The sequence below is a fragment of the Balaenoptera musculus genome, chromosome 7 (genome assembly GCF_009873245.2).
Source record: "Balaenoptera musculus isolate JJ_BM4_2016_0621 chromosome 7, mBalMus1.pri.v3, whole genome shotgun sequence".
Classification (NCBI taxonomy): Eukaryota; Metazoa; Chordata; class Mammalia; order Artiodactyla; family Balaenopteridae; genus Balaenoptera; species Balaenoptera musculus.
The window spans coordinates 35,456,318-35,600,496 of record NC_045791.1 but is presented as its reverse complement, the minus strand read 5'-3'; the positions used below and the strand labels follow the sequence as shown (position 1 = coordinate 35,600,496).

The 144,179-nt window shown below is 37.8% G+C and overlaps 2 protein-coding genes across 5 annotated transcripts in view; both read left to right on the top strand.

The window, feature by feature from the left end:
* Positions 1-42,904: 42,904 nt before the first annotated feature.
* STAM2 (signal transducing adaptor molecule 2) lies at positions 42,905-99,435 on the top strand. 4 transcript variants are annotated; one of them, XM_036858391.1, is made up of 14 exons: positions 42,905-43,106; positions 72,799-72,883; positions 73,815-73,890; positions 74,001-74,099; positions 75,014-75,160; positions 76,726-76,795; positions 77,332-77,518; positions 80,747-80,841; positions 82,876-82,955; positions 83,090-83,177; positions 84,168-84,222; positions 88,110-88,263; positions 90,831-91,000; positions 97,888-99,435. In XM_036858391.1, the coding sequence occupies exons 1-14, from the start codon at positions 43,067-43,069 to the stop codon at positions 98,117-98,119; spliced, it is 1,578 nt and encodes a 525-aa protein (XP_036714286.1). In that variant the 5' UTR covers positions 42,905-43,066; the 3' UTR covers positions 98,120-99,435. The 4 variants fall into 4 exon arrangements, with proteins under 4 accessions (XP_036714286.1, XP_036714285.1, XP_036714287.1 ...); XM_036858390.1 differs by having other exon boundaries at positions 82,873-82,955; XM_036858392.1 differs by lacking the exon at positions 90,831-91,000 and having other exon boundaries at positions 82,873-82,955.
* A 17,438-nt stretch (positions 99,436-116,873) lies between these two features.
* The window catches only part of CACNB4 (calcium voltage-gated channel auxiliary subunit beta 4), a 259,470-nt gene continuing 232,164 nt past the window's right edge, over positions 116,874-144,179 (top strand). The window contains exons 1-2 of the mRNA XM_036857323.1: positions 116,874-117,044; positions 117,271-117,354. Coding sequence (XP_036713218.1) covers positions 117,036-117,044; positions 117,271-117,354 — 93 coding nt within the window. The 5' untranslated portion in view covers positions 116,874-117,035. The remainder of the gene's footprint in view (positions 117,045-117,270; positions 117,355-144,179) is intronic.

Sequence of the window (144,179 nt, the reverse complement as noted above, 5' to 3'; positions counted from 1 at the left end):
AGTGGGGAATACTGCAAAAGCAGCCTCTTATAGGCAACAAGTTCAGGAAACAATGAACAGTGAGACGGCAAACACCACAGACTCACTGTACTTAGAGAGGCTGCTGGGTTTTACATATGCTTTGTGTTTAGCCTAGATTTGTGATGAGGCCCTTAATATGCTCAGGGAAACTGCTGCATATTTTTTTTAATTGAAAACTTTATATGTGAATATTCCAGTGAAGGATAACAAAAATACTGGATTTGCAGAAATTCTTTTCTACCAAGAGATCAAATACTCTAATACACAATACAGACAAGGACAGGTTACTAAAAGGAAAACTGAGAAGCCTAGAGAAGTACATTGAGTTGACAAAGCAAGTCAGTGGCCAAGATGGAACTAAAATTTAAGTCTTTACTTATTTCAGAGAGTTGAAAATTATTTGATGAATGTGGAAGTATAAAAGTGGAATATAAAAGTAATTGGCTAGACAGAGATTCCGAACAAATGCATTCAACCAAGCTACTGTTTAATGTCTGCAATATAGGAAAACTAGTATCTGACATATTTCATAAATATTTGGCATTAAGATTTTATAAAGGCATAATACATTAAAGAGATATAAAAGTTTATAATGCACAAGAGCCTTTTTATATTTAAAAAATAAGTTTATCACGGTGCTTGTTATATTTTATGCAGAGTATTACACAGCTTGTTGAAGCCAAGAGAATCCTACGTGTCTTTTTTTATAAACTGCACATAAGTTTATTAAGTCAACATTACAAACCATGTTCAAAGCCAAAACATAAAGTTCCCGTTTCAATTAGATATACTAACTCAATCTCTGAAGACCTTCACATTTTCTCATGTTCTAAAACAGGGGTTGGCAAACTTCATCTGAAAAGGACCAGAAAATAAATATTTTAGGCTTTGCAGGCCTTACAATCTCTGTTGCAAACACTCAAAGCAGCCATAGATAATATGTAAACAGATGAGTACAGCTATGTTCTAATAAAGTTTTATTCATGGACACTGATATTTGAATTTCACATAATTTTCACATGCTATGAAATACTGGTCTTTGATTTGTTTCTCTCCAACCATTTAAAAATGCAGAAACCATTCGTAGCTGCAGGACACATAAAAAACAGAAGCAGGCCAGTTTTGACCCATGCACCATAGTTTTCCAACCTCTGCTCCAAAATATGTATTTTTTAATACTTATTTAATTTTTAGGTTGAATATTCTCTCAATGACAGTGCCAGCAAAAGTATAATGAAAACTACAGCCTTATATGGAATTACTCTAAGAGGCTAACAGTGGAAAAGAACTGAAATTTAAGATAATAATAACATTACAGAGAAGAGAATGAGACATTTATGTCATTACGTAAATGTATAAAATAAGATAATTTTTACTTAACATAAATCGCAGACTGAGCAAATTACTAATTCAGTGTAAATGAGCTGGCTGTATAACTGGTTACTTGACATTCAGCTATTTTGCATATGTTTAATAACATTTTATTTTTGGTTAAGAATTAAACACATAAAATTTAACATTTTTAAACAAATCCTTTGGAAAACCATTGGCTTCTTTAAAATTATAGTAAAAAGGTAAAATAGCCATAAGTGATAGAACCCTAAATAAGTTCCAATTATTCAAATTTTAATTACCTAAAATGGGGCTATGTCTTGTGAAGTATATATTTCATTAAAATTTATCTAGTTTAGTCAAATTTCCAATTATTAGATGAATTCAGTAATTCAATCACTCTATCCTTGACCCATGATTACCTCGGGAATTACTTACTATTTTAACAGACTTTTAGAGGTTACCATTTATTACATTTGTGATTTATCAAAATCTGATATTTATTGCTACTTTTACCCTATTCCCAGAAAATGCTAGAATCTTAGAACAATTTACCAATATTTTATCTCTCCTAATATACTATTGTTGTGTATTTTTCTGCATACTATAAAGACCAGAAGTTTTTATTATTACTGTTTATGCAATAAATACTCATTTATATTTACCCAAATGTTTAAATCTCTTTGCTTTCACTGCTATCTACATCTCCAATTGGGATCATTTTTTTCTACCCAAAGAATACCCTATAGTATTCCCTTTAGTGTAGATGTGCTTGTGACTAATTCTCTCAGTTTTTGTTTGTCTGAAAGTGTCTTTATTTCCCCTTAATTATGGAAGAATGCTTTCACTGCATATGAATGTCTAGTTTGGTTGTTATTTTCTTTCAGTGCCTTAAACTTATTATACCATTGTCTTCTGCCTTCCATTGTTTTTTTTTTTTTGGCTGCCTTGGGTCTTTGTTGCTGTGCGCAGGCTTCCTCTAGTTGCAGTGACACGGGCTACTCTTCATTGTGGTGCACGGGCTTCTCACTGCCGTGGCTTCTGCACGGGCTCTAGGCGCGCAGGCTTCAGTAGTTGTGGTACGCAGGCTTAGTTGCTCCACGGCATGTGGGATCTTCCCGGACCAGGGCTTGAACCCGTGTCCCCTGCATTGGCAGGAGGGTTCCTAACCACTGCGCCACCAGGGAAGCCTGCCTTCCATTGTTTCTGTTTAGAAGTTAGCTGTTGGCTCTCAGTCTAGTTATTGCTCCTTTGAAAGCAATCTGTCTTCTTTTCCTCTGGCTGTTTCCTCCACACCCCTGGCTAATTTAAAATTTTTTTTCTCTTTTTCTTTCCTTTTCAGAAAATTTTCTGTGATGGACCTGGCTGTGCATTTCTTTTGGTTTATCCTGTTTAGAGTTTGTAGGAAGTTATGAATTTTAAACTTATCTTTCATCAGTTTTTGGACATTTCTCAGCTATTACCTCTTCCAATATGTCTCTTCTTAGTTTCTCTCCTCTACTTCTAGGATTCAACTGTACATATATATGGGTTTTTTTCACAAATCAACCTTTATGATTCTTACCCTTTCACCTATAATTTCAATCCTTTTGACTTTTTGTGCTTTATTCTCAATAGTTTCTTTTGTTCTAATGTGTCTAATCTGAGTTTTAATTCCAGCTATTCATTTTTCATTTCTAGGTTATATTTGGTAACATTTTCAAGTATTTTTTGTTCTGTATCTCCAAAAACTTTCAATATTGTCTTTTACCTTCTTGAATATGGTAAACATATTTATTTTAAAGTCTATTCTGATAAACCTAATGGACCCTAGGGCCTGTTTCTGTTCTCTATTGTTCCTGCTGGTTCTCAGTTATGTTGTCATGTTTCCTTGTGTACCTGGTTATTTTTTATTGTGCGCTAGACATTGTACTTGAAAACACTTATAGAGGGGAGTTGATCAAGATGGTGGAGTAGGAGAATGCTGAGCTGACCCCTCTCCCCATGAACACATCAAAAATACATCTAGGGACTTCCCTGGTGGTCCAGTGGTAAAGAATCTGCCTTCCAATGCAGGGGACCTGGGTTTGATCCCTGGTCAGGGAACTAAGATCCCACATGCAACAGAGCAACTAAGCCCGCGCACCACAACTACTGAGCTCACACACCTCAACTAGAGTGCCCATGCACCCTGGAGCCTGCACACCACAACTAGAGAGAGAAAACCCACATGCCACAACTAGAGAGAAGCCCATGCATTGCAACAAGGACCTGATACAGCCAAAAATAAAAATAAAAATAAAGAAAATAAATAAATATTTTTTAAAAAGAAAAGTGTTAAAAAAAAAAAGGGAAAAAACTCTAAAAAAAAAATCTATATGGAGCAATTCTCACTGAAAACAAACTGGAGACTGGCAGAAAGACTCTTGCACAACCAAGGCTGTAGGAAAGATGGGGTAGGAATGGAAGAAAAGTGATCAGGTTAGGACCTGTACCCCTGGAAGGAGACACAAGGAGGAGGAGGATTACACAGGTTCAGAGATCCTCCCTGGGGAGTGAGCAGTTCGAATCACATATTGGGCACCTCAGCCCTAAGGTTTGACACTGGTAAGATGAGTCCCCTTAGCCAGTTTGAAAACCAGTGGGTTTAATAGGAGGGCTATAAGGAACCCAGGCTCTACTCATGAAGAGTACATGTGTGCTTGCTTACTCCCAAGAACAAGGCAGAGGAAGCAGACTGAAATAGCCTGGGACTTGTGCCAGTTCCCCAAGACCACCCCAGCAAGCAACCCAGCCCACTACAGCACCTGCTCTAACCCTAACCTCTGGCTCTGGAGCAGCTCCACACTAGCGGGAAGGCTGCTGTTGCTAAGGAGAGTATGCAGTTGCGGGGACAGAGTTGGCTCAGACCTGGTACGGCATCCAAACAAGGCAGGGGTGGTCATTACTGGTGTTTGCAGAAGTGACAAATACAAAGCAGCCTCAAGCTATGGCTGGTGTACTGGGACTGGCAATGCATGTCCTGGCCCACACTGAGTGCCCACTCTGGACCTTTTTGCTCCAGTGCTGCTTCCTTCTGGGGTGAAGGTACCATTGCTGGGGGAGGGGAGAGTGCACAGTTAGAGGGAACAAAACTAGCTTGGACTCAAACCTCAGGGTTTCTGCATTAGCACCTTGGGACCTGACCATAGCCCTGATAGGTCAGTAACAGCTACTGAACATAGGAAAAGGCCCAGCTCACACCTAGCTCTGGCTCTAGCCCCTCCATCTCCAGTGCCACCTCACACCAAGGTGATAGCTGCCAGCACACAAGGGGGAAGACATGGCCAGTGCTCACTTCAGATCCAGCTCTCCCACCAAAGTAACCAGACACACATAGACTGCATAGGAATGCTCCCACACAAGGACACCCCTTCAAGACTCAGATAGGTAACTGTTTCACCTAATTTCATAGAGACAGAGAAAATTAAACAAAATGAGAAGACAAATGGATTTGTTTCACTTGAAAGAACAAGAGAAAACTCCTGAAAAAACATCTAAGGAAACAGAGATAAATAATTTACCAAATAAAGAGCTCAAAGCATTAGTAATAAGAATGTTAACTGATCTAGGGAAAAGAATAAATGACCACAGTGAGAATTTAAACTAGAAACTAGAAAACTAAAAACAAACAGAGCTGAAGAATACAATAACTGAAATGAAAAACACACTGAAATGAATTACCTACAGACTAGCTGATACAGAACACAAAAGGGATCTGAAGATAGGATAATAGATATCACCTAACAGAACAGCAAAAAGAAAAACAAATCTTAAAAAAGAGAACCATTTAAGGGACCACTAAAACAGTCAAGCATACTAACATTCACATTATAGGGGTACCAGAAGGAGAAGAGAAAGAGAAAGGGATTGAAAATGTATTTGATGAATATATGGCTGAAAACTTCCCAAACCTGAAGAAGGAAACAGATATATAGGTACAGAAAGTACACAGAGTCACAAACAAGATGAATCCAAAGAGGCATACACCAAGACATATCATAATTAAAGTGGTAAAAGTTAAAGATAAAGAGAATATACTAAATGGCAAGAGAAAACAAAGAGTCACATACAAGGGATCCCCCCATAAAGCTATCAAATGATTTTTCTGCAGAAGCTTTGAAGGCCAGAAGGGAGTGACATGGTATATTTAAAGTGCTGAAAGGAAAAGAGCTACAATCTAGGAAATTCTACCCAGCAAGATTATCATTTGGAATTGAAGGAGAGATAAAGAACTTTTCAGACATGTGAAAATTAAGAGTTCATCAATACTAAACCAACCCTAAGAGAAATGTTAACGGGTCTTCTTTAAGTAGAAAAGAAAACGCTACAACAAGAAGTAAGAATTTATAGAAAAGGAAAAATCCCACTAGTACAGGCAAATATATAGTAAAGGCTGTGGATCAACCACTTAAATAAGAGAGTATAAAGATTAACACATTTTTGACTGGAGACGGATTACAGCCACAGGCGTTAGTTTCTGCAAAAATTCCCCTGTCAATAGTGTGTTAAAAGACAAAAATTATAAAATCACCTATAACTACAGCAAACAGTTAAGGGATAACCATGATGTTATAAAATAGGACATGAAAAACACAAAAAGTAGGGAGGGGAGTAAAAAATGTAGATCATTTAGAACCTGTTTGAACTTAAATGAGTATCAATTTACAACAAGTAGAATAGTTATAGGTCAACATATATGAACCCCATGGTTACCACAAATCAAAAACCTACCACAGATACACAAAAACTAGAGAGAGAGGAACAGAAGCATACCACCAAAGAAAATCATCAAATCACAAGGGAGGAAACTAGAAGAAGAAGAAAAGAAGAGAGAAGAACAGATTCTCAACCACTGCGCCACCAGGGAAGCCCCAGACAAAGTAGAGTTTTAAAACAAAGTCTATAACAAAAGATAAAGAAGGGCATTATAGGGATTTCCCTGGTTGCATAGTGGTTAAGAATTCACCTGCCAATACAGGAGACACGGGTTCGAGCCCTGGTCTGGGAAGATCCCACATGCCGCGGAAAAACTGAGCCTGTGCGCCACAACTACTTAGCCCACATGCCACAACTACTGAAGCCCGCACACCTAGAGCCTGTGCTCCACAACAAGAGAAGCCACCGCAATGAGAAGCCCATGCACCACGACGAAGAGTAGCCCCCACTCGCCGCAACTAGAGAAAGCCTGTGCATAGCAAAGAAGACCCAATGCAGCCATAAATAAATAAATAAATAAATAAATAAATAAATAAATAAATAAAATTTAAAAAAAAAGAAGGGCATTATATAATGAGAAAGGGATTAATACCAGAAGAGATTATATTTAACATATATGTGCATTAACATATATGCACCTAATATAGGAGCACTAAATATATAAAGCACATATTAACAAACATAAAGAAAGAAATTGACAATAATACAATAATTGAGAAATTTAACACTTCATTTACATAACACCTCATTTACATGACAGATCATCCAGACAGAAAATCAATAAGGAAACAGTGGTCTTAAATGACACAGTAGACAAGTTGGTCTTAGTAGATATCTACAGGACATTATATTCAAAAACAGTAGAATATACATCCTTTTCAAGTGTACATGGAACATTCTCCAGGATAGATCACATGCTAGGTCACAAAACAAGCCTCAACAAATTTAAGAGGATAGAAATTATATCAAGCAATTGTTCCAACCACAATGGTATGAAACTAGAAATAAATTACAGGAAGAAAAATGGGAAAAACACAAACACATGGAGACTAAACAACATGCTACTAAAAACCAATGGGTCAATGAAGAAATCAAAGAGGAAGTCAGAAAATACCCCCAGACAAATGAAAATAAAAACACAACTTTCCAAAATATATGGGTCTATGCAAAAGCAGTCCTAAGAGGGAAGTCTATAGTGATACAGGCCCACATCAAGAAACAAGAAAAATCGCAAACAACCTAACATACCATCTAAAGGAATTAGAAAAAGAAGAACAAAGTCCAAAGTCAGCAGAAGGAAGGAAATAATGAAGATCAGAAAAGAAATAAGAAATAGAGACCCCCCCCAAAAAAACAATGTAAAACATCAATGAAAACAAGAGCTGTTTTTCTGAAAAGCTAAACAAAATTAATAAGCCTTTAGCCAGGCTCATTAAGAAAAAAAGAGAGAGGACCCAAATAAACAAAACAAGAAATGAAAGAGAAGAAATTACAACTGATATCACAGACATTAAAAAAATCATAAGGGGGGACTTCACTGGTGGTCCAGTGGTTAAGACTCCGTGCTCCCAATGCAGGGGGCACAGGTTTTATCACTGGTTGGGGAACTAAGATCCTGCATGCTGCATGGCACAGCCAAAAATAATAAATAAATAAGGGAATACTATGAACAGTTATATGTCAACAAACTGGATAACCTAGAAGAAATGGATACATTTCTAAAAACATACAATCTCCCAAGACTGAATCAGGAAGAAATAGACAATATGAACAGATTGTTTACCAGTAACCAAATTGAATCAGTAATCAAAAAACTCCCAACAAACAATAGTCCAGGACTAGATAGCTTCACAGAGGAATTCCACCAAACATATAAAGAAGAGCTAATACCTATTCTTCTCAAACTATTCCAAAAAAATTGAAGAGAAGGGAACACTCCCAAATTCACTCTACAAAGGCTCCATTACCCTGATACCAAAATCCGACCATGACACTACAAAAAAAAGAAAATTACAGGCCAATGTCTCTGATGAATACAGATGCAAAATGCCTCAACAAAACATTAGCAAACCAAATTCAACAGTATATAAAAGGATCATACACCATGATCAAGTGGGATTTGTTACAGGGATATAAGGATGATTCAGTATCTTCAAATCAACCAATGTGATACACCACATTAACAAGAAGACAGATAAAAATCACACTATCATCTCAATAGAAGCTAGAAAAGCTTTTGACAAAATTCAACATCTATTCATGATACAAACTCTCATCAGAGTTGTTAAACCAGGGACTATATCTTAACATAATAAAGGCCATATATGACAAACCCACAGCTAACATAATATTCAATGGTGAAAAGCTGAAAGATATTCCTCTAAACTCAGGAACAAGATAGGGATGCTCATTCTCACCACTTCTACCTAACATAGTATTGGAAGTCCTAGCCACAGCAATCAGACAAAAAAAAGAAGTAAAAGGCATCCAAATTGGAAGGGGGTAAATAAAACTGTCACTGTTTGCAGACAACATGATCCTATATATAGAAAACCCTAAAGTCTCCACCCAAAAGCTATTAGTAGAACTAATACATGAATTTAGTAAAGTTGCAGGATACAAGATTAATATACAGAAATCTGTTGCTTTTCTGTACACTAATAATGAACTATCAGAAAGAGAAAGCAAGAAAAAAAACCAGTTTAAAATCACACTAAAAAGAATAAAATAACTAGGAATAAACTTAACCAAGGAGGTAAAATACCTATACTCTGAAAACTATAAGACGTTGATGAAGAAAACTGAAGGTGATACAAAGAAATGGAAAGCTATCCCATTTTCATGGATTGGAAGAATTAATATTGTTAAAATACCCCTACAACCCAAAGAAATCTACAGATTAATGCAATCCATATCAAAACACCCATAACATTTTTCACAGAATTAGAACAAATAATTCTAAATTTTACATGGAACCACAATAGATCCTGAATAGCCAAACGAAACTTGAGAAGAAGGAACAAAGCTGGAGGTATTATGTTCCCAAACTTCAGAATATATTACAAAGCTACAGTAATCAACACAGTATAGTACTGGCACAAAACCAGACACATTGATCAGTTGATCAATGGAACAGAATACAGAGCCCAGAAATAAACCCATGCACCCATGGTCAATTAATCTATGACAAAGGAGGCAAGAAGGTAAAATGGGGAATAGATAGTCTCTTCAAAATGATGCTGGGAAAACTGAACAGCTACATGTAAAAGAATGAAATTAGAACATTCTCTAACACCATATACAAAAATAAACTCAAAATGGATTAAAGATCTAAATGTAAGAATGGAAACCATAAAACTCCTACAAAAAAACATAAAAACTCTTTGACATAAATCATAGCAATTTTTAAAATCTATCTCCTAAGGCAAGGGAAACAAAAGCAAAAATAAACAAAAGGGACCTAATTAAACTTAAAAGGTTTTGCACAGCAAAGGAAACCATGACAAAATATAAATACAATCTACTAAATGGGAGAAAATATTTACAAATTATATGACCAATAAGGGCTTAATATTCAAAATATATAAACAGTTCATACAACTCAATATCAAAAAAACCCAAACAACATGATTTTAAAATGGGCAAAAGACCTGAATAGACATATTTTCCAAAGAAGACACACAAACGGCCAACAGGAGGATGAAAAGATGCTCTCTAATCATCAGAGAAATGCAAATCAAAACCACAATAAGATATCACCTCACACCTGTCACAATGGATATCTTTAATAACAAATGTTGAAAAAGAAACAACAAAAAACAAATGTTGACAAAGATCTGGAGAAAAGGGAAACCTGGTACACTGTTGATGGAAATGTAAATTGGTGAAGCCAGTATGGAAAACAGTATGATGTTTCCTCAAAAAACTAAAAATAGAACTACCATATAATCAGCAATTCTACTCATGGGTATATATCCAAGGAAAATGAAAACACTAATTAAAAAAGATACATGCACCCCAATCCTCATAACAGCACTATTTACCATAGCCAAGATATGGAAACAACCTAAGGGTTCATCAACAAATGAATGGATAAAGAAGAATGGTATGTATACATATATTATATATCTATCTCTCTATATATAGATAGATATATAATATCTATCTATCTATCTATATATATAATATATATAGCATAATATCCTCAGGTCCATCCATGTTGTTGCAAATGGCAAAATGTCTTTTTGGGGGAGGGGCTGAGTAACATATATACAATATATATTATATATATATATATATATATATATATATATTCCCCCAAATATATATATATTTCCTCCCTTGGTGGGAGGGGCTGAGTAATACATATTTCCTCCAAAACAGAAATTTTGCCAATATATATACATATATTTTTGTATATATATACACACACATATATGTGTGTATATACATATATAGTGCAATATATATGTATATATATACATGTATATGTATATGTGTATATATATATACATATATATATGTATATATACCACTCTATGTATATATACCAATATATATGTATATATACCATATATATATGTATATATACCATACTGTTTTCCACAGTGGCTTCACAAATTTACATTTCCATTAGCAGTGTACCAGGTTTCCCTTTTCTCCAAAAAGAAATTTTGCCATTTGCAACAACATCGATAGACCTGAGTGTATCATGTTTAGTGAAATACGTCAGTCATAGAAAGACAAATACTGTATATGTCATCATTTATATGTGGAATCTAAAAAATAATCAACCGAGTGAATATAACAAAACAGAAACAGACTCACATGTATGGAGAACAAACTAGCAGTTACCAGTGGGGAGAGGGAAGCAGGGAAGGGCAAGGTAGGGGAAGGGGATTAAGAGGTACAAACTCCTATATAATATAAATAAGCTACGAGGATATATTGTACAGCACAGGGAATGTAGCCATTATTTTATAATAACTTTTAATTTTTATAGATTTTATAAGCTATAAAAATATTGAATCACTATGTTGTACACCTGAAACTAATTTTATAAATCAACTATACTTCAGTTTAAAAAATGCTTATAGAAATAATTTGATGCCTACAATAATATTATCATACTGCATGGTGAATTTATTTTTATCTTGGCAAATTATATTTTTAAAAATCCAAGTATACGCTGTATATTGAGATACACCTAAAATATAAAGACACAGAAAGTTTGAAAGTAAAAAGACAGAAAATAAATGTACCCAGGAAATACAACCCCCCAAAAACTGGTGCCACAATATTAGTATCAGACAAAGTACACTTTAAGATAAACACTATTAGGCACAATATGGTCATTACAACATGATGATACAAACAATCCATTAAGAAAGTATAAAAATTCTTAACCTGTATGTACCTAATTATATTATCATTAAAAAGGCAAAAATGGAGAAAATTAAAAGAAGAGAAGGATAAATACATTCAAATAGGAGAGATGTAAACATACTTCACTTCATATTTAAGATACTATGCAGACAAGAAATTAGTAAAGCATAAAAAATGTGAAAGCACAATTAATAGTCTTTCTCTACTGGACATACATAGTATGTTATATCCATCAAATACATAATATATAGTCTCTTCAAGTACATAAATAACAGTTTAAAAATTGATCATTAACTTGCAAACTAAACTAAATAACAAATACCAAAGAATATTTGTCATGGAGATAATTTTCTCTGATACCAATGAAATTACATTAGATAATAACAAATGAGAGAATAAATTTTTTAAGTGAAAATTCCTTTTATTCCACACATCCTCTCCCCTACCCTCTATCCTAAATAACCAAGATGAAGAGATAACTACTGTAACAGTTGGGCCATATCCTCTCAGATCTTTTTTATTTTTTTGTAATAACATAGTAACATTCATCACATTATTTAGAAAGTTTTCAGATTTTTAGTAAAATCATTTCCTCTATATTCTTTTTTTAATTGAAATATAGTTGAGTTACAGTATTTTATTAGTTTCAGGTGTACTATGTAATGCTATGACATTTGTGTACATTTTGAAATGATCCCCACAATAAGTCTAGTAACCATCTGTTCCCACACAAAGTTACCACAAATATTATTGACTACATTTCTTATGCTGTATGTTACATTCCCATGACTTATTTATTATACACCTGGAGGTTTGTACCTATAAATTCCTACATGTACTTCTCTCACCTCCCTACCTTCCTTCCTTCTGGCAACCACCCATTTGTTCTCTGTACCTATGGGTCTGTTTTCATTTAATTTTTAATTTAACATCTTCTTTATTCATTCGTCTGTCAGTGGACATTTACATTGCTTCCATATCTTGACTACTGTAAATAATGCTGCAATGAACATTAGAGTGTATATATCTTTTCCAACTAGTGTTTTTTGTTTTCTTCGAGTAAATACCCAGAAGTGAAATGGCTGGATCACATGGCAGTTCTATTTTTAATTTTTTAAGGAAACTCCATACTGTTTTCCATAGTGGTTGCACCAGTTTACAATCCACTGATAGTGCACGAGGTTTTCATTTTCTCCACATCCTCACCAACACTTGTTATTTGTTGTCTTTTTGATGTTAGTCATTCTGACAGATGCGAGGTCATTATAGCTTTGATTTGCATTTCCCTGATGATTAGTGATGTTGAGTCTCTTTTCATGTATCTCTTGGTCATCTGTATGTCGTTTTTGGGAAAATGTCTGTTCAGGTCCTCTGCCCATTGTTTAATTGGGTTGTGTGGGTTTGTTAGTTTGTTTTGTTTTTTGGGGGGGTTTTGTTGTTGTTGCTGTTGTTTTTTAGTTGTATGTGATTTTTGTATATTTTGGATATTAACCCCTTGTCAGATATATAATTTGGGAATATCTTCTCCCTCGAGTAGGCTACTTTTTCATTTTATTGATAATTTCCTTCACTGTGCAAAAGCTTTTTAGTTTGATAAAGTCCCATTTGTTTATTTTTGCTTTTGTTTTCCTTGCCTGAGAAGACATATCCAAAAAAATATTGCTAAGACTGAGGTCAAAAAGTATACTGCCTATATTTATTTTCTACTCGGAGTTTCATGGTTTCTGGTCTTACATTTAGCTCTTTAACCTATTTTGTGTTTATTTTTGTATATGGTATGAGTAGCTATTCAGTTTTCCCAACACCTTTTGTTGAAGAGGCTGTCTTTTCCCCATTGTATATTCTTACCTCCTTTGTCATAGATTAATTGACCATTTAAGTGACAGGTTATTTCTGGGCTCTCAATTCTGTTCCACTGAACTATGTGTCTATATTTGTGCCAGTACCATACTGTTTTGATTACTCTAGCTTTAAGTATAGTTTGAAATCAGGGAATGTAATGGCTTCAGCTTTGTTCTTTTTTCTCAAGATTGTTTTGGCTATTTCGGTTATTTTGTGTTTCCATACAAATTTTTGACTTATTTGTTCTATTTCTGTGAAAAATGCTATTGATATTTTGATAGAGACTGCACTGAATCCTGAGGGGAAATAAGAAAGAGAACATGACACAAATACAAACAGTATGGTAGAGAAACAGGGCTTTTTACATGTATTACTTTATTACATGATGAAAGTAGGGAAAGGAAGAATTATACAATGAATTATTGGGGTTATTTGCTGAATAATTTGAAAAAACGATGTCATTGCTTCTGACCAAATACTGAAATGAATTCTCAGGATCAGAGTTAATGGTGGAAATAAACCATAATAATCTAAAAGAAAATTGGTCTAAATATTTTTCTGAACTGTCAGTAGGAAATTCAAAGAAAATACCACAAAATATTAAATGTGTTCTTTGCCTCTTCTTTCTTCTTTTAAAATACACCACACACAAATATATATATAGTGTATATTATATATATAGTGTGTATATATAGTTGTCATACAACTCAGTACATTATCGCCATACAACTCAATAGTGAAAAAACAAACAACCCAATGAAAAAATGGGCAGAAGACCTAAACAGACATTTTTCCAAAGAAGACATACAGATGGCCAATAGGCACATGAAAAGATGCTTAACGTCACTAATTATTAGAGATAAGCAGATCAAAAACACAGTGAGAGATCACCTCACACCGGTCAGAATTGCTATCATCAAAAAGTTTACAAATAATAAATGCTGGAGAGGATGTGGAGAAAAGGGAACCCCCCTACACTGTTGGTGGGAATATAAATTGGTGCAGCCACTATGCAAAACAGTATGGAGTTTCCTTAAAAAAAACTACCAATAGAGCTACCATATGATCTAGCAATTCCACTCCTGGGTATATATCTGGAAAAAACAAAAACTCTAATTAAAAAAGATACATGCACCTCAATGTTCATAGCAGCACTATTTACAATAGCCAAGACATGGAAACAACCCACAAGCCCATCAACAGAGGACTGGCTTAAGAAGATGTGATATATATTCACAATGGAATATTACTCAGCCATAAAAAAGAATGAAATATTGCCATTTGCAGCAACATGGATGGATCCAGAGAATATGCCTAATGAAATAATTGAGACAAAGACAAATACTATATGATAGCACTCATATGTGGAATCTATACAAATGAATCTATACACAAAACAGAAACAGACTCACAGACATAGAAAACAAAGTTATGGTGACCAAAGAGGAGGGGGAACAAATTAGAAATATGAGGTTAATAAATATAAACTACTATGCATAAAATAGATAAGCAACAAGGATTTACTCTATAGCACAGGGAATTATATACAATATCTTGTAATAACCTCTAGTGGAATATAATCTGCAAAAAATAAAAAAACTGAGTCACTATGCTGTACACATGAAACAAATGCAATATTGTAAATCAACTATACTTCAATACAAATAAAATAAAATACATAATTGTTTAAAAATATTATATATTGGGATTTCCCTGGTGGTCCAGTGGTAAATAATCTGCCTTCCAATGCAGGGGATGCAGGTTCGATCCCTGGTCGAGGAACTAAGATCCCACATGCTGCAGGGCAACTAAGTCTGCGTGCCACAACTACTGAGCTCACGTGCCTCAACGAGAGAGCTCATGTGCCGCAAACTACAGAGCTCATGCGCCCTGGAGCCTGCACACCACAACTAGAGAAGAGAAAACCCGCACTGCCACAAGTAGAGAGAAGCCCACATACCGCAATGAAAAGATCCTGCATGCCTCAATGAAGATCCCATGTGCCGCAATGCAACTAAGACCCGACCCGGCCAAAATAAATAAATAAATAATAAATAAATAAATAAATCTTTTTAAAAAAAATATTATATATTACATATAATAATGATATATAAATATTATATATATAATTGTATGTGTATATACATATGCCTATAATGTATTGAAATGTAATATATTTGCCAGTATACCGTATGAATATTGATGAAAGATTCTCCTCAATAAAATACTAGAAAACTGAATCCAGCAGCATATAAAAAGGGTATTATACCATGACCAAGTGGGATTTATCCTGGGAACGCAGGTTGGTTCAACATATGAAAATTGATCAGTATAATACACCATATGAATGGAATAAAGGAAAAAATATGATCATTTCAATAAATATAGTAAAAGTATTTGAGAAAATCCAAAACAGTTTTACAATTAAAACACCCAACAAACTAGGATTAGTTTAAGGAACTTCCTTAACCTCACAAAGAGCATCTATTAAAAACCCCACAGCTAATGACATATTTAATGGTGAAAGACTAGATGCTTTCCCCATATGATAAGGAAGAAGACAAGGATATTTACTCTTGCCACTTGTATTTAACACTGTACTGAAGGTTACAGCCAGGGAAGACTAGAAAAGAACTAACTCTCTTTGCAGATGACAAGATATTGTAAGGAAGTCCTAAAGAATCCACTAAAAAATCTATGTCTGATGTATGAGTTCAGCAAGGTTGTGGAATACAAGATCAGTTGGAAAAGGTCAATTGCACTTCTATACACTTGCAATAAACAATCTGAAAATGAAATTTAAAAAAAATTCATTTACAATAGCATCAAAAATAAAATACTTAGGAATGAATTTAACAAAAGAAGTGAAAAATATATTTGAAAGAAATTAAGGATTTAGATAAATGAAAAGACAACTCATGTTCATGGATAGGAAACTTAATATTGTTATGATAGCATTAATCTCCAAATTGATCCATAGATTTAATACAGTTACTCTCAGAATCCAAAAGTGACTGCTTTGTAGAAATTAACAAGCTGATCCTAAAATTCATATGGAAACTCAAGAGACCCAGAATAGCTAAAACAATCTTGAAAAAGAAAAACAAGGAAGACTCACTTCTCATTTCAAAACTTACTACAAGAAACAGTAATCAACAGTATGGTGCTGACATAAGGATGTACATATAGATCAATGGAATAGAATTGAGAATCCAGAAATAACCCCCCACATTTATACTTAATTTATTTCCTGCAAGTATGTCAAAATAATTCAGTCGGGAGAGAATAGTCTTTTCAACAAATGGTGCTAGGACAACTGGATAGCCACATGCAAAATAATTATTTTGGACCCCTACCTCACACTATATAAATAAATTAACTCAAAATGGATCAAACATCCATTTTGTACAAGCTAAAATAATAAAATATTAGAAAAGACAAGATTAAATCTTCATGACCTTGGATTTAGCACTGTTGTTTTAGATATGACACCAAAAGCACAAGCAACAACAACAACAAAATAGATAAATTGGACTTCACCAAAATTAAAAACATTTTTGTGTCAAATGATACTATCAAGAAAGTTAAAAAACAACTCATGGAATGAGAGGAAAATATTAGAAATTCATATATTGGACAAGAACTTGTATCTAGAATATATAAAGTACACCTAACTCTCAATAATAAAAAGATAAATAACCCAATTTTAAAATGGGCAAAAGATCTGAATAGACATGTCTCCAAAGAAGATATACAAATGGCCAAAAAGCACATGAAAGAATGCTCAACATCATTAATCATCAAGGAAACGCAAATCAAAACAACAATGAGATACCAACTCACACCTACTTGAAAGGCTGTAATCAAAGAGACAGATAATGAAAAATGTTGGTAAGGATGTGGAGAAATCAGAACCCTTATAAACCACTGATGAGAATGGAAAATGGTGTGGTTACTTTAGAAAACAGTCTGATAATTCCTCAAAAGTTAAACATGGAGCAATTCCACTTCTAAATATATAGCCAAGAAAAATGAAAACATATCCACACAAACACTTGAATATTTATAGTAGTATTATTCACAATAGCCAAAAGGTGGAAATGACCCAAATGTCCATTAAATAATGAATGGATAAACAAAATGTGGTATTGTGGTCTATCTATACAATGGAACACAATGAATATTACTTGGCCATAAAAAAGAATACTAATTAATACATGTTACAACTTTGATGAACCTTGAAAACATTATGCTAAGTGAAAGAAGCCAGTCGTAAAGGACCATATATGTTTCATTTATATGAAATGTCCAAAATAGTCAAATCTATAGAGGCAAAAAGTAGATTAGCAGCTGCCTACAGTAAGGGTATGGGGTAGGAGGATTGAGGGGTGATAGCTAAAGGAGAGAGCGTTTCTTTTTAGGGCAGTGAAAACATTCTAAAATTGATTCTGATAATGACTGCGTATATCCATGATATACTAAAAACCATTGAATTATATTCACTTTAAATTGGTGAACTGTATGTGACTATATCTTAATAAAGCTGTTACCAAAAAAATTTAGATGTTAAATGTGGCAAGGTCAGGTCAACAACTTTTGAGCAGAAAGTGATAATGGTAAATGTAATATGTCTTGAAAGTTAGTCTAAGTAAGGAAAAATCTAGAAAACCAAGGTGAGGAGAATCTGTACTTTCTTGAGATTGCACTTCAGGAAGGGGAATACATGAATTTCAGTAAAAAGAGCTTTAATTTAAATTACTTTATTGCCTATGTACTTAGCAATAGAAAACATGTTAGTGATTTTTGCTGCTTATATACACTTAGTTTAGCTGAATGTATATCATGCCAATCTTAACCTAGAAAACAAGATATTCTCAGAGGTTTGGAAACATGATGTCTCTCTAATAACCAGGGTCAAAACCAGATTGTCATAGGTATGAACACTAAGAGACATCTTCTTGGTAATGCATTCAGACTTTCTTCCAACATAGCTACAAAACTAGCATAAAACACTGAAACTTATGTTTTCAGTATTATGACTTGCTGTGGATAGGTCAAATCATAAGCCTTGTATTTTTTGTTTTGAAAGCAATATAGAAATAGACTTGAATGCTTCTTTGAAAATGATAGCATTTTAACTTTGATTCATTCGCATATGATATGAAGTAAATATGGAACTTTAGGAATACTTTCAATAATATAAGAGCCTGGTCTGATTTTTCACATCCAGCTGTGTGATGTAGGTTTGATATTTAAAAATAAATTTGTAGGGCTTCCCTGGTGGCGCAGTGGTTGAGAATCTGCCTGCCAGTGCAGGGGACACGGGTTTGAGCCCTGGTCTGGGAGGATCCCACATGCCGCGGAGCAACTGGGCCTGTGTGTCACAATTACTGAGCCTGCGCCTGGGGCCTGTGAGCCACAACTATTGAGCCTGCGCGGCTGGAGCCTGTGCTCCGCAACGAGAGAGGCCGCGATAGTGAAAGGCCCACGCACCGCGATGAAGAGTGGCCCCCGCTTGCCGCAACTAGAGAAAGCCCTCACACAGAAACGAAGACCCAACACAGCCAAAAATAAAATAAATAAAATTAAAAAAAAAAAAACCAAACTGCTAAAAAAAAAAAAAATTTAAAAAATAAATTTGTAAAACGGAAATCAATTCATCTATCATTTGGAGAACCTAAGTAGATATGAAGAAAGTAACTTTCTTTAAGAGCCAGAACACCAGGCTTTATAGGAACTTGGAATCTATAATCAGGATTCCTTGATCTATCAGGAATAATCTCTTTCAAGGGACCTGAACCAAGGTTCTTTTTTAGGATCTTAGTGTATCATTATGTGTACATGCTACTAAAATCATTATCTAGTGCCAAAATTGTTTACTGCTTCATTTTGAGTGCTTTACATCAGGAAGAGGCTTCTCCATAGAATAGAATTTGGATAATCTTTGGCTAATGAAGACCAGGAATTATTTTCATTGAGAACACTGGTGTGCTACATGATTAAACATAAAATAATATCAAAAATTTTGTGGAAGAATAATGCCTGGAAATTCCTGTAACCTGGCAACCCACTTCTATTTTCCCAAATTACCACTTAAATGTCTTTTAACTGATTTTATCTGGAATATTTTCATGGTGATTATTAGGCAAGACAAAGTGGCACCTGAAATTAGGATATGACAGTAGGGCTAAGCAAATTGTAAAGTTTGTGCTCTGCTGTAGTTTCCACACATACTTCCTGATTCCCTTTCCCTCCTTTTATTGCCTACACCTCCTTGACCTCACATCCATTTTAGACTTCATGCTCTCTGTTTTGGAGGAGAACCTCCGACAAATGAATTCACATTAAGATGCCAATGACCTGAAGTTTCCCATCCAGAAATCTTTGTATTTTTAAAGAAGCAGTCCCCTTCCATGGAAAAAATATAACTTCAGACTTATATGAGGGACATATTTCAGGCACATAAATTCTGCTTAAGAAGTTAATTAGTTCATCACCCCCACGTAATAAAAGAATCACAATTAAGCAATAAACCTAACTATTAAATGTTTATTTTGATATAGCTGTTGAGTGATTAAATAAGCCTAGAAATAAAGATAGCACAGAGATACGGTTAAAAGTAGAAAGAAAAAAAGTTATCATGGTACATTGCCAACACTTTTTCCACTTAGCAATCAAGAACAGGGCACTAAGTGAAGTGAGTTTCTTCCCACTTATCCATTAGGAAGGGAAGAGAAGACAATGTTGAATTTCTCATGAAAATCAAATCAGTTGAATCACAAGGAGTGGATATAGGGAGAAAATAAATTAGGTTAGTGATCTGTGTTTTCCAATCTGGTGTGTGAAATGGTTTCACACTCTGGTTTTATTTTGAATGTCCACATTACCAACAAAGTTTTAACATCTTTTCATATATTTGTGAGCCATTTTTGATTCATCTTGGTGAAATTTCTGGTTCTTTCTGTAGGCCATCTTTCTATTGGAGCATTTGTATTTTTCTTATTTAGTCATAGGAATTCTTTAAACATTTTGGACAATTCCTTTGTCGGTTATATGTGTTGAAATTGTCTTCTCCCAGTTTATGGTCCATTTTTTCACTCTCCTAATGTGTCTTTGATGAAGAAAAGTTCTAAATTTGAAGGTAGTTCGTTGATTATTTTTTATACTTCTCTGTTTTAAGAAATCTTTTCCCACTCTAGTGGTATAAAGGTATTATCCAATACTGTCTTGTAAAAGTTTTATTGTATTGCTTTTCTGTGTGTGTGGTGAGAGGTGGGGGTAATTTCATCCCCCTCTTCTATGGTTATCCAATTGTCCTAGCACCATTTATTGCAAAGCCAATATATTTCCTTGCTCAACTGCAAGATTTAAATATCCACATTTGGGCTCTCAATTCTGCTCACTGTTCTTTTTTCCTGTCACTGTGCAAATAATACACCATTTTAAATACTATAACTTTATTAATTAATTTTATAACTGGTAGGTCAAATTGCTCCACTTTATTCATCTTCTTCAAGAGGGTTTTGGTTATTACCAATCTTTGCTCTTTCAATTTAAATTTTAGGATTAGTTTGCTCGAATTCAACAAAAAAGTACCCTGAAATACTGACTGGAATTTTATTAAACCTACACAGCAGTTTTAGGAGAAAAGACATCATTATAATATTGAGTCTTTTATTGATTAACATGGATTCTCTCTAATAGTTTAGGGGTTTTTAAATGTATTTAAATAAAATTTTATAAATTTATCTTATAGTTTTATACCTGTAATATTTATTGCTAGGTACTTAATATTTTTGATGCCATTATAATAATTTTTTTTTACAGTTTTATTTATTTATTTTTATTTTTGGTTGCGTTGAGTCTTCGTTTCCGTGCGAGGGCTTGCTCTAGTTGCGGCAAGTGGGGGCCACTCTTCATCGCGGTGCACGGGCCTCTTGCTATCGCGGCCTCTCTTATTGCGGAGCACAGGCTCCAGACGCGCAGGCTCAGTAGTTGTGGCTCACGGGCCTAGTTGCTCCGCGGCATGTGCGATCTTCCCAGACCAGGGCTCGAACCCGTGTCCCCTGCATTGGCAGGCAGATTCTCAACCACCGCGCCACCAGGGAAGCCCCGTTATAATAATTTTTTAAAATTTCCCCACTATGTGATTTATTTATATTTTTATTCAGGAACGAAGGACACATTAATGATCACAACATAAGTAAGTCTTCTAATATTTAACTAATTTCATCCTGTAGCTATACATATAGTAAAAATTAAAACCATGTCTATTATTTTAAAAAAAACAAAACTGAAGTGTTTAAATAATCCTACCGGTGATTTTATCGCTGAGCAACAAATGTCTTAGGTTTGGTATTTTATATATATAATAAATTTTAAAATTCATTTTTGAATCATTTGTTGATAGTTTATACAAATGCAATGCACTGATATTGATGTATTTAGCAACATGCTATATTTTGAAATTAATTCTAAAATTAATCTGTAGATTACTATGAGTTCTATTACTTTGGAACAATCATACTACCTGCAAAATAATGGACTTTTTGTTTCTTTCTTTTCATCTCTATTCCTTTTCTTTATGCCTTTCTGTGTTGTCTAGGATACCCAGTACACTATTGAATGAAATAGTTATTGTGGCTATTGTTGCCATTTGCCTGATGTCAAGAGTAAGCTTTCACTGTTTCACAAATAAAAATTTGATGTTTTATTTTATGCACACCCTTTGTCAAATTTAGAAAGTTCTGTTTCTAGTTTTCTAAGAGTTTTATCACAAATAAATGTTTTATCAAATGCATTTTTTGCATTTATGAAGATAATCATATGATTTTTCTCCATTAAATTGTTAAAGTGGTAAATTTAACCTTGTATTCCTGAAGTTAAACCCAATTTTGTGAGGGTGTATTATCTTTTTTTAGCTGGATTTGATTTTTTAATAGTCTTAGGGTTTTTGCATTTCAATTCATGAATAGTATTGACTTGTAAATTTTCTTTCTCACACTGTTTTTTAAGTTTTTCTTTCCTTCTACTAATTTTTTTTTTTTTTCCTAGCTTCTTTGGTGATTTCAGACTTTTCTTTTCAAATATAAACATTCAACACTACCAATTAGGTCACAGTGGTTAACAATGCTCATAATCAGTATGTCTTTGCTGATTTTTTTTCCAGTTTTATCAATTTCTGAAAGATCTCTCAAACGGTAATTGTGTTAAAATCTTCAACTATAATTGTGGAATTGTCTATTTCTCCCTTTAATTTTTTCAACTTTTATTTATGAATTACACATGTTAGACTGCTTGATATTATTCCTGTTCTTTTTATTTTTAACTCTTTTTTCTCTCTGTTCTTCAGACTGAATAATTTCCATTGATCTGTCTCCAAGTTCTCTCACTCTTTCCCCTGTCATTTCCATTCTGCTTTAAGTTGACCCAGTGACATTTTTATTTCACATATTGAATTCTTGAGTTCTAGAATTTCTATTTTATCTATTTTTATAGTTTCTATTTCTCTGCTGAGATTTGTTATCGTTTCATTCCAATGATATCTTCCTTTACCTCACTGAGCATAGTTACAATAGCTGCTTCAAAGTCTCTGGTATTTCCAACATCTGGGTCATCTGGGATCATCCTTCTTTGATTATCTTTTCTCTTACATTTCTTTAATTCTTCAAATGTCAAGAAAATTTGGATTGTATCCTGGATATTGTCAATGTTGTGCTGTGGGATTCAGGACTGTGGATTCTTTCATATTTCTCCAGAGAGTATTGACGTTTTGTTATAGCAGGATACTAATTGGTTAGACTTAAACTGCGAGCAGCTCTTCCTTGCCTAGAGTGGCTGGAAGCTCAAATCTCAGTTCAGATCTTCTATTTTAGGGGAACTGCTTGCAGTCTGCCATATGTAGGTGTTGTTCAGAGGCCGGCCTTGGGCAGAGTTTATACACAGGAATTTGGGGTCCCCTTCTTAGGCTCTCTCTTTTCTGGGATTTTTATCTCACTTTCTGGAAGCCCTTCTTACTTGGGGTTCTATCCCCCAGCTGCTCAGGACAGAAAGATGGTTGACTTTCTGTGAGAGTCTAGCTGCTCACAGCATGCTTCATCTGTAGTTACCCCTGGAGCCAAGCTATAAAAAAGCAGGAAATTTACCCCAGGCTGGTCATCTTTTCCAAATTTTAATTTCTCTCCAAACTTGCTGCTTTTTGTTCACTCTGCGGAGCTCTCAGGTAGTTAGTTTCTATATTTTGTTATTTGGTGGGAGTTTCAGTCAGTTAGGAGTTTATTCCTCGGTGCCAGGAGAGAAACTTTTCCATATCTTAAGTTACCAAGTCATGTTTTAAGAAGAAATGATAAATATGCCCTGGCACACCACTACACATTTATTGATGAGGGGGTAAAAGTGCTTTTGCCCACTGTTGTAGCAATGCCACAGCTGGCCAACCTAGTCACTGTCTTTTTAGGGTTGTTCCTAAAGGCAAGAATGACTGTGAATAAACTGGGGATGATTCTATCATAATTCTTTCAGATATCCCTCACAGCATGGTTTATTGTAAATCACTGACTTTCAGTATGGAGAACTGAATTCCTCTGAGACAGCCCAGAAACTCTGGCTTTTTTCATGGTCATCCTGGTCACTGATGGATTTATAATGTTTCAGCAACAATTTCCCAGAGTAGACATCACTTTAATAGCGCTTTCTAGGTGGCAAAGGTCATTTACCTCAGAGACCCTTCAAAAGCATTCATTGGTGTATTTTTTTTTGAAGGATGGAAGGGCAAATTGCCTGAAGGCTGTACAAATCACTGTGGTTAATGTATGGTAGGATAACCAAGGCCCCTAGGAGTACTAATAGCATGTTAGAAGGCATCTAATGATAGACTGTATAGGATGTTGGACATATATTTAAATACCTAACTTGTCAGAAACATTATTTTTTTTCATTGTTCCCATGTTTATGAACGAAGTCATCTCAGTAAAACTCGGCAAGTCTGAAAATGTTCCAAAATCCTCAAATTGGCCTGTACATCGTGTAATGATAGTTATGGGTAAGAGATAATGTTCATGATTGTAAAGAAGGTTGTGCCCTTTAGATCTGAAATCTTGTTGTTGGTGGGTTTTTTTTTTTAACAGGTAGCTTCATGTCATGTTTAAGTATTTTAAAGGAGTGTTTCTCAAAATATGGCCCAATAACCTCCTGCATTAAAATCTCCTGTGGTGTTGCTAGAAATGCAAATTCCTAACCTTATTTTAGCCCTAGAGAATGAAAATCACAAGTAGGGAGGATAGGGGCGATGGGACCCTTCAATTTGCATTTGTGTCAAGCTCCCCCAGATAAGTCTCATGCACACGAAAGAAAACAACTACATTAGATACTCAGGAGGATATATTTCAACATAAGGGTGCCAGTAAAATGATGTAACAAATTCTGAGAATTTTTTTCTTTTTATTTAATACATTCACTGTATATCTCCTAAGTACAGAACACCATGTTAGCTGCTGGTGGGATATAAAGATGAATAAACATAGAGGTTCCTGTCCTGCTAAGGGAAGAGCAGAGTGCCCAGAGTAGCTTGATTAGAAAAAAAGCAAAAGGTTCTAATTGGAGTGTGATATGCAATGAATGTGTCTCAAGTCTTAATGAGTTTCTCAAGTTGTCTGGATATATATAAAAAAAGAAGTCAAGTTAATGAGGGACCACATTATAGATCCATCTCAGAGACGGCTCTGAAGTCTGAGGCCCACAAAAAGAATGGAATTCCAAAAGGTATTTCTTTTAATTCAAAGACTAGTTTATTTTTAAAGTTTTATATATTTTTTTAAATTTTTTTTTAAGATTATTTTCCATTATAGGTTCCAAAAGTTATTTTAAAACAAATTTCCTCAGTGTCTCAGCCAGGTTCTGAGAAGCAGAGCCTGAGACTGGGATTCATTCAATTGGTTGATTGGGAGAATGCTTTCCTGAGACACTATAAGGGAGGGAGGGTAGCGGGAGAGGGCAGGGGAAGAAGTCAGACAAATGTGTAGTTCAGAAGAGGTCTAGCCTCAGCCTTTCCTGCCCCTACATGAAGCATTCTCACAGGAGTAGGCATGTGCCACAGAGGCCTTCCGCACACCTGCACAGCGACCGAGGGCCAGGAGCCACCACCGCCAGCCTCCCAGGCCTCCTAGTCATCTCCTGTCAGCCAAGGCTAACCCTCCCCCAAAGGGTGCAGCTGTGAGCCAGGAGCAGCCAATATTCACGTTAGCTGGGGACGCGTATGCTGCCCAGTAAAGAGATCAGGGAGGAACCAAAGCATCTGCCACCCTCGCCCAATGCCTGAAAGGCTTCTTCCTCTATGCTACGCTGACTCTGCTATTCAACTCTGCAGTCAGACTGCCCGTGTTCAAACCTCAGCTTCATCTCTTATTTGCCATCTTACAGTAGCCTCTTTGTGCCTCAGCATTCTCATCTTTAAAATGTAATTTATAAAGTTAACCATTAGAAGACTGTGAGGAGATAACAAGATAACCTACACCAAGTATTTTCTGCAGTGCCTGGCATAGAGTAAGCACTCAATACATTTTAGCAACACTAGCTATTATTTGCATTCCCTCACTATACTCCTCATTAAGACCTTGGCTACCTTGTGTCTAGGATTTTCCATCAGCTTCCTGCCTGGTTTCTTTGCCTCAGACACTGCCTCCCCCTCCACCAAAACACACTAAACAGATACACACCTTTTTCAAACTGTCCTACACACACAAGCATATATATGAGTTCTCTTCTTAAAAAGTTCCTTTCATCATATTATCTCTCTGCTCAAAACTCCATTACCTCCATGATAAAAATACCCATTTTAGCCTGCAATTCAAGTTGCTTCACAGCTTGGCTCTTCACTGTCTCTCCAGTTTCATCTATCTCTGTTCTTTTACACGAGTGGTTCTCAAAATTTGATCTCATGACCCCCTTTCCTTCTTAACAGTAGGTTATCTATCGATATTTACCATATTTGAAATTAAAACTGAGGAACATTGAAAAGATTTACTTACTGATTCATTAAAAATAACAATAATAAGCACATTACATGTTATTAATAACAGTTTAATGAAAATAAATGTATTTTCCAAATTCAACAAATTTTTTGAAAAGAATATCACTTTTTCATTGTTGCAAATCTCTTTAGTATCTGGTTTAATAGAGGACAGCTGCATTCTGATATCTGTTTCTGCATTCAATATGTTGCTTTGGTTCAAGTATATGAAGAAAATCTGGCCTCATGCAGATATGTAGTTGGAAAAGGGAGAAGTATTTTAAAAGCTTTACAGATAATTATAGATATTCCTCTATGATACAATACTAATATTCAACCAGTGGTAGTTTCTCAAAGATTAGCTACAGTGAGGAATCTGAAACCATATCCACAGTCTTTTCATACTTGGTTACATTAAAATCCATTGGGCTTTTGCACTCTTAGAAGATCTTTTATTTGTTCATGATTCTGATATCTCAGACTCGCTGAAGGGTCTCAGGCAACCCAGAGTTCCTCAAACTGCACTCTGAGACCAAGTTCTACATAAGCCCTTTTCATTCTGCATCTCTTGTTTTTAAAACATACCCAGGATTTTGGTTTTTATTCTGGTAGAGTGGGTCCAACAGATCAGGAGACGACTGCCATTGAAAAGATAGTTTGTTACTTACAGTTCCCAAGAGGAGGGGGCACGCCATGCCATGGAAGGCCACAGGAAGCACCACGGTCAGTCAGGAGGCAAGACAAGCGCGGGGAAAGCATGGGCAAAAGGTTTCATTGTGGTTTTCATGGAAAGGAACGGATGAGGCAGAGTAAGCAGCTGAGCAAATTTACGATTGATTGGATGGTTTGAATAACTTCTGTGGGCTCTGGGCTACAGGTGCGGTCTCTTGTTGTCCGGTACCTCGCCCTGGGGTGATTTAGGGGAGGGGGATAGTGTCCTGTCCTGCAGGAACCTGATGAAAGTAGGCTGAAGTGGGTATGGATGAGGGATTGATTGGTTTGAATATAAAAGGAGTGCTTGTGTTCGCAGCACAAGCATTATGGTGGAGTATCTAGGAACTATATTTTCCTTTCTTTAGCTCTAACTCAATATCACAACCTGATTTATACTTACAGATAGACTATAAGCCTATCTTAAAGGTATAGTCAATAAGCCAAAAAAAAAAAATTAAAGGTATTTAGAGACTAGCTAAAGAAAGAGATGTATTTTCATTTGTCTTTGTTTAAACCTCTAGATCCTTTTATGAATACAAAGATCATGAACATTTTATTTTCTAATGGGGGCAAGAATAGGGAACACGTGTTGAGTGTTAAAGTGGTACAGTCATTCATTTGTTACACTTAGGGTTTCCTTTTGACATTTCTCTAGTAAGTGATATGCCTAGATTCTGCTAATGTGCTAATGAATTTGGGAAGCAAAGGTTATTTCATATTAAGTGGAATATGGAAGATGTTAATCTTATGACTAAAGGTTAGTCCTAAAATAGTAATTTGGTAGTAGATTAAGACTCCCATACAGAGTATTAAGAAGAATAGAGCAATTTACTTGATTTTTGTGTGATGTTAGTTTTCAGCACCTAAGGTTTTAATCTTAGACCATGGGGATGTTTTTGGAAGAACACTGTCCTCTATTTTCTCCTAACAACTCATTATGGATATACAATCTACAAATTGATCTTAATCTTCTTTGGAACCACTTAACTTTGAGGACTTTACCAGCCTAAATTTTTTTAAAAAGTGTCTCAAGTTTATTGTCCACTGTATTATGTGTATTTTGTCAAATTATGCTCATTAAATGTACCTCTTATAAACTACAAAGAAATCTTACCCACTTACAATACATTAATATTTAGTTAAGAGGTATATTATCACTTTATCAATTCCTTCATGGTTTTACATGCTGTTTATTTTTATTTTTTAAAATTTTAAATATTTATTTATTTATTTATTTATGGCTGCGTTGGGTCTTTGTTGCTGCACGCGGGCTTTCTCTAGTTGTAGTGAGCGGGGGCTACTCTTCCTAGCAGTGCGCGGGCTTCTCATTACAGTGGCTTCTCTTCTTGTTGAGCGTAGCCTCTAGGTGCATGGGCTTCAGTAGTTGTGGCATGTGGGCTCAGTATTTGTGGCTCGAGGGCTCTAGAGCGCAGGCTCAGTAGTTGTGGCACACGGGCTTAGTTGCTCCGTGGCACATGGGATCTTCCCGGACCAGGGCTCGAACCCGTGTCCCCTGCATTGGCAGGTGGATCCTTAACCACTGAGCCACTACGGAAGTCCCCGTGCTGTTTATTTTTTAAATGAAGATTATAATGCTTAATTTTTACTAAATTTTTATAAGCAAATGAAGTATTGCATGACAGCGTTTTTGAAAAATAATGCCATGTACGTATGAACTACAGTTTATGAACTCTGACCATATTCCTTCTTAACGTCTATCTTTCTTAAATTATAGCCTTACTCATTTGGCTGGTTTTCAGATAGTAGACCTCATACAGTTTATCACTCTGGTGATTCCTTTCTGGATATTTTCGAGAGTCATTATATTCGTGAAGTGCCATATAACTAGAACCATAAAATGTATTTCCACAGCTTTTAGAGTATGGTTTTATAAAAAAGTAAGTAGATGTTTTCTGCATTATTTCTGAATGTCTTCTCCATTTAAAAATCTTAAATACCTTACACAGTGGAGGGTCATCCACCACTACATTTGCTTGTCATGTAAGCTCAACAATGTCACTTGCTATTTATGGCACTTCTACTTTAGCATCCAATAATGTTTAAATTTATTATTCAATTTGTTGAATAAAGCAATTTAGCCTAGTAGAGTGATAAATAGAAATAGTAAAATGTTCCCCTCCCTCCTCAAAAAACTCTTCAATTCTTGCCCCTGATCTTCTCCTATAGGATTGCACTGGTATCTCTAGGAGGGAGACCTACAGTAAGCTTGGATGTGCCCTCCTTTGTTATATTGACCCTATGATAATTACAACTTCTTCCCTTATTTTTTCTTAAATTGGGCCCATCATCTTTATAGAATTCCTTTTTATTTCTAGTCCAATGACTTCAGCTACTGAAATAATCTACATTGTTTAAAATGTGCTAATTCACACCTGCATTTATACATTTGCCCTGAATTTCCCTCCCAGATTAAGTTGGGGGGCTTGATGAGCCAGGGCTGGTTTAATGTGTGAGGGTAACAGAATTGGATGTCCAGGAAGATATGAAACACAGAAACGACAGCAAAGCTGGAGCAAGCCTGGGAGAGAATTGAACTGATACGAGTGTTGAATTTGCTTGTTGCTAACTGAAGGGACAGTTAGAAGGGACACAGCAGAGAGGAGGATGCTGGGAATGAGGCACATGTTGGAATCAGAGACACTGAGTGCAACAAGTGGGTTCACAAGAGAAAGCAGGAGGGAGACGCCAAGAAAGATTCCTCAAGGGGCTTAATGATAGCCACGGGGATTCCAGTAGGACATCTGAGGCCCTGCCTGTGGGTGGAATTGAGCAGTTCAGGACACTGAGACTGTTCAGGTGCATTTGTTCAGCCAACAGTTGTTTGCACATCCGCTGAGCCAGGTGCAGGTAATACAATGAATACTAAGTTGTAGCTCTTAACACATTAAAGAGCTATTATTTTATATTACATACAACTTTTTTTTTGGTGCAAACAAAGTTTTTTTTAGGACATCTGTCTCTATGCTTAATCTGAGATCTATAAAATATCTTATTAAAAATGTGAATATACTTGTGGATAATATGGTGACTCCCTGCAACAAACGTGATTTCTTGTTCTTTACATAAATCTTTGAAATGTTCTTGAATTGACAATTTCCCTTGAATAGAAAGAATAGATAACTTTGACTAAAGTGAGAATAAAATAAGACATTTGGGAAAAAGCGACCTAAGCTGCTGCATGCTAGGTTTAAAGGCTTGTATTAATTATGACCAAGAAAGGGATCTTAGAATTTTGAAGTTTGCTTCCTAAAGCTGTTGGTTCATGCTCAAGATCCTCAAGAAATTATTGGAAACCAAAAATGAAAATATAATCCTACCTGGTATATCTCTACTTGGAATGTTTCACTTTAAGTAACACTACAGTGATTATGGAAAGGATCAAAAAAGGGAACTCAAATGGGACAAGAGACAAAGACAGTTATTTTTTTTAAAATATCTCTTATTTTAGAAAAAGAAAGATATAAAAATATAGGATCTTAGGGGGATATAAAAATAATAAATTCAGAATAAATTCTGAATACTAAAATTAGGCTGCACCCTTTAAAGCTAAAAGAGGTAAATTTTAGAATAACTAAAAACAGCTACTCCACATACTGAGTGAAGTATGTCAGACAGAGAAAGACAAATATCATATGATATCGCTTATATGTGAAATCTAAAAAAAGGGTACAAATGAACTTATTTACAAAACAGAAGTAGAGTCACAGACGTAGAAAGCGAACTTATGGTTACCAGTGGGTAAGGGGGGGAGGGATAAATTGGGAGAATGGGATTGACATATACACACTACTATATATAAAATAGATAACTAATAAGAATCTACTGTATAGCACAGGGAACTCTACTCAATACTCTGTAAATGGCCTATATGGGAAAAGAATCTTTTTAAAAAAAGAGTGGATATACGTATATGTATAACTGATTCACTTTGCTGTACACCTGAAACTAACACAACCTTGTAAATCAATTATACTCCAATATAAAAAAAAAACCCATCTACTCCATAGCATGCATAAATTGTGTCTGTATATTGCCTGAAAGTGACGTTTTAAACCTCAAATGCATGCTGAGATTTTACCTGTCTTTAGTGCCCAGCCCAGATAACAGCTCTTCTGACTGTACCTCTGCAGAGCTTCACGGAGTGCTGGTCATTGTAGGCATAATAAACATTGCTGAATGACCAGCACAAATGAAATTAAGTATAAATAAATACTATCTTTACATAAAAACTAAAGAGGAGTTAATTTGTTACAGTCTCGTGATGAAGAATAAGTAAATATTTATATTTAAAACAGCACATCCTGGTTTATTGACATTCATTGGCAAAATGAATTTGTCAGCAAATACTTTTTATTAAACTCAATGTAGGGGGGCTTCCCTGGTGGCACAGTGGTTGAGAATCTGCCTGCCAACGCAGGGGACACGGGTTCGAGCCCTGGTCTGGGAAGATCCCACATGCCGCTGAGCAACTAGGCCCGTGAGCCACAACTACTGAGCCTGCGCGACTGGAGCCTGTGCTCCACAACAAGAGAGGCCGCGTTAGTGAGAGGCCCACACACCGCGATGAAGAGTGGCCCCCGCTTGCCACAACTAGAGAAAGCCCTCGCACAGAAACGAAGACCCAACACAGCCAAAAATAAATAAATAAATAAATAAAAATTTTTTAAAAACCCACAAAACTTGAAATGTCACATCTTTAAAAAAAAAAAAAAACCTCAATGTAAGAAATATACAAATTTGGTATACTATAATGAGGTATTATTCATATAATTTTTTAAGGTAGTTGGAAAGGGCAATGTTTTAAATTGGCCAAATTGGGCTCCTGCAATTTGTTTCAATATTTGCTTCTGTATTTTGCAGTTAAGGCCATTCTGTTGATAGGAAGTGAAACAATGCCGCCGCCTACTGTGCAGGGCATGGTAATACAGATGATAAAAGGAGAAAGAAATAATTCTCCAGTTTTAAGTTAGTTATGAAGTACAAAGCTAATTTTTGGTGTAATTACATTATAGACTCTTCAATTGTATTTTCAATAAACAATATTACTGAATAGAATCAACCAATCCTGCTGAGAGTCCTGTGAGCTAGGTCTTTGTGGCCATGGTCCTTTTTTTTTTTTGCTTTTAAAATTTTATTTACTTATTTTTTAACATCTTTATTGGAGTATAACTGCTTTACATTGTTGTGTTAGTTTCTGCTGTATAACAAAGTGAATCAACTATACGTATACATATATCCCCTCCCTCTTGCGTCTCCCTCCAACCCTCCCTATCCCACCCCACTAGGTGGTCACAAAGCACCCAGCTGATCTCCCTGTGCTATGTAGTTGCTTCCCACTAGCTATCTATTTTACATTTGGTAGTGTATATATGTCCATGCCACTCTCTCACTTCGTCCCAGCTTACCCTTCTCCCTCTCTGTGTCCTCAAGTCCATTCTCTACATCTGCGTCTTTATCCCTGTCCTGCCCCTAAGTTCCTCAGAACCTTTTTTTTTTTTTTAGATTCCATATATATGTGTTAGCATATGGTATTTGTTTTTCTCTTTTTGACTTAACTTCACTCTGTATGATGGACTCTAGGTCCATCCACCTCACTACAAATAACTCAGTTTTGTTTCTTTTTATGGCTGAGTAATAGTCCGTTGTAGATATGTGCCACATCTTCTTTATCCATTCATCTGTTGATGGACACTTAGGTTGCTTCCATGTCCTGGCTATTGTAAATAGTGCTGCAATGAACATTGTGGTACATGACTCTTTTGGAATTATGGTTTTCTCAGGGTATATGCCCAGTAGTGGGATTGCTGGGTCATATGGTAGTTCTATTTTTAGTTTTTTAAGGAACCTCCATACTGTTCTCCATAGTGGCTGTATCAATTTACATTCCCACCAACAGTGCAAGAGGGTTCCCTTTTCTCCACACCCTCTCCAGCATTTATTGTTTGTAGATTTTTTGATGATGGCCATTCTGACTGGTGTGAGGTGATACCTCATTGTAGTTTTGCTTTGCATTTCTCTAATGATTAGTAATGTTGGGCATCCTTTCATGTGTTTGTTGGCAACCTGTTTATCTTCTTTGGAGAAATGTCTATTTAGGTTTTCTGCCCATTTTTGGATTGGGTTGTTTGTTTTTTTGATATTGAGCTGCATGAGCTGTTTGTATATTTTGGAGATTAATCCTTTGTCAGTTGCTTCGTTTGCCAATATTTTCTCCCATTCTGAGGGTTGTCTTTTCATCTTGCTTATGGTTTCCTTTGCTGTGCAAAAGCTTTGACGCTTCATTAGGTCCCATTTGTTTATTTTTGTTTTTATTTCCATTTCTCTAGGAGGTGGGTCAAAAAGGATCTTGCTGTGATTTATGTCATAGAGTGTTCTGCCTGTGTTTTCCTCTAAGAGTTTTATAGTGTCTGGTCTTACATTTAGGTCTTTAATCCATTTTGAGTTTATTTTTGTGTATGGTGTTAGGGAGTGTTCTGATTTCATCTTTTACATGTAGCTGTCCAGTTTTCCCAGCACCACTTATTGAAGTGGCTGTCTTTTCTCCATTGTATATTCTTGCCTCCTTTATCAAAGATAAGATGACCATATGTGCGTGAGTTTATCTCTGGGCTTGCTATCCTGTTCCATTGATCTATATTTCTGTTTTTGTGCCAGTACCATACTGTCTTGATTACTGTAGGTTTGTAGTATAGTCTGAAGTCTGGGAGCCTGATTCCTCCAGCTCCGTTTTTCTTTCTCAAGATTGCTTTGGTTATTCGGGGTCATTTGTGTTTCCATACAAATTGTGAAATTTTTTGTTCTAGTTCTGTGAAAAATGCCATTGGTAGTTTGATAGGGATTGCATTGAATCTGTAGATTGCTTTGGGTAGTAGAGTCATTTTCACAAGGTTGATGCTTCCAATCCAAGAACATGGTATATCTCTTCATCTGTTTGTATCATCTTTAATTTCTTTCATCAGTGTTTTATAGTTTTCTGCATACAGGTCTTTTGTCTCCTTTGGTAGGTTTATTCCTAGGTATTTTATTCTTTTTGTTGCAATGGTAAATGGGAGTGTTTCCTTAATTTCTCTTTTAGATTTTTCATCATTAGTGTATAGGAATGCAAGAGATTTCTGTGCATTAATTTTGTATCCTGCTATTTTACCACATTCATTGATTAGCTCTAGTAGTTTTCTGGTAGCATCTTTAGGGTTCTCTATGTATAGTATCATGTCATCTGCAAACAGTGACAGTTTTACTTCTTCTTTTCCAATTTGTATTCCTTTTATTTCTTTTTCTTCTCTGATTGCTCTGGCTAAAGCTTCGAAAACTATGTTGAACAATAGTGGTGAGAGTGGGCAACCTTGTCTTGTTCCTGACCTTAGTGGAAATGGTTTCAGTTGTTGACCATTGAGAACGATGTTGGCTGTGGATTTGTCATATATGGCCTTTATTATGTTGAGGTATGTTCCCTCTATGCCTACTTTCTGGAGCGTTTTTATCATAAATGGGTGTTGAATTTTGTCAAAAGCTTTTTCTGCATCTATTGAGATGATCATATGGTTTTTCTTCTTCAATTTGTTAATATAGTGTATCACATTGATTGATTTGCATATATTGAAGAATCCTTGCATTCCTGCGATAAACCCCACTTGATCATGGTGTATGATCCTTTTAATGTGCTGCTGGATTCTGTTTGCTAGTATTTTGTTGAGGACTTTTGCATCTATGTTCATCAGTGATATTGGCCTGTAGTTTGCCTTTTTTGTGTCATCTTTATCTGGTTTTGGTATCAGGGTGATGGTGGCCTCGTAGAATGAGTTTGGGAGTGTTTCTCCCTCTGCTATATTTTGGAAGAGTTTGAGAAGGATAGGTGTTAGCTCTTCTCTAAATGTTTGCCATGGGCTTTTAAGATAAACCTCCTCTTAGTATTTTTCTTAAAAAAACATACACACATGTGCACACACAGAATTTCCTGAATTTGTACCTCTGTTTTTCTTCTCCAACCCTTTTAACATGATTTTTAATGTTATTATCATTTGTTTATCCGTTACTTTTCCAGGTTATCTTTTTCTTTTTTTAAGCTTAATAAATTTTTTTCTAGTGACAAATTTTTATTTTTGAAATTTATTTATATTTATTTATTTATATACAGTATAGTGGACCATGTTATCTTTTTCATAAGCTGATTTTCAAAATGATTTTTTTCTATACTGTCCATACATAGTTTCTCTTTATTTTGCTAAGGATTCAACCTATCCAATTTGTGAGAGTTTAGTTCAAGATAAAATTTCTTAATTACAATCGGAAGCATCCCAAACACCAAAATTTGTTAGGCTAACTACCCTCAACTAGGCAACTAAAATATTTTAAATAGCTACATACCAAAATACCATTGGTCTATAATCCACCAACAGTTGGTAATTCCCTTTTTCCTATGTATTCTCTTCCATTAATCAATCATTTTCATAAATCACTCTCCTCTTCTAAATATAACTCATTCGAGAGCAGTTATATCACTTTCATGCCCAATCGTCAACTCTTTTTTTTTTTTAAATTTATTTCTTTGTTTGTTTTTTGGCTGCATTGGATCTTTGTTGCTGTGCATGGGCTTCTCATTGTGCTGGCTTCTCTTGTTGCAGAGCACAGGCTGTAGGCATGTGGGCTTCAGTAGTTGTGCCTCATGGGCTCTAGAGCGCAGGCTTGGTAGTTGTGGTGCATGGGCTTAGTTGCTCCGCGGCATGTGGGATCTTCCCGGACCAGGGTCGAACCCGTGTCTCCTGCATTGGCACTTAACCACTGTGCCACCAGGGAAGCCCCCATCATCAACTCTTGCCCCTACCACTAATATTTTGTAAATAGTAGGCACCCAATGTTTAACTAAATTAAATGGGAAAAATGTAACGTACCTGAAAATATGCTTTTATTCATTTTGCAGGAGTGGGGAGAATAAAGTAACACAAAGGTAGAATAGAAAAAAATAAGTAAGTATTTTATTGGATATTTGGGCACTTCTTTCAGCCAAATTGGTAGCGGGAATTGGAAGGTGAGAAGACTGAATCAGAGAGGTAAAGGACAAGTAATAAATCAAACATAGGGTTACTCAGTGTGTCTTAGTTCATGCTGCTAAAACAAGGTATCAGAGAGTGGGTGGCTTACAGACAACAGAAACTTATTTCTCACAGTTCAGGAGGCTGGAAGTCTGAAGAAAGAAGTGAAACAATTAGGTTTTTAAAAACTGGAAATATAGAAGCAGAGTTAGAGCTTATTCTAAGGTTTCTAGTATGTAGGTCCAAAACACTGTAATGCCTATGATAGAAAAGAGAGAGAAAAAGAGAGCCAACTTCTGGTTTCTGGTCTAGAATCCAAGAAGCTTAGGAGTTGTCACTCTGGTCCACACAATAAGAAAAAAAAGCTGACCTGAAAATCAACAACTCTTTTTTAGCTCCCTCAGAGATCTGAGGTCACAGGGCAAACTGCTGCCCCCAAGGTTGGAGATACAGACAGGCAGATATAGAGAATCACAACTTACTAGAGCAGAAGCCTCTGCTGGAACAAGTGCTGGGGTAGGGAAACCTGAACTGTGATTGATGAACTGCTGGAGGCTCGCTGTGTACAAGTCTGAGAGTTAAACACTTCATGAGGACCCAGTAACAGGGAGGCTCCCCCATTATTCTAAGTTTTACCTCTAGGAGCCCTATCAGGTTCCCACAAGGAAGATCAGAGAAAATCCCCTTGTGCTTCTGGCAGGGGGAGGAGGAAAGTAGCCATTCTGAAATAAGCCCAGAGCATTCTATTCTTTTTAAGGAGGCCTGACCTCAAGAGAAATTATTATTTTAGAATCTGGTAAAACCCTAGATTCTAACCAACTAGGGTTTTACCAGAGCCTAACTAACTAGGGTTTCACCAGAGCCTGACCAACCTGGCAGAAATTAAGCCAGGTTGAAGAAATGTCTAACACCCCTGCCATGTCTGAATCTAGTTCTGATGCTTGCTCTTCAAACTGTTTTGTTTTGGTTTTTGTCTTTTAGTATGCTTTGTGAGTTTTGGTTAAAAGCCAGACATGATATACTGGGTAAAAGGAACTGAGGAGAACAGGTCTTTTGTGTGAAGTTTTATGTTTACCTGGGTAGGATTTAGGTTGTGCTCCACACAAGATTTACTAAATCAGAAACTCTGCAGTGGGGTCCAGCAATCTGTGTTTTTAACAAGCCCTCCAGGTGGTTCTGATGCCAAATGTTGAGAACTACTTCCGTAGCATCACAATTACTAAGATCATGGTAAATTGGGGTTGGGTACAGGTAGAAGGGCATGCACTGGCTTCTATAATAGCTCTAGCATTTGAGAGAGGTGAAGACAGTTATAAAAACTGTGGAATTGGATGGCTGTTGTTAATTACTGTTAATGTGCTTCAGGAAGGAAATAACAAGCTCAGGTTAGCCAGTTCTCTACTCAAGGCATCATGAAGCCTAGGAATCGTCTATGGCAGCCTTTAAAGAGAACGTCAGAACCAGGGTGCCTTTGAGAAACGGTTGATTCTAAGAATGCAGCAGAGAGTATACAAGATGAGCCTAGAGCACCTTATAGTACCAGGAAAGTAAAGAAATGCTAAAAAAAAAGGTAACACATCAAAGGGACATAGAAGTCAACTGAAAGGACTCCCAGTGAACAAAGATGGAACACTTTGAGCAAAAGCAAACAAGAAAACAGCAAAAAAAAAAAAAAAAAGTATTATTGGGTTACAACTCAAAGTATAAGATAAATATACATGAGTTCATACTGCTATAAGCAATTTAATAAATGGGTAAATAGGAGAAAAGAGACAAATTTTCCTTACAGAAAAATTCCAATAATATACTTAGGTATTCCCCTCTACAGAAGGTGAAGCTTAATGCCGTCCCTTCCCCTTGAGGGTGGGCTAGACTCAGTGACCTGCTTCCTAAGAACAGAGTAGGGAAAGGGAAAAATATTAACTTTTAAGTGGAGGAACTTGGCAAATGCTACATTTACTAAGTGCTAAAAGTTACCATCACCAGATATCATGTACTCCTTACAATAATGTGGTGAGGACACTCTACCTCTGTGATATACTTTCCAAAATCCCACAACACCCATCTAAGCATGAGAAAGACATCAGACAAACTTAGATTCAGAGACAATCTACAGCATATCTGGTCAGCACTCCTCAGGACTGTAAAGGTCATGAAAAACAAGGAAAGACTGAGAAACTGTCACAAACCAGAGGAGACTAGGGAGACATGACAACCTAATGAACTGTGATACTCTGGTATGTGGAAAAGGGTTAACATAGCAGGCCTGAGACCACTATCCTTAGAAAGGCCTGCTTGCCACACCACTATATATAAAGTAAATCAACAAGGATTTACTGTATAGCACAGGTAACCATATTCAATAGCTTGTCATAATCTATAATGGAAAAGAATCTGAAGCTGTACACCTGAAACTAACACAGTACTGTAAATCAATTATAGTTAAATTAAAAAAAGCAATCAGAAATGATCATGCTAAGTGAAGTAAGTCAGAAAGAGAAAGACAAATACCATATGATATCACTTACATGTGGAATCTAAAATACAACACAGGGCTTCCCTGGTGGCGCAGTGGTTGAGAATCTGCCTGCCAATGCAGGGAACACGGGTTCGAGCCCTGGTCTGGGAAGATCCCACATGCCACGGAGCAACTAGGCCCGTGAGCCACAACTACTGAGCCTGCGCGTCTGGAGCCTGTGCTCCGCAACAAAAGAAGCCGCGATAGAGAGGCCCGCACACCGCGATGAAGAGTGGCCCCCGCTTGCCGCAACTAGAGAAAGCCCTCGCACAGAAACGAAGACCCAACACAGTCATAAATAAATAAATAAATTAATTAATTAATTTTAAAAAAAATTAAAAAAAAAATAAAATAAGATACAACACAAATGAACCTATCTATGAAACAGAAACAGAATCAGGGACATAGAGAATAGACTGGTGGTTGCCATGCGGGGGGGCGGTGGGAGAGGGTTGGATTGGGAGTTTGGGATTAGCAGACGCAAACTGGTATATATAGAATGAATAAACAACTAGGTCCTACTTTATAGCACAGGGAACTATATTCAGTATCATGTGATAAACCATAGTAGAAAAGAATATGAAAAAGAATGTATATATATGTATAACTGAGTCCCTTTGCTGTATAGCAGTAATTAACATGACATTGTAATTCAACTATACGTCAATAAAAAATAAATTAAAAAAAGGAAAGGCCTGCTTGCAAAGTTAGCCCTTGACTGGCATCTGGGAACTTAGATTTTGAGAGAGTTCCCACAATTTCCTTGATAAGAATGGCTCATGGTGCCTAAACTGTACAAACAATGTGGTTTATGCTGAACACCTGCTTTCCTTCTGAGAGTCTGGAAACATGGGTGACTGTTAGGTAGAGGGTGCCTGTGTGACTAGCCCCTGGTAAAAACCCTGGGCATTGAATTTGCAATGAGCTTACCTGGTAGACGACATTGTTGTACGACTTGTTGGAGGATTTAAGCATGTCCTGTGTGCCTTCCTTGAGAGAGAACTCTTAGAAGCTCACACCTCCAGACTTTACCCTATGTGCCTTTTCCCTTTGCTGATTTTGTTTTGTATCCTTCAGTTGTAATAAAATATAGTCATGAGGATGACTATATGCTGAGTCCTATGAGTCCCAATGAATCATTGAACCTGGGGGTGAGCTTGGGGACACCTGGCACACCTGGATTGGATCCTGGAAAAAAAAAAGGAGGCCATTAATGTAAATATTGGTAAAATCCAAATAAATCTGTGGTTTAGTTAATAGCAATGAACAAATGTTAGTTTCTTAGTTTTGACAAATATACCATGGAAATGTAAGATGTTAACAGCGGGAGAAAGGGGGGAGGGGTAAATGAGACCTCTCTGCACTATCTTTGTAACTTTCTTGTAAATCTAAAATAAAAAGTTTATTTAAAAAACACTCAAACTGAATGCTTTGGAAATTAATGAAAAATAACATACCACTCATCCTAAAGACACATAGAGAAATTATCCAAACTGAAATACAAAGAGAAAAATGAGAGAAGGAGAGAGAGAGAGAGGGAGAGAGAAAGCTAGCTAGCTTTATTTGCTATGGCCAGAGGGACGGATTACAATTAAAAAAAAAAATCAGACTCAGGACCTGATTGTGAGAGTAGCAGAATTTAAAAGAAGGTTGAATTCATAACCCATAGCATAATGTAAAGTCAGGACTCTGCAGGGGAAAGAATGAGACCCTGAGACCTAGGATGATGGGGATATCTGGGTGGATACTCTTGAGAACTTTGAGCTGATAGATTCACCTCAATCCTCTGGACTGACAGAAGTGGTGTGCTTGCCCCTGCTAGAGGACAGTGACCTCCCTTTGCCTGAAGACCATGGAGAAGCCTCATCTGAGGAAGATGCCTTCCAAAATGCTACTTACCCTTCTCAAGATTTCCCTTTTGATCCAGAAAGAACCAAACCACTGCTTTCCCAGCTGACCTCAATCCTTATTCACTGAAGTATTGGGAGGAGGTCATGTTCATTAATCTTTTGCGAGGGAGAAAAAGAAGAAAAGATTTCCCACAACCCTCTTCAGTGTTTCTAGACCAATAACTAGGGTCAAGTTTCATCATGTCTTGACTGGGGAAGCACTGTCCCTGTTTTGGAATAAAAAGGGTTATTCACCAAATACGGACTGGCAGAGTTGGAAGAACATACCTGAGGATGGATCTTGGTGTATGTTCAGAGAAAGTGGTGTGAGGTAAGGAAGTAGATTTGTTGAGTGTAAACCCAAAATAATAATAACAACAACAAAAACCCCTAAAGAGACAGAATTTAACTGAAATTGATGAGATTATTTTGTTATCAGGGAGACTGGGGCTCAAAAGAGGTTGTACAACAGAAATTTTGCACACCAGAAATTGTGGGCTGCCATTGACGTATCTTTTACTTCTTCAGTAACTTCATTAGGTGAAGTAACAATGAACAATCTTTGTATCTTCTTGTTTCTAACACAGGGCTTGACTCTTAGTGACTATTAAAAATTTTGTTAATTGGATTCACCAAGAGACTGAGTATATGCACAGATGAGTAAATACGCATAGATTCTTGAACATGCTTGCTATTAAAGATGTGGAGGAGCTAAAGGAGTCTCTTTAAAATGTGAATAGTTTCCAAAGACGAATCCTCAGACCTTTGCTCTTATCTCAGTACAACCTCCTCTACAATATCTCTTCTTCAAATACTTACGTAACTCCTAAACTGTTCCACTGCCTGGTCTGCTTCTTAATATATGTCATGCACACTGCTGTCAGATTAGTATCCGGAAACTCTTTTTTTGTGTACTCCTCTGCTGCTCAAAATCTTTAAATGATTATCTAGTGCCTTATGTGATAAAATTAAAAATTCTTAGCTTGCTCCTTAAAGCTCTTCCCAATCTGTTTCCTCTTATCTCTATCTACCCTTGTTTTCCATTCCAACACTAAGCCTTAATCCTAGACAAATCCAAAAGTCTCCAAACATATCTTGAACATCCTAGGTTCAAGGGTTTTGAAAATCAGCTCCTTTCACCTGCTGATGTTTCCTCCTTATTTGTGAACCTATCTTTATGGTATAAAATGCAATAACCTTTCTGAACTATTCCATGTATAAGGGTTCTCTCTTCTTTGTATCATGTCTTTACACAGAGGTTGTAAAATGGTCTTGTTTAGCCCATTATTAAAAATGTTGAAGTAATTCTTAACATTAAAAAAAAATCATTGAAAAAATGGAAGCTCTAGTAGGGCCCACACTTCAACAAATAGCTTAAGTTTACTGGTAGCTGCCATGCACTGTTTGGTTGGATTGGCAAAGTATTTACTGAGCACCTATTACTTGCTGCACACTGTTTTAGATGCTGGGGGTACAGCAGTGAACAAAAATAATGGAGTTTATAGTCTAAAGAGGAGAAACAGAAAACATAATAAGTAAATTCTATATTAGGAAGTGATAAATGCTATAGAAAAATAAAACAGGGTTAAGAGGGTTTGGGAGCGTGTGGGTGGGAAGGGTGCTTGCACTTTCACACTCATTTCAATACCTGGCTGGCTCCGATGGGAATTTGAGTTTGTGACCCCAACTGTATATCAGCACCGTCATGTACTGTCACGTATACGCTATACACTGTCCCCATAAAACTGTCAGCAACTTGAAGGCAGGGAGTGTGCCTCATTCGTCTCTGGATTCCCAGAGTCGAGCAGTGTTTTCAGGATAAGAGCACGATGGAAAGCGAAAAGTGAGGAGTCCCGCTTTCCACGGTGGTTATTCCGGCGGGGTTTAGGCGCCGAGGAGAGTGTAACCCCAGAAGCGCCAGGAGCTGAGCCAAACCCTTCGCCGACTCTCAAAACCAGTGAGGCTCCATCCGTTTCCAGGGCAACGGGACTGTGACGCGAACATAGCCGCGGACCCTCGGCCGCGTGGGACTAGCCCATAGCTTAGGAAGGAACTAAATTGTAGAGAACTTGGCCGTCGGAACCAGCAGCCTTACGCACGGAACCCCAGACCACCTCGCCCCCTGCAGAGCTGCCGCCGGCACTGCACCTTCCGGTTCTCTGGCGTCGCCAAGTTATAGGCTCGACGACTTCCGGCCCTGAAGGTCCCCCGCTCCATGGCTTGCCGGGGTCCTAGCGATGGAAAGGTGGCCTCGGCGGCCGCCTGACCCCTACGGGGGCTTCGGATCAGGGCTGCCGCTTCCTACCGGAGAGCGGCGGTTACAGGGCCGCTGAGAAAATGCCCGCGGCTGGTGGGACCTCATACCGGGAGGAGAGGTCGGGGCGGAGCGCGAGGGCGGAGCGCGGACCGGGAGCTGGCCCTGTCAGGCAGGAGTGGGGCAGGTGCGGTGGCGGAAGTGCCGTACGCTACTGGAGCCGAGCCGTCTAGGAAGCCGCGGCCGTGGGTCCCCCAGCCCGGAGCAGCTGCCGAGCCTCAGCCTGACTGCAGCAACTAGGGCTCGGGCGCCGGCGAGATGCCTCTGTTCACCGCCAACCACTTCGAGCAAGATGTGGGTAAGTGCTGGGCCGGGGCCCCAAGCTGTTGTTTGTTGTGCTAGAAAGTGGGCGGTGGCGACTCCGGGGACTGGAAAGCCTAGCAAAGGGGGAGGAGGGTGCGGCGTAGCCGCTGCCTGGCAGCCGGGATTTTTCTGGGGGCAACCTCGGCGCGGCCCTAGCTGCCTGGGGAGTGTCTCCAGCCCACCTGAGATTGGGGACCCCGAAAGAGGACCGTTCACCTCGCCAGGCACAGGCATAGGGAGGAGCCTGGGGTTCTCTGGAGACTGGACTAATTGAGCAATTGCGGAGTTGATGACACAGAACTTCCAGCTCCCTCTAGAATTGGTTGAGTCTTGTGTCCCCCCCTCCTCACTCCCCCGCCCCGCGCTTAAAAGTGATGCAGCAGACCTTGTTGTCTAGGGCAGCTCAACACTTAGAGACTTAAACTTGCCTCGGTTCAATAGGAAGAACCTATTTTATCTCGCTTATATATCGATGCGTCCAATCCCTGATAGCACGGCTTCAGGATTTATTTACGATAGTTGGAAGTGTTACTCTATCCATGGATAGTGCAAGTGCTATAAGGTGTTCTGCCTTAGGGTATGAAAAGGAAAACCCCAGGATTTCAAAACAGTCCAGAACACCTGTTTAACTTCTTGGGGGGTCGTCAGTGACTATGGAGTGAGAAAAAGATGGATTGGGTATGAGAACTTAACTTGTGGCTTTAGAAAAACAATAAACCAAGCTGGCTAAAGTAAATATATTTGTAGCAGTAGTTAACTCTAGGTAGAGTTTTAGGATTTAGTGGAATGAAAAAAACGCATGGCCGCAAATTGCCAGTTATACAGAATATTGCACATCACAGAATATTGCACCTGTTTCATAGTTACAATTTTCTAATTATGGGGAAAGTCTAGAAAGTGCCTTATTTTGGTATATTATGTGATTCCAAAAGTGTGTTCAGAAGTCAAATATGATGTATAAGTACCTTCTATTCACAGAGAGCTAAAAAACTTTATGGATTTTGACCCTTAGTCTTCAAATATGTGTTTCTGTGATTTCATTCAACTTTTTTCTTGGTAGTTTAATATTGGTGACTGCTATAAATCTAGGAAGCATAATGTTGAGGCTCACAGCGTCTGCTTTTGGAACACATAATGATGTCTTCCTTTGCTGCAATGAGACCTTCACTTTTTATTGTTGTGAAGACTTTCATTTTGTCATAGTGGAAAAAAAAGGCAAAATAGAATAAGACAAATGATTTTCAAACTTAACACCTGTGCAACTCTTCAAGGGAGATCTTTCCTGGAAGCCCATTGTTTTCTGATTGACAACTTCTCTGGTGAAAGTAAGCCAAGTTGCTTTTCTAAACCTCCCCCTCAGTGTCTCTTGAGGTTCCTACATGGTTTAGTGGATCACAGTTTAGTTCCACTGTAGTAAAAGAAGCACTGCTGTTAAAAAAAAAAAAAAAAAAAAATACTGTGTATAGATTATTTCATGGGCAGTGCTATCAGCCAAAGCTTCAAGTACTTACTTGTTAACTCAAGTATGACTGACTGAAGTCAGTTTCCAAAAGGCAGTTTAAAGATAAAATAGAAAGTTTGATTGTAACCTCTTTTAGGCAAGTGGTTGGAATTAATAGAAAAAGTGGCATGAAATACTAAGGATTTCAAATTGGCTTTATACGTCTATCATAGAAGAAAAATTATATATTGCACTTTTCAAAACTTAAAGCCCCTGTTAATTTGAAATACAGTAGTTAAGTAATATGATGATCAAGTCATTGTTTAACTTGAGATGCCCACAGGAATGTTCCTTTGCAGTGTCATTGTCATTTTCGTCTCTCTTTGATTCAGAGTTTTATTACCATTGTTTCTTTTTTGTCATAGCTTTGTTTATCTTTCATTCAACAAACAGGCATTGGGTGATTACTGTGCATCAGACAGTGTGTGTCAGACTTCGGGGGCACAAATTTAATAAATAAACTGGGTCCCCTCAAGGAACTCTCAATCTAATGGAGGACTCATACACACATAAAAAGATAATTGTATTTTTCGCACCATATTATGATACTAGAAATACAGGAGATGCTTTACATTCTCCCTCTATTTAAAACAGTCATCTTCCCTGAAGAGAAGACAAGGACCTTCAGGCAGACACTTTATTTGTAAAAGTGTTGACACTGTCCTCTCTCTTCCCCTGCTTTCCTGATAGCACTTACACCTGCAGGAAGTGACCATCTCTTACTATATGTATGGTTTGGTCATTTTATAATTAACTGTAAAGTTGAAACTACATTCCTTTGGTCGGTGCAGTCTCATCAGAGGGTGAACAGTGTTTCTGACATCGTTCATGTGGGGAAGAAATCCTTTTCTCAGACCCTGAGACTCTGAGAAAAGGCTGTAGTGACTCAAGATGTCTAGGAAGGCACTGATGAGCTGATGATGGTATATGACTTGTCAGATGGTAGCCGGACAAAGGCTAGGAGGTAAGGAACTCTGGCAAGTTCCTCATTTTTTTTCTTGGAGTCAGAACCTACAAATCCTGAAGGGTATGCTAGGTATGGTAGCATTAGAGCTCTTTAAATATTTATTGGATTTCTTCTAATATGGGTTTATTGTTTGTTTTGTTGAATAAAATTCCTTTGAAGGTGTGCTGAGAAAAAAAGAGAAAATACCCACACACATCCCCCCTCATCCCAGCCCTGATTCTTATCTTGAAGGGGAGTGTAGGTTTCCTAAGGTAGAGAGCCTGTTTGGGGCAGCCTTTTTAGGAGATTACAAGGAGAAAGTAAAACATGAGGGACAGAGCCACAATAGGAAGATTTAGTGGTAGTGTTAAAAGGGCAGATGTCATTTCCTTACATCCTGTACCGATTTTTCCAGTCTCATGACATTGATTCCTGACTCATGACTGTCTCTTCTGCTCCGTAACTCCAGTTCTTATTTGCATGTCTTTTTTCTCATCACTCAAGCCAGGCAATCTTTCTTTCCAGTTTCTGTCTCTGTGCCATTTACTACTATTCATTGATAGATTTTTGCTTTTTTCAGCAATACTTGGTATCTCCTTCCTTAAAGATAAACTTGCTTGTGTCCCACAGAGCTGAGCTCAAATTCTACTTCTACAAAAACTCTTTTCACACAGTGGATTGAAATATGAACTTTATCTTAAAAGGAGACTTTTCCAAGTAAAATTTGAATGCATGCATTGCTATGTCTTTGGCTTGTGTTGTAGTCAAATAACTTGACAGTGAGTAACTTGGAGTTTTTGGTAATGGAATCGTTTTCTCCAATGAAATTTTACATGAAACCCTAATATAAAAATAGATATTGATGGCACTCTGGTAATACAAATTTACTTTATACATTTACATAGTCATTAAGGCAATTCTTGAACACATGAGGTTGTTGCAAAAAATTAAAATTAAAAAAAATTTTGGTTTTAGGTGAGAATGACAGCTGTAACAGCCAGTTTTTTTCCTATACTTTCTTTTGCTTACATGGTACCAAAAATCCTAATACCTAGTCCTAATTAAAATAGTTACAAATTTTGATATATTTTGTAATTTTTTAAGCGATGAAAAATTTTTAGCATAAAGTACAGAATATAACATAAACTCCTATTCCTATCAGTCACCTCTGTCAAGTCCTAACATTTTGCCACACTTCATTTTTTTTTTTTAAAGAAAACATTCAAGATACAGTGGAAATTATTACTTTTATTTATTAGCTACCTGATACTATTCTTTTTCCTCTCTTCTCAGAGTTAAACACTCTAAAAAGATAAAAAAGTCTATTTTATAGTATATACTATACATGCAAATATACTATATGTATTGTATTGCATGTTTTTAAACTTCATAAAAAATAATACTCTCTGTAGTCATTTGCAGCTTGTCATTTAGCATTTTTTGTGAGTTATTCATGTTGATGTTTGTAGCTTTAGTTCATTAATTTTAAGACCTATGTGATATTCCACATTTTTTTAACCCGTTCTCCTATTAGTGAACATGAAGTTTTTTGCAGTTTTTTGCTATTACAGACAACACTGCAGTGAAAGTTATTATCCACGTTTTCTTCTTCACAAGAGTGAGAGATTCTCAAGGGATTGTATCTTGAAGAGGAATTCTTTTTTAAAAATGCATATAGTGCAAAGTTGCAAAATGTTAAATAATACAGAATTGTTCTTCTAAGTGTTTGTGGGAGATTTTACTCCCACCAGCAGTGGAAATGAAGTCCCTGTTGTTCCACAGTCTCACTAATGCTGGGTATTGTCAGATTTTAAAATTTATGCCAATTTGATGGGTGTGAAATAGGGCATTGTTTTCAATTTATTTCAGCTTCATTGCAGTTGAGCATCTTTTCATATGTCTCTTGGTCCGTCTGTTTTCTTTTTGTATAAATTGCCTGCTCATTACTTTCATGTACTTACTATTCTGTTGGATTATTTTTTCTTATTGATTTTTAAAGTTCCACATGCGTTCTCTACTAATCTTTTGTTGTTTATGTGAATTGCAAATACATATTCTTGTCTGTTGCTTCTTTTTGTTTGTGCTGCCTTTTATTGTTAAGAAAATTGAAGTTTCAGTTCAGTAATACTGTCTTTCTCCCTTGATTTTATTTTTCTTGTTCAAGAAAAGCTCTCTCTCCTCCTTGAGTCTATAAGGATCTTGTCATGTTTTCTTCTGAAAGTTTTATTGAAGTTTTGATTTTCACAGTTAGGTCTTTAGTCCACCTGGACTTGCTCTTTATGTAAGGTCTAAGGAGAGATTTGATTGGATAGTCAATTCACAACAGACAATTATCAGTTGCCTAATCACCATTTATTGAATTATCTATCCTTCCCCCACTAGTTTGGAGCACTTTCTCCTTCATATAGTAAATCCCTTTCCTTGTATGAGGTCTGTGTCTGTGCTGTCTGTTCTACACTGTTCTGTATCTATCCTGTACCAATACCACATTCTAATGTCAGTGGCCTTTATAGGTGGTAGGGCAAGCCCCCTGTCTTGTTTTTCTTTATTTTGACACTTTTAGCTGTTTTTGGCCTTTTTTCTTTGATATGGGTTTATTATCAGATTAGTAAAATCATAAAAGGGAATTTCTTTTATGTTCTTTTAGGATTTGAGAAGACATTGTAGTTTATATTTTTGATTCATATGCACTGATGATGTTGATAGTTAATAATACACTTTTTATTTCCTGATAATAATATTTAGTTCTAATCTTACTTAGATTATATAGTTGACCCTTGAATAACTCGGGGGGTTAGGGGTGCTGACCCCCTGCACAGTTGAAAATCCATGTATTAAATTTTGACTCCCCCAAAACTTAACTACTAATAGCCTACTGTTGACTGGAAGCCTTACTGATAACAGTCAGTTAACATGTTTTGCGTGTTATGTGTTTATCTACATATATTTTATACAATTCATGACATACTTTTTTCTTAATTTTTTTGATATTTCTAGGCTACCCGCTTTGTCTGCAAGTTTTTTCTAATTGTTACAAATCTCCAAAAATTTTTCCAATATAGTTATTTTTAAAAATCGGCATATTAAGTGGATCTCTGCAGTTCAAACCCATGTTATTCAAGGGTCAAGTGTAATTGTAAAGTTAGGTAAGAGAGCAAGAGGATGATTTTTCTACAAGTAAATATACACATACTACTACTGTCCCTTGAGGTGGAAGGTAAAGGGAAAACTTTTTTTTTTTTAAATATTATTGCCTTATTAGGCTCTGTAACTTTACTTGATAGTGAATAAATGTTTGTATTGAGTACAGGGGTTGAACCTAAGAAGGTCTATATGACAGATATCAGACACTGCCCCCTGAAAATTATTGACATTTTGAAGCTGCCACCTACTTATTTTTAGCTCATATTACTTCAATTTCATATAAAAAATTTGTTGGTACATGGTGGTGTAATTTTAAGAATTTTAGCCATTCTAGTGGCATCTCTTTGTGACTTTAATAAGTATTTATTTATCTAACCTTTAATGTAGTTATTCACTAAATTAATATCCTCTTTTTTGAAATATCTGTTTAAGTTTTTCACCCATTTTTCTTTTCACTTAATTTTCACAACTCCTCTTTTAAGCGTGGCAGCCATTTTAATTTCCATTTTACAGATGAGAACATGGATTCAGATTTGAGTCAGAGCTGAGGTGAACTACCTAGCAACCTTAAGCTAGTATGTAAGTTTCAGAGCTGGGAATAGAGAAGGTGGGTCTTCAGTGTTAATGGGTCTTCAGTGTTAATGGGTGACATGTGTACTCCACATGTGCATAATGATTTCCGCAGTCTGCAGAGGTTGTGTGGTCATCTGCCCAACCTAACTGCTTTTGATTCTCCATCTGTGATGTTTTGGCATGTTAGTGGCTACTTTGAGATTCATTTTTCCTTTTCCCCAGCTATTATTAAGTGTCTTGCACGTGAAGCTTCCAGATAGGTCTGTTAAAATAGAAATTATACTTACTACATTTATTCTTCTGCCCTGTTCCGTAATGTAAGGGTGTTTGTAGAAATGAGCTTGCCTGTTCTGTGGAGTTGGGAGGGGGTATGGCTCTCAATGAACAGGATTACAGAGGGCATCTTGGGAGTATCAGACAAGAAGAAAGTGAACTTGTAGGAATGTAAAGGCTGACCCTAGACCTTTTACCTTTTAAATAGATGATTTACAATATTAGAAGGAAGTAAAAGATGATTTTGATTTTTTTTCTTCCTTTTTCCTATCTGCCTAACACTCTCTAAACTTTTCCTAGTCCCCCCACAAATGTTGGTGGTAACATGTGAAATGAAAAAGAGTAGCAATCACTCTTCTGTATTCCACCAGAGCAAGAAGTTCTTAAATATGTACATTGTGTTATTAAATGATGCAGTAAATGGAGTTAAGCGTGGCATTGTGTCTGATGCTTTTCTTATAAACAAGAGTTGATCTTGCATTTGCCCTATTTAGTATGTTTAAAATGTTCATGCATAGAGAAACTGAAAACTAACTTGCTGAAAGAGTTAATTTAGCAGTTTTGAACAAAAATTGCACCCAAGAGGCAGTTTAATATAAAATATGCCCTGAGCCAGACTGCCTAGACTGAAATCCAGCTTTTACTATTTACTAGCTGTATGATCTTGTGCTAGTTACTTTTCTGTCTCAGTTTCCTCATTTATGAAATGGGGCATCTTCATTGGATTCAATGTAAGTAGTTTAGCATATGTAAAATACTTTGAAACTATTACTTGTTATTGTTTTTTTCTTTTTTAATTAATTAATTAATTTATTTTTGGCTGTGTTGGGTCTTCGTTGCTGCGCACAGGCTTCCTCTAGTTGCGGTGAGTGGGGGCTACTCTTCATTGCAGTGTGCGGGCTTCTCATTGCGGTGGCTTCTCTTTGTTGCAGAGCATGGGCTCTAGGTGTGCAGGCTTCAGTAGTTGTGGCACACGGGCTCAGTAGTTGTGGCTCACAGGTTCTAGAGTGCAGGCTTAGTAGTTGTGGCGCATGAGGCTTAGTTGCTCCGTGGCATGTGGGATCTTCCCGGACCAGGGCTTGAACCTGTGTCCCCTGCATTGGCAGGCGGGTTCTTAACCACTGTGCCACCAGGGAAATCCTTGTTATTGTTTTTTAATTAATTATTACCTATCATTCATTACTCAGAGCTGTAAGTAGGCTTTCATTTTAGGAAAAGTAGAATTTATATTATTGCTTTCCCCAGAGTAAACTGAAGATTTGTATCAATAAAAATTTTACCCAAACAAATCAAAGCATTAAATGGGGAGGAGGATTAAATGAGAAAATGTATGTTGAACCTAAGTACTCTAAAATGCTAAGTGTGGTTGTTGTCATTGGAGTCAGAGAAGCAGTGAAATATAATCTGTCAGTTTGAAGTATTGGACATTTAAATATTTTAATTTAAATTTAACTACAGAAGAATTGTGTGGTCTAGAAATTTAATAACAAATATGTATTATTTTAATAGTGTAAACATGTAAGATTTATAAACTAGAAAAAATTGGCTGTTCTGTATTTTCAAATACTTATTTAATTTATAATGAATTGGTACAAAGAAAAAGCATTTTTATATCTTTAGTAAAAGCTGTCAGCTGTGCTTTCCTGTTAGATACCAAAATGAATTTTACTTATTTACTTGCTTTCCATTTTCTAGTTTATTTCTTCTTCTGGAAGAAAAAAAAATTCTTTTCTTTTTTTTTTTTTGCCAGTTTTCCCCTGTTCTTCTACTATAGTTTTAAGGTATAAAAATAATTGTTTAAAATTAATACATAAGAAGTCATTTTTCCTTTAAGATCTAAGCATTGCTTTAGTCATAGCCCAAGATATTGATATATAGTATCCTAATTATAATAAAATTTTATGTTACTTTCTGTTATAGTCTTAATTATATGTTGTGACTGTTAATGTCCGTGTGATTGGCTATTACGTTTGATCTAATACAAATACAGTGTATGCAGAGAACACACTGAGTCTGTTGTCCTAGATTATTTCTAGGTGTTGGTAGTTTTGTGTACATTTGAAGAAATATTTAAACTCTGCTTTAATGTACAGGCAGTCTTCACTTTACATAATTCCAACATGCATGAATTTAGTTACCATGTGTTACTTAATTAACAACAATTCCCCAGCAACAAGTCTGTAATAACCTGAGCATAGAGCCCAACTGAGCCTGCTTAGATTTTGAACTACAGAACTATGAGCTAATAATGGGTGGTGTTTTAAACCACTAATTTGCATTTGTTACATAGGAAGTTTAAAAAATTAATATACTGAGACTCTTCAGTTTTCTTCAATCTTTTTTCTCTGTTCTTCAAATTTGATAACTTCTGTTGACTTTTCTTCATGTTCACTAACTCTCTTTTCTTTTTTCTTTTTTTTTTTTTTACCTGTTCAGGTTTGTATCTGAGGTTATATTGACTGTATAATACTGAAACTTTCTTTTTTTACCAAATGACAACCGTTTCCTCCATTATTCAAAACTGTATATGAACACATCCCATAATAGTTGACAATTAGGACTTGACTTAACTGCATTCATTCACTTGCTCATTCATTCATTCTTCAAACATTGAGTAGTCATTTTAATTTACCATAGATTGTGCTTATGTGTTTTCTTTCCCATGCTAAATTAACTTTTGAGTAAGGATCACTTTTTTTTTTTAAATTTTCATTTATTTTTTTGTACAGCAGGTTCTTATTAGTCATCCATTTTATACACATCAGTGTATGCATGTCAATCCCAATCGCCCAATTCATCACATCCCCCCCCCCCCCCCCCACCGCTTTCCCCCCTTGGTGTCCATACGTTTGTTCTCTACATCTGTGTCTCAGTTTCTGCCCTGCAAACCGGTTCATCTGTACCATTTTTCTAGGTTCCACATATATGCGTTAATATGTGATATTTGTTATTCTCTTTCTGGCTTACTTCACTCTGTAAGACAGTCTCGAGGTTTATCCACGTCTCTACAAATGACCCAGTTTCGTTCCTTTTTATAGCTGAGTAATATTCCATTGTATATATGTACCACAACTTCTTTATCTATTCGTCTGTCGATGGGCATTTAGGTTGCTTCCATGACCTGGCTATTGTAAATAGTGCTGCAGTGAACATTGGGGTGCACGTGTCTTTTTGAATTATGGTTTTCTCTGGGTATATGCCCAGTAGTGGGATTGCTGGGTCATATGGTAATTCTATTTTTAGTTTTTTAAGGAACCTCCATACTGTTCTCCATAGTGGCTGTATCAATTTACATTCCCACCAACAGTGCAAGAGGGTTCCCTTTTCTCCACACCCTCTCCAGCATTTGTTGTTTGTAGATTTTCTGATGATGCCCATTCTAACTGGTGTGAGGTGATACCTCATTGTAGTTTTGATTTGCATTTCTTTTTTTTTTTTTTTCAATTTTAAAATATATCTTTTTTTTTTATTTTTTATTTTTTTATTTTTTTAAAGAAATTCACGTTCTTTTATTTATTTATTTATGACTGTGTTGAGTCTTTCGTTTCTGTGCGAGGGCTTTCTCTAGTTGCGGCAAGCGGGGACCACTCTTCATCGCGGTGCGCGGGCCTCTCACCATCGCGGCCTCTCTTGCTGCGGAGCACAGGCTCCAGACGCGCAGGCTCAGTAATTGTGGCTCACGGGCCCAGTTGCTCCGTGGCATGTGGGATCTTCCCAGACCAGGGCTCGAACCCGTGTCCCCTGCATTGGCAGGCAGACTCTCAACCACTGCGCCACCAGGGAAGCCTAAAATATATCTTTAATACTATTATAAGAAGCAATATGCATATGATAAATCATTACTTATCTGTGCATTTCCAGTGTTTAGCAATTTAGTAGTCTCTCAACAAAATTTATACATATACATACACACACACACACACACACACACACACACACATATCAAGAGTGTGGGACAGGCATGCTTTTTTTTTTTCCACACTCTGTATTTTATTTTTACAAGAGATAAATAGACTGACACCAAGCATTGTACGTGGATGACCACAACAAAAGCAACAATGATTGCAATTACCAAACATGAAACACACTCATACTATGTCATAATATAGACATTCAGTCCAGTAATCCTCCACTGTAACAGCTCCTTTACTTTGCAGTGAAACTTGATTTGTATATTCTTTGCCTCTGAGTCCTTGTGGGATTTTTTCTTTTTTTAAATTCAAACAGAAAGTCACAAAAATTATACTCATCCTCATCAGTTCACTCAGTCCCATGTAATTAATTTTTTTTTCATCTTGATCTTTTGTTAGCACTTTTATGAGCTCATCAGTTTTTCATTAGAGTTCTGAAAATGCTTATTCATTCAGTTCAGCAGTACAGTCAGTTACCAGAAACCTGTAATTGTCAGAGTCTTTTCCATGAATTTCCTGAGGATGAAACCCTTTTATAGGAACATATTTACAAAAGCATCAGAGTACACCCAGAACTGTCTGTAAATGACAAAAGACTTAAAAATGACCACGGTTAAAGATTTGATGAAAGTTCATAATAATGCAGTTGACAAGAAAATTAGTTATTTCTGAGATATACATTTTAAAGTAGTAACTAGGATTATGACTTATAGCATTATACCAAAACATATAAGATTTTTAGAAATTTCATGTAATGTCTGAAACATTTATATTAACATATTTCCATACAAATAACCCAATGAAAGTTTAGTATTAGTTTTGTTTGTTTGTTTGTTTCTACTGCAGGTTCTTATTAGTCATCAGTTTTATACACATCAGTGTATACATGTCAATCCCAATCACCCAATTCAGCACACCACCGCACTTTTCCCCCCTTGGTGTCCATATGTCTGTTCTCTACATCTGTGTCTCAACTTCTGCCCTGCAAACCGGCTCATCTGTACCATTTTTCTAGGTTCCACATACATGCGTTAATATACGATATTTGTTTTTCTCTTTCTGACTTACTTCACTCTGTATGACACTCTCTAGATGCATCCACGTCTCAACAAATGACTCAATTTCGTTCCTTTTTATGGCTGAGTAATATTCCATTGTATATATGTACCACAACTTCTTTATCCATTCGTCTGTTGATGGGCATTTAGGTTGTTTCCATGACCTGGCTATTGTAAATAGTGCTGCAATGAACATTCGGGTGCATGTGTCTTTTTGAATTATGGTTTTCTCTGGGTATATGCCCAGTACTGGGATTGCTGGGTCATATGGTAATTCTATTTTTAGTTTTTTAAGGAACCTCCATGTTGTTCTCCATAGTGGCTGTATCAATTTACATTCCCACCAACAGTGCAAGAGGGTTCCCTTTTCTCCACACCCTCTCCAGCATTTGTTTTTTGTAGATTTTCTGATGATGCCCATTCTAACTGGTGTGAGGTGATAGCTCATTGTAGTTTTGATTTGCATTTCTCTAATAATTAGTGATGTTGAGCATCTTTTCATGTGCTTCATGGCCGTCTGTATGTCTTCTTTGGAGAAATGTCTATTTAGGTCTTCTGCCCATTTTTGGATTGCGGTGTTTGTTTCTTTAATATTGAGCTGAAAGAGCTGTTTATATATTTTGGAGATTAATCCTTTGTCTGTTGATTCGTTTGCAAATATTTTCTCCCATTCTGAGGGTTGTCTTTTCGTCTTGTTTATGGTTTCCTTTGCTGTGCAAAAGCTTTGAAGTTTCATTAGGTCCCATTTGTTTATTTTTGTTTTTATTTCCATTACTCTAGGAGGTGGATCAAAAAAGATCTTGCTGTGATTTATGTCAAAGAGTGTTCTTCCTATGTTTTCCTCTAAGTTTTATAGTGTCCAGTCTTACATTTAGGTCTCGAATCCATTTTGAGTTTATTTTTGTGTATGGTGTTAGGGAGTGTTCTAATTTCATTCTTTTACATGTAGCTGTCCAGTTTTCCCAGCACCACTTATTGAAGAGACTGTCTTTTCTCCGTTGTATATCTTTGCCTCCTTTGTCATAGATTAGTTGACCATAGGTGCATGGGTTTATCTCTGGGCTTTCTATCTTGTTCCATTGATTTATGTTTCTGTTTTTGTGCCAGTACCATATTGTCTTGATTACTGCAGCTTTGTAGTATAGTCTGAAGTCAGGGAGTCTGATTCCTCCAGCTCCGTTTTTTTCCCTCAAGACTGCTTTGGCTATTCGGGGTCTTTTGTGTCTCCATACAAATTTTAAGATGATTTGTTCTAGCTCCGTAAAAAATGCCATTGGTAATTTGATAGGGATTGCATTGAATCTGTAGATTGCTTTGGGTAGTATAGTCATTTTCACAATGTTGATGCTTCCAATCCAAGAACATGGTATATCTCTCCATCTGTTGGTATCATCTTTAATTTCTTTCATCAGTGTCTTATAGTTTTCTGCATACAGGTCTTTTGTCTCCCTAGGTAGGTTTATTCCTAGGTATTTTATTCTTTTTGTTGCAATGGTAAATGGGAGTGTTTCCATAATTTCTCTTTCAGATTTTTCATCATTAGTGTATAGGAATGCAAGAGATTTCTGTGCATTAATTTTGTATCCTGCAACTTTACCATATTCATTAATTAGCTCTAGCAGTTTTCTGGTGGCAGTTTTAGGATTCTCTATGTATAGTATCATGTCATCTGCAAACAGTGACAGTTTTACTGCTTCTTTTCCAATTTGTATTCCTTTTATTTCTTTTTCTTCTCTGATTGCTGTGGCTAGGACTTCCAGAACTATGTTGAATAATAGTGGTGAGAGTGGACCTCCTTGTCTCGTTCCTGATCTTAGAGGAAATGCTTTCAGTTTTTCACCATTGAGAATGATGTTTGCTGTGGGTTTGTCATATATGGCCTTTATTATGTTGAGGAAAGTTCCCTCTATGCCCACTTTCTGGAGAGTTTTTATCATAAATGGGTGTTGAATTTTGTCAAAAGCTTTTTCTGCATCTATTGAGATGATCATATGGTTTTTCTTCTTCAATTTGTTAATATGGTGTATCACATTGATGGATTTGCGTATATTGAAGAATCCTTGCATCCCTGGGATAAATCCCACTTGATCATGGTGTATGATCCTTTTAATGTGTTGTTGGATTCTGTTTGCTAGTATTTTGTTGAGGATTTTTGCATCTATATTCATCAGTGATATTGGTCTGTAATTTTCTTTTTTTGTAGTGTCTTTGTCTGGTTTTGGTATTAGGGTGATGGTGGCCTCATAGAATGAGTTTGGGAGTGTTCCTCCCTCTGTAATTTTTTGGAAGAGTTTGAGAAGGATAGGTGTTAGCTCTTTTCTAAATGTTTGATAGAATTCACCTGTGAAGCCATCTGGTCCTGGACTTCTGTTTGTTGGAAGATTTTTAATCACAGTTTCAATTTCATTACTTGTGATTGGTCTGTTCATATTTTCTGCTTCTTCCTGGTTCAGTCTTGGAAGGTTATACCTTTCTAAGAATTTGTCCATTTCTTCCAGGTTGTCCATTTTATTGGCATAAAGTTGCTTGTAGTAGTCTCTTAGGATGCTTTGTATTTCTGCGGTGTCTGTTGTAACTTCTCCTTTTTCATTTCTAATTTTATTGATTTGAGTCCTCTCCCTCTTTTTCTTGATGAGTCTGGCTAAAGGTTTATCAATTTTGTTTATCTTCTCAAAGAACCAGCTTTTAGTTTTATTGATCTTTGCTATTGTTTTCTTTGTTTCTATTTCATTTATTTCTGCTCTGATCTTTATGATTTCTTTCCTTCTGCTAACTTTGGGTTTTGTTTGTTCTTCTTTCTCTAGTTTCTTTAGGTGTAAGGTTAGATAGTTTACTTGAGATTTTTCTTGTTTCTTTAAGTAGGCTTGTATAGCTATAAACTTCCCTCTTAGAACTGCTTTTGCTGCATCCCATAGGTTTTGGGTCGTCGTGTTTTCATTGTCATTTGTCTCTAGGTATTTTTTAATTTCCTCTTTGATTTCTTCAGTGATCTCTTGGTTATTTAGTAATGTATTGTTTAGCCTCCATGTGTTTGTGTTTTTTACGTTTTTTTCCCTGTAATTCATTTCTAGTCTCATAGCGTTGTGGTCAGAAAAGATGCTTGATATGATTTCAGTTTTCTTAAATTTACTGAGGCTTGATTTGTGACCCAAGACGTGATCTATCCTGGAGAATGTTCCGTGCACACTTGAGAAGAACGTGTAATCTGCTGTTTTTGGATGGAATGTCCTATAAATATCAATTAAATCTATCTGGTCTATTGTGTCATTTAAAGCTTCTGTTTCCTTATTTATTTTCATTTTGGATGATCTGTCCGTTGGTGTAACTGAGGTGTTAAAGTCCCCCACTATTATTGTGTTACTGTCAGTTTCTTCTTTTATAGCTGTTAGCAGTTGTCTTATGTATTGAGGTGCTCCCATGTTGGGTGCATGTATATTTATAATTGTTATATCTTCTTCTTGGATTGATCCCTTGATCATTATGTAGTGTCCTTCCTTGTCTCTTGTAACATTCTTTATTTTAAAGTCTATTTTATCTGATATGAGTATAGCTACTCCAGCTTTCTTTTGGTTTCCATTTGCATGGAATATCTTTTTCCATCCCCTCACTTTCAGTCTGTATGTGTCCCTAGGTCTGAAGTGGGTCTCTTGTAGACCGCATATATATGGGTCTTGTTTTTGTATCCATTCAGCAAACCCGTGTCTTTTGGCTGGAGCATTTAATGCATTCACGTTGAAGGTAATTATCGATATGTATGTTCCTATGACCATTTTCTTAATTGTTTTGGGTTTGTTTTTGTAGGTCCTTTTCTTCTCTTGTGTTTCCCACTTAGAGAAGTTCCTTTAACATTTGTTGTAGAGCTGGTTTGGTGGTGCTGAATTCTCTTAGCTTTTGCTTGTCTGTAAAGCTTTTGATTTCTCCATCAAATCTAAATGAGATCCTTGCCGGGTAGAGTAATCTTGGTTGTAGGTTTTTCCCTTTCATCACTTTAAGTAAATCATGCCACTCCCTTCTGGCTTGTAGAGTTTCTGCTGAGAAATCAGTTGTTAACCTCATGGGAGTTCCCTTGTATGTTATTTGTCGTTTTTCCCTTGCTGCTTTCAGTAATTTTTCTTTGTCTTTAATTTTTGCCACTTTGATTACTATGTGTTTCGGCGTGCTTCTCCTTGGGTTTATCCTGTATGGGACTCTCTGTGCTTCCTGGACTTGGGTGGCTATTTCCTTTCCCATGTTAGGGAAGTTTTCGACTATAATCTCTTCAAATATTTTCTCTGGTCCTTTCTCTCTCTCTTCTCCTTCTGGGACCTCTATAATGCGAATGTTGTTGTGTTTAATGTTGTCCCAGAGGTCTCTTAGGCTGTCTTTATTTCTTTTCATTCTTTTGTCTTTATTCTGTTCCACAGCAGTGAATTCCACCATTCTGTCTTCCAGGTCACTTATCCGTTCTTCTGCCTCAGTTATTCTGCTATTGAGTCCTTCTAGTGTATTTTTCATTTCAGTTATTGTATTGTTCATCTCTGTTTGTTTGTTTTTTAATTCTTCTAGATCTTTGTTAAACATTTCTTGCATCTTCTCGATCCTTGCCTCAATTCTTTTTCCGAGGTCCTGGATCATCTTCACTATCATTATTCTGAATTCTTTTTTTGGAAAGTTTCCTATCTCCACTCCATTTAGTTGTTTTTCTGGGGTTTTACCTTGTTCCTTCATCTGGTACATAGCCCTCTGCCTTTCATTTTATCTGTCTTTCTGTGAATGTGGTTTTTGTTCCACAGGCTGCAGAACTGTAGTTCTTCTTCCTTCTGTGTCTGCCCTCTGGTAGATCTAAGAGGCTTGTGCAAGTTTTCTCCACTGATTCTTTCTGCAGTCTTCAATCTGTTTTAAGCCCATTCAGTGAAATATTTTAGTTTAGATGTTGTATCTTCAGTTCTAGGTATTCCATTTTTTAAAATAGATCTTTATTGGACTATAATTCCTTCACAGTACTGTGTTAGTTTCTGTTGTACACCAAAGTGAATCAGCCATATGCATACCTATGTCCCCACATCCCCTCCTTCTTGAGTCTCCCTCCCATCCTCCCTATCCCACGTGTCTAAGTCATCACAAAGCACCGAGCTGATCTCCCTGTGCTATGCTGTTGCCTCCCACTAGCTAACTATTTTACATTCGGTAGTGTATGTATGTCGATGCTACTCTCACTTCGCCCCAGCTTCCCCCCCACCCCATGTCCTCAAGTCCATTCTCTATGTCTACGTCTTTATTCTTGCCCTGCAGGTTCATCAGTACCTTTTTTTTTTTTTTAGATTCCATATATATGCATTAGCATATGGTATTTGTTTTCCTCTTTCTGACTTACTTCACTCTGTGTGATAGACTCTAGGTCCATCCACGTCACTACAAATAACTCAGTTTCGTTTCTTTTTATGGCTAATATTCCACTGTATATCTGTGCCACATCTTACTTATCCATTCATCTGTCGATGGACATTTAGGTTGGTTCCATGTCTTGTCTGTTGTAAACAGTGCTGCAGTGAACACTGTGGTACATGTCTCTTTTTGAATTGTGGTTTTTAAGGTATATTATTCTATTTTTATAGTTTCTGTTTTTCTGCTGGGCACTCATCATCTGTTCACTTATTATGACCATCGTTTGCTTTAAGTTCTTGAAAAAAATATATAATACCTGCTTTCAAGTACTTTTTTGCTAATTCTACCTTTTGGATTATGCTGTCTTTCGTATTGATTATTTTTATCTTGATTGTGGGACACTTTTTTGCACATCAGGTGTTTTTTTATATTATGCTGGTCACTCCTTATTCTTTGTAAGGAGGTTAGATTATGTTGTCTTCCTTTAAAAGAGTGTTGAATTTTGTTCTGTCAGGTAGTTATATTATTGGAGAATCTTTTAGGTTTTTGTCTGGCTTGGTTTTCTTTGTGAGGTAGGCCTATTTCAAAATTATACTAAATTCTCGGGTACCTTTACTCCTGAGGTGTTTTAGCCTTTCGGGGGTTTCAACTGATAGCCTGAAATGTTCTCTCTACTTTAGTTGGGTGGAGTATTAGTCTGCTTGGGCTGCCATAGCAAAATACCATAGACTAGGTAGCCAAGTAACAGGAATTTGCTTTCTCACAGTTCTGGCAACTGGAAGTCCAAGGTCAAGGTCCCAGCAGGGTTGGTGTCTGGTGAGGTCTCTCCCCTTGGGTTGCAGATGGCTGCATTCTCACTGTGTCCTCACATGACCTCGTCTTTGTGCATGTGAGGAAAGACAGTGAGCTCTCTGGTGTCTCTTCTTATGAGGACACTACTTCTCTTGGATCAGGGCTTCGACCTTATGACCTCATTTAACCTGAATTAATTCTTTAGCGTCTAGTCTCCAACTACAGCAATGCTGGGGGTTAGAGCTTCAAGGTGTGAATTTTGTGGGGACACAGACATTCAGTCCTTAACAGTCAGGAACTTCAAAAGACTCCTTGCGTTTCACAACCTTTCAGCCTCATAGTAGGTGATCTGTGCCAGACCTCATAGAGCCTCACCCTGTGTGGATGTGGGTGTGGGTGTGTATAGCATAGCCCTTGGCCAACGAGGACCCACGATTAAATCCCTGTGCTCAGAAATCTGCTCTCTGTTTCCTAGCTGCTTTATTTGGGCTAGTCCTCCTTGTGTTGGGACAGGAAAGTGTTCCCAGGCAGAACACTGGGGCCATCGAGAGGCTCACTTCATATTTCCCTTCCCTCAAAGATCTCAGATGTGCACCACTTGTTATTCATTTCCTGAACACAGTTGCTTTGTATATTTTGGCCAGTTTTATCCTTGTTTTCGGTAGAATAGCAAATCTGGTACCAGATATTCTGCCATGGTTGAAAGCAGACCAGTCATGAGTTTTTATTTTCAAACATAGTAGGAGAAGCTTTAAAGATCTCTTATGGGCCTTCTTGTTTTTTATAGTTAATATATTTTTTTTATTACTGAAGAAGCCTATTTTATTAAAAGTTTTATGGGTAGACTTGGACTTCCCTGGTTGCACAGTGGTTAAGAATCCTCCTGCCAATGCTGGGGACACGGGTTCAAACCCTGGTCGGGGAAGATCCCACATGCCGCAGAGTAACTAAGCCCGTGCACCACAACTACTAAGCCTGCACTCAAGAGCCTACGAGCCACAACTACTGAAGCCCACATGCCTAGAGCCCGTGCTCCGCAACAAGAGAAGCCACCGCAATGAGAAGCCTGCGCACCGCAATGAAGAGTAGCTCCCGCTCACCACAACTAGAGAAAGCCCGTGCAGCGAGGAAGACCCAATGCAGCCAAAAATAAAATATAAATAAATAAGTTTATTTAAAAAAAAAAAAGTTTTATGTGTAGACTTGAATTCTTTTTAATGCTGTGTGTTGAACATAATGGACTTTGTAGAGGTTGACTCTTTTGTTCGTTATAGGTATTGATGGACTGATTCTTTATGATATTGTTAGAATCTTTCTGAAGTATTTTCACTGTGTATTTGAAGCTCTCTATATACAGTAATCAAAACCTGGTGAGAAATGTTATAACTTACACCCACCAAACCCGGGAAATTTAGCATTTAGGCCCCAGGAGGGCTCTTTTAACTCTCTCCCCCTCTATGAATTTGACATAGGATAATGTGAGATATGGCCCCAACACTGGGCAACGTGACATGCTATAAAAGCATGTTTCCTTAATTATAATATTTAAAATTTTTCCAGGAGTTTAAAATACTCCTAAGTACATAATTTAACTGTTTTTTTGTTCACTTGAAAAATGAAATCCTTTTTGGCAGGCCATTATAAAGTCTTTAGATTTTATACTTTTTGAAAAGAGTAATTGTGAGTCCTATATTTGTAGAAAGTAAACTATGCTGGATAGAGTATTTAAATCAGGATTTTTCCATTTTCTATAAGAATTACATCAAGTAAAAAAATTCTGTTTAGATATTTTTGAAATTGTTGGAAGGGTTTTGAGGGGTATTGAAAAGGCTTCACATTTAATTATGTATCACATGGCCAAAATGGAAAAAGCAATCATTAAAAGTTGAGTTCTAGCAGAAATAGGTAGGTTATTGGATGGTCCAAAATCAGACTCATTTGCATGTGGGGGGTGAGCATGAGTGGGTGTGAGTGTGTGTATTTGTACTCATACACATGTGTACTGGCAAAATTTGGTAATTGATGATGTTGGCTTCTCAGATCAGAGAGGAAAGGATAGATTCTTAGATGTTGGAACTACTGAAAGTAATTTATAAAAATACTTTTCTATCCCTGCCTCACTTCATGTGCCAAATGAAATTTCAGAAAGACTAAGGATTTGCCTGTAAATGAGAAATAATATATATACAGAAAAATATATGGGTGAATATGTCATCTCAGGTAGTTATAACATTGCTAAATGACATTAAAAAAAAAAATCAATCTGTACAGCAAAAACAAAACCCCATCCATTATAAGCAGAGAGAAGAGTTGAGCATTAAGCTGGCAAGTCATATGTAATATTTGTGATTTGCTCTTCAGACTCAAGGTAAAAAGTTAGTCACCTATATATCACTGTACAAGAAGTCCTTTGCCTCCCTCTCAGGCATTCCCTTCTGCACTTACCCTGTCTGCCTGTTGAAATTCCCGGAGGTATTGTCATTCCTCTTTAGTAAACAAGCAGAGAACTGGAACCTCCCTCTTAAGCCCCCTAGTGCTGTTGCCTTTTGTTGCCACATGGTGTTGCTATTGAAGCTTGATCCTGTGCAGCCCCTTGATGTCTGCTCAGCGGTGAAGCTCTTAACTGGTCCAGAAGTTTGCACAGACTTCACTGGGGGCACATGGGGCCTCTTAAAGGCTATTAGAGTTCATGTAATCAGAAGTTCTGCTATTGTTTCCTACTTTACAGCCATTGGATCAGGGTTATAGCATATGAAGGAGCAATGAGCATCATTCATTCATTCAACAAATATTTACTCAGCACCTGCTATGTGCATCGAATACTGTTTTATGAATTGGAAATAATAATAGTGAACAAAACAAAACAAAAAATTCCTGCCATAATGCAGTCTACATTCCTTCTGAGGATTGGGCGGAGGAAGAGTAACAGTGGCAGAGACAGACAGTAGATAAGATTAAGTGTTTATGCTATGACACATTTACAGAAAGGCCTATGCATGAAGTCCTGACCTCTTTTAATTATTTTGTGTTTATTCTATATGAGACATCAATATGAATGGTAACAGTAAGTGTATCAAAGAAGAGAGACTGAGTACTTGATGTATTTAAAATTATAGTTTGCTGATGACTTCTCACTAGCATGTATAGGCACTTTGTGGTCACACTGTATATAGTGGTGCATCATGCAGCTATTAAAAATGTTAGTATAGACATATATTTATGAACATGGAGAGATGTTTATTATAAGTGGAAATGCAGGTTAGGAAATGATACATTTAGTATGATCACAGTATCTTATCTGATTGGTAAATTAGGGAATAACTGGCCCTACTGATGCCCTTTGTCAGCATAGGAGCTAGCTAGTCTTTCCACAGCCATTGAGTGATTTCTTCATGGAATAAGTTGTGCAGGGGCTCACCCCTGAGGGAGAGCTCTTTTTCTGTCTAGTGCTAACACGTCTACCTCTGGGGCTGTTAGCAAGCCCATTTGTCCAGCACACCTAAAGCTTCTATTAGTAATGACAGTGATATTTTATTCTTTGTTTTGTTTCTCAACTTGTTCATTTGCAGGGAAGTGGTTATCAGTTTTTGGGTGCTCTCTTTGGACACCTTATACTTACAAGCCTATTTTATTTAGTTTTACACATATTTTTATTATTTTTCCATATACCTATATAGGAAGAAGTCTGGGAAAATATGCATCATAGTTTTCCAAGAGGTTTGTAGAATTAGATTTTTGCTTTCTTTTTCTTCTTGTCTGTACTTTTGAATTCACTGGAGTTATTAGATATGTAATTAAGAAATAGTTAAGCATTTTAAGCCTCTGAAAAATATAGCTTGTTCTGACTTTCCCTGTAGAAGAGTTAGTCATCTTTGTACAAGGGAAGAAGCTGGACCTGAGTAGATATGTTTCCGCCTACAGAACTTGGTGCTTGAGTCTAGAACTTATGGTAGGCAAAAATATATTACTTTTCTAAAGTCTCTGACTTGTCATTTCATCACATGTCAGAATAATTGCCTTTTATCCTTAAATTGTGTTAGGCAATTTGCATGATTTTTAAAAGTTTGTTACAGCATTTAATTGAGATCAACTGGATTCTGTATTTTTCTTTCCTAGTTGCAAAGTATAGCTGTTTGCTGATAAGCCTGTTTATTTTTTTGGTTTCTTTTACTATTCCTTGCCTTTAAAAAAGGAACTACTCTAGATTCCTACCATCCTTCCTGCTTATCATAGTGATAATAGTACCCTTATATGTATATAGTACCCAGGTTTGTCTGTATTTGAAATTATAAGATATATTTATTAAAAGGGGAAAAGACATAAAGAAAATGTTTCTAAAGTGCTAGTTTTTATATCCCCACTTCTCTATACTAGTAGAAAAAAATTGTATTGTCTCTCTTGATATTGAAATTGTAAAAGAGTAAACATGCTACATAATTAAATTATTATAGTTTGCCCATGTTTTTTAAAAATTTACATTTTAATTTTTACTTTGATCATGAAATATTTCAGACCACAAAAAACGATACTGAGAATAAAATAAAGAATTTCTGCATACTCACTTTGCAACTTAATAAACAAAACTTTACAAATACAATTAAGTCCCTGTGTACATCGTTTTAATTCCCCGTCCACCTCCAGTTTGGTGTTTATCATTCTTGTGCGTATGTTAATATATTTACTGTCTGTATATGTATATCTAAAGAATATAGCATACTTTTAAATGTTTTTTTAAAACAAAGTTTTAATTTTATATGAAACATTCATATATTGCTAGTAAGAATGTAAAATGATACAGCTGCTTTGGAAAACTGTTTGCCATTTCCTAAAAAAATTGAACAGAGTTACCGTACAACTCAGCAGTTCTCCTAGGTATATGCCAAAGAGATATGAAAACATATATCCACGCAAAAACTTGTACACAGATGTTCATAGCAGCATTGCATTATTCAAACTTAGCCAAAAAAAACACAAAGAAAACCCCACCCAAATGTTCATCAGCTGGTGAACGGATAAATAAAATGAGGTATATCTGTAGAATGAAATATTATTCAATATTGTAAAAAGAAATGAAGTACTGATACATGCTTCAACATGGATGAGCCTTGAAAACATTATACTAAGTAAAAGAAGCCAGTTACAAAAGACTGTATATTATATGATTTCATTTATATGTAAAGTCCAAAAAATGTATAGAAACAAAGTAGATTAGTGGTTGTCTAGGGGGAGAATGGGCTGTGATTTCCCATGGTTAGGGATTTATTTTTAGGATGATGAAAATGTTCTAAAATTAGATAGTGGTGATAGTTGCACAATTCTGTGAATATACTAAAAACATTGAATTGTACACTTTAAATGGTGAATTGTATTGGAATGTGCATTATATCTCAGTTCAGCTGTTTTAAAAGTTCATGTGAATGTTATATATACTATTAGCTTTTTAAACTCAGCATAAGCCAAACAAATCATCATTTTGAGATTTATAGATTTTTGGACAGTTCAGTTCTTTATAACTGATTTTCACATTCTATTGTATGAATTTACTGTATTTTCTTAATCCATTTTCCTTTTTGCTCTTAAAAAAATGCTTCAGTGAACAGTTCACTCCATGTTTCCATATATTGTAACACATTTTTAAGGCTTTCTTTGAAATAAGAATTTGGTAGAATTATTGATAATTTGTAATTTATTTAGTATTTAATTATTTAGAAGACATTTTATTGGTGTACCTCAGCACATTTAATTATATAACTTAAAATTGAAATTAGTGGGCTTCCCTGGTGGCGCAGTGGTTGAGAATCTGCCTGCCAATGCAGGGGACACGGGTTCGAGCCCTGGTCTGGGAAGATCCCACATGCCGCGGAGCAACTAGGCCCGTGAGCCACAATTACTGAGCCTGCGCATCTGGAGCCTGTGCTCCGCAACAAGAGAGGCCGCGACAGTGAGAGGCCCGCGCATCACGATGAAGAGTGGCCCCCGCTTGCCGCAACTGGAGAAAGCCCTCGCACAGAAACGAAGACCCAACACAGCCATAAATAAATAAATAAATAAATTTAAAAAAAAAAATTGAAATTAGTAAAAGTACTCATTGTCTGAAATCTTTCTATGCAACTTTTATATTTGGCAAAAGAAAAGGTAAGACTTCTTAATCTTAACTGCTGTGCCTTTCTTGGTATTTTTATTTTATTTTACTGTAGTTTAACTGAAGTATAGTTAATGTAAAATATTGTTTGTTTCAGGAGTACTACATAGTGATTTGACATTTGGGTGCATTATGAAATGATCACCATAATAATAAGTCTAGTAACCATCTGTGCCCATATCAAGTTATTACAGCATTATTAACTGTATTCCTAATCCTGTATTTTTATCTCTGTGGCTTATTTATTTTAAAACTGAAGTTTTAAAATATTCCCCTCATCTATTCCCCCCCCACCCTGCCAAATCCCTCCCTTCTGACAACCACCCATTTGTTTAGTCTGTTTCGATTTGTTTCATTTTGTTTTGTTTTTTAGATTCTGCGTTTGAGTGAGTTCATGCAGTATTTGTCTCTTTGAGTTATTTCACTTAGCATAATATTCTTTATATCCATCCATGTTGTCACAAATGGCAATTTCATTTTTTTCATTTTTTTTGGAATATTACTGAGTAATATTCCATTACATACATTTATATACACACACCACATCTTCTTAATCCATTCTTCTTTTGCTGGGCGCTTTGATTGCTTCCATGTCTTGGCTCTTATAAATAATGCTGCAGTGAACATTGAAGTGCATATATCTTTTAGAATTATTGTTTTTATTTTCTTTGGGTAAATACCCAGAGTGAAATTGCTGGATCACATGGCAGTACTATTTTTAATTTTTTGAGGAACCTCCATACCATTTTCCATAGTGGCTCACCAATTTACAGTTTCACCAGCAGTTCATGAGAGTTCACGTTTCTCCACATCCTTGCCAACACATGTTATTTGTTGTCTTTTTCATGATAATCATTCTGATAAGTGCGAGGTGGTATCTCATTGTGGTTTCGATATGCACTTCCCTGGTGATTAGTGATGTTGAGCATCTTTTCATGTGTCTGTTGGCCATCTGTAAGTCTTCTTTGGAAAAATGTTCATTTCCTCTGCTCATTTTTTAAATTGAGTTGATGGCTTTTTTCGATGTTGAGTTGTATGAGTTCTTGATGTATTTTGGATATCCCTTATCAGATATATCATTTGCAAATATCTTCTCCCATTCAGTAGGTGGCCTTTTTGTTTTGTTGATAGTTTCCGTCACTGTGCCAAATCTTTTTAAATTTGATGTAGTCCCATTTGTTTATTTTTGCTTTTGTTTCCCTTGCCTGAAGATCCTTGATTGATTGATTGATTGATTGATTGATTGAAGATCCTGAAGATTGCTTGATATCCAAAGAAAACTACTGAGACTGATGTCAGAGAGCATACTGCTTATGTTTTCTTTTAGGAGTTTTACGGTTTCAGGTCTTAACATTTAGGTCTTTAATGCATTTTGACTTTATTTTTGTATATGGTATGAGAAAGTAGTCCAGTTTGATTCTTTTGCATGTAGCTCTCCAGTTTTCCCAACACCATTTATTGAAGAATTTATTTCCCCATTATATATTCTTGCCTCCTTTGTCATGGATTCATTGATCATATAAGTGTGTTGTTCATTTCTTGGCTCTTTATTCTGTTCCATTGATCCATGTGTCTATTTTATGTCAGGACCATACTGTTTTGATTACTGTAGCTTTTTAGCAATTTGAAGTCAGCTAGTGTGATATTTCCAGCTTTGCTCTTCTTTCTCAAGGTTATTTTGGCTATTTGGGGTCTTTGTGGTTATGTACAAATTTTAGAATTATTTGCTTTAGTTCTGTGAAAAATGCCATTGGTATTTTGATAAGGATTGCATTGAATCTGTAAATTGCCTTGGGTAGTATGGTCATTTTAACAATATTCTTCCAGTCCAAGAACACAGGACATCTTTCCATTTGTTTGTGTTGTTTTCAACTTCTTTCTTCAGTGTCTTGTAGTTTTCTAACTATGGGTCTTTTACCTCATTGGTCAGATTTATTCCTAGGAATTGTATTCTTCTTAATGCAATTGTAAGTGGGATTATTTTCTTAATTTTTCTTTCTGATAGTTTGTTGTTAACGTATAGAAAAGCAACATATAGTATATCATTTGCAAACAGTGACAGTTTTATTTCTTCCTTTCTAATTTGGATTCCCTTTATTTCTTTTTCTTGTCTGATTGCTGTAGGTAGGACTTCCAATACTCTGCTGAATAAAACTGGCAAGAGTGGGCATCCTTGTCTTGTTTCTGATCTTAGGAGAAATACTTCCAACTTTTCACCATTGAGTATGAGGTTGGCTCTGGGTTTGTCATATATGGTCTTTATTACTTTGAGGTATGTTTCCTCTATACCCACTTTATTGAGTGTTTTTATCACAAATGGATTTTGAATTTTGTCAAAAGCTGTTTTTATTAAGATGCTCATATGATTTTTATTCTTCACTTTGTTAATGTGGTGTATCGCATTGATTGATTTGTGGATGTTGAACCATCCTTGCATCACTGGGATAAATCCCACTTGATTGTGGTGTATGATCCTTTTACTGTATTGTGGAATTTGGTTTGCTGATATGTTTTTGAGGATTTTTGCATCTATACTTATCAGTGATATTGGCCTATAATTTTCTTTTTTTGTGTGATTTCTTTGTCTGGTGTTGATATCAGGATGATGCTGGCCTGGTAGAATGAGTTTGGAAGCATTCGTTCCTCTTCAGTTTTTTGAAATAGTTTGAGAAGAGTAGATGTTAACTCTTCATTAAATGTTTGATAGATTCACTTGTGAAGCCCTCTGGTCCTGGACCTTGGTACTTTGGTTTCTTGGAGGGTGTTTTTGTTTGTTTGAATTACTGATTCAATTTTATTACTGGTAATTGGTCTGTTCATGTTTTCTTTTTCTTTCTGATTCAGTCCTGGGAGATTGTACATTCTAGGAATTTATCCATTTTTCCTAGGTTGCCCCTTTTACTGGCATGCAGTTGTTCATAGTAATTTCTTATGATCCTTTGTATTTCTGCATTGTCAGTCATAACTTCTCTTTTATGTCTGATTTTACTTATTTGGGCCCTCTCTTTTTTTCTTGTTAAGTTTGTCTAAAGTTTTATCAATTTTATTCATCTTTTCAAAGAACTAGCTCTGAGTTTCATTGATCTTTTCTATTGTTTTTTTAGTCTCTCTTTCATTTATTTCTGCTCTGGTCTTTATTTTCTTTCTTCTCTTAACCTTTGCGTTTTGTTGGTTCTTCTTTTTCTAGTTCCTTTAGGTGTAAGCTTAAGTTGTTTATTTGAGAGTTTTCTTGTTTCCTGAGCCTGACTTCTGTTGCTCTAAACTTCCCTCTTAGAACGGCTTTTGCTGTGTCCCAAAGATTTTGGATCATTATGTTTCCAGTTTCATTTGTCTCCAGGTACATTTTATTTTTTCTTTGATTTTTTTTCAGTGGCTCATGGTTATTTAGTAACATATTGTTTAGCCTCCATGTGTTTGTGTTCTTTGCAGTTTTTTTCTTGTAGTTGATTTCTAGTCTCATACCATTGTGGTCAGAGAAAGATGCTTGGTATTATTTCATTCTTAAATTTATTGAGAGTTGTTCTGTGACCTAGCATATGATCTCTCCTGGAGAATGTTCCATGTGTACTTGAAAAGAATGTGTATTCTGCTGTTTTTGGATGAAATGTTGTATATATGTTTGCTCCATCTGCTCTGTTGTGTCATTTAGGCCAGTGTTCCCTTATTGATTTTCTGTCTGGATGATCTGTCCGTTGATGTAAATGGGGTGATAAAGTCCCTTACTATTATTATATTACTGTCAATATTTCCATTTATGTTTGTCAATATTTGCTTTATGTATTTAGGTGCTTGAATGTTGTGTGCGTAATTTACAATTGTTTTATCTTCTTGTTGGATTGATCCCTCTATCATTATGTAATGTCCATCTTTGTCTCTTGTTACAGTCTGTTTTTGTTTTTTTTTAAATTTATTTATTTATTTTTGACTGTGTTGTGTCTTCGTTTCTGTGCGAGGGCTTTCTCTAGTTGCGGCAAGCGGGGGCCACTCTTCATCACGGTGCGCGGGCCTCTCACTATCGCGGCCTCTCTTGTTGCGGAGCACAGGCTCCAGACGCGCAGGCTCAGTAGTTGTGGCTCACGGGCCCAGTTGCTCCGCGGCATGTGGGATCTTCCCAGACCAGGGCTCGAACCCGTGTCCCCTGCATTGGCAGGCAGATTCTCAACCACTGCACCACCAGGGAAGCCCTACAGTCTGTTTTAAAGTCTGTTTTATCTGATATACATATTGCTACCCCAGCTTTCTTTTTGTTTCCATTTGCATGGAAACATACCTTTTTCCATCCACTCACTTTCAGTTGGTGTGTATCTTTCGATCTAAAGTGAGTTGCTTGTATGCAACATGTATATACAAGTCTTGTTTATTTATTCTGCCACCCTATGTCTTTTGATTGGAGCATTTAGTCAATTTGCATTTAAAGTAATTATTGATAGGTTTGTACTTACTGCCATTTTGTGAATTGTTTCTGGTTGTTATTGTAGTTCTTTTTTGTTCTTTTTTCCTTTGATCTCTTGTGATTTGGTGACCATCTTTAGTGTTACATTTGGATTCTTTTCTCTTTTTTGTATGTGTATCTATTGTAGGTTTTGGGGTGTTTTTTTTTAGTAAATCTATTTATTTATTTTTGGCTGCGTTGGGTCTACATTGCTGCGCACAGGCTTTCTCTAGTTGCGGTGAGCGGGGACTATCCTTCATTGTGGTGCGCAGGCTTCTCATTGCGGTGGCTTCTCTTGTTGTGGAGTACAGACTCTAGGTGCATGGGCTTCAGTAGTTGTGGCATGCAGACTCAGTAGTTGTGGCACACAGGCTCAGTAGTTGTGGAGCGCAGGCTCTAGAGCGCAGGCTCAGTAGTTGTGGCGCATGGGCTTAGTTGCTCTGCGGCATGTGGGATCTTCCTGGACCAGGGCTCGAACCCATGTCCCCTGCATTGGCAGGCAGATTCTTAACCACTGCACCACCGGGGAAGTCCTTATTGTAGGTTTTTGATTTGTGGTTAGCATGAAGTTTATGAATATCAACATATAGATATATATCGAGACATATACACATATATATAATCATATATATATTTTTTGACTTGATGACTTCTTTTTTTATTAACTTATTTTATTTATATATTTGGCTGCATTGGGTCTTTGTTGCTCTGCACAGGCTTTCTCTAGTTGAGGCAAGCGGGGGCTACTCTTTGTTGTGGTGCGCAGGCTTCTCATCGCTTTGGCTTCTTGTTGCAGAGCACGGGCTCTAGGCATGCGGGCTTCAGTAGTTGTGGCACACAGGCTTAGTTGCTCCGCGGCATGTGGGATCTTCCAGGACCAGGGCTGGAACCCATGTCCCTTTCATTGGCAGGTGGATTCTTAACCACTGTGCCACCAGGGAAGTCCTGACTTGATGACTTCTTAAGTTCAAAAACATTCTAACCACCTTACATTTCCCTACACACACGTTTAATTTTTTTATGTCATATTTTACAATTTTTCATTTTTTGTATCCCTTAATTACTCTTGTGGTTATAGATGAATTTACTGTTTTTGTCTTTTAACCTCCTACCAGCTTTGTAGGTAGTTAATCTACTACCTTTACTGTATATTTGCTTTTACCAGTGAGATTTTTCCTTTCATAATTTTCGTATTTCTAGTTGTGGTCTTTTCTGCTTAGAGAAGTCTCTTTAACATTTCTTGTAAAGCCAGCTTAGTGGTGCTGAACTCTTAGCTTTTGTTCGTTTGTGAAACTCATCTCTCCTTCAAATCTGAGTGATACCTTTGCTGGCTAGAGTATTCTTGTTTGTAGGTTTTTTTCCTTTAATCACTTTGAACATATTGTGCCATGTTCTTCTGGCCTGTAGAGTTTCTGCCAAAAAGTCAGCTAATGGTCTTACAGGAGTTCCTTGTGTGTAACTGGTTGCTTTTCTCTTGCTGCTTTTATGTCTTTCTTGGTATTTATTGTTATGCAAGACATCCTTATTTTTGTGTGTGCTTATCTCTTATAGAAAAGGCCACAAATGAGTACAACACTGCAGAAGATTGGAGTCTTATTATGGACATATGTGACAAAGTTGGAAGCACTCCTAACGGGTAAGATGCCCAGTCATGCCCAGTGAATGTCTAGGAGCTTAATAATCTGTGTCTCTTATCCTGATGTAACTTTGGAAGGAAAATGGGATTTTTACTATTTCCTTTTGGGGGATAAAAGTAAAGACATGCTGGTGGCTGGATTTATGTGGTTACCCTCATCCTGAAAGAACAAATGAAAAGAATTGACCAAAAACTTGAAATATTAAAATGCATAATTAAAGCCTTGTTACAGTAGGGACACATCTTAACAATGAATAGACTTAATTATTTAGGGAATTCCCCTGTGACTTAGACATGTTTAATAATGAAGTAGATAAATATAATAACATAATACATATGTACTAAAAAGACCTTTCAATAATGAATAGGTAAATGCAATAAATCATAATGAAAAAATGAATATAAATAATGGTGCTTTGGGGATGGAATGGGGCAGTCAAGCTGAACTGATTATACGTTAGAAGTTTAGAAGACTGATGAAAGCATTTGTTTTAACATTACAGCTTTTCAAAGTGCATTCATGCATGTTTATACTTAAATCTTTTGAGACTATATATCTTGCTAGTTTTTTTCCCCACAACATAAGAATTTGCTGTGTGAAAGCTCAGTCTGTCTTGAAGAAATGAAAAGGTAATTTATATGATATTGTTTTCTTGTGTTGACTGACCTTTTTTGAAATGATTTGGCTCTTCATTTTTGATTTTGGAATGTACAACCTTTGCAACAAGTTTTCTTTTTCTTTTTCTTCTTTTTTTTTAAAGTTCTACAAGTCTATGAGCAAAACATTATGTAAGATCATTTTATAGATTTAGTCCTTTAATGAAGTGACGTTTGCAGGTGTATACATAAGCTATTCTGCTACCAGATAACTTTAAATTTAAAAGTAAATGTTTGAATTGAAATTCTGAACACTTAACCTTCATTTTTTTAGAGCAAAAGATTGCCTAAAAGCCATAATGAAAAGGGTAAATCATAAGGTTCCTCATGTTGCTCTGCAGGCATTAACTGTAAGTGAAAGTCATGTTATTATTTGACCCAAATTTTAAATGTGTATTTATTTCAGTTAAGTAAGATAACACCTCAACATTTGTATATTGATTTTTATTTTAATTAATAGCTTCTTGGGGCTTGTGTGGCAAACTGTGGAAAGATATTTCATTTAGAAGTATGTTCCCGTGATTTTGCAACAGAAGTACGTGCTGTGATCAAAAATAAGGTAAATTTTAAAAAGAGAAGAAATTTAAGTCATTAAAAAATACACGTGCTGTGTTATTTTAACTATATAAAGCATTAATAGAGTTGTATAGTAAGGGAAATCATTTTAGATAGTTTTGAAATGAAAAAAACTTTCTGTCCTAAAATTTGTTGTTGCATTTGTAGCACCAAAAACTGTTTTCCTCCCCAAAGCATATATATTAGTGATAATAGCTGATCTTTATTGAGGGTTAGCAGTCACTGCTTTAAGCATTTTATGTATGCTACCTTGTTTAAAGCTTTTAACAACCCTTAGAAGTTAGATTCCCTTATCATTCCTATTTTATAGATGCAGAAACAGACTTAAGAGAAGTTAAGTAACTTGTCTAAGGTTATGCAGCTACTAAGTGGCATAGCTGATGTTCAGATCCAGGTTTCTGTGACTTCAGAGTCCAAACTAACTACCATTCTGTCCTGATTCCCATTAGAGATGGTGAGCAAAGGGGCCCTTTATTTTAGAGCAGGGTGGAGAGGGTCTTCTTGATGGGGTTGTTATTAATTTATTTCTGTTAGAAGCTCTGAAGCACTATTCTCATGCTATTAGTGGCAAAAATATCAGAATTTTAGTTTAGTTGATATAAAAAGCTTAATCTAATATTGAGAATATTAAGAAAACATAAAAGAAATAACCTCTTAATATAATAGATTCATTGTCATTGTATAAGATATAAACATTGATGTTCAAAAAGGGTAATTTTCCAAGAAACAACTATATATTAAAATGTAAATAAGCATTTATCAAGTGCTCATTTAGGCTAAGGATTGCTAGATTTTGTTGATGTTCATAAAATTAGAGAATTTTGGTGGTAATTCTCTTTGTTAAATAATTCAAGTACTTATTTTAACAATTTTTTTTCTTTGCCTTTTCTTTAAAAGGCTCATCCTAAAGTATGTGAAAAACTGAAATCTTTAATGGTGGAGTGGTCAGAAGAATTTCAGAAGGACCCTCAGTTTAGTCTGATATCTGCAACTATTAAATCTATGAAAGAAGAAGGAATTACTTTTCCTTCAGCAGGTTCTCAGGTAAGAGATCATTCAGACTCATGGTTGACCCTATAGTATTTTGAAGGTATATACCTTGGGTAAAAGCTGGGCAAGGTTTATCTTAGTCATCATTGCTCACCTGCACTCTACATGAGTCTATCTAGCGTAGTGCCTTATATTGAGTAGACATTGTAATTGTCAAGTGAATTACTTCTACAAATGAGAACTTTGAGAAGTGAGTCATCCATAAATAATCTGTTTAATGCTGCTCTGAATGTAGAGTCATGCAAAAGGCATAGATGTGTGAGAGAGCCCTTATGTTCAAGAAATTTATAGTCAATTTGGAGGGTAACTATATACATGTGAAAAATAACTAATTTTAAGTGACAAATATGGATGAGGGATACACAAGCTAGATGCCAGGAGGGAGAGGTTAACTACAGATTGGGATGGTGAAGAAGGTGAAGAGTAGAATTTTTAGGCTAGAATGTATTTCAATATGTAGAGTGGAGTAAAGAGGTCATCAAGGAAGGAATGACATGAACCAGTTCATGGACTTGAGAAAGCTCAAGACCTGTTTGTTGAAGAGTGAATATGCCTGGAGTGAATGGTGTAGTTTACATATAAGATGGGGTGAACTGTAAGTTGAGAAATTTATTTGGGGATGTAGGGGGTAGCTTTAGTAGGACAGGGGTGGAAGCAGGGATGATGAGTCACAGAGTAGGTTGTTTATTTTAGTCTGTGGGAGAAAAACACCGTGTCTTGGCTTTTGCTCTCCGTGCCTTTTGTTTTCCAGGATGTGGGCTAGGCAAAGAGACTAAGAGAAGTACTGTATATTTTTTTTAAATTTTGGACTGTAGACTGAAGACACAAAAAGAACCTTTATAGCTGACCAGGCCTAAGGGTTCAAGGTAGAATTTTGAGATAAAAACCTTATAAGTAATAAAAGGCTAGCATTTTCCTGCTCTGTCCTTCCTGCAGGTCATTCTCAAAAATTTGTGTTAAAGAACTGGTTGATGGTTCAGAATCCTGGACATCTCTGTCTTCCATGCCTTTAAGTTTAACCATGGCCTTCCTTAGTCCTCTGCTATGCCTGAAGAGCCACCACCATTCAAACACAATGAGTAGTAAAAGGGGGCTTAACGTGTATGCCTAGAGCTGCACCTGTTGTCCGCATCCTCCCTCCTCTTCTCTTCAGTCATTATCGTGGCTTCTTGCTTCTCCTGCTCGCGTAGCCCTGCGCCTCTAGCAGTGTAGAACCTCTCACTGAATGAGAGACCTGGGACCACTGAGATCAGGAAGTGCAATCAGGAAAGATTCATATTTAAGTACTTTCTGTATGCCAGGTTCTGTGTCAGATACTAAGATTTATGCAAAATGTAAGCTAGTTCGTGCTCTTTGTGATTTTTTAATGTTTTCTTGAAAATTCTGATGTTCTGTTTTAGTGCTTGAAAACAACTACTTAAAATTATCACAAAGACCTTCACTTTTAAGTGGACTCATTAGTTACATCAGTTTTTTTTTAAATTAGCATGAGCGAGTAATCATAGAACTTGTGTTTTCCTTGAAAAGGTAGTTGTGTTCATTTTACTCATACATTACAGACTGTCTCAGTTGCTGCCAAGAATGGTACATCATCGAACAAAAACAAAGAAGATGAAGATATAGCTAAAGGTAAAGAAGGGATCAAGCACGTGTAATTTAGTGTTGCTAATCTAAAAACTAGTGGAGTCTGAAAAGTAAGAGAAACAGTTGACGTGATATAAGATTAATTGAACTCATAATCGTTGTCAGTAACATGTATTTAATGTCCTACCTTTGACGAGATTACATTTCACCTTTTCTTTAATGCCAGAGTTATGAGTCAAGCACAGAAATATGTTCGTGACTTGTCCTATATGGAAAGCTACCCATATTATAATGTCACAATCTGTTTGCTGTAAAAATAATAGCTGCTGTATATGACAGACTGTGATAATAAGGAATGAGCAAAAACTTATTTTAAAAAATGTCATGGTTCTCTGCCCTGTCCCCTCTCCCCTTCCTGCCCCCACAAAAGCTAATTGTTTAGCATTTAACTGGACAAATAAAATATTTGCTTGATTTATTCTTATTAAATAGCACATTATGTAATAATTCTTATTAAAGTTTTAAAATATCAGAATTAATTCTGGCTGTCTTGTTTTTTGCATGTTAATTTTTCAAACTAGCTATTGAATTATCATTGCAAGAGCAGAAGCAGCAGCACACAGAAACAAAATCCTTATATCCATCTGCAGAAATTCAGTCAAATAATAAAGTTGCAAGGAAAGTGAGAGCTTTATATGATTTTGAAGCTGTTGAGGACAATGAACTCACCTTTAAACATGGTGAAATTATTATTGTTTTGGATGACAGGTATGTTTTAAATATTTCTAGAATATTTTGAAGTTATTAAGTATAATACCCTTAATTTAGAATGCTGGATATTCAGCTTTTGACTTTGGTGTATTTAAATCATACTAGAACCTTTTCTACCTTAGTTATTTTTTTCTCAAATTAGACTGGGTAGTGTGAGCTTCTTATTCTTTTGTTAAATTTGGTAATAAAGTATTCTTTAGATCTTGGATTAAAAATGTATTAAATAATATTGTTTATTATCACAATTGGGAAACAGAAATATTCAGTCATCTGAATGCATTTATGTTAGGAGTTGTATATACTAAAATTACTGGCAAAAAAAAACTTTAGGAAGAGATATAGCTATATTACCTTTGATCAGTGCAACCAAAAACTATACTCAGCTCCTCTGCAATTCTTAATCTGCTACTGCCTCTCCCTCGCAATTTCTCTATCACTTAAAGTTGTAATAAAGAATAGATCTGTCTGTATTGGGCCTAAGTCTATTTTACTTTGCTTTTAAAAGAAGTTGATGAAATTTAGCAAGAGTGAGACCTAATAGCTTGTTGCTATGAAGAGAGATTGCAAATGTATTTGGTATCCATTATAAATAACTTAGTAAGGATACATTAGTATATTTTTAAATGGGTAGATACACAAAATCATTTTACTTTGCTACAGTAAGTATTTATTGAGAAAATGTTATGTAAATAAACCTTGTTTATAATAAGAAAGTGAATGAGGGCACAGTTCTTTCTTCATAAAACCTAGAATAAAGTAAGGGAGTTAAAGTTAGAGGTAATTAGGTGGGATGCAGATTGTGAATGCCATAAGAGGTAACGTTGGGGTCCAGAAAAAAGCAGAATCACACCTGGTACAAGCATCTAGGAAAGAAGGCTTATACCCAGGGGGTCTATTTCAGGTGTTTGGAAAGGAATAGACAAAATTATCATTTCCAGATTCTGTGGTTGTCCATGTACAAGGTCCAAGAGAATCAATGATCAAACCATTAAAACTGATAAGAGTTCATCATGTTGTTGGATATAAGCTCAGTATACAAAAATCAGTGGTATGCTTTAATCACAACTATTTAGAAAATGTAGTAGAAAAAAATGTCATTCTCAATAGTCACAAAAATTATAAATGATCGAGGAATAAATAAACCTAACAAAGGTACATAAGGACTTTATGGAAAAAATTATAAAATTCTTTGAAAGATACAAAGGAATATAAATATATGTAATATATTTATGTAAATATAAATGGAGAGAGATACCATGTTTATAGTGAAGAAACCTTAATATTTTAAAGATTTAATTTTTCCAATGTTAATGCATAAACAGTGCATTTCCAATTAAAAGCCCAATAAGACTTTTTTTTAGAGAACTTGAAAACATTTTAATTTTAACATTAGTATGGAAATGTGAAGGTATACAGTAACATAGAGAAGGTACTTTCCCTGCCAAGTATCAAGGCATATTAACAAGCTGTAGTAAATAAATACATAGACTGTTGCAACAGGATGGAATCCAAAAATAGGCTCATGAACAGATAGCAGCTTGCTGTTTGAAAGATAGGCTATCATAAATCAGTAGAAAAATTGGTGTACTATTAAGTAAATTTTGCTGGGATGAATGGTTTTTTATGCAGTATAAATAAAATTTGATTCAGCTTCACACAGTACATAAAATTTCATTCCAAATAAATTAAAGACCTAAACGTGGGAGAGGGATATAAAGGAAAACCTGAAACTATTAAACAAGTATATAGGAGAATAGGAGTTCAAGGATAGAGAAAGATTTCTTTTTAAAAAAAAGTATAGGGATTTCCCTGGTGGTGCAGTGGATAAGACTCCACGCTCCCGATACAGGGGTTCGACCCCTGGTCAGGGAACTAGATCCCACATGCATGCCGCAACTAAGAGTTCATATGCCACAACTAAGGAGCCCACCTGCCACAACTGAGGAGCCCATGTGCCACAACTAAAGGAGCCCACCTGCTGCAACTAAGGAGTCCGCCTGCTGCAACTAAGACCCAGCACAACCAGATAAATAAATAAATATTTTAAAAAATTTAAAAAAATTAAAAAGTGTAAACCATAAAAGGTTGCTAAATTTGATTATAGAAACAGAAAACGACATGCAATAAAAGAAAACCGTAAGCATATGTTAAAAGACAGTGACAGTTTGAGAGAAGGTATTTGCATAATGCAGACAAACAAATGCTATTCAGAATACGTACAGAACTCCTACATATCCATGAAAAGAGACAAGTGACCCAGTGGGAAACGAAAAGTGGACAGAAGGTATGAACGAGCAGTTTACAGAAGAGGCATTTTGGATGCTCAGAAGTACAGATGAGCACAGCAGTGAGAGATGATTTCTCCTGTGTGACATCATGTGTTGATTGGACAGTTAACACACATGAGCAGAAATGACATTCTCACACACCGCTGAGGGAAAGGAGGATGGTGAATTGCCACAACCACTTTAGGGAACATTTGGCAATACTAGTAATATGTTCTGTGGCCCTGCAAGTCCACGTCTGTGAATAAGCTAGAGAATTGTTGCATGTGCACCCTAAAATCTAGAATGATTATTGCACCAATTTTCATAAGGGTGAAAGACTGGAAATAACCTAAATGTCCACCTGTATGGGGATGGATAAATCAACTATGCCATGTTTGTGTGATGGATCTTTAAAAGGAATAAGCAAGAGCTGAAAGTATTGACATAAAATTTAAAAGATCTATAATGACTAGCATTTATATCTGTAGAGCTGGCTATAGATATCTATAGGTATATAGATATCTATAGATATATAGATATTGATATCTATAGAGTTTACTATATAGATATAGTAAAAGAATAAAAAATACACTTGAAGGAAGGTGACATACCAACTTGATAGTGGTGGTATGAAGGATGGATGTGAGTTTGGGACTTGGGGATGTTGATAAAGGAAACTTCAGTGTTATTTATAATGTTTTGGTTTTTTATAAGGCCCAGAATCAAATATGACCAATTGCTGATTGGTTCTAAATTTAAGTATGGGAGTATGGATGTTTATTTTATTTGTGTTTTTTTATAGTTCCTATTAAGTTTAAGAAGAACTGCATTTAAATATAGTGGGATTTGAGCTGGTATTTTCAAAGTAGGCTAAATTTAATTTTTATCTTAATTATTCTTGACATTAGTGTACTGAAATGTAGAGTTAACAAGTGACATTTTTGTACTGTATTTTCAGTGATGCCAATTGGTGGAAAGGAGAAAATCACAGAGGAATAGGACTCTTCCCATCTAATTTTGTAACAACTAATTTAAACATAGAATCTGAGGCAGGTAAGTTAAGTCTGAGGGAAGGTTAAACCTATTGAAGTTTTTTTTAACTTGAATTTTGTGGTTCAGTTTGAAATATAAAGTAGATTGGCATTTAACTCTTGTTTTAAATCATTTATTTATAAGCAATACAGTTTAACCTACTCCTTACCAAATTAAGGCGTTAACTTATCCCAGGTCAATTCCAAGAGTTATTTCCTTATCACTATATTTTAAATCCTCTGAGAGCTAATGTACAGAGGTACATTTAAGGCATAAAATAAGCTGTGCCTCACCATGTAAATATTTAAATCAATGTAATTATGGTTTAAGAGGCAGTATGTGTTTGTTCAGTACAAAAAAATATTTGTTTTATTCATCACTGAAGCACAGTATCAAAGCGGGCAGGGGGTGGGGTGGTGGTTGGGAGAACTGGTTGACAAGCGCTGAGTGTGATTACAGGGGTTAGGAGTACGCCTAAGTTTTAGACTTTTCCTCGCCTTGATTTGATCCTAGCGAACTCAGAACAATAACAAAGTCATGTAATCAAGACAGTAGGTCCCTAGTTCAGATCTTCTGAACTTCACTCAGTTTTGCAGCCATAGACCGTACCCCTCAGCTGCTGCCAACCATACAGAGAAAGCTTCCATTTGTTAGGCAGGCAGGGAGTTGGGAGGAGCTGAGTGTAAAGAATAGCTGATGCTAATATTAATGATGGTGAGGATCAAAAATAGAATTGCTCAGTGGTGTTTAAGCACTCATTTGTCAGGTGTTATGCCAAATCTTTTGCTTGCACTATTTCGTTTAATGTTCATAAGTCTGTGAGTAGGTACTTTTGTTACCTCATTTTACAGATAAGGAAACTGATGCTGAGGTTATGTGGCTAGTAGGTTACAGCCAGTATACTAAAGTCAGCCAGTCTGCCATTAGAATGTACTTGTACTAACTGACTCACTGCTGGACATACTGCTTCTAATGTTTATAGTTCTAGAGAAAGAACTTAAATTGAAAGCTCTCTGTACTGTGTTTAACATCATCTTTGTATGGGTAGGGTGATGCATTGAATTAAAATGAAGTTGAGAGAGATGAATACTGAGTGCTCTGCCACTATTTATACTTTTTATTCCTCTAGTCTGACTCTGTAAGTAGGTATGAAAATTGGAGACACTAGTTTTAATAACTTGACAGACCAGGGAATCCTATACTATGGTGATTTCCCCTTGGCATAGGCTAGAGAGATTGAACTGCAGTTTTAAAAGGAAAAAATATTTGGGGTTTTCAGTAAGTCCTCATGTTATGCTGAGCTCTCCTCCTTAGGGCGTATTTGAAAGTTAGCCAAATATTTGAAATAACTGTTGGGACTTAAAAGTTCTTTGGTTATATAAATTTTGATTATAATTTTTTTACTAAAATTTACTTTATTAAAATATAGTACATTATAGCAGTACTCCAGTGAGCACTTAAATAGTTTTTTGTATATGTATGTTTGTAAGTTATTTTTCAGCCTTCTTTTTCCTATGAAAAGTTTTTGTTTTGTGTCGCTTTAACCGTTATCAAAGTTAGGTTGAAATCAAGTCTATTTTTTTGTACATATAGAAAATAATTTTTTATAGCAAGGAAAGAGTGTAGAAGGAGTTCATAGATTTAACTCTGAAATTAGCTAACTAGATAATACTCTGTCTACTCTCTTATATATATATATTCACCCTAGTGATAACACTCAGTTTTCAGGAAAGTGCCTGTAATGACAGTTCCCATGAATATTGCTTACTTGTTCCTCTAGAATGTAAGTTCCATCAGGGCAGGGATTCTTGTCTGCTTTATTCGCTGGTGTATTTCCAATGCCTAGAACAATGCCTGGCACGTAGTAAGGGCTAAATAAATGGTTGTGGCATGAATGAGTGAACGTACGTAATAATGTATATTGATTATGAAATGTGGTGATTATTTAAAGGGTTTCCATTTTCTTATGGATAATCACAGGCTACTTATAAATTAATGACTCAAATACCAAAGTAAATACTAAGGAACTTAAAGTTTACTTTGTTTCCATAGCAGCTGTGGACAAATTGAATGTAATTGATGACGAGGAGGAGGAAATTAAGAAGTCAGAGCCTGAGCCTGTTTATATAGATGAGGTAGGATCCTTCTTTTGTTTAATGGTTAAACTGTCGAGACTTAAAATGTGTTATCCTTGAGAATGCTTGGAAAGAGTAATTTTTATTCTCATTGAAATTAAAACTCTTTGTAAAGTGTCCTATTACTTTTTTAGGATAAGATGGATAGAGCCCTGCAGGTACTGCAGAGTATAGATCCAACAGATTCAAAACCAGACTCCCAAGACCTCTTGGACTTAGAAGGTACTAAGTGAATATTAGTGATTAATGTCATTTAATGTTTTAGCTATTTATAATGTCTTAAATTTCTTCTGCTTTGGGTTGCTTCCAGAGTTTAGAAATCTCTGGTGGGAAATAGACTGGTGTAGTAAATGAGTAAACATATTACGTAGAAGATGTTGCTATAAAACTGCCTATCCTGTCCAGTGAAGAAGTCTTTGCTTTTCTGTAATATCACTAGTGAAACTTGCAGTCCAAAAAAGGACAGAATTAGAAATAACAGCATATTAATTGAGTCAAAATGTTAGAAATTCTTACTCCTCTTTTAATTCTCTTGTGTCATAATTTTAAATGTCAAAATTATACATGATCTGTGTTAACTTTGTAATGCAGTTATTTGATGCATGCTGATGTGTCTTTTTAGTCTCTAAGAATTCTGAAACAATTAAAACAAATGTCTTTATGCCTTTTTTAATCCATTGGGAGAAAAATCTCTGTGATAAATGGATAAATGTTATTAAATTTTTTTATGGAAGAAAGCCTGGTTATGAATATAGAATATTGTACTATTGTATCAGTGTTTACATTTGGAGATATATGAAATGTTTTATTTTGAAATGGCTTAAATAAATGAAAAATGTTCATATCTAATCTCTATATAATTACATATTTTATACACTGTGACTCAGATTCCTTTTACTTTAGCTAATAATAGTTTTCTAGGTATTTTTAAGATTTTTGAGGTAACTCCAAATTTCAGTCTGCAAACTTAGTACTTCCAGAGAACATGGTGGTATTTCTGTTCTGATTTTGACTTTGCCTTGGTCACATGATATTAATGTTGGTGCTGAATAGTATTAAATTTGGTCTTTTATAGTCCCTTCTCTAGCATAAGCTTAATTCTCTTTGTATTTTGCATGGTGTTGCATATTGGTGCTCTGTTGTTCAAAATTGTTGAAATTGACTTAAACTGGTTTTTACTTTCAAGATTTTAAAATATTTTTGTATTTACAGATATCTGCCAACGGATGGGTCCAATGATAGATGAAAAACTTGAAGAGATTGATAGGTGAGATTCTTCATGCAGGAAATAACAAATATAGTTTTCCTAAGTTTACTTGTTTTTGGCAGAACTTTAAGCTAGGGAGTTTTTGTTGAACTGTTCCAATCTTTTGAAATTGTTTCTCAGTTTCCAAAACTCTTAGAAACTAATAGCAGAATGGTACTTTTGATTTTGGTGCAGTTTTTTTCATGGCAGTATATTACATGCAGAGTGATAGACTCCAGCTCTTACAGTGCCAGTCTTCCTTTTCCTACTTGGGCTGGAGTTGAGAGATAATGAGTTGTGAAGAATAAAGCACAAAAATGAGAATAGGGATCTTAGGCAAGCATTGTTTTGTTATATAATGAGAAGTAGTATTTGTAAAACTTTCAAATGAAATTTCCTATGTGTGTGTGACTCTAAATCCAGTGTATATACCTTCTGTTCTCATTTTTGTTCCTTGTATTTCTGTATCTCTGTTGTCCTTTTAATTTCATTATCCCATCTAGTCTTACACTTCCTTAGAAATAGTAGCACTGAAAGACAGACTGTCAGGGTTTTGAGCTTTTAACTTAGTTTTGCTCCTTCTCTTATTCCTCAGAGCTTTCCATCTGAAGTCAGAGGGGGCAGCCATAGTGAATGGCAGACAAGGGAGAAGGCTTTAGTGTTCTACCATCCTCCCTTTGTGTTTACTGAACTTGTGTACAAAACAGCACAACAAGAACAGGAACTACTTTACTTCTTATCTGCCTTTACCAGAGAAGAGTAGTAGCAGCAAGATTTTTTCTCGTCACTGAAGATTATAATCGTTGTTCCCTGGGACTTTTTTTTTTGTAAATTTGTTGTATTTTCTACAGAAATGAAAAATAAATCCCTGTCGCAGTAAATGAAATGATGGTAGCAGTTTCATCACATTTTATTGGTCTTATTTTGGAGAAAGCATTGAATATCTACCTATACATCTGTTACTTTGGTTTCATTGAAGGCATGTTAATGGTCAGTGAATAATCAAATGGGAAAGATTAAAAAGAAAAATAGTATTATCTTAGGTGTGGCTAGGGGTGCAATTATTATAAACCTTTCTGGAGCCTAAACATAGTCTATATCTTTTAACCCAGCAATACTAAATACATAGGGATATATGCAAAGATTTAGCTCTTAGAGTGTTCTTCACAGTATTATTTATAACAAACTTGAAAGTAACTAAAATATCTTTCTTTTTCTCCCTTAATTTTTATTTATTTATTTATTTATTTTCGGCTGCATTGGGTCTTTGTTGCTGCGCGCGGGCTTTCTCTAGTTGCAGCGAGCTGGGGCTACTCTTCATTGCAGTGTGCAGGCTTCTCATTGCGGTGGCTTCTCTTGTTGCAGAGCACGGGCTCTAGGCGCGCGGGCTTCAGTAGTTGTGGCTCACGGGCTGTAGAGCGCAGGCTCAGTAGTTGTGGCACAGGGGCTTAGTTGCTCTGCGGCATGTGGGATCTTCCAGGACCTGGGCTCGAACCTGTATCCCCTGCATTGGAGGTAGATTCTTAACCACTGCGCCACTGGGGAAGCCCTAAAATGTCTTTCAATGTGAGATTGGTTTAAAAAACTTCTACATCCATACATTCTACAATAAAAAGCATTACCATTGATAAATATCTATTGGCATGGAAAGATGTCATGCTATATAATGGAAAAAAACCGAAGATATGACAGTATAATTTTATTTTTGTTGATAAAAAAGAATATCTTCAGAGAAAAAGGTCTAGAACAATTAAAAATTAGAGTGATGTTTTCTGATATGAGTTAATTTTTTGAGTGAAAGCTCACCTGTTAACCAGTTCTCTCTTCAATTTCAGTTCCTGAATAGGCCAGCTGGCATTTTCCATTCCGTGCCCACTAACTGCAGATGCATCTCCTGTTCTGGAAAATGCTTACTGTTCTGCAAAAAATTTTTATTGACTATTTACCTTTGTCAAACATTCAGAGATGAATAAAATATTGCTTCTTCCCTTGAATGGATCATTGTCAGTTTGTTTTTCCTTAAAAGAAAAACAACTTTACTGTCAGAATTTAAAATTTTACATTTCATGTCTGTCTGTCATTGTACAGAATGAAATTTTGTAGCATTTATCACACTAGGAAATTATATTGTGTAAACAATATAAATTGACCAAAAAAAAGTGTACATAGAGTTATTGAAGAGAGATCCATAGCTTGAACTTAACTATGTTCCAGGCTGTTCTAACGTTAACTTAACTATGTTCCAGGCTGTTCTAACGTTCTTTCCTACTACCTTCCGAAAACCGTTTCCTACCACCTTAATCAAATTGCCCTTTTCGTTCTTCCCTCGTGTACCCTTCTCATTCCTTTCACTTGCCTTAATTCACAGTGTCCCACTGACCTGACTTAGTCTTCCTTTTTTTGCTTGGCCTCTCCATCCTTCCTCAGGTGCCAACTTAAGTCCCAGCTTCTCCCTAAAGCATTTTCAGTCAAATTAATCCCCTCCTCTAAACTCTTCTGTTCCCTACCTATTTCATTTAATTTTGCATTCAAATATATGCTATCTTACATCATTTGCTATTTTTCAGGTACTTAGCCTTGTCTCCCTAGTAAGTTGCAGTCTTTCTGAAGGAGAGGACCACACCTTCTGCCTAATTTCTCTGTCTCAGGATAGTGTTGGGCACAGTTTAGTAAAAATTTATTGTTTCTTTGGTATTATGTCTCAAATCCTGGAAGGTGATCTCAAATGTGCTCAGTCATCCTGCCCTTCTATGTTCTCCTGGTGTTCATCAGTATACTGGGTTATGTGGACCAATTGCCTATGGTTACTTCTTAGTCACAAATTTGTTAGCATGGACACTAATTTCTGAAGCTTCCTGTGTGACTTATAACTGGTACTTCTGAAAATAGAGTTTGACCTCCTTTATACAGTCACACATGCAAGAGAGGAAACAGCACTTTATGTTTGTTTCAGACGTAACAGTCTCTGATAGAGGAAAGGTGACAAGTCCTGATGGGACTCAGTCCAGGTCATGTATTTGGGAGCCCTGTGTCTGGCTGCCTGCGTTTGCCTCTTGTCTCTCGAGTCTCTCTGTGTACATATTTAAAAAGCTACATTTAATAAACAGACTTGTGGGTGCTTTAGGCCAGATAAAGTGGCCCTTCAACTTTTATGAACTTGTCAGTTGCAAAGGGAGTTCTTTATTACTCCCAGGGTAACAGGCAAAACTGTACCAAGTCAAAAGGATTTGCTTTGGAGTTCCTTGGGCAGATTTAAAGATGCAAATTTGAAAATGTTCTTATTTGGACCTGGTTTCACTCACTTTTTCGGAAGAAACCAGCAAACAAGCAGTAGAGACTAGTTCGTTATATTGTTTTCATTTGCATTTTCAAGGATAATTATTCTTTTTTTTGTTTGTTTTAGTTGATCCTTTCATGAGTATGAGCAAATGAAAATGTGTGTGATTTTGTTTGTGAATGTGCTTTTATCTCAGTCATACTGTATTTCATAGCAGGCTCTGGGCCTTGCCTGAGGACTTTCTTCTACTAAGATTTTTAATTAAGGCTTGGACTCTTCCTAAATTTAGAAATTACTCTTCTTTGTAATTGAATTTCCAACAGAGACCTGTAACATAAGAAACAACATTCTCCTAGCACCAAAATTATGAATTGATTGCATTTTATGAGGTGTGGAAAGGAGTTCCCCTAATATTATGAAGGCATATCAGCCTAGACATTACATGAATTAAATAATTCCTCCTCCCATTTTCCCTTTTTGAATATACTTTCATATATATAAAGAACCTTTTAAAATATGAGTAGAAAATGTGGTAAATTTTTAAAAATAATTTATGTTGCTAAAAATTAAAAATATGCTTAAAGTGCTTAAAAACTTTGAAGAGTATTAAAGTGCTTCCCTTCTATGTTAGGAAGCATTCAGAATTGTCTGAATTGAATGTAAAAGTCTTGGAAGCTCTGGAACTATATAACAAGTTGATGAATGAAGCACCAGTATATTCAGTCTATTCAAAGATCCATCATCCAGCACATTACCCACCTTCATCAGCTGGAGTTCCAATGCAGGTGAGCATTTTTGAGAACATTTTTCAAAATTTAAGAAAAGTTTTCAATTTAAAAAAAAGAAAGCTTTAAAGCATAGTATTAAAATTTCTATGGTCCATGAATAACATTATAAAATTCATCTTTGTCAAAAAATGTTGGCTAAACAATTAGTGTTCACCAGGACAATTAGACACTGATATTTCACAAATACATTTTAGTTCATTTATAACATAATGAAGAGACCATTAACTATATGAGGGGAGTTCTGTTCTTCATAAGCTTTTGTAAATATAAAGTGTAAATCCTTTATGTAAGTGTAAATCCTTTTTGTAAGTATAAAGTATAAATCCTTTGATTTAGGACAGTGCCTGGCATGTCAGAAGTTCTACAGATGAGGTACTGATGCTGTTCCTGTTGCTCAGCAAGCAAAATTTAACGTTTCTTTTAAATTTCTCTTAAGATTTCTTTGACTTACGTGATTATTAAAAGTCTTCATTAAAGAACTCATTTTGTTCTCAGATCATGCTTTATATTTTCTTAGATGCACAACTTAAATTGTGCATGCATAACATATATGATGCAGGCATATGGATGCAGGTTCCATGAGCCATTCGTGAACACCATCTTTTCCAGAACTTTACACCTTTTCTGTGTTTCCCAGCTGAACTGAATATTGATATTTATCAGTATCCAGTATTCTGAAACCTTTTTGAAATTTCAGCCAGTTAGTGGTTGAATTCAGAATGAGTTTGGATGAACAAATTTCATGTTAATTTACGAAAACTGGTATGTAAAGGAGTGTGTGAAGGAGACACCAAGGAGAAAAGATACAATATGGATGCATAATCTAGATGACTTCACACAACATAATTGTTAAGTAAAAAAAAGAATAGTTACTATGGTAACTCACATCAGACAAGATACATTTATCAAATATGCCATGCCCCGAACTTTTGAAAATGATGAGAATCATTACATATGAGAATAGAAAGAATTTCTGGGTGCAAAAGACAGCTGGAGTTTATTCAATATTGCTTCTGTTTTCAAAGAGTTATCTGCTCCTGCTATGAACATGGAACAAAAAGAAATGTTTGCGCCATTGTGTTATGGGACTGTATGTTGTATTTACTTCTTTGTGTGTCTGTAAAGGGCTATTTATTATTCCTATGTCAGGTTTTTCTGTTTAGTTGCACACTATTTACAATCTGTGTTTTGCTAAGCATAACTCATTTCTTTAGAAAGCTAGCTTTCTGTCTAGTTTGATTCTTCACATGATGCTATCTGTACTATTCGTGCATAATAGCATTTGAAATATTCAAAGTTCCTATTCTAATTTGAAAAAAAAAGTTCGTACTAAAAAAAGTTAGCGTAACACACCATTAGCTGCATCTGTGAAGGCCACTCAGGAATCCTAACCTGCAGAAGAGGTCCACTCCCACCATCTCAGCCTGTGGTAAGTGGGCTGTTATGTGTCTGCTAAGGAGGTAATATGATAGTACTTATTAATGTCATAGTTGATTTGGCATTTCTAGCATTCTAAATTTTCATGTCATTGGTCTTTGCTTTAAAAATAGCTTAGTTTAAAACTCATGGTTACCAAGGGGGAAAGGGTGGGGGGGAGGGATAAACTGGGAGATAGGGATTGACGTATACATGCTACTATATATAAAATAGATAACTAATAAGAACCTACTGTATAGCACAGGGAACTCTACTTAATACTCTGTAATGACCTACATGGGAATAGAATCTAAAAACGGGTGGATATATGTATATGTATAACTGATTCACTTTGCTGTACAGCAGAAACTAACACAACGTTGTAAAGCAACTATACTCCAATAAAAATTAATTTTAAAAATGAGCTCAGTTTAAAACTGGAGCGATTGATATTTATTAAACGTGCATTGTTTTGATGCTGTATTTGGTAAGCAGGTGGTAGATCCTGTATGTTACCCTGGAAATTAAGTAGGGCACATATAAATATTCACAGAGACTTAGACCATTTTGCTATTTCTTAAGAGTACATCTCCTTTACCCATAGTTCTTCTTTCCTTTTGTCCTATCTGTCCTGCAGGCAGGATGAAGGAGGCATTGGCAGAGAGGGCCTGCACTCTGCCTTGATACCATTTATTCTTCAACTTACTCTTTTAAGTTTCATTCTTAAGAAATTGAATAAGTCACCCTGAGATGGGGGTGAAGAAGGTCATCTCTCTGATGGTAACTTGAAGTGATACTGTGCTGCCCTTCAAGGGAGTATATAGTTTTCTGTGGCTCTTCAGCAAGACATGTTACTTAGTAATAGGCAACCTGGGTGGATTCCAACGTGCTCCTTAAAAGTACACCACCTCCCTTCCTTTCAACCCCCTGCAAAATAAAAGAACAAGTAAATCATAAATTTCCATAGATTTGGCACTGTGATTTGGAAGCGCTCTGCTTTTTATACTAGGGTGGATAGACTGGTAGAATCAGATTGCTTCCCAAAGAAGTATAACGTTTTATTTCATTTAAGTCTTTTAAAGTTTTAAATGTATTGCTAGGTAGTTGGTTGGGAGATCAGTGAGTCAACTTTTCTCTTTGGTTAATAGACATATCCAGTTCAACCACATGGTGCAAACTATATGGGTCAAAGTGTTCACCAAGTCACTGTTGCCCAAAGCTACAGCCTAGGACCAGATCAAATCGGTCCACTGAGATCGATGCCTCCAAATGTGAATTCCTCAGTGACAACACAGCCTGCCCCAACTCCGTATTTAAGGTAAGTGTTTGGGAGCTGTGTTAATTTTGTAATTATATGCATTAAATTTTCACAGATTTTCAGAATGAGAATAATTAGACCCTTCTCTTTATAATTATAGTGCCCTCTTTCGCTATTGAGATGAAGTTGTAGAACTGCCCATTCAAGATCCCATGAAATCGGAATGGTGCTGTCTTAGCTTTGCTACCCATACTGAGATGGTGCCTAGACCTGGCTTATAGTCTGGGTCCCTGGGACAAAATAAAGCTAACTGTCCCTTACAGGACCCAAGCCTGTACTTCGGTCCTGTAAGGGTATACTTAGCACGGTGCTCTAAGCAGCCTAGTAAAGTAGTCCCAGACATATTTTAGTAGCAGGTACTCCTAAAAATCAGAAAATTTTGTTACTTTGACTCTTAAAAAGAAGTGTTTGAGCTGTGGAATTTGTAGTCTAATTTTTCATACTAACTTCTATTCTGAAAAACATGTTTAAATCTTGTCTTCTGTTAACTTTGCTTAACCACACAAAATGTTTATTCAGTACAGTCATGTGTAATGATTTGTAAGGTCTCTTCCCACTCTTTTCTTTTTTTTTTAATTTTTAAAAACATTTTATTATAGAAAACAATAAAAACAATAAAATATAAACAAAAGTAGCAGTATAATGAACTCTTCTGTATCCATCATCCAGGTTCAACTCATAGTTAATCTTCTTTTTTTTTTTATTTCTGAGATACACATTTTAAAGTAATAACTAGAATTATGACTTATAACATTATACCAGAACATATAAGGTTTTTAGAAATTTCATGTAATGTCTGAAACATTTATATTAACATATTTCCATACAAATAACCCAGTGAAAGTTTAGTATTAGTAGTTTTGTTTGTTTGGTTTTTTTATACTGCAGGTTCTTGTTAGTCATCAATTTTATACACATCAGTGTATACATGTCAATCCCAATCGCCCAATTCAGCACACCACCATCCCCACCCCACTGGAGTTTTCCCCCCTTGGTGTCCATATGTCTGTTCTCTACATCTGTGTCTCAACTTCTGCCCTGCAAACTGGCTCATCTGTACCATTTTTCTAGGTTCCACATACATGCGTTAATATACGATATTTGTTTTTCTCTTTCTGACTTACTTCACTCTGTATGACAGTCTCTAGATCTATCCACGTCTCAACAAATGACTCAATTTCGTTCCTTTTTATGGCTGAGTAATATTCCATTGTATATATGTACCACAACTTCTTTAACCATTCGTCTGTCGATGGGCATTTAGGTTGCTTCCATGACCTGGCTATTGTAAATAGTGCTGCAATGAACACTGGGGTGCATGTGTCTTTTTGAATTATGGTTTTCTCTGGGTATACGCCAAGTAGTGGGATTGCTGGATCATATGGTAAATCTATTTTTAGTTTTTTAAGGAACCTCCATACTGTTCTCCATAGTGGCTGTATCAATTTACATTCCCACCAACAGTGCAAGAGGCTTCCCTTTTCTCCACACCCTCTCCAGCATTTGGTGTTTGTAGATTTTCTGATGATGCCCATTCTAACTGGTGTGAGGTGATAGCTCATTGTAGTTTTGATTTGCATTTCTCTAATAATTAGTGATGTTGAGCATCTTTTCATGTGCTTCTTGGCCATCTGTATGTCTTCTTTGGAGAAATGTCTATTTAGGTTTTCTGCCCATTTTTGGATTGGGTTGTTTGTTTCTTTAATATTGAGCTGAATGAGCTGTTTATATATCTTGGAGATTAATCCTTTGTCCGTTGATTCATTTGCAAACATTTTCTCCCATTCTGAGGGTTGTCTTTTCGTCTTGTTTATGGTTTCCTTTGCTGTGCAAAAGCTTTGAAGTTTCATTAGGTCCCATTTGTTTATTTTTGTTTTTATTTCCATTACTCTAGGAGGTGGATTGAAAAAGATCTTGCTGTGATTGATGTCAAAGAGTGTTCTTCCTATGTTTTCCACTAAGAGTTTTATAGTGTCCTGTCTTACATTTAGGTCTCGAATCCACTTTGAGTTTATTTTTGTGTATGGTGTTAGGGAGTATTCTAATTTCATTCTTTTGCATGTAGCTGTCCAGTTTTCCCAGCACCACTTATTGAAGAAACTGTCTTTTCTCCATTGTATATCTTTGCCTCCTTTGTCATAGATTAGTTGACCATAGGTGCGTGGGTTTATCTCCGGGCTTTCTATCCTGTTCCACTGATCTATGTTTCTGTTTTTGTGCCAGTACCATATTGTCTTGATTACTGTAGCTTTGTAGTATAGTCTGAAGTCAGGGAGTCTGATTCCTCCAGCTCCGTTTTTTTCCCTCAAGACTGCTTTGGCTATTCGGGGTCTTTTGTGTCTCCATACAAATTTTAAGATGATTTGTTCTCGTTCCGTAAAAAATGCCATTGGTAATTTGATAGGGATTGCATTGAATCTGTAGATTGCTTTGGGTAGTATAGTCTTTTGCACAATATTGATTCTTCCAATGCAAGAACATGGTATATCTCTCCACCTGTTGGTATCATCTTTAATTTCTTTCATCAGTGTCTTACAGTTTTCTGCATACAGGTCTTTTGTCTCCCTAGGTAGGTTTATTCCTAGATATTTTATTCTTTTTGTTGCAGTGGTAAATGGGAGTGTTTCCATAATTTCTCTTTCAGATTTTTCATCATTGGTGTATAGGAATGCAAGAGATTTCTGTGCATTAATTTTGTATCCTGCAACTTTACCAAATTCATTGATTAGCGCTAGTAGTTTTCTGGTGGCATTTTTAGGATTCTCTATGTATAGTATCATGTCATCTGCAAACAGTGACGGTTTTACTTCTTCTTTTCCAATTTGTATTCCTTTTATTTCTTTTTCTTCTCTGATTGCCATGGCTAGGACTTCCAAAACTATGTTGAATTATAGTGGTGAGAGTGGACATCCTTGTCTCGTTCCTGATCTTAGAGGAAATGCTTCCAGTTTTTCACCATTGAGAATGATGTTTGCTGTGGGTTTGTCGTATATGGCCTTTATTATGTTGAGGAAAGTTCCCTCTATGCCCACTTTCTGGAGAGTTTTTATCATAAATGGGTGTTGAATTTTGTCAAAAGCTTTTTCTGCATGTATTGAGATGATCATATGGTTTTTATTCTTCAATTTGTTAATATGGTGTATCACATTGATTGATTTGCGTATATTGAAGAATCCTTGCATCCCTGGGATAAATCCCACTTGATCGTGGTGTATGATCCTTTTAATGTGTTGTTGAATTCTGTTTGCCAGTATTTTGTGGAGGATTTTTGCATCTATATTCATCAGTGATATTGGTCTGTAATTTTCTTTTTTTGTAGTATCTTTGTCTGGTTTTGGTATCAGGGTGATGGTGGCCTCATAGAATGAGTTTGGGAGTGTTCCTTCCTCTGCAATTTTTTGGAAGAGTTTGAGAAGGATGGGTGTTAGCTCTTCTCTAAATGTTTGATAGAATTCACCTGTGAAGCCATCTGGTCCTAGAATTCACCTGTGAAGCCATCTGGTCCTGGACTTTTGTTTGTTGGAAGATTTTTAATCACAGTTTCAATTTCATTACTTGTGATTGGTCTGTTCATATTTTCTGTTTCTTCCTGGTTCAGTCTTGGAAGGTTATACCTTTCTAAGAATTTGTCCATTTCTTCCAGGTTGTCCATTTTACTGGCATAGAGTTGCTTGTAGTAGTCTCTTAGGATGTTTTGTATTTCTGCGGTGTCTGTTGTAACTTCTCCTTTTTCATTTCTAATTTTATTGATTTGAGTCCTCTCCCTCTTTTTCTTGATGAGTCTGGCTAATGGCTTATCAATTTTGTTTATCTTCTCAAAGAACCAGCTTTTAGTTTTATTGATCTTTGCTATTGTTTTCTTTGTTTCTATTTCATTTATTTCTGCTCTGATCTTTATGATTTCTTTCCTTCTGCTAACTTTGGGTTTTGCTTGTTCTTCTTTCTCTAGTTCCTTTAGGTGTAAGGTTAGATTGTTTACTTGAGATTTTTCTTGTTTCTTTAGGTAGGCTTGTATAGCTATAAACTTCCTCTTAGAACTGCTTTTGCTGCATCCCATAGGTTTTGGATCATCGTGTGTTCATTGTCATTTGTCTCTAGGTATTTTTTGATTTCCTCTTTGATTTCTTCAGTGATCTCTTGGTTGTTTAGTAACGTATTGTTTAGCCTCCATGTGTTTGTGTCTTTAACGTTTTTTTCCCTGTAATTGATTTCTACTCTCATAGCGTTCTGGTCAGAAAAGATGCTTGATATGATTTCGATTTTCTTAAATTTAGTGAGGCTTGATTTGTGACCCAAGATGTGATCTATCCTGGAGAATGTTCCATGCACACTTGAGAAGAAAGTGTAATCTGCTGTTTTTGGATGGAATGTCCTATAAATATCAATTAAATCTATCTGGTCTATTGTGTCATTTAAAGCTTCTGTTTCCTTATTTATTTTCATTTTGGATGATCTGTCCATTGCTGTAAGTGAGGTGTTAAAGTCCCCCACTATTATTGTGTTACTGTCAGTTTCCTCTTTTATAGCTGTTAGCAGTTGCCTTATGTATTGAGGTGCTCCTATGTTGGGTGCATATATATTTATAATTGTTATATCTTCTTCTTGGATTGATCCCTGGATCATTATGTAGTGTCCTTCCTTGTCTCTTGTAACATTCTTTATTTTAAAGTCTATTTTATCTGATATGAGTATAGCTACTCCAGCTTTCTTTTGATTTCCATTTGCATGGAATATCTTTTTCCATCCCCTCACTTTCAGTCTGTATGTGTCCCTAGGTCTGAAGTGGGTCTCTTGTAGACAGCATATATATGGGTCTTGTCTTTGTATCCATTCAGCAAGCCTGTGTCTTTTGGTTGGAGCATTTAATAATCCATTCACGTTTAAGGTAATTATCGATATGTATGTTCCTATGACCATTTTCTTAATTGTTTTGGGTTTGGTTTTGTAGGTCCTTTTCTTCTCTTGTGTCTCCCACTTAGAGAAGTTCCTTTAGCATTTGTTGTAGAGCTGGTTTGGTGGTGCTGAATTCTCTTAGCTTTTGCTTGTCTGTAAAGCTTTTGATTTCTCTGTCGAATCTGAATGAGATCCTTGCCAGGTAGAGTAATCTTGGTTGTAGGTTCTTCCCTTCCATCACTTTAAGTATATCATGCCACTCCCTTCTGGCTTGTAGAGTTTCTGCTGAGAAATCAGCTGTTAACCTTATGGGATTCCCTTGTATATTATTTGTCGTTTTTCCCTTGCTGCTTTCAATAATTTTTCTTTGTTTTTAATTTTTGACAATTTGATTACTATGTGTCTCGGCGTGTTTCTCCTTGGGTTTATCCTGTATGGGACTTGCTGTGCTTCCTGGACTTGGGTGGCTATTTCCTTTCCCATGTAGGGAAGTTTTCTAGTATAATCTGTTCATATATTTTCTCTGGTCTTTTCTCTCTCTCTTCTCCTTCTGGGACCCCTATAATGCAAATGTTGTTGCGTTTAATGTTGTCCCAGAGGTCTCTTAGGCTGTCTTCATTTCTTTTCATTCTTTTTTCTTTAGTCTGTTCCGCAGCAGTGAATTCCACCATACTGTCTTCCAGGTCATTTATCCGTTCTTCTGCCTCAGTTATTCTGCTATTGATTCCTTCTAGTGTAGTTTTCATTTCAGTTATTGTATTGTTCATCTCTGTTTGTTTGTTCTTTAATTCTTCTAGGTCTTTGTTAAACATTTCTTGCATCTTCTCGATCTTTCCCTCCATTCTTATTCCGAGGTCCTGGATCATCTTCGCTATCGTTATTCTGAATTCTTTTTCTGGAAGGTTGCCTATCTCCACTTCATTGAGTTGTTTTTCTGGGGTTTTATCTTGTTCCTTCATCTGGTATGTAGCCCTCTGCCTTTTCATCTTGTCTGTCTTTCTGTGAATGTGGTTTTTGTTCCACAGGCTGCAGGATTATAGTTTTTCTTGCTTCTGCTGTCTGCCCTCTGGTGGTTGAGGCTATCTAGCTCTTCCCACTCTTAAATTCCATGTGTATAAATTTTAGATATTATCTGGAAGTTAAATACATCTATTGGTATTGGTGTTTGATTAAGTTAAAATGTAAAAATTTTGTTATCCTGGGTGACACTAGGAATTACAGAGAGAAAAACTGGATGAGTGTAGACATTAATCCTCCTATATTGAAGCAGTGTATTTGGTGCATTTAAAAATTATATATCTTTTAAAAGATACGCTATAGTAATTACAGGAACAAATGAAAGTCCTGCAATTTGGTGTGACTTTTCAACTTAGTGGGGTTTTGGGGGTTTTGTTTTTGTATAGTGTCAATAAGTAAACTATAGGTTAGGACTATTTTGAGGGTAGATTCAGGACCCTATGTGGATTACATGTTCTCCCTGCCTTTATTATTTTTATGTAGGGATTCAGGTTAAGCTATCCGGGGCAGCTTTGAAAGTGCCCTACCAAAGGAAAGTATAAAGAGTGGGTGAGGAATAGTGGTCTCCTCTGTGCTGATCGAGAGAAGAGGGAAGGGAGAAAATGGGCCGAGGGTGTACTTGAGCCAGGGTTTTGTTCTCATTGCAGCTGGCCAAGGACACCAGCATCAGAAACAATCTGCATCTCCTCAAAAGATTTCTAAATGTTTTCCGTGAGAGATTTTGGAGAAAAGAGAATTAGATAGGCCTTATAATCCTATATTTTATTTCTTTTTGAGTACTTTCTTCTTCCCAAATATAAAAATTACATTAACAGTATTGGATAGCTGGAGTAGTTAAATCATAATCGGAATAGTAGAGGTATATAAACTTAAAGAGATGGAAAAGACATTTTTATTTTATCATGATGATTGATCTCTGACCGTAACTTAGATAATGCAAAGTAAATATGGTTTTCTTTTTAAAATTTTGTTTGTAGCGCTGGACAAGACACTGTTTCCAATCCTACTTACATGAATCAGAACTCTCACCTTCAGTCAGCTACTGGTGCAGCTGCTTACACGCAGCAAATGGGGATGTCTGTGGATCTGTCATCTCACCAGAGCACTACTTCCAGTTTGCCGCGGTCGGCAGGCTTTGCGGTGGCAGCTCCAGCTCATTCAGTTGCACAGCAGCAAACAGATTACCCTCAGCAGCAGCCTCTCCTTTAAAAACAGACCAAGCATTTTCTTGAAAGCCTTCCTAAGTGTACTACTCGACCCTTGTGATTGTAATCTGAAAATATTAAAAGAAGAAAAAAATTTTTTCTCAGTTCAAAAGGCCCATGAATAAATAAAGCACAGAAACGTATTTTACTCTAATAGGCCATAAAAGGTTTTTTCAGTCCCAACTTATTTGAGGTCAAATTTTTGATGAGAGGCAGCTTCAAGTTGCTTCCAGTTAGTTTTTTCTTACTTTCAAATCTCTCTACACAAATCTGGACAACCAGTAAGTAGCCTTATGACACTAAACAACATGAGATAGGAGCATATAAAGAAACCACCATTTACCCCTAAAATATCATAACTGGGAGAGCACTGAAACCTTTAAGTATTTTTTGTCTGCGTATTTTTTTTTCAGAGTTGCCCACCCATCATTATTTTAAAAGGCGAACATGTTTTTGTGTATGCATTTAGCTTCCCTACATATTTCCTTTGGCTTCTTAAATTGTAGTTGTGTTTGCAGTACTGTCAGTTGTGCTCTCAGTGGTGTGTTGAGTAATAATTAGCATATAATTGTCTACAGAAGCAAGAGCACTTTGGGAGGAACAAAAATGTTTTCTGTTATTATCAGTGAAGACGATGTAAATGCAGTTGTGTGATAAAGCATTTAGCCAGTCTCCCAATCATGCCAACAAGTGGGCTGAGGAGTGCCCCACAAAACATTTCCATTCCCTGGAAAAAAACCATTTCTTTTCCTACAAGGGTCCTTGGCATTTAGAATTGCCACTAATGACCTTTTCAAGTGATTTTGGCCATTCTCTAATGAAGGTATGGTCAGGTTTTTTGTTTGTTTTGTTTTGCTTTCCTGTAGTGTGGTGTGCAGAGATGCTGCATTTCCTTTTTACAGAGTATATGTGAATCTGAGCTATGAGACATTCCTAATAATTTGATGTGATATATATACCAAGTGTGGATGATGTATGTTTTTATTGATGTGTTGTTCTTTTAAAGAGATGATTTGAGTACCACTGGTATGCCAGACTGTTGAAAATTTTGGCCATTCCTTTCAAAAGTAATCCTGAGCCTGTGGAATAATAACAGGCAATGGCTTTATAGGGAAGTCATCAAGACAGTTTTCCTGAAGCCTATGTTTTAAGTGAGTTTATAGTGCTAATAGATTCCACATACTTTAGGAGTTAGGTAGTAAACCAATAAGGATTGTTTTCTTTCCTAAAAATTTGCACACTATTGCATCATCTGCCAACTTTTTAGATAACACAACATGCAAATACATATGCTTACAGATACATGGTATTTAGACTGGGCAAAAACAATGGACATAAGTTTTGTTTTTAAAAAGTTAACTTGTGGGAATTCTCTGGTGGTCCAGTGGTTAGGACTCGGCACTTTCACTGCTGGGGCCCGGGTTCGATCCCTGGTTCGGGGAACTAAGATCCCAGAAGCTGCCAAAAAAAAACCGTTAATTTGCATGGAAGCAAGATTTCTATATTGTTTTTTAAAGAAAGCCCTTAATCTTTCTACCAAGAATCCATTTGAAGACAGTACTCTGGAAATTTTTGTCATTTATGTAGTTACAGAAATTTGATTATAAGTATGTTCCTTTTTCAAAGAAACTGTATATTAGAACAAAATAGTCTTATGTATACTACTTGGTCTACATGTAAAGGGAAAAACAAGCAGTATTTGAAAGCCCAATTTCTGTCATTGTCTTATTTCAGGTACAAGTAACTGGAAAGAAACTTAACCTTTCCTGTCTCTGTTCTGTTTTTTATCCAGTATTTTCCTTCTATGTGAATTAAATTATATACTTATAAAAAATTCTAAAATGGCACCTTACTTTTTTGGAAATGAATCTTCTATTCTTTAAAGAAAACAAAACATAAAAAACATTTACAAAGCTGCTCTTGATAATAATTAATGTTTGCATATATATGGAAAATCTTATTTTCCCCCCAAACAATATTTAATAAAGTTATTTTAATGTTTGTGTAAATAATTCATGTATAATTGTGATCTGAGTTGTAAAAGCTTAATTCTGTGTAAGTCTTTGAAGTAGAATAAATACTGCACACCCACTAAATCGGGATCTGCCATTTAAGTTCACCTAATGTAGTTTTGTAATGATATAACATGCAACATGTATATAGTGTATATTGGCATTCATCTGTGAAATTTTATACATCCAGAAGTTTCTTCTCCCTTTTAAATTAAAAATTATTTTTGCCATACTGTAATGAATTTTGTGTTGCAGGTTGTTGATAGTATAAAAACGTTATTAAATCTGTGTACTGAGATGATATTTTTGGTGTTAATAAATACAGGGTTGTTATTTTTCTTTCTTTTTCGTGATCTTATGGATTGTATTTAAGACCTGTTTATAATTAAATGTTTTCTGCCAAAGGAATTGTCTAACATCAGATTTCTACATTAGGTTCATAGGTTTATATAAAAAATAAAAATAACTTCTGCTTTTTCATATTGTATCTTGGTACATTAGAAGGAATTCCTGAAAATGTATAATAAAATTAATTTTCACTAATGTAGGAAAAATTTCCCCTGGATGTTAAACTATATATAAAGTAGGATATGTTCTTATAGTTTGAAAAATGTACGGTCTATCAATATTGTCTTGTAATTTGGTAATTTGTTTATAAAATTACCTGAACATTAAATAATTATAATATTTATCAACTAGGAGTTGATACTTGACTACGTAACAAATTTCACTGTAAATTTTTGAAGATAAGTTATAGTTTCAATTTTTAAAAAATTGATTATTAGATGTTAAAAAAAATTATGGCTTAAAGATTTAAAAAGCAAGTTTTTCTTAGTAAAAATTGTAAGTGTCAAGGCCCCTGGCTTCTAGGAGAGGATTTATTGAATTGTCATTATGATGAGAAAGCTGAAGTTATTTTTGTAAGTAATAAATTGTAAATAATATAGCACCAATCTGTCATGCTTTGTTTCTGTCAAAAGGCATTTTTGGGGCTTCCCTGGTGGTGCAGTGGTTGAGAATCTGCCTGCCAATGCAGGGGACATGGGTTCGAGCCCTGGTCTGGGAAGATCCCACATGCCGCGGAGCAACTAGGCCCGTGAGCCACAGTTACTGAGCCTGCGCGTCTGGAGCCTGTGCTCCGCAACAAGAGAGGCCGTGATAGTGAGAGGCCCGCGTACCGCGATGAAGGGTGGCCCCCGCTCGCCACAACTAGAGAAAGCCCTCGCACAGAAACGAAGACCCAACACAGCCACAAATAAATTAATTTAAAAAAAAAAACATTTTTCTTATTTACTTACATCAGTTTTAGTAAGTAAAGGGAGGACTCAATTCTAGGGATTTGATTTTTTTGTTGTTAATTTGATTTATTTTTGTTTGAAAGTTAAAGATTATTTTTTTTAAAATTTATTTTATTTATTTATTTTTGGCTGCATTGGGTCTTCATCGCTGTGTACGGGCTTTCTCTAGTTGTGGCGAGTGGGGGCTACTCTTTGTTGCAGTGTGCGGGCTTCTCATTGCGGTGGCTTCTCTTGTTGTGGAGCACAGGTTCTAGGTGCGTGGGCTTCAGTAGATGTGGCACATGGGCTTAGTTGCTCTGCGGCATGTGGGATCTTCCCAGACCAGGGCTCGAACCCGTGTCCCCTGCATTGGCAGGCGGATTCTTAACCACTGCGGCACCAGGGAAGCCCCAAGATTTATTTTTTAATAAAGTTTTCTGCAGAAGAATTATTCTAATTTTACGAAGCCAAATTTGAGTTTGCATTTTTAAAAAACCTTACTGTGTCAAAAAAAGAAATTAGGTTGCTTATGTAGAGTAGTGGGATGAATAGTGTCCTCCCAAAATTCATGTTCACCCAGAATGTCAGAATGTGACCTTATTTGGAAAAAGTCTGCAGATGGAATTAGGTAAGGATCTTGAGATGAGATCATCCTGGATTTAGGGTGAGCTCTAAATCCAATGACAGGTGTCCTTATAAGAAGAGAAGACACAGAGACAGTGAGCAAGTCATGTGAAGATGGAGGCATAGATCGGAATTATTCTGCCAAAAGTCAAGAACTGCCTGGGGCCACCAGAGCTGAAGGAGGCAAGGAAGGATTCTTCCCTAGAGATTTCAGAGGGAACATGGCCCTGCTGACACCTTGATTTCAAATGTCTAGCCTCTAAAACTCAGAAGACATTAATGTTTTAAGGCACTATGTTTGAGGTACTTTGTTATGGCCACACTAGGAAACTAATGAACTTGGATAAAAGTGTACAGCAAAATCTGAATACCAAGCATTCCAAACTTCTACAAGATTGGTTAAAATTGTCACAAGAGTTCTGAGACAAATGTTTGTAGCCCAATAGCAATCTTTTATTATCTCTTCCAAACTATAATGAAATTGCATGGATAAATGAAACTAAGACCCCTGATAATCCCATAATCCCATAATCCCATTTTTAGTGATTTTTTTAAAAACATCTACATTTAAATTATTGCTTTCTTTATGCCAGAGGTGTTAACAAGATTGTAGCTTATTCATTTACTATTCACTCTTCTCCTCTATCTTGAGTAGTGGGTATTGAACGAAAGGAGAAATGTTCAAAGGCAAGCAGAGGAACAGAAGAAGAAACCAGAAAAATGGATTGGATATTCCCCAGAAAGGCTACTGAAGAATGGAGTTGTGTTCTTATTTTATACCATTTAATATACTAATGAGGAAAAGAAAGACTTTCCAATACCTTTACAGCAAGTCAGCGACCTCTACTAATTACATGTGGTCTAGGGAGCCTGCTACCTTTAAAAAAAAATTGAGGTAAAATCATGTAACATAAAATTAGCCGTTCTGAATCATTGTTGCTTTTGTTGTGGTCATCCATTTACAATGCTTGGTGTCAGTCTATTTATCTCTTGTAAAAATAAAATTTGTGTGTGTGTGTGTGTGTGTGTGTGTGTGAAAAAAAAAAGTAAACAATGCTTGATAGGATAATGAGAAGAAAAAAAAATTAGCCGTTCTGAAATGAACAATGGCATTTAGTACATTTATAGTGTGCAGCCACCACCTCCCAAAATTAGACCTTTTGTGTCTGTTTTCACTTAGCATAAAGTTTTTGAGGTGCATCTCTACATATACCATAATGTATGAGGTTCATATACCACAGTTTATTCATTCATCTGTTGATGGATACTTGGGATGTTTCCACCTTTTTGCTGTTGTGAATAGTACTGCCATGGACATGCGTGTACATGTTATTTGAGTACCGATTTTCAATTCTTCTGGATCTATACATAAGAGTGGAACTATTGGGTTATGTGGTAATTCTATATTTAATTGTTTGAGGATCTGCCAGACTTCCACGCCCCCACCAACAGTGCATGAGGGTTCCAATTTCTCTACATCCTCACTGACGCTTATTTCCTAGTTTTAAAAATTATAGCTCTCCTGGTGGATGTGAAGTGGTACCTCATTGTGGTTTCTATTTGTGTTTCCCTAATGATTAATGATGTTGAGCATCTTTTCTTGTGCTTGGTCATTTGTATATCTTCTTTGGAAAAATATCTGTGTGAGCCCTATGCCCATTTTTTAATTGGATTGTTTGTCTTTTGTTGTTATTGAGTTGTAAGAGTTCTTTATATATTATGGATACTAGACTCTTACTATATACATGACTTAGATCTAGTTTCTTCCATTCTGTGGGTTGTCTTTTCACTTTCTTGATGATGTTCTTTGATGCACAAAAGTTTTCAATATTGATGGAGTCCATTTTATCTATTATTTTTTTGTTGCTTGTGCTTTTGGTGTCATATCTAAGTTCATTACTAAATCCAAGCTCATGAAGATTTTCTCCTGTTTTCTTCTAAGCGTTTTATGGTTTTAGCTCTTATAATTAGGTCATTGATCCATTTTGATTTAGTTTTTGTACATGATGTGAGGTAGGACTCCCAACTTCATTCTTTTGCATATGGGTATCCAGTTGTCCCCATTTGTTGAAGAGACGGTTCTTTCACCAGCTACTTTTTGACACTGCTATAACATACTCTAATGGTAGTCAGTTCTAGGACCTAAGTCCTCCAACTGCAATGCATCAACCACATAGCTGTATAGTTTGCAGTTCTAAGAGGTGACAGCCTTATCCTCATCTGATCACTTCTGTCACATACCTAAAGGGGAATCAGTGCTATCTTGTCAGGATATAGCTCCCAGCAGTGAACAGGTAGCCCATGAACAGATATGTTGGGTGTCAATGTAGAGGTGGTTTTTAGCTGTCACATAAAATTTTTTTTTCCTCCAAGTAACTTCAAACAAGTGTTGTGAAAAGTACATTGTCTAAACTTTACAAATGGGACATAGAACCCCAGACAAAAATAATCTTTATCATATTTCTTTCCTGGGAAACCCTCCCCCAGGGATTTTTGCCTACATGTCTTTGGTCAGGACTGTGTCAAAAGGCTACCCTTAACGGCAAGTGAGTCTGGGAAAGTGAGTATTTTGCTTTCCAGCCTCTATATAGAGAAGGCAGGAAAGAAGATGATTAGGAATGAATGTAGAGTGAGCCATTCTATAGTATCTGCCACAGAGACAGACCTGTCCAGGTGTGTTTACAAGCTGGTGTTACTGTTTGTGTGCCTGGTAAATAAATTCAGACTCAAATTGCTCTGTTACTGTCCCATGGTCAAATAAGCTCTTGTTCAGATTCTCTAATACAAGCACACCATAGTTTTTAGTCAGTAAAGGCTAGAGTTAATATATTTACATCTGACTTGATTATTAAAACTGGGACATTTTTTTTTTAACCTTCTCAGGAGAGACAGAGAAGTCCCTGGAAGTGGAGATGGGGGTTAAAGATTTAAGCTGCTCCTGTCACTTCTATTTTAAAACAGATTTAAAAAAATTACAGGTTTATTAGCATTCATTAATTAATTCATATAATAACATACACAGCTACTATATGCTGGGGATGCTAAGAACTGAATTTCCAAGGCTGAGTTGTTTCTGGCTTCACCATACACTAACTGGTTGTATAACATCAGATGTTGCACTTTGACTTGCTTGAAAACCGTTTTCGTATACATTGTCATTGAATTCTCAACACTTGTTAGAGAGGTAGGCAAAGAGGTTAAATAATCTCCACAAGGTCACACAGCTAGTTAAGTGGCAAAGTTAGGATTATGAACCGGTCTATCTGATGCTCACGCACGTGCCTTTTCCCTTTTCCCTTTTCCTTTACACTAGTGTGACTATTGCCTAGAAATGATTTGTATGTTAAGGTTATCAGGTAACAGCTTCCTTTCTCATAAATCACTGAGATTGATGGGGTCCCAAAGGGCTCACATGGATATAAAATGCCTTCAGATGTGAGAACGCTCATCTAAAGAAGAGCATAGAAGTGGCTGGATCTATTTACTGTGTAACTTGTAGTACAGTTAGCTCTGTCACACAGGTGGGCTGATGAGACCAGAGTTTGATGCAAACAGACTGGCTCTTTCTGAGACAGGGTTCTGTGTTTGCTGAAAGAGTGAAATTCAAGGAATTGCTCCGAGGAAGACAGCAAGTGACAACTAGTTGAGTGATTTGAACTAGGAGAGTAGTTCCGAGTTGAAGCCTGGGGACTCAGCGTCAACATACATAGGCTGGTTTTTTCAAGAACCAAAGTTGCTGAGAAAAATCATTCAACCTGAGCTTGGAGTTCCGTTACATTCTCGGTAAGGGCTAAACTCTTAAGAATCACATATTAGGTAGGGTCTTCATGATCTCACCCTTGTCAGTCCTTCTAAGCTCTTCCACTTTCTCACATACATGCTAGATTCCAACCCCCAAGCCCCAAATTCCTCAGGTGCTAATTTTGCTTTTTTGTGCCTGTGTTTGGCCCTGTTGTTTTCTCTGCCTAAAATGCTTTTGATCACCTAATAAATGGTGTTTTTTTTAAGTGTCAGCCCAAATTTCACTGATCTGGCTTCCAGACCTTGCTGCCCTTCTGTGGGTAGCGTCTTGTAACTCTCTTATGCTAGTTGCCCTGTTGCATTGGAATGATCTGTCTGTGTGTCATATGGCTCTGTCTCTGTGTCAGATACTATAGTTTTACTCACCATGCATTTCCAACCATCTTATTAATATTCCTCCATATGGAAATCAGTAAACAAGATAATAGTGCTTGCGTTCCCGGACTCCTTTGCAGCCATGGGTGACCCAAAGACACGGTTTCAGTCAATGAGATATAGGTCAGAGTTCCTGGGGAGGGCTTTCTAGGATGAGAGAAACAACTTTGAAAGAAAAGGCTTTTGGCTCTTTCCCCTTCTGGCTTACAAAGCAGATGCAATGTCAGGAGATAAAGCAACCATATTGTGACTATGAGGAAGAAAGTTATGGCTCAGGAAGATTACAGATACCTGGCTCTGATGGCACCTTTGAGAGCTCTACCAGTTCTAGACTCTCTTCCTCTGGACTTCCTCATATGTGAAAAAAAAAAGTCTTTATCTCTTGTCAACCCTATTTGTATAGGTTACTGTTGGTAGGGTTTTGCTATTTGTATCTGAAAGCATTCCTACCCCCACTAGGTCTACAAAATCCTTCAGAACTTGGAGTTGTGTTTTACTCATTGGTGTATTCCCAGGGCCTAGCATAGGCATATAAAACATTTGTGGAATGAAGAATAAAAATTGATTTAGCGGAGAGCTGCATAGGACCTCACAGTGCCTGGCATTCAATAAATGTGTGTTTTCTTCTAACTCTTCTTATCCTTGTGCTTGTTGTTTATCATAATCATTCCATTTTAACATGTGTGAAATCAGGATGTATTTTACAGTGGATAGGCATGTATTGTAGGACTTCATTTCATTCCCTCAAAGCTATTCAACCAATGATGCATCTTAAACTCCAAGCTGTCTTAGAATCCAGCGAATAGGGCATTATTTTAACTATCAAGAGACAAAGGGGGCTAGGGTCCTAATTGTCAAGAAGGCCAATAGCTCTTAAAAAAAATCTCAGTGTCTCCAGTGCTTATAGAATAATACTCATGGATGCTTTCCAGAACAGTGTGCCCATTTCTCCACTCTGAGCTCAGGGACTGAAGCAGCACAGAAGCACAGTGAACATTTCTTTCTGGCTCATGGCAGGAAACAGTACATCACAGACCCTTGCTATGGGCTGGAGGAGAAGCGAGTGGTCATGAAAAACAGTAAATAAAGGAGTCACCTAGAAGGCTGAAAAGTCATAGGTAATTTAGGCAGGTGACATTAATAAGAGACACAATGAGAGGGTATGGGGATTAAGGAAAAAGCAAATTCTATGTAATCGTCCTGACAATACTGGATATCTCCACTTCCATGTTTACATGTTTATACTTGCTGTGAACCACTGGTATAGATTCATTCATGTTCTCTGCCAACTTTGAATCTCTGTAAGCCTTTGTTCTTCACTGGGGACAGAAAAGTAGGAAAACTAGTACAGTATTTGAATATTATTTGGAATTTAATTAACATTCAGCACCAATGAACTTTTTTTTATTTATTTATTTTTGGCCACACCACGCAGCCTGAGGGATCTTAGTTCCCCAACCAGGGGTTGAACCCATGCCCCCGGCATTGGAAGTGCAGAGTCCTAACCACTGGACTGCCAGGGAATTCCCTAATTTGAACTTTTAGAAGAATGTTTCCTTTCAACGTTATAGAAAGAATTAGCATTATTTATGACAGCCACCCAAAAATGGCAGAATGAAGACGATGAAGAATAGAGGTGATCAGATTTTATACCTACCTAGTTCAGTAAGTTATCCTTCAGGTGAAGGGTTATATTGTTCTTTGTAGTTTTTTACTCTCCCCCTTTCCTGGAAGAGGCTTATACATATCTGCCCATGCTCTTGACTTCTGGAGTAGTATGTCTCCATTCAATGATTTTGGTATTGGTTGCATGTCATGCATTAGCCAATGGGATATGAGCAGATGCAACAAATGCCCACATCTAAGCAGAAGCTTAAAGAGGCATCACGAAATTCCTGTAGCTCTCTGTTTCCTACCCTCTTCAGAGGTAGTATGTCTCAGATCGGGGCTGCTTCTTTAGCCTGGGCCTGGGAATAGGAAGACAAGAGAAACAGAGCCACTGCCTGGACCAGAACCACGGGCTCCATGGCGTTGTAATCCACTAAGATTTTAGGGTTGTTTGTTACCAAAGCAAAGATGACAAATATGACTGGTAAAAGAATAGTAAACAATTTAAATTAGCTAATAGTTAGCATCTCAGTATAATTCCCCACTTATGAGTCATCTTCACAGTAATTATATTTCAAACTTAAATTTAAAAAATTAACTTCCATTACCATCTGAATCATTTGTACCCTTTAAAATTGTACCCAGAGAATAGCATTTTCACTGGGTTTTATAGCATATAAGCTTTTTTAGGGTTAAGAAAGTGGAATTTTTTTTCCAATTTCTGAAACTATAATAATCTTTAATATCCTGAAGGTCCATGGCTTTATGTGACTTTTGAACAGATTTGCAAAGTTTGAACCAGAGCATTAGGGGAGGGGTGGGGGGGGAAGAGGTAATTCTGGAGAAATTCTTTAGAACAAAACAAAGTAGATCCTCCCAAGACAAAAACTCAGAAAATTTACATTGGGATTGTTATGACATAAATGTAAAAGGTTAATTACACAAACCTATAAATGCAATTGAGCACATGTGCTACTGTTGTGATTTTGTATGCTCCTACCTTAAAAATACAAACAATATTCTACAGGTGCGTGGACCCTAGACAAAATGTGTTGTAATTTGATTTTTAAACATGAAACCACTGCCATCTTATGATTCTGAGCTCTGTGAGTTCTGTAAATAATGTCTTTTTTTTTTTTAACAGTGCCTCAGGATTTCAACTGTAGGAAGCACTTTCAAAATGTATTTATTAAGTGACAGAATAAAGTTTATTAAGAGTATTTGCAGCTCAAAAAGTGATTCGGCAGCATTCAGTGTTTGAGGAAGGAAAGCAGAGTGTAATAGTGGTCATTTGCTCTTGAGCAAGTCATTCTCCTGAGCTCAGATTCCTAATTTGCTAAAAGCGGGGCTTGTTCTAGATGGTTACTAAGTTCCCTTCCAGCAATGAAATTTTAGACTTTTTAAAAATAAAATGTTATCTTGGGATCGTTTTAGATTTACAGAAACATTGTGAAGATAGTACAGAGAGTTCTACACCTAGTTTCCCCTATAAACATCTTATGTTACTATGGTACATCTGTTACCATTAAAATCAATATACATTATTATTAACCAAAGTCCATACTTGATTCAGATTTCCTTAGCTTTTGCCTCATGTCCTTTTTCTGTCCCAGGATCCCATCCAGGATACCACATGCCATTTAGTCATCATGTCCCCTCAGGCTCCCTTTGGCTGTGACAATTTCTTGGACTTTCCTTGTGTTTGATGACCTTGACAGTTTTGAGGAGAACCAGTCATATATTTTGTAGACTGTCCCTCAGTTGAGATTTGCATGACATTTTCCTTATGATTAGACTGGGGTATGCGTTTGTGGGAAGAAGACCCTAAAGGTAAAGTGCCTTCCTCCTCACGTGATACCAAGGGTACGTACTGTCATCCTCATCACCGTTGATGTTGATCGATCTCGAACACCTGGCTGAGGTAGTGTTTGTCAAGTTTCTCCACTTCTCCTTCCCAAGTTGCACTCTTTGGAAGGAAGTCACTATGTACAGCCCATACTGAAGGAGGGGCAGCTGTGCTTTCCTCCTTGGAGGGTGGAGTATCTAATAAGAGTATTTGGAATTCTTCTGCATGGAAGGTTTGTCTCTTCTCTTCTGTTTATTTATTTAACCATTTATTTTTATCACTATGAGCTCATGGATATTTATTTTATACGTTAGGATATATTGCAATACTACTTTATTTTATTGCTCAAATTGTTCCAACTTTGGCCTTTGGGAGCTCTTTCATTTTGTTCCTGTGCCCCTTTGATATACTCCCAATCATTTTTTTTTAATTTTTAGCACTTCTTTACTTTCTGGCACTTTAAGATGCTCCAGGCTTATGTTATATATTTCCTGCCCCACTCCTAGAATCAGCCATTTCTTTAAGGTGCCCCTTTATTAGAGAATAGTATTAGAAACCAAGACCTGGATCCTAGATGCATTTGTTGCTGCTGAGATATAGTTATTTCTAGGCCCTCAACTGAGGGCAAGAAAATATGTGTGTGTATACTAACCTGTGTAAATACACATATCTATAAACATTTCTATATGGAACCATCTGAATCTACATCAAGCTACACTTGAGCTCATACCAATGTCTCTGACTCTAATCCATTACCACATGGATCATCCTAGCCTTCTCCTCTTGCTCATCTGTAACCTTCCACTCCAACAGTAGAAAAGCTGGCTCCCAACACCGGCCGTCCATTTACCTAATTGTCCAGTTCCAGTACGTATGTATAGTGACTTCAGAATTGTTAACCTATCCCTCTCAGGAAACAGCTTTGTCAACGGCAGTACAGTGCTTATGCACAGTACCTTTTGCCTTTAGTCTTACAGACTCTACTCATTTCCAGAGTCACTTAGGCCAGCACCTTTTCCCCCACGCCCTTCAGTGAAGTTGTTTCATATATTTATAATAATAAAAATTAAAATTAAAAAAAATTCTTTTGTCACATTCTGCATCCCATCTTGGAATCGCCAAACTCCCTACATGATTTTTTTTTAAATTTGCACACATTAAAGTTCACTCTTGGTGCTGTAAAGTTCTATAGATTTTGACAGATGCATAGTGTCAAATATCCACCATTACAGTATCATACAGAATAGTTTCACCACCCGAAAAAATCCCGTGCTTCACCTATTCAACCCTCCCCTTCTCGAACCACTGACCTGTTTACTGTCTTTATAGCTTGACTTTTTCTAGAATCACATATAAATGTAATCATTTATGTAGCTACAAATGTAGCCTCAGACTGGCTTCTTTCACTTAGCAATATGCATTTAGGGTTTATCCATGTCCTTTTATGGCTTGTTAGTTCATTCTTTTTTTATCACTGAATGGTATTCCATTGTACGATTTACCACATTTAAAAAAATCCATTCACCTATTGAAGGACATCCTGGTTGCTTCCAGTTTTGGGCGATTATAAATAAAACTGCTATAAACAGTTGCATGTTGGTTTTTGTGTGGACGTAAGCTGGACTGTTGGTGTGTTTAACTTATTAAGAAACTGACAAACTGTCTTCCAAAGTGGCTGTACCTTTTAGCATTCCCATCATCAATGAATAAGAATTCCTGTTGCGGGCTTCCCTGGTGGCACAGTGATTAAGAATCCGCCTACCAATGCAGGGGACACAGGTTCGAGCCCTGGTCTGGGAAGATCCCACGTGCCACGGAGCAACTAAGCCCACGCGTCACAACTACTGAGCCTGTGCTCTAGAGTCCGTGAGCCACAACTACTGAGCCCACGTGCCGCAACTAATGAAGCCCACACGCCTAGAGCCCGTGCTCCACAACAAGAGAAGCCACCACAATGGGAAGCCCGCACACCACAACAAAGACCCAATGCAGCCAAAAGTTAAAATAAATAAATAAATTAAATAAATTTAAAAAAAAGAATTCCTGTTGCTCCTAATCCTCACTAACAATTGGTATTATCAATTAAAAAATTTTTTTAACCATTCTAGTAAGTGTGAGTGGTATTGTATTGTCATTTTAATTTGCATTTTCCTATTGACAAATGATGTTGGGTATCTTTTCATATGCTTATTTGCTATCCATATGCTTATTTTCTACCATCTTTGGTAAGGTGTCTGTTCAAATTTTTTGTCCATTTATTAATTGGGTTTTCTTATTGTTGACTTTTGAGAGTTGTTTGTATATTTTGTTTATAAGTTCTTATCAGATTTGTGTCTTGCAAATGTATTCTCCCAGTCTGTGACTTATTTCATTCTCTTAACAGAGTCTTTCACAGAGCAGAAGTTTTTAATTTTAATAAAGCCAAACATACCAATTTTTACTTTGTTGGATCACATTTTTGGTAGTGGTGTATCTAAAACCTCATCACCAAACCCAAAGTCATGTAGATTTTCTCCTATTTTTTCTCCTAGACGTTTTAAAGTTTTGCACTTTACACTTAGATCTATGATCTATTTTGAGTTAACTTTTTATAAAGTCTGAAGATTTTTCAAAATAGAGGCTTTGAGATAATTCATGTACCATACCATTCATCCATTTAAAGTGTACAATTCGGTGCTTTTTAGTGTATTCAAAGGTATGTGCAACCATCGCTCTAATCAGTTTTATTAACATTTTTCTTTGCCTCAAAAAGAAGCCCTGTACACTTAGCTATCACCTCAATATCCCCCCAGCCTGAAGCAATCACTAATCTATTTTTAGTCTCTATAGATTTCCTTATTCTGGACATTTCATATAAATGGAATCATACAATATATGACCTTTTGTGATTGTTTTCTTGCACTTAGCTTAATATTTTCAAGGCTCATCCATATTGTAGCCTGTATCAATACTTAATTCCTTTTTATTGCCAAATAATATTCCATTGTATAGAGATACCACAGTTTGTTTATCCGTTCATCAGTTGGTGGACATTTGGGTTGTTTCCACTTTTTGGCTATTATGAATAATGCTGCTATGAGCACTCTTGTACAAGTTTTTGCGTGGACATATACTTTTGTTTATCTTGGGTATATACTCAGGAGTGGAATTGCTGGGTCATTTGGTAACCTTATGTTTAACCACTCGAGTAGTTGCCAGACTGTTTTTCAAAGGAGGTGCACCATTTTACATTCCCACCAGTAGTGTATTATATTTCCAATTTCTCTATGTCCTTGCCAACACTTATCTTATGTTTTCATTATAATTATCTAGTGCATGTAAAGTGGTATCTCATGGTATGTTTTTTTTTTTCTTTGGCTGCACCATGGAGCATGCGGGATCTTAGTTCCCTGACCAGGAATCGAACCCGTGTCCCCTTCAGTGGAACATCGGAGTCTTTTTTTTTTAATTAATTAATTAATTTTTGGCTGTGTTGGGTCTTCTTTGCTGCACGCGGGCTTTCTCTGGTTGCGGCGAGCAGGGGCTGCTCTTCCTTGCAGTGTGTGGGCTTCTCATTGCAGTGGCTTCTCTTGTTGCAGAGCATGGGCTCTAGGCACACAGGCTTCAGTAGTTGTGGCACACGGGCTTCAGTAGTTGTGGTTCGTGGGCTCTAGAGCTCAGGCTCAGTAGTTGTGGCACACAGGCTTAGTTGCTTCGTGGCATGTGGGATCTTCCCGGACCAGGGCTCGAACCTGTGTCCCCTGCATTGGTAGGCGGATTCTTAACCACTGCGCCACCATGAAGTCCCGGAACATTGGAGTCTTAACCACTGGACTACCAGGGAGATGTCCTCATGGTTTTGATTTGCATTCCCCTGAAGACTAAAAATGTCAAGCATCTTTTCATGTGCTTATTGGCCATTTGTATATCTTCTTTGGAGAAATGTCTATTTAGATTCTTCACCTATTTCAAAATTGGGTTATTTGTCTTTTTATTACCGAGTTGTAATATATATGTGTGTGTGTATATATATATATTTTAGATACAAGTCCCTTATTACATATATTGAATATGACTTGCAAATATTTTCTCTCATCCTGTTGTCTTTTCACTTTCTTGATATTGCCCTTTGAAGTTCAAACATTTAAAATTTTGAAGCCCAGTTTACTTTTTTTTCTTTTGTTGCTTGTGCTCTTGGTGTCATATCTAAGAATCCATTGCCAAATCCAAGGTCATGAAGATTTACCCCTATGCTTTCTTCTAATAGTTTTACATTTTTATGTAAAAAAATGTAAAACTTTCTCATTTAGGTCTTTGGTCCATTTTGAGTTAATTTTTGTACGTGGTGTGAGGTAGGGGTCCAACTTCATTCTTTCAGCTCTGGTTCTGGGGGCGGGGACAATGGTGTATCTATCTGAGTGACACCCTCACTTTAGGAGCTGAGTGCTTGGTAGGGAGGGGCAGTAGGCCGGTCTCCTGGCTTGTCTCTCCATGAGCTATCAGGGCCCCAGTATTCTCAGTGGCACTGTGTCCAAGGTAGAGCCCCCATCCCACAAGTGGGGGCTGGGCTAAAGAAGGGAGCCCCCACCTCTCTGCTATATTTGATTGGAACTTAGTCTCAGCAACAGGTGGCTGCTGCAGGATGATAAATGTCCCATGACCTGTCCCTCTCAGGAAAATAACCCTCCATCTGGGAGCTGAGGGGAGAGGAAGCCCTGTGTTCTCAGCTGTACCAGTGTACAGTAAGTTTCCCTCTTGCTGAACTGGATGGAGGTGGTGGTAGAGGGGGAAGCAGGTCTTAGTTCAAATACCACAGGCTCACTTTTCTCACTGAGTTTTAGTAAATTTTCTTGAATAAATGTTTCTTCATTGGCTGCATACCCTCAGGACCATTTCCAGAGATTAAAGAATTTTTTAGAAACTATTTTCACTATTTCTGCTGTAAGGTAGGTACAGAGAACTCCTCACTGTCATGCTGCTGTAGGTTCTTTTTTGATAACTCAAAGTAGTAAGACTGTGGGCAGTGGAAAACCAGAAAACTCAAATCCCAGTGCCCACATAGTAATTCATTCTGTAAGTATTGATTAAATATCAACTAGGAAAATGGCTGAGAACTAAAAATGGATTGAGCTGACGGTAACTAAAACAGGAGTTCTGCATTGGCATACATACCATTACCCATACACTTTACGAAATATCTACTCTATGTGAGGTATAAGAGTGGAAGATAAAAAGCTAAAAATCTATTTTAGAAATTACGTTTTCACAAAAAGAGAACAAGTAAACCAAGGCAGCCTGCACTAAGTGCCCAGAGAATAAATGCTCCAGTTTTTCAGGGGCACAGGAAACTACCCAGACCTGGAATGGTCAGGGGAGATTTCTGTGGAGGGAGAGTGTGCCGAGACAGGCTGGGAAGAAGGGTAGGATTCAGCCCAGTGTGGGTTGGGGGAAGGACACATTCCAAGGCAGAGGTGCTGAAGTGGGATTGTATTTGGTATGTCTGAGTAATAATGAGTAGACCTGTCTGCTTGCTGGAAAGTCTGTTTAGAGATCAAGTTGGAGAAATGAGGTGGCGACCAGAAAAGCAGCGGCTTGATTGTTGGACCATGGAGTTTGGACCCTGTCTCGTGGGCTGCTGAGAGCAATGAGTGCTTTTTAGAGAAGAGTGGGTTGGGCAAAGAGATTTTAGGAAAATGGCTTTGCCTGTAGTGTGTAGATAGAATGGAGTGTGTGTGTGTGTGTGTGTGTGTGTGTGTGTGTGTGTGTGTGTGTCCAGCAGGGAGCCCGGAGGCAAGGAGACTAGTTATTAGGCTGTTACAAAAAATTGAAGGTCTGGATTAAGTGAAGGGGGTGGGAATGGAAAGAAAGTGTCTGGTGGATGGTAAAACATAATCAGGACCTCAATAAGGCCAACCAATTGTTAAAACAAACATGGCAGTTTCCCTAAAAAAAAATACTAGAACCCAAAGTGACATGGGCTGATTTAGCAGTTTGAGATACTATGCAAATTTTATTGATGGATTTTTCTTGCAGTTACTGTAATTAAACGGGGTCTCTTTATTTTTGAATTCGCATATGTTTTTCTTCCCTCTTCTTGTTGCTTCAAATCCCTCTTCTCCACAATTCGCTTTTAATTTGATCTCAAATTAATCTCTAGTATGTTTTTGCAGGAGGAAACCAAGGGTTGCAACAACGGCAAAGATTGTGTATGATTTTAAAGATGAGTTTCCTCCCTTGAAAACAGATGTCCGCGTAGAAGTGGGAGGCACGTGGCCAACTCTTTAGCAGGTCTAACATGACCTTCAAAACTCCTTAGGGTATGCTGGTCTCCTGCGGGGCTGCATCCCCGTCAGACTCAGGCTGTCATAGTCTCCCTCGGCTGCCTGGATGTGTATGTCTTGGGGTTCTGAAGCTAGAGTTCACAAAACAATACAAAAACACCGACAAAAACCAAACCACAAAACCCCATGCCTTACCACCGTGGGCAGATGAGTGAAGTCGCGGAAGAAAGGTTCGACTCTTGCCCTTTTAAAATTCCAGTGCAGCAAACACACACACACACACACACACACACGCACACACACACCCGGGTCGGCTCTTCCCACTCCCTCACACTGCACCAGCGTCCCTCCCAAAGTCCTGATTCATGAACCGTGCCACCTTTGTCTCATTCTAAACTGTGCAGACTATTTTAATCTTCCCACCCCCATCCCAGATTACCCCCCTCCCTTTCTCCTCTGGAAAGCTCTGATGTAAGGCGCTCGCTAGGTGGGAGAGCGCTTCTCCCGATCGGCTCCGGTAGGCGAGATTCCGAGAAGCCCCCTCCGCACGACCTCCGCCTGCGGGGGCCGCTGCCCGGGACCCGGCTGCGGGCGCGGGGGAAGCGTCTCGGTCGCTTTAAGGTGTTGCGCTCTCAGAAGGGCGGGCAGGGAGCCCGGGAGCCGGCGCGGTCCCGGGAGCGGGTGGGGAAGTCCTGCCGCCCTCCCCTACCTCCCGCTTCCGAGCGTCCCGGGGCCTCGCCGCCCTCCGCCCACCGCGCACGGGCCGGCCATGCGGCTGTGAACCATGTCCTCCTACGCCAAGAACGGGACGGCGAACGGGCCGCGCTCCCCCACCTCGCAGGTACCGCCCCCTCCTCCCCCTCCTCCCCCCTCCTCGCCTGCCCTAGAGCGCCCCGCCTTCGCGCCCGGCGCGCCTGGCCCCCAGTCCTGGGAGTCTGAGGCCCCGCTCCCTCCCCCCTCCCCCCGAGTCCCTTCCTCCTCCGCCCCTCCTCTTTCTCCTCCTTCTCGTCCTCCTCCTTCTCACCTCGTCCGGGTCTCTGCGCTCCCGCTCCGGAGCCCGCAGCCTTCCCCAGCCCATGCCGGGGACTCGGACCCCGCACCCTGAGAGTCTTTGTTAATGGATGTGGTGGGTGCTCGCGGGCTGCTCTTCTCGGGCACCTTTTCAGCCGTCGAGGCTTGAGTGGGTGGGTGGGGTGGAGGCTGTATCTGGGGACCGCGGAGGAGACTTGGGTGCGGGCTCTGGGGGACCCCGGGGATCTGGTGTCCGGAGGCGGACTCTAGCCAGGGGTGGTCGCCCGGCTACACACTGCCGTCCTCACCGGGTTCTTTCTGGCTCCGTGTGTCGAGTCCAGGTGGCCCGAGGCACCACGACCCGGAGGAGCAGGTTGAAAAGATCCGATGGCAGCACCACTTCGACCAGCTTCATCCTCAGACAGGTAGGAGGCGGGCGCAGGGGAGCAGGTTGGGCAGGAAGCCGAACGCGCGGCGCGGGGTCAGGAAGCCGAGCGCGGCCCCCACGTGCGGGAGCGGCTGGTAACGTCTCCGCGCGTCGCTTTGCGGCCGCGGGCGGGAGCTCCGGCTGGTCCTTCACTCTTTGCCCCGGGTTCCCAAGTCTTCGGGTCCTGGGAAGTTAGTTTGTGGGTGTGGACACAAGCCGGCGGGGACCTAGTTTAGGTCAGGGACGTTGAATTTAAGAGTGGAAGCCATTTCTTTTTGCACCTTCGATGCGTGAGGAAGCGTCTTAAAGTCGTGTGACTTGACTTTGAGCGATCAGAGCCCCTGGGGCCGGACAACTGCTGTGATTCGGCTGAGAGAGGGCTCTTCTATTTTGTCGTATTTTGAATACTCTCCTTTGTCATCTCGGAGCTCTGGTCAAATGAAAGACACTTGGAACAGAAAGTTTGGTCTCGCTTTGGGACCTATTTGATTTGCTCAGTTAGGGAAAGACAGCCGGCTCTGGTTTAAATCGAAATAAGCGAAGGCCGGCCCTCAGTTTCTGGGGTCTCGGTGGTGCTACACTTAGTTTTTGTTTTCTTAGGGGTTGTTTTCTTCCGCGTGGTTCTAGTGCGTGTTGACCGTGCTAAAAATCGCCGGTTCCGCTGAATGCTGAGGTGCCTTTTACCTTGACACAGGAAATTGCTCCTTAATTTGCTGCAAAGAAACCACCCTTACATAGCTGCTGGGTGCTAGAGAGATCATGCAAAAGGGAATCACCTTGATCTCTCTTTGGAACGGAAACTGTCGAGGTGTGTTAGTTCGGGGTACCCTGGGAGGACTTTGGTCATCGCACCAAGACGTTTTTATCCCAAGGCTCCGCTGTGGGCTGCTGGAGTGACCTTGGGAAATTTTTTTCCCTCTGGGTCACTCAGATCATTGTGTAATGTGTTTTTAACCTATGATGGCAGCTGCAGTGTGTTTCTGTAGTGATTGTCATCAATTTAAACAGATTATCCATGACGAATTGGGTATTAGACTTAGAATTGGACTCAGACCTCTCCTAAAAAGTCCATAGAGCATATTTACATAATATTGATTACATAGGCATGCATTTTCTGCAGAAACAAATTATTCCTACTACTCTTTAATTGAGTGAGTACTAAGCATGTACATTTAAAAAATATATTTTGGATCCTGAATTCATTCGAAAGTGTATTCTATCCTTTTTGCAGTGCTTAGATTATTTACGTATTTAATAAAGCAAAAACATTCTTCATCTTTTACAAAAATTGAGTTAGGTGACTGAAATCTTGTTTATGTTATTTTGTAGGTGCCTATTTTTGGTAGTGTTTTATTATTGCAAATTCTTAGAAATACTAATTATACAGCAGTGTATTCCATGAGCTGTTTGACTAAAACTTTTGAGTTCAGCTACACCATCACTTCACTAATGTTTTATTCTTCCAAGCACAGAGCCATCAATATCCTTTGTAATATTCTTATTCTTTCCTCAGTTTAAATGAATAAGTGAGATAATGCATGTATAAGTTCTTGTTAAGTGTGCTGGTATGTGTTGGCTTAAAAATTTAAAAAGTATTCATGCTAAATAATTTTGAGAGTAATTTAAACCATTGCAGATTTTTGGAACAAATATATTTCATAAGTCTTTCTGAAAATAGGCTAGGATTTGTTGGTGTAATAAGATGGCCTAATTTAAATTCAGAAGCTAGCTGTGATTGTATTACATACACAATCTTAACTAATTTTTCTGCACAAAAATAATACATAATTTTTGTGAGCACTTACAGTTCGGTAAGCATCCTATATATGATCTTGTTTAAATGGCATAATGTAGACTTTGATAATGGCTACAATAAAATAACTGAGGGATTTTTATTTATTTGACAAGAGATTAAAAATGATTCCAAATGTAACTTTAACAGTGTATTTTGAAATTAAATTGAACAGTTTTCACCCAAATGTCAAAAAAGTATTTTTTTAAAAAGCACAACTGTTTATGTTACTACAGACTCATTATTTGTAGAGTGACCAGTGGTTTATTGTTTTCAAATTCTTGATGTATTTCACAATCTGTGTGATGCCTTTGCACATGAAGAAGATAGTGAGGATACCAATAAAAACAGTGCTGCTCATTTCTCTGCTATATCATTTACAGAGATGGGAGGGGGAAGATCTCACTTACTAAAAAAAAAAAAAAAAAAAAAAAAGGATGTGTTGAATCAGATGGGTAAATCTGGGCTGGTGGTAAAGAACAGAGGACAGCTGGCAAACTCATCAAATAGAACAGTGTTTATTCTCTGAGCTGGTAAAAAAATTTCAGTGTTCATGTGTGTGTATGCACAGATGAATATGTGTGCACACATGTACACATGTACACATGTGAGTTGGCCTGAAAATGAACAGACTGAGACAGAGAGCCTGCCTCTCCCCTGAGGACTGCTCACAAAGTCCCTCTGGCATCTTTGACCTTGTTTCCTGGTCTCCTAGATTGCTGCCCTCCACAATTTAGGAGGGATGGAGGTTTTGGAATGAATCCAGGGAGCAGCTAAATTATTTGTTTGAGGAAAAGTGAGAAGATTAAGTATTTTGCCACTGAAAGGAGAGAGAGCTAGAGGTGACCCAGTAATGATCTTCAAAATGTACACAAAGATGGGACTTCCCTGGCGGTCCAGTGGTTAAGACTCTGCGCCTCCCCTTCAGGGGTCTCGGGTTGATCCTTGGTTGGGGAACTCTGATCCCATATGCTGTGCGGTGCAGCCAAAAAAAAAAAAAAGTACACAAAGACGTTCTTTGGAAATGTGATGGGCTGTTGTCAGTCTTCACTGAGGATGAAACTCGAGAATTGGCTACAATTAGAAAGGAATGATGCTTTTACAGCAAGACTTTCCGAAGAGTGTTGATATCATTGGAATGGCTTTCCAAGTAAGGCTGTAGAATTTTCTCTCAGGAGATTACTTTCGACAGGCTATTTATGAATGGATTGTTTATTCATGTTTAACATTTTTAGGAAACACATTAAATATTTGCTATGTGCCTAACACTGCACTAGATGTTGTGGAATAGAAATGAAAAGAAGAATGAGACACAGCTTCTGTACCCAAAGGATTTTATGATCTAGTTATGGAGACATAGATGTATACAAATAATACGGTGAAATGGAGTAAGGAATTAGGGTGTCTGCAGAATGCCCATGTGTGCTAAGTATATGAAATACCCATGAGTGGCACTGTGCATACAGTTTGTGTGGTAGAATGCTACAGGTTATTCTCACTGGGGTTACTCCCACTTTTCTCCCCACTGGGGTTCGAAGGAAAATCTGATCAGAGTGAGGTCAGTTTGTTGACCTCTCCTTGTTAAGTCTGCCTTTATGAGAACTGCAGAGTCTTACAAGGCCTGGCTCCTAACAGCTTCCAGCCTCATCTTAAGCCATGATCTCTAAGCTCTGGACACAAATCTTGAACACACCACCCTCCCTCCTGCCGTAGGCCCTTTGCACATGCTGAGTTGTCTGTGTGGAGGGCTCTTGCTCTCCCTTCTGCCTAGTTGATTTTTTAATCTTCCTTGAGACCTAAGTTTAGTCTTCACTTCTTTTTCTAACCTCCCTGTTAAGGTTAGTTCCTTAACCGTGTACCTCATCCCAGAGTGCATTGTGCCAGTTCTCAATAGTACCATCACTATTTATTTAACATTGCATTATTTAACATGTAATTAGATATTTTTGTTAATGTCTGTCTCCCTATCCAGATAACAAGTTCCACTAGGGCAGGGACATGTTTGTATTTGGTCTCCTTTTTGTCCTCAGCACTTAGCATAGTAGATGTTCAGTAAATACTCATTTGATTGAATGAAGGAGTGGATGAATGGAGGACTAGCTTGATATATTTTAGACGTGAGGTTCTGCTCCAATATTAAACTCTTTGTTTAATCTGGAGAAATTGCCTCCTAACAAACCTCCCCCAAATTTAGTGACTTAAAGCAACAACATTTAAAAGAAAGTCTGTGTACTGGGCAGACACAGTTCTTCTTTGTGTGATGTTACCTGGGTACTGGGAAGGCTGAAATGTCTAAGACAGCCTCACGCGTGTGGTTGGTGGTTGGTGCTGGCTGCTGACTGAGAACTCAGGTAAGATTTTGGCAGAGGGCTCACTTTTCCTCTACCTGGGCCTCTCAGCATGGTTGCTTGAGCTTCCTCCCAACATGGTGGCTAGGTACCAAGCAGGACCATCCCAAGAAGCAAAGGCTGAAGCTGCAGACTTTATAAGACCTGGTATCAAAAGCTATATGACATCACTTCTGTTGCAATCTCTAAGTCAAAACAAATCAAAGGGGTAGCCCAGTTTCAAAGGGAGGGGAAATAGACTCTATCTTTTGATGGGGTGTGTCAAGGTCACCTTACAAAGGAGCACATAGAATGGAAGATATTGTTGCAGCCATCTTTGGAACCATCTACCTTAAAGCAAGGTTCCTTCTGTTTTTTTAGATTATGCTAATCAGATGATCATTACAATAATTCAGTGAACCCACACTGTACATAGAGATCTAAAACACATTCAGATACTAAGTTGATACTATAATAAAACAGGTTGGCAAAAATATTCTTTGGGTTCTAATTTGAGCACTGGTTATAGACACATTTCTCTGATGAAATGCAGATTCATCAACAGAAGGTATATGCTTTGTGCATAGCTCTAAGAATAATCATACACTTGGAGTCATGCGTATATGCAAAATTTATCCATAAGCTTAGAATCACAGAATTATAGAACCGGAAGAGATTGTGGAGGGAAAGTACTTTGATTCCCCATTTTCAGATGAATGAAACACAGACCCAAGGACCTAAAGCCCTTACCAAGGTCACATCAACAGATAGTGGCAGAACAGAGACAGGAGACCCCCACTCAGATTCTACAGTTTTTCCACCACAACACACTTCATCCCTGAATAATCAAGACAGGCACACAAACACACATAGATGTGGACACATGAAAGGACTTACTCCTCTTAGAGCCTAGAAATATTCCTAGTTTATATGGTTACTGTGAAGAGCAAAGCAACCACTGAAGAATCTGCAGACTGTAGTTTTTTCCCAGTTTTATCATGGGATGGAATTTTTGTTTGCATGGTTCACGGTTCATGGAGGTTTGTTTGTTTGTTTACTTACTAACATACTAGTGATTGTATTAGCCCGTCTAACCAGAAGATGAAACTACTTGAGTTTTTACAGCTGAGGGACTTGAATTATAGAGACATGATTAAACAGATGAGGGGAGGGCTTAAAAGCTAAACCTAGAGGTTAGCAACAGCAGGAAGCTGCTCTCACCTCTAGGTACAAGGACAAGGGGAGGAGACTGTAACTAGAACCCAGGGGCCAAAACCACCTGGTAGGTGCTGGCACCAGTGAGGTACTGTTTGTAGGAGCGAGAGACACAGAGGAGATGCAGCCTCTGCCAGAGAAGCCACTTGAGGTGGAGAAAATGGGGAGAAGTACTCTGGCTTCTCCTTTCTTGTGCTCCCCACCCCTGCCTTGCCTCCCACTGTCTGACCTGGACACCAGCTGACATGGGAGTCTGGGAAACAACCTGCGGGCCATGGGCCCCCTGAGACAGAAAGCAGAGCAGAAAAAGGAGAGGATGAATCTGAGGAAAACAGGCCAGGACTGGCACGACTATTATTATATTTTAGCTGCCTGGAAGATAATAATGAATCATTTTCATCAGCAAAATTGGAGGCTTTTACTTGCTCTGTAAGTCGACCGTCCTTGCTAAATGATATAATCCAGTGACAGTGAACTTTCAGGAAAAGTTTACACCTATTTCCTTTGTGAATTCTATCCGGAATGCATCTTCCCAAATTGAGATCTGATAGAGCAAAAAAGAACTCTGCCTCTGTGGCAAACTGTGCTTCGTTCTGGCTCTTGGGCTTGAATAAATGGAACTGAATTTATGAAGCTTCTTTCTGATTGAGAAATCTAATTACTAGGCAGCTAACCAGTTAAGCAGTCGTTTTTTCTTTTCTCCGAGTTTCTGTTCTTGGCGTGCAGAGTTCCCGAAATCTCATTTTTTATAGAATAAAGAACTATTTATCCTTCAGTTTAGGTTGATAAGATGTTATTGAAGCTTACATAAATTCTGATTCAAATTTTAATGCTTCTAGAAAATTATAGGACGCCACGTGAAAATGAAGCTGAAAATGACCTTGGCTTTGCTGTGGCCCTCTCCCTGTAATTATTCCACGTGCTGCCCCAGACAATGCTGTTATCAAGGAGCAGGGACTGTTTCTTCATCAAGGGAAAAAGCAAGGGCAGAGCTGAAGAGAATGTAGTTTTGTCTACAAACTACGGGTTGTAGCTAGTTGTAGAAATGAGTCTCTTCGCTCCGGATGAGCTTACTAACTCAGTGGGGTTAGCTGGGCCCAGCAGGTCGAGTTCTAACCCATCTTTTCTGGCTGAGGTTGTGACGTTGTCCAAGCTCATCATTGTCCTCTGAGTCTGGTCCTTTCTTGGTCTTATTTCTGCAGCTCAGATTCAGAAGAAAGCATAAGCCCTAACCAGGGTGAGTGGGCTTGCACCTCACTCAGATTCACTGAAGACCCCAGGAAATGTCCACAGACTCGTGGGGAGTGGAGCGTGCAGGCCGCATTCCATGTTTGGCCTCTGCAATGCTTTGGAGAGGAGTGCTTCCTAGAACAGCGCCACCCTCTCTGCTTGCTCGCCCTTTTCAGCCAGAGTGTGTGTGTGTGTGTGTGTGTGTGTGTGTGTGTGTGTGAGAGAGAGAGAGAGAGAGAGAGAGAAGGACCATCTGAGCCCCTGCCCGGTATAGGCAGAGCCCCTGGATGGTGTTCACTTCCTTTGAGTCCAGGGCGTTGCACCAGTATTTCCCCGGTGGGCTGTGCAAAGCACTTCCTTACCGTCCCCAATCACACATTCTCTTGATAATACCTCTCCAGATTAGAATCCATCAAATTGATAAGTTTCAAGAAGAGCTAGGCTGTTATCTGTAAAGAACCCCAATAAAACCCCATTCTGATTTAAACAGCCAGTATGGTCCTGCCTTCACACAGTTACATGTCCTCATTCTCCCTGAGCCAGGAAAACATAGAGGTAGAACACGCACTCTTTGTTCTAGAAGAGTGTAAGTTATGAACTTGACTACAGAGCGACACGTCAGGCATTTTACATGGATTCAGCCATGTGCACGGGGTCAGGGAGGGGGGTAGGGTGAGAACTAGAAGCCTGAACTAATGAAGAGGCTTAATTACAGATTCAATTTTAAGGGAATAGTTTTATTGCTTTCAAGTAACAATAATGACAAGCTGTGTGCTTCGGTAGCCCGCCCTTCAGAAAGCGAGAAGGCTGATGAATTACCAACACCTGGCTTGAATATAGATAGTGCTTTGAAATTCCTTGAAGACGGTTTTCATTTTAACTAGAAAAACATGCCCCTCTCTAAACTTTCCTACTTTCTTTGCTATATCCTTTCTTATTACACCCATAAACAGAGCAGAGGTAATTACTTGAATCCAAAGGATGACATTCAGCATTGTGCTTTATGTACTGAAAGTATAAGTTAGATGGGGCCATAAAACTTGAGAGACATCTGCTGAATCTTTCTGATCATTTTCACTGTAATCATTGGATGACAAAGTGTGCCTATTTTATTTCTCATTTTATGTTCTTTCCTGTTGGTGGAGGTATCTTTCTCCAGGGCTGCAATTTAAATTGCTGGAGCAGAAGTCTTTGTTTTGAGAGGAAATATTTTGTAAACAAACTTGAAAAGAATCTGCATTTTTTTCAGGTAGTCAGAATCACTAGAAATGGTAAACTTTTGTAGTGCTCACTGTGTCTGAATGTTATGATATTATTTTTTAACTCCTTAGGACATTTTTTTTTTCAATTTCTTTTTTGATGCAGGAAAGACCAATGGTAATGGAAATGCATAATAACTCACGTAGATGAATTTATCGTCCTGGCCCACTTCCTTCTCCAGTGGCCTAGTGCTAGGGTAACAGCTCAAAGGCTGATTATGTTTCCAAATCAAACAAGTGGACAAAATCCTCACTGTTAAGGTTGGAATGCTTTATGGTCACAGCTTTCTTATTTGGCCTCTTTGTGTGTGTGAGTGGAACAGAAATGAGGAAGTCATTCTTTCAGGAATTCAGAGGCTGTATTCTGTTATCACCGTAATCTAATTTTCGAACATTTTCATCACCCCCAAAAAAAACCTTGTAACCATTAGCTGTCATTCCCCAACCTCCTCCCCACCCCCAGCCCTAGGCAACCACTGATCTACTGTGTCTATAGATTTGCCTGTTCTGGACATTTCATTCCAAATTACATTCATGTAACTGGAGTCATACAATAATAAGTAATCTTTTGTGACTGGTTTTGGATTATTTCATTAGCATATTCTCTACACCAGTCTGAAGGTTTCCAGTCGTAGCCCCTGGTCTAAATGCAAATGTTGGCCTGCCTGTGGAAAGAGACTTGCCTTTCCTTAAGCCTAGATCCAGACAGCACTTCAAGTCATGGTGTTGAATTGGGTGGATCCTATTTGTATTTATTTTGGAATTGCAGTGTCAGGTCATAAAGCTGAATTTGGGGGGGAGGGGTAAAACTATTTGACCTGCATGGAAATCAAATCCCTACCCTTGGCCTCCTTGTCATCAAGACTGAACAAAACTGAGTGACTCATCTATAGAAGGGATTTATGAAATACGATGAGATCGACAGGATTAAAGAAAAATGTCAGGATTAAAGAAAAGTGATCAATGCCATCATTTTCAATAATTTTTAGTGATAGAAATGTCTTGGGTACTTACAATTCAAATTACTTCTTTTATTTTATCTAGATGTTTGTGATAACTCAGCTTTGGTAATTATATTTCTTCCTTGAGAGATACAATTAAGGAGAAAGCAGAGTGCTTGAGTCCCAAGCTAAGTACAATATTTATGAGAATTATTGGGTGTATAAAACTGTACTTTCTATGTGGCAGGTGCTGCTCAATTATATTTGAGCACTTCCCTGGGGGACAAAAGTCAATTATCAACATAGTCGTGTGGGAGAGAAATAGGTCAGCTGCAAACATTCTCTGCTAATTTCAGAAAGCTTGAGGGGTGATTTCTTTTGGGGGATTTTTTTTTATTATTCCTTTGGTTGTTGTAGGAAGACCTTCTGATTAGGGAAGGCTCGGTTTTTCATTTGGGTGTCTTATTCAGTTACTTTACTGTGAATATTTCTTTTGATCATGTAAAATGAAAATTAAACAAAACAGTATCTTTTAAAAAACTGTCAAATCTACATTGTAAGAATAATGTGTACCATGGGTATTATTATTACTGTTTCTTATACATTAGTAGAGATGCTCAGGCTTTAAACTCACCTGGTAAAATGCAAATTTCATATTTGCAAGTATTTCGTTTAATAGTTCTGTTACATAGGAAGCGTAAAAAGTGTTAATTGTTAAAAAAGGAAGGATACTGGTGTTTTTTAAATGCATAATTCAGTGACATTAAGTCCATTCGCTGGTGTCATTTTTATTTCATTTTACTTTATTTTTTTATAAATTTTATTTATTTATTTATTTATTGGCTGCGTTGGGTCTTCATTGCTGCGTGCAGGTTTTCTCTAGTTGCAGTGAGCAAGGGCTGCTCCTCATTGCGGTGCACGGGCTTCTCATCGCGGAGGCTTCTCTTGTTGCGGAGCACAGGCTCTAGGCGTGAGGGCTTCAGTAGTTGTGGCGCATGGGCTTAGTTGCTCCGCGGCATGTGGGATCTTCCTGGACGAGGGCTTGAACCCGTGTCCCCTGCATCGGCAGGCGGATTCTTAACCACTGCGCCACCAGGGAAGTCCTGCTGTCATTTAAAAAATGAGTGTGGCAGGTTATTTAAAAAGTGCAGACCAGACAAAACTTAAATATATCCTACTTCAAAATACACTAAAAATGTCCGCCATTGTCCAGGCCCCCAAACACAGCTGTGACCTTGTTTGAAGCCACAACAACGGCAGCAGGAAACCGGCCCTGGAGCACGTCACAGTGCTGTGGGGACTGCAGTTGGGCAGAACCAGGAGGTACTGTGGATGCCCAGCCGACCCCCAGGCTGGGTGCGGAGAGGTGGATGGGAATAGGTTGGGGCCCTGCCCCAGAACACTTGTTTTCTTCTTCCTCCACTGTCTGAAATCCAAACAGTTTCTAGATGATTTGGGTTAACGAGCAGCCTATTTTAAAACTGTGAACGTTCCTGGGAGTCCTAAGGGGCTCTCGTCACTCATCTGTGATCGTGGTTTGACTTACTGCCTGCAGGTAAGCTCATTTCACTCTTGTCCCCAAGCCCACCTCAACAAGGCGGACGGCTCCCAACAAAGACCCCAGTCTCCCTGGGTCTCTTTGTCCTTTCACACCTGTGTTCTCCCCTTACTTTCCCTTACTTTCCCCCCGACCCGGCCCTGCTACAAGCACACCTGCCCAGATGCAGACTCAACCCCTGCTCTCTTCCCTCACCCCCTCAGTCGTGCCATTCCTTTCTCCTTGAAGAAGGTCTCACCATTTTCACTTGATCTTTCCATCTGTTAAACCCTTCTAGAACCTTCTCCTCCATGAAGTTCTGTGATACGGCTCCAGGTCTCCTTCTCTGGCACTCCCTGACATTCTGTTTTGACCGTTCCCTATTAAATTCTCCTTTGTGTAACCTGAAGAACCCCGTGCCCCACCAGCCTGTGGGTCTATGTGGCCATTGTCACTAACTAATCACGTGGCGCAAGAGGAAGGAGGAGCAGCTTGGAAAGGAAGTCTTGATGTAGAGACACTGATAATGTCCATTTTGCTTGTTCACCTCTCCTAGCTGTAGACAGAGGACTGCAACGCCTTGTCTCCTAATAGCCTGCCCATTATCTCTGAGTCAAGGGGGTGATCACGACTCTGTCCCTCGTTGAGCTCGGCTGCCACAAGCCTTTGAAGGAGGTTATTCCCGCTGCAGTTGCTCTGCTTCATCTGAGGACACTGCTTCCTTCTTACTAAGATGCTGCTTCTCAGGCAAAATCTCCAAGGTGACAGACAGCACTATACTCTTCAGCCTCTCTGGACAAGTTGTGTTCCAGACTTCCTCAACTCTGGGTCACACTCTGAACCCTGGGCCCTCGAGTGGCACTTGCTGTGCCCTGCATCTCACATGTCCCCTTGTAAAGCCAGCTTCTGTGCTTTCAGCCCGCATCTCACTGTAGGGTTACACTAGGAAACAGACGTCATTCTGCCTCTGCCCCAGGACTGTACACAAAACTTGCTTCGAACAGCGACTCTCCCACCCAGGCATACGTGTTGACCTGTACAGTTTGATGTAGCCAGAGCCAAACTTCGAATCCCCTATTGGTCTCATTGATAATATACTAATAGTAATTTATGTATTTTTTCTTTATTTTTGTTTTATGAATTTGAATGGGGGTGCGAATAGAAAAAATAAGAGGAAAGAGGAAGGTAATACTGGGGCCTGAAGCACTTTGGGAGTTAGTGCAGGCCTGGGTTGGATATCAGAATGGAGACCTTGGGACAGAGAAGGAGGGCACTGGGTGCCTGGAGAGAAAAACAGTGGCTGGTGGGAGATGGTTTCAGAAAGGGAAGTGAATGAGGAACACACTTTGTTTATTTCAGACTTTGTTCTGGAACTGTATCTGTTGGGAATCTTTCAGTTGCAAATAAAACTCAATGCAATTGGCTAAGGCAAAGTAGAGAATTACCGGCTTATGCTAGTGAAAAGTTCAGGAGTACGTCTGGCCAGCTTCAGGTGTGGCTTGTTCCAGTTCATGACTTCATCAGGGCTTCTGTTCCCTTTCTCGGCAGTTCTTCCAGTACTGCATGCTCTTCTGTGCTCAGTTCTGTGTGCTGGCTCAGGCCTCGGTTTGGCATTTGTCATGGTGGCAGCAGTGGCCACAGTGGCTCAGGGTCTCCCATTCACCCACTCCCCTGTTCAGAGGAAGAGCTAGCTCTCTTATGGTAGCTCCAGCAAAAAAGAAAAGAAGGTTTTGTTTGTTTGTTTTCAGAGGTACCACCCTCCCTCTGAAACAACACAATATACACACACACATACACACACATATACTTCTTGAATCTCATTGGCCTGAAATGGCTCGTGAACCAGTACTGGGGCCAGGGGACTGCCTGAAGCCAGTGGTTGGCCACTCCTGGAGATGAAATTGGGGTCAGCCCCACTAAGGCTGAGAATGGGGAGGACCAGTTCCCTAAGGGAATTTGGGAGCTAGTGGTAGACGGAGGGGAAAATGGATGTTGCAGAAGCAATTAATCAGACATTTACTCAAGGAAGGACCCTCAGGTGGACCCAGGCAAGGTGGTGGTGTTCCTTCCTTCTCTTCCTTCTTGTATTACGTTTCATCCACTTCATGGGTTAAATAAGAATTTTTAAAAAATTGTGTTAAATACATATAACATAAAATTGAACATCGTAACCATTTTTCAGCGTACAGTTCAGTGATGTTAAGTACATTCTCACTGTTGTATTATCATCACCACCACCCATCCTAATTATAATTTTGTAGGGAGTCTAATGTTCTGTTGTAACATTGTTTCTTAATGAGAAAATATGTACCAAATTTCAAATAACTGACTAAACAATGAATTTATGGGACACCACCCAAGTATTAATACAGGAGTGGCTACCTAAATTAATATTTCTCAAGGGCCTCTGTTTTCCAGTCTGCAAAATGGGGGTTTGAGTGGCGTGGACTAGATGACCTCTGAGGTTCCTTCAGTCTCTAGTATTATAGAGCTTCACGTCTGTGTCTACAGATGTGTGTGGTCAGTTCATACATCTTGGTAGAAGACACTATATTCTGTAGTTTTTGAGGAAGTCCAGTGACACTTAGCCGCTGAGATGAACTCATAAAACATAGGGTCATTCAATATCAAATATTGTTGAAAGTATTAGATGAAGGCATTCTTTGTAGAATGTAGCAAAGAGATGATGCGGAAAGGTTTACAAGAGGAAAGATAATTTTGGATAGAGCTGGAATTTATAACTCTTTCAGGCATGTGCATACAGCCTGAAAGGATCTGCAAAGAATAGAGTGGGTTGTCAAGAATGAGATATTTGTGAAATGTGGTGAGATGGTTCTCAGATGTGCATCCTGGAAGCTATTAAGAGGAAGTCAGCTGAGAAGTAGTGTAGCTCCTGCTATTATGATGATTACAGCCACCAGGAAGAGCAGTAGCTAATGGGGCTTAAATTTATAATAAAGAATAACAAAAGTTGCCATATGGAAACTTTGCTGAAGGTGAGTGGAACCACAAGTTTGATTCTTATCATTTGAAAACACTGCATTAGGAGCTTTCAGTACTGACTTTCCTGCGTATCCCTAGTTTCATAGGGGCAGGATATTTAGCATTTGTAGTTCAGCATGGTTCCCCATATTCCAATAAATGAGGCAGGAATTTCTGTTTTTAAGTGACATTAACTATTTAATAAGTAGGCTTTGGTGGATATTTTTATAGAACTTCGTGTGTTCAAGTTGCCAGGGTAAGCTGGTGCGCTTGATTGTTTTCCTTCTCATTCCTCTTCCAGTCAGTGGCACATGCTCCTTATTTATTATTTAAAAAATATGTTTACATCCTGGCTTGTTCTGGAAACGACTTAAGTTAGCTTGTATGATATCACAACTGAAGAAAATGAACTAAGGCGAAAATAAGGCTAAGATGGTGTGCCAGTAAAATCCGAGTCACTTGTTAGTTGGGGGCCTCCAGTTTGACTCTGAACTTTCTAGGACCTTCCCAGAGAGGAAAGCAAGGTCATTTACAGGATTTAGGATGTCCAAGGGTAAAAGTACACTTGTGGTTTAGGAGAAGCACAAATACCTCCCACTCTGAGACGAGAGAGAAGTTTCTCATAGAGTTGAGAGTGTGTAAGATAGTAAATTAAACCCTGATGTGACACCTTATCATTATTCTGGAGTTGTTTTTTTACTGATATCATTTACTATACAGATAATGTCCCTCATCGTGCTGGAGTATAGTTCAATAAAAGCAATTATGTGGGAGCCGTTGCTATATCATTCACAGATGTCTGTAATTCTCAACGTTGGCTGCATATTAGAATCACCAGGGAAGTATATTAAAATCCCCATGCCAGGCCGCACTCCAGCCTCATTAAATCAGGATTTCTGGATGTAGAACTCAGGCATCAGTATTTTTCAAATCACTTCACATGATGGATGTGCTTTTCTGGACTCATGTAATCCAGGTAAGGTTGTTTTTTTTTTTTTAACATCTTTATTGGAGTATAATTGCTTTACAATGTCATGTTAGTTTCTGCTCTATAACAAAGTTAATCAGCTATATGTATACATATATCCCCATATCCCCTCCCTTTTGCGCCTCCCTCCCAACCCTCTTGGTGGTCACAAAGCACCGAGCTGATCTCCCCGTGCGATGCAGCTGCTTCACACTAGCTATCTATTTTACATTTGATAGTGTATATATGTCAATGCCACTCTCTCACTTAGTCCCAGCTTACCTTTCCCCCGCCCTGTGTACTCAAGTCCATTCTCTACGTCTGTGTCTTTATTCCTGTCCTGCCCCTAGGTTCATCAGAACCACTTTTTTTTTTTTTAAGATTCCATACATATGTGTTAGCATATGGTATTTATTTTTCTCTTTTTTTTTTTTTAAACATCTTTATTGAAGTATAATTGCCTTACAATGGTGTGTTAGCTTCTGCTTTATAACAAAGTAAATCAGTTAAACATATACAATATGTTCCCATTTCTCTTCCCTCTTGCATCTCCCTCCCTCCCACCCTCCCCATCCCACCCCTCTAGGTGGTCACAAAGCACCGAGCTGATCTCCCTGTGCTATGCGGCTGCTTCTCACTAGCTATCTATTTTACATTTGGTAGTGTCTATATGTCCATGACACTCTCTTACCCTGTCACATCTCACCCCACCCCCTCCCCATATCCTCAAGTCCATTCTCTAGTAGGTCTGTGTCTTTATTCCCGTCTTGCCACTAGGTTCTTCATGGCCTTTTTTTTCCTTAGATTCCGTATATATGTGTTAGCATACTGTATTTGTTTTTCTCTTTCTGACTTACTTCACTCTGTATGACAGACTCTAACTCCATCCACCTCATTACAAATACCTCCATTTCATTTCTTTTTATGGCTGAGTAATATTCCATTGTATATATGTGCCACATCTTCTTTATCCATTCATCTGTCGATGGACATTTAGGTTGCTTCCATGTCCTGGCTATTGTAAAAAGAGCTGCAATGAACATTTTGGTACATGACTCTTTTTGACCTATGGTTTTCTCAGGGTATATGCCCAGTAGTGGGATTGCTGGGTCGTATGGTAGTTCTATTTGTAGTTTTTTAAGGAACCTCCATACTGTTCTCCATAGTGGCTGTATCAATTTACATTCCCACCAAGAGTGCAAGAGTATTCCCTTTCCTCCACACCCTCTCCAGCATTTATTGTTTCTAGATTTTTTGATGATGGCCATTCTGACCGGTGTGAGATGATATCTCATTGTAGTTTTGATTTGCATTTCTCTAATGATTAATGATGTTGAGCATTCTTTCATGTGTCTGTAGGCCATCTGTATATCTTCTTTGGAGAAATGTCTATTTAGGTCTTCTGCCCATTTTTGGATTGGGTTGTTCGTTTTTTTGTTATTGAGCTGCATGAGCTGCTTGTAAATCTTGGAGATTAATCCTTTGTCAGCTGCTTCATTTGCAAATATTTTCTCCCATTCTGAGGGTTGTCTTTTGGTCTTGTTTATGGTTTCCTTTGCTGTGCAAAAGCTTTTAAGTTTCATTAGGTCCCATTTGTTTATTTGTGTTCTTATTTCCATTTCTCTGGGAGCTGGGTCAAAAAGAATCTTGCTGTGATGTATGTCATAGAGTGTTCTGCCTATGTTTTCCTCTAAGAGTTTGATAGTGTCTGCCCTTACACTTAGGTCTTTAATCCATTTTGAGTTTATTTTTGTGCATGGTGTCAGGGAGTGTTCTAATTTCATACTTTTACATGTACCTGTCCAATTTTCCCAGCACCACTTATTGAAGAGGCTGTCTTTTCTCCACTGTATATGCTTGCCTCCTATATCAAAGATAAGGTGACCATATGTGTGTGGGTTTATCTCTGGGCTTTCTATCCTGTTCCATTGATCTATATTTCTGTTTTTGTGCCAGTACCAAACTGTCTTGATTACTGAAGCTTTGTAATATAGTCTGAAGTCAGGGAGCCTGATTCCCCCAGCTCCATTTTTCATTCTCAAGATTGCTTTGGCTATTCGGGGTCTTTTGTGTTTCCATACAAATTGTGAAATTTTTTGTTCTAGTTCTGTGAAAAATGCCAGTGGTAGTTTGATAGGGATTGCATTGAATCTGTAGATTGCTTTGGGTAGTAGAGTCATTTTCACAATGTTGATTCTTCCAATCCAGGAACATGGTATATCTCTCCATCTATTTGTATCATCTTTAATTTCTTTCATCAGTGTCTTATAATTTTCTGCATACAGGTCTTTTGTCTCCTTAGGTAGGTTTATTCCTAGATATTTTATTCTTTTTGTTGCAGTGGTAAACCGGAGTGTTTTCTTAATTTCACTTTCAGATTTTTCGTCATTAGTGTATAGAAATGCAAGAGATTTCTGTGCATTAAGTTTGTATCCTGCTACTTTACCAAATTCATTGATAAGCTCTAGGAGTTTTCTGGTAGCATCTTTAGGATTCTCTATGTATAGTATCATGTCATCTGCAAATAGTGACAGCTTTACTTCTTCTTTTCCGATATTTGGATTCCTTTTATTTCTTTGTCTTCTCTGATTGCTGTGGCTAACACTTCCAAAACTATGTTGAATAATAGTGGTGAGAGTGGGCAACCTTGTCTTGTTCCTGATCTTAGTGGAAATGGTTTCAGTTTTTCACCATTGAGGACAATGTTGGCTGTGGGTTTGTCATATATGGCCTTTATTATGTTGAGGAAATTTCCCTCTATACCTACTTTCTGCAGGGCTTTTATCATAAATGGGTGTTGAATTTTGTCGAAAGCTTTCTCTGCATCTATTGAGATGATCATATGGTTTTTCTCCTTCAATTTGTTAATATGGTGTATCACGTTGATTGATTTGCGTATGTTGAAGAATCCTTGCATTCCTGGGATAAACCCCACTTGATCATGGTGTATGATCCTTTTAATGTGCTGTTGGATTCTGTTTGCTAGTATTTTGTTGAGGATTTTTGCATCTATGTTCATCAGTGATATTGGCCTGTAGTTTTCTTTCTTTGTGACATCTTTGTCTGGTTTTGGTATCAGGGTGATGGTGGCCTCGTAGAATGAGTTTGGGAGTGTTCCTCCCTCTGCAATATTTTGGAAGAGTTTGAGAAGGATAGGTGTTAGCTCTTCTCTAAATGTTTGATAGAATTCGCCTGTGAAGCCATCTGGTCCTGGGCTTTTGTTTGTTGGAAGGTTTTTAATCACAGTTTCAATTTCAGTGCTTGTGATTGGTCTGTTCATATTTTCTATTTCTTCCTGGTTCAGTCTCGGCAGTTTGTGCATTTCTAAGAATCTGTCCATTTCTTCCAGGTTGTCCATTTTATTGGCATAGAGTTGCTTGTAGTAATCTCTCATGATCTTTTTGTATTTCTGCAGTGTCAGTGGTTACTTCTCCTTTTTCATTTCTAATTCTATTGATTTGAGTCTTCTCCCTTTTTCTCTTGATGAGTCTGGCTAATGGTTTATCAATTTTGTTTATCTTCTCAAAGAACCAGCTTTTAGTTTCATTGATTTTTGCTATTGTTTCCTTCATTTCTTTTTCATTTATTTCTGACCTAATCTTTATGATTTCTTTCCTTCTGCTGGCTTTGGGGTTTTTTTGTTCTTCTTTCTCTAATTGCTTTAGGTGCAAGGTTAGGTTGTTTATTCGAGATGTTTCTTGTTTCTTGAGGTAGGCTTGTATTGCTATAAACTTCCCTCTTAGCACTGCTTTTGCTGCGTCCCATAGGTTTTGGGTCGTCGTATCTCCATTGTCATTTGTTTCTAGGTATTTTTTGATTTCCCCTTTGATTTCTTCAGTGATCACTTCGTTATTAAGTAGTGTATTGTGTAGCCTCCATGTGTTTGTATTTTTTACAGATCTTTTCCTGTAATTGATATCTAGTCTCATAGCGTTGTGGTCGGAAAAGATACTTGATACGATTTCAATATTCTTAAATTTACCAAGGCTTGATTTGTGACCCAAGATATGATCTATCCTGGAGAATGTTCCATGAGCACTTGAGAAAAATGTGTGTTCTGTTGTTTTTGGGTGGAATGTCCTATAAATATCAATTAAGTCCATCTTGTTTAATGTATCATTTAAAGCTTGTGTTTCCTTATTTATTTTCATTTTGGATGATCTGTCCATTGGTGAAAGTGGGGTGTTAAAGTCCCCTACTATGATTGTGTTGCTGTCGATTTCCCCTTTTATGGCTGTTAGTATTTGCCTTATGTATTGAGGTGCTCCTATGTTGGGTGCATAAATATCTATTTTTCTCTTTCTGACTTATTTCACTCTGTATGACAGACTCTAGGTCCATCCACCTCACTACAAATAACTCAATTTTGTTTCTTTTTATGGCTGAGTAATATTCCGTTGTAGATATGTGCCACATCTTCTTTATCCATTCATCTGTCGATGGACACTTAGGTTGCTTCCATGTCCTGGCTATTGTAAACAGAGCTGCAGTGAACATTGTGAAACATGACTCTCTTTGCATTATGGTTTTCTCAGGGTATATGCCCAGTAGTGGGATTGCTGGGTCATATGGTAGTTCTATTTTTAGTTTTCTAAGGAACCTCCATACTATTCTCCATAGTGGTTGTATCAGTTTACATTCCCACCAACAGTGCAAGAGGATTCCCTTTTCTCCACACCCTCTCCAGCATTTATTGTTTGTAGATGTTTTTGATGATGGCCATTCTGACTGGTGTGAGGTGATACCTTATTGTAGTTTTGATTTGCATTTCTCTAATGATTAGTGATGTTGAGCATCCTTTCATGTGTTTGTTGGCCATCTGTATATCTTCTTTGGACAAATGTCTATTTAGATCTTCTGCCCATTTTTGGATTAAGTTGTTTGTTTTTTTGATATTGAGCTGCATGAGCTGCTTGTATATTTTGGAGATTAATCCTTTGTCAGTTGCTTTGTTTGCAAGTATTTTCTCCCATTCTGAGGGTTGCCTTTTCATCTTGTTTATGGTTTCCTTTGCTGTGCAAAAGCTTTTAAGTTTCATTAGGTCCCATTTGTTTACTTTTGTTTTTATTTCCATTTCCCTAGGAGGTGGGTTAAAAAGGATCTTGCTGTGATTTATGTCATAGAGTGTTCTGCCAATGTTTTCCTCTAAGAGTTTTATAGTGTCTGACTATACTACCCAAAGCAATCTACAGATTCAATGCAATCAAATCCTTTGATTTCCATTTGCATGGAATATCTTTTTCCATCCCCTCACTTTCAGTCTGTATGTGTCCCTAGGTTTGAAGTGGGTCTCTTGTAGACAGCATACATATGGGTCTTGTTTTTGTATCCATTCAGCCAGTCTATGTCTGTTGGTTGGAGCATTTAATCCATTTACATTTTTTTATTTTTATTTTTTATTTTTTTTAATTTTTTAATTTTTAAATTTTTTTTAAAGTTTACATCTTTCTTTTTTTTAAATTTTATTTATTTATTTATTCATTTATTTATTTTTGGCAGTATTGGGTCTTCGTTTCTGTGCGAGGGCTTTCTCTAGTTGTGGCGAGCGGGGGCCACTCTTCATCGCGGTGCACGGGCCTCTCACTATCGCGGCCTCTCTTGCTGCGGAGCACCGGCTCCAGACGCGCAGGCTCAGTAGTTGTGGCTCACGGGCCTAGCTGCTCCGCGGCATGTGGGATCTTCCCAGACCAGGGCTCGAACCCGTGTCCCCTGCATTAGCAGGCAGATTCTCAACCACTGCACCACCAGGGAAGCCCAATCCATTTACATTTAAGGTAATTATCGATAATGTATGTTCCTATTACCATTTTCTTAATTGTTTTGTGTTTGTTTTTGTAGGTCTTTTTCTTCTCTTGTGTTTCCTGCCTAGAGAAATTCCTTTAGTATTTGTTGTAAAGCTGGTTTGGTGGTGCTGAATTCTCCTAACTTTTGCTTGTCTGTAAAGGTTTTAATTTCTCCGTCAAATCTGGATGAGATCCTTGCTGGGTAGAGTAATCTTGGTTGTAGTTTTTTCCCTTTCATCCCTTTAAATATGTCGTGCCACTCCCTTCTGGCTTGCAGAGTTTCTGCTGAAATATCAGCTGTTAACCTTATCAGGATTCCCTTATATGTTATTTGTTGCCTTTCCCTTGCTGCTTTTAATATTTTTTTGTATTTAATTTTTGATAGTTTGATTAATATGTGTCTTGGCATGTTTCTCCTTTGATTTATCCTGTATGGGACTCTCTGCACTTCCTGGACTTGATTGACTATTTCCTTTCTCATGTTAGGGAAGTTTTCAACTGTAATATCTTCAAATATTTTCTCAGACCCTTTCTTTTTCTCTTCTTCTTCTGGGACCCCTATAATTTGAATGTTGGTGCATTTAAGGTTGTTCCAGAGGTCTCTGAGACTGTCCTCAATTCTCTTCATTCTTTCTTCTTTATTCTGCTCTGTGGTAGTTATTTCCACTATTTTATCTTCCTGGTCACTTATCCGTTCTTCTGCCTCAGTTATTCTGGTATTGATTACTTCTAGAGAATTTTAAATTTCATTTATTGTGCTGTTCATCTTTGTTTGTTTGTTCTTCTAGGTCCTTGTTAAACGTTTCTTGCATTTTCTCTATTCTATTTCCAAGATTTTGGATCATCTTTACTATCATTACTCTGAATTCTTTTTCAGGTAGACTGCCTATTTCCTCTTCATTTGTTTGGTCTGGTGGGTTTTTACCTTGCTCCTTCATCTGCTGTGTGTTTCTCTGTCTTCCCATTTTGCTTAACTTACTGTGTTTGGGGTCTCCTTTTCGCAGGCTGCAGGTTCATAGTTCCTGTTGTTTTTGGTGTCTGCCTCCAGTGGGTAAGGTTGGTTCAGTGGCTTGTGTAGGCTTCCTGGTGGAGGGGTCTGGTGCCTGTGTTCTGATAGGTGGGGCTGGATCTTGTCTTTCTGGTGGGCAGGGCTGCATCTGGTGGTGTGTTTTGGGGTGTCAGTGAACTTAGTATGATTTTAGGCAGCCTCTCTGCTAATGGGTGGGGTTGTGTTCCTGTCTTGCTAATTGTTTGGCATGGGGCATCGAGCACTTGAGCTTGCTGGCCACTGGGTGGAGCTGTGTCTTAGCATTGAGACGGAGATCTCTGGGAGAGCTCTCGCCGCTTGATATTACGTGGGGCTGGGAGGTCTTTGGTGGTCCAATGTCCTGAACTCGGCTCTCCCACCTCAGACACTCAGACCTGACACTCGGCCGGGGCACCAAGACCCTGTCAGCCACAACGGTGATCATGAAATTGGAGGTAGCAAAAATGTATATATGCAAGTCACTCCTCTTTTGGCTGATGATACTCTCTCCAATGGCTGTGATTTGTAGTTGGAAAGCCAAAACATTCAGCTACAGTCATGATCACAGATGCCTAGTTCTTCAAAATGAAATGAAATGCGTGAGTCAGAACCAGGCTGCTAGTATTGGAGGGTCTCCTGCAGAGGCAGGGGACAGCTGTGGCTCACTGCAGGGACAAGGACACTGGCAGCAGAAGTTCTGGGAAGTACTCCTTGGCGTGAGCCCTCCCCAGGTAAGGTTTTAAAGCAGCTATTTTCAACCAGAATGTATTAGTCAGGATAGGTTAGGTGATGCTGCAGTAATAAAACTTTCCTCAAACAACAACTACAACAGCAAAGGCTTATTCCGCACTCACCCTCCATCTATCTCCTGGGTTAGCTGAGAGTTTGTTCACTGTTGTTCTCACTCCAGTGGAGCAACCACTATCTGGAACGTTTCTGTTTCCTGCAGAAGAGGGAATGAGACACATGGTGGATCATATTCTGGCTGTTGAAGCTCTGCCTGGGTGTAGCTAAACTGCTGCAACACTGTAGTCAAAAGGTATCATATGTATTTGTTTGTCACTTAAGAGTCCAGAGGTTGGTGAGCAGTTCAGAGTGGGTAGAGGGCTCTATTCTAAGAGATCAGTGGTCCGAGCACCCAGGCTGGTGGGTCGGCTCTGCCATTTTCAGCATGTAGATTTCATCTTTGGGTCTAACGTGGCTGCTACCATTGTCACCATGTCCTAGGCAGCTCAAAATGAAGAGATTAAGTAGCTTCATTTTCAAGGGAATGACGTAGAAGTTAAACATATTTCTTCTGCTCACAGCCCATTGGCCTGAACTTTGTTGTGAGGCCGCGTCTAGCTTCAAAGGAGGCTGAGAAATGTGATCTTTAGCTGAGTAGCCATGTGAAGGCTAAAAATTGCGACAGCTCTATTTCTGGAAGGATAGAGAGAAAGGATATTGGGGCCAGTTAGACAGACTCTGCCTTATCACAATAGTGGCTTTCCAAGTTTGGTTTTACCATAAAAACCCTTTTTCCAAATGAAATTGCTGATGTCATTCTTGGCAATCAACATATTTGGAGATGCTTTGATTGATGGGGTGGCCTATATCTGGACCACTCTCCCATTATACTCCTCATGCTCTCTGCAGCAGTTCTAGTGACATCTAAGAGGATCCATAAAAATCACTGGTGTAGATGAACTGATGCATATGCTGTAGACCATCCTCCCAAAATATTCTTCCAGTCACTTCTATCTCAAAAGTCCTCTCAAGTCCATCCGCTTCTCTCTGCATCTCTCCTGCCACCACCCTAGTTCCTAGTTTGAGCCAGCATCATCTCGTCTGGTCTACTGAATCTCCCTGCTTCCTTTCACCACCAGATCCATTCTCCACACAGCTTCTGGAGTTATCTTTTTAAAAAGGAAATCAGAGCATGTCATTCCCCGGTTTTAAGCCCTCCAGTGGATTCCAGTTGTGTTAAAATATAATCTGAATTCCTTATTGTGGTCTGCAAGGCTCTGTAATAATCTGACTCCTGACAAACTCTCCTTATTTCATCTTCAACTCTCCTGCTTGCTACTCTGCCCTCCCACCCCTTCCCCCATCCCTGGCCTGCTTTGTGTACTTTGAATAAGCCAGGATTAATCCTGTCTCTGGGCCTTTGCACTTCTGCTCTCTTGTCCTGGAGTGCTCCTTCCTCAGCTCTTTACGTGGCTGGCTCCTTCTCATTCTTCTCATCTCAGCCCAAACATCACCTTCTTAGAGAGATCTCCTCTGGATGCCTGTCTAAGGCAGCCCCCCTCACCCCTCCTTCCATGCTTACTTGCTGTCACTTTCCGTCACGATCAGAAATCACCTTTTTAATGTCGTTTTCTTTTTCCTTATTTGTTCCTATCAATCCTCACTGGAATGTAAGCTTCAAAAAGGCAGGGAACTGGCATATCCTTGTCTTTGCACATTCCCATGAACAGAAGAGGCATCTGGCACATAATAAGTGTCTAATAAACACTGATTGGTAAGTGAATAGAATGACAGTGATTTTGAGGTTCAGTAGCTGGGCAAGAATCTGGGTAGGACTGGGTCTTTGTTGTCAGTTAAGGGAGAAATGGTGCCAAAGATAGACTTGATGTCTATCTTACAGACCTCAAGAACTGAGGTCTGTAAGAAGAACATGTTCCTGAAAAAGAAGGCTTAGAGGTGGTCCAGGAGCCAAAGGGCGTCTCAGAAAGTAGTTTGGAATTTACTCAAAAACACACAATTGGATGTTCGTGGACCCCTAGTTTCAAGCCCAAAGACAGAGCTTCAGTGTTTTTTGCTTGGAAAAAAAGCAGTTGTGGTCACATGCCACCTTGGCCCCTACCATGGCACACCTAGCTTTGAGAAATTTCCTTCCTAATCTACTTTCCAAAAAGGCCTCATGACAAAATGTATACCCCAAGCACTGAATTGCGTGGCTTGGTATCAGGGATGTTAGCTGCAATTTGGTGACATGCAGGTTAGCAATCTCTTTACTTGCTTATTTCATTTGGACACTCCATCCTGGATTTGCTTCGGGACAGTATCTGCCCGAATAGAGGGCATCTAAAGAAGCCCCTTGGTCAGTCCCAACTGACTAGCACTGGACCTCAGCTCTTAATCTCCTTGTGGCTGATGCCTTGGTCCGGTGCCCGCTATTGGATGCCTGAGTTCCTGCAGACCAGATCCTTTCGTCCCAGACTTCCTTGGGAGGCAACAGGATGTGTTGGACTCTGGATTTTGAGCCAGAGTTAGGAAAGGCTGAGACAGGTGTCTGTGTGTAAGGCTCGGTGGGTGTAAAGAGACAAGCTGGCAGTTTGACCAGACCTGAGGCGAGGCCCTCAGTCAGACCAGAGGTCAAATGTGGGAATGTCAGCAGAGCCAGCAGGAGCGAAGGCAGCAAGGCAGCACAGCGTGTGTCCTTCACATCTGCTGGCGCTCCACCTGGAATGCACTCCCCTCCACTGCTTTTTCTGGTGAACTCCTACTCCTTTTCTTCCTGATTGCATAAATGTCACATCCTCTGTAAAGTCTTCTCTAACCACCCCCCGCCCCCTCCCGGGCAGAATTAGTTTCTTCTTCCCTTAGTACAGTCGAAACACTTCTCACATTGTTTTGAAATATGTTTACGGGCCTCTCCCACTGCCAGTGAGCCCCTCGAGGACGTGGCTGTGTCTTAATTTTCTTTAGAGAGGCGACACAGCAGAGCTGTTCATCGAATCAGCTGTGGAAGCAGGTGGGCTGGAGTGTGAGGTCAGGCTCCATCACTTTTTACTTGTGTGACCTTGGGCAAGTACTGCTGTCCCCGAGGTTCATTTTCCTCACTCGTAAAATAGGGGTAGCCATGCCTGCCTCCTTGAGTTTGTGAGAATTTTGAGAAGTGAGCTAATATATGTCTATCCTGGATGAAAATTATTATTATTATTTTAATTATTATTTTTTTAATGGGAGGAAAAGGAACAAATTTTAATTTGTGTGTTCTGGAGGTCTCATAGATACAGGACCTAAGAAGTGGCTGAAACAGGCAGCTTTTCTACTTTTTAGACAAAGAAACTATAAATTTGTGGGGAATTGACAGAACAAAGAAAGTTGGGCTTTGGGTGCTTAATTAGTGAAGAATCTAAACAGCAGCCTTGTGGTGTTAAAGAAATAACAAGGTTCGTTTATATAGGCTTCTTGGCCCTGAGTTCCCCATCTCTGGCGACAGGGGTGTCCTTCTACCTCCAGATGCAGGTGGGCACCTTTCACAGGGGAGACTTATTTCCTGCCTTCAGGGAGACAGAGAGGAGGGTCAGAGTGTCCCTCTACATCAGCTCTTTCTTAAGTTTCTTAAGTAACTTTAATTATCCTGGATGAAAATTATTAAACCACACCTACTGTAGCTGTTCTGCTTTGTCAGCTGGGTAGTGGCCATCGTTTGTACCAGTACTGCCACCTTCCATTTTCAGGGACTGGTGGGGAAGGTTGACATTTCAAAGCCTCTGCCAGCTCCTCTGTGCTTGTGAAGGGGACATCCTAAAGGGATGATGGTCATGGGATGATGGTCATATTGGCGACGTGGCTGGTGGTAGTGATGGTGGTTGTGGTGATATTAGTGGTAATGGTGGTGTTGGGAGTGAGGGTGAGGGTGGTGGTGGTGAAGGTGGTTGGTAGTGTGATGGTGATGATTGTAGGATGGTGATGGTGCTGATGGGAAGGGTTGGGTGGAGGTGGAGGTGACGGTAGTGGTGGTGGTGGTGATGGTGATGGAGGTGCTAATGGGGGTGGGGGTGATGTTGGTAATGGCGATGGCGATGGTGATGGTGAGGATGGGGCCTGTGATGATAGTTGTGGTGGAGCTGATGATGGTAGAATTGGTGGCTCTGAAGGTTTGGGGAACAAGCTAGTTACTTTCTTTTTTTTAAATTTATTTTATTGACATATAGTTGATTTACAATGTTGTGTTAGTTTCTGTTGTACAGAAAATGATTCAGTTATACATATGTATACATTCTTTTTCATATTCTTTTCCATTATGACTTATTACAGAACATTGGATATAGTTCCCTGTGCTATGCAGTAGGACCTTGTTGTTTATCCATTCTATATATAGTAGTTTGCATCTGCTGACCACCCCAAACTCCCAGTCCGTCGCTCCCCCACCCCTCTCCGCCTTGGGAAGCTAGTTTCTGGCACTTACTCCAGGATCCTCACTTCTGTTGCTCGGCCTGCTAGTTGATACTCATGGCCTACAGCTCCTGGAGTGATAGCCACATGGCTTTGTTTTGTCTTGTCCTCTGCCTGCCTACCTGCCTTATTCTGAACTCAGTCCCCTCCACATGGGCTTCCCTGGGGCTCTTCACCTGGCTCCCAGCCCTTGACTATTTGGACACTAGGTTTGGTGGCAGGTTCCCAGATTTAGCATAGAATCCTATCCCACCTGTCCGCGTGCTCTACTCTATAAAGCCTTGCCTCTTCTGGTCTCAGATCCCTGCCCTTCACCCTGGAGCCAGGGACACGGCCCCAGTACACTAGTCCTTTGAGTTGCTTGTCAGAGTGAGAGATTTTAGTGCTAGAGGACCACAATTCTTATTGAAGGGGATGCCCCAAGTTCTGAGAGCCCCCCCCCACTTGAAGAACATAGCTGGCAATGGAGAATGGATTTCCTTTTAAGCAATGACAGCAGATTGACCAGTCTGCCCACAATTTTCAATTTTATTCTGTTCTCAAAAATCTATCTTTAATTATTTTCACAGACAGTTTTTATTATCCTGCATTGTGTTC

Bases quoted from the DNA above. Each gene is read 5' to 3' on its own strand.
- STAM2 (XM_036858390.1), top strand. From the start codon at position 43,067: ATGCCTCTGTTCACCGCCAACCACTTCGAGCAAGATGTGG. The intron at 75,161-76,725 runs GTAAGAGATCAT...CATACATTACAG, and splicing joins TTCCTTCAGCAGGTTCTCAG to ACTGTCTCAGTTGCTGCCAA. The intron at 83,178-84,167 runs GTACTAAGTGAA...TTGTATTTACAG, and splicing joins AGACCTCTTGGACTTAGAAG to ATATCTGCCAACGGATGGGT.